This window comes from Pan paniscus, chromosome 19 (assembly GCF_029289425.2).
Source record: "Pan paniscus chromosome 19, NHGRI_mPanPan1-v2.0_pri, whole genome shotgun sequence".
NCBI classification, from domain to species: domain Eukaryota; kingdom Metazoa; phylum Chordata; class Mammalia; order Primates; family Hominidae; genus Pan; species Pan paniscus.
The window spans coordinates 17,140,597-17,245,387 of record NC_073268.2 but is presented as its reverse complement, the minus strand read 5'-3'; the positions used below and the strand labels follow the sequence as shown (position 1 = coordinate 17,245,387).

The 104,791-nt window shown below is 50.4% G+C and overlaps 3 protein-coding genes and 1 long non-coding RNA gene across 10 annotated transcripts; 2 read left to right on the top strand and 2 right to left on the bottom strand.

Moving 5' to 3' along the window:
• Positions 1-27,970: 27,970 nt before the first annotated feature.
• On the bottom strand, positions 27,971-82,387 carry LOC129394521 (uncharacterized). Its single transcript, XR_008621810.2, has 5 exons — positions 82,326-82,387; positions 60,695-60,814; positions 40,342-40,459; positions 37,933-39,670; positions 27,971-33,803 (listed from the first exon to the last, which is right to left on the bottom strand). It is a non-coding gene; the product is annotated as an uncharacterized LOC129394521 (long non-coding RNA).
• Positions 38,417-77,708, top strand: SP2 (Sp2 transcription factor). Of its 5 annotated transcripts, none has more exons than XM_055102235.2 (9): positions 38,417-38,523; positions 57,559-57,635; positions 58,403-59,377; positions 65,209-65,521; positions 67,166-67,340; positions 67,595-67,788; positions 69,962-70,058; positions 71,176-71,300; positions 71,979-77,708. In XM_055102235.2, exons 1-9 carry the CDS (start codon positions 38,517-38,519, stop codon positions 71,984-71,986), a joined length of 1,971 nt encoding a protein of 656 aa, XP_054958210.1. In that variant the 5' UTR covers positions 38,417-38,516; the 3' UTR covers positions 71,987-77,708. The 5 variants fall into 5 exon arrangements, with proteins under 5 accessions (XP_054958210.1, XP_054958208.1, XP_054958209.1 ...); XM_055102233.2 differs by having other exon boundaries at positions 71,899-77,708; XM_055102234.2 differs by having other exon boundaries at positions 38,433-38,523; positions 71,971-77,708.
• Positions 82,388-82,507: 120 nt separating the features above from the next.
• On the top strand, positions 82,508-90,267 carry PNPO (pyridoxamine 5'-phosphate oxidase). Of its 2 annotated transcripts, none has more exons than XM_003827488.5 (7): positions 82,508-82,793; positions 84,284-84,408; positions 85,588-85,687; positions 86,532-86,585; positions 86,834-86,962; positions 87,296-87,366; positions 87,587-90,267. In XM_003827488.5, the coding sequence occupies exons 1-7, from the start codon at positions 82,656-82,658 to the stop codon at positions 87,753-87,755; spliced, it is 786 nt and encodes a 261-aa protein (XP_003827536.1). In that variant the 5' UTR covers positions 82,508-82,655; the 3' UTR covers positions 87,756-90,267. The 2 variants fall into 2 exon arrangements, with proteins under 2 accessions (XP_003827536.1, XP_008951076.1); XM_008952828.4 differs by lacking the exon at positions 82,508-82,793 and adding an exon at positions 82,867-83,031.
• A 1,611-nt stretch (positions 90,268-91,878) lies between these two features.
• PRR15L (proline rich 15 like) lies at positions 91,879-98,907 on the bottom strand. 2 transcript variants are annotated; one of them, XM_003827491.5, is made up of 2 exons: positions 98,681-98,907; positions 91,879-94,254 (listed from the first exon to the last, which is right to left on the bottom strand). In XM_003827491.5, exon 2 carries the CDS (start codon positions 94,223-94,225, stop codon positions 93,914-93,916), a length of 312 nt encoding a protein of 103 aa, XP_003827539.1. In that variant the 5' UTR covers positions 94,226-94,254; positions 98,681-98,907; the 3' UTR covers positions 91,879-93,913. The 2 variants fall into 2 exon arrangements, with proteins under 2 accessions (XP_003827539.1, XP_008951077.1); XM_008952829.4 differs by having other exon boundaries at positions 93,048-94,257; positions 98,681-98,874.
• Positions 98,908-104,791: the final 5,884 nt, after the last annotated feature.

Sequence of the window (104,791 nt, the reverse complement as noted above, 5' to 3'; positions counted from 1 at the left end):
TGGGTGCCATGCGGCCTATAGCTTGGAGTGGGGGGCGGGACTGCAGAGTCCTGGCTTCTGGCCTTTGGAGCCAAAAGAGGGGAGGGGGCTGAGGAAGCTGAAGACCCAGTGGGGCTGAGGGTAGATTCAATTCAAGCCCCTTTCTCTTGATCTCAGCTCCCCTACCCGCCCCCTGGCCCCCACACGAGCCACCTCCCCCAACTCCAGCTCACTCCCAGCGCCAGCCCTCGGATCTCAGGTTTGATGTTGCCGCTGCCTGCACCTTCCAGGTGGCTCCTCAGCGGCTCAGACTCCCAGACTTTCGTCTCCAGTGCCTGGGCCTATTTCCTCTGCCCTCGCCTCTCGGTCTCCCACCTCCTCCTCCCGCCCCTAGCTGCTAAGACTCTACTTCCTTCTTCAGCTCTCTAATTTGTTCCTCCCTCCGGCCCCCATCCTCAGCCCCAGAGGCCCATCTCCTACTGTTCTTCCTTCCATCTTTCTCCTCCTTGCCCAGCCTCCCTCCCCTAAAGATCCCAGGGCTCCCCTACACTCAGCTGTCAACTTCCCTTTTCCCACCCACCAACTGCTTTCTGCTTTCCAAGCTACTCTTCCTCCCACCCCTAAGCTTGCTTACCTCACTGTCCCCCAAATCCTTACTGCATGTAGTTCTCTGATTTTTCTCAATATACCTGCTCCAAAGGCAGACACTACTGGATTCGCTTAGGCTGCAAGGGGGAGGCTGGGCTAAGTAAGATCTCCCAAGTGTGTGCAGGTGAGAGTTTACCTTCATCTTTTTATCTTAGGGCAGGCGAAAATGATGAAGAAAGAGCCTAAAATGGTGTCTGGTACTTAGCAAGTATCTTACAAATATTTGTTTAATTGACAAATGAGGTGGAAATGGGCACTGGTCTGTGGAAATTCTGTGGAAGTGTCAACTTGCTGACAAAAATTACTACTTGTCTCGATTAATTTTCAGGTCTCCTATGCCACTTCTGTACCCACCAACCTAAGCTTTCCTGCACCTAATTAATGACAGATTAAGCATTTTTTTTTTTTTTGAGACAGTCTCCCTCTATCACCCAGACTGGAGTGCAGTGGCGCTATCTTGGCTCACTGCAACCTCCGCCTCCTGGGTTCAAGTGATTCTCATGCCTCAACCTCCCAAGTAACTGGGATTACAGGCACCCACCATCATGCCTGGCTAATTTTTGTATTTTTGGTAGAGACGGAGTTTCACCACGTTGACCAGTCTCCTCTAGAACTCCTGGCCTCAGGTGATCCGCCTGCCTCAGCCTCCCAAAGTGCTGGGATTACAGGCGTGAGACATGATGCCTGGCCTAAACATCCTAAAGTGCCACTCCATCTTGGCACTTCCCATCTCCAACACATCCAGTGGCTCCACAGTGCTGAATGTGTCATCCAGGACCCTCCCACTTCACCTACGCAGTCTTCTTTCCCGCTGGTCCTCATACAAACCCTACAGCCCAGCTCAGCCCAATGGATTTAATGTTCACCAAACATGTCCAGCCTTCCTACCTTTGTCGAAATCATTTCCACCCCTGCCAGCCATTCTTGCCTCTGGAAAGCACATTATCCTTCAAGCTCCTGGCTGGCACATAGGCGGCTTTCTCTGCAAAGGCTTCTCTTATCTGCACATCACTGGCATGCTCCTCTGAACTTCCTCAGCACTTATTGCCTCATGCTCTGCTACCATGGGCTTGTTTTCTTATCTTCTCTACTGGTTGAATCCTTGAGGGCAAGAACTCTATCCTTTCATGCCACAGGGTCCTCAGCCCAGAGCCTTTCTTTGAGAAAGGGATGGATAAGCCACAGCTGAGTGAATTAGAGAAAGGGCTCCCCAGAATCCAAGCTTCCAGAAGCTCCTCAGCTTGGGGAGGGCATCAGTGAAGGCAGAAGCCTGGGTCGGGGGACTTAAAACCCAAAGATCCATGAAGCAAGCACACACAGCTTCCTACTGTCCCCCTGGCTGGCCCTGGTTGTGTGACGGAAGTGGAAGGACCCACAGAGTATCTGGGACATGCAGGGTTGGAGTGGGGGCTGAGGGAGAGTGAAGCTCCCCACCCTGTCACCCTGCTTAGAACAAGGAATTGGAGGTTTGGGGCAAAGGAGCAAGGGCAGTAAGTGGAGCCGAGAGAAAAGGCTGGCTGGGTGTCAGTCACGGAGACAGGCAGAGGCAGAAAAAGCAAAATCCCCTTAGTCCCTCGGTAGGAATTTAAACTTCTTACAAGGGTGGAAAGATCCCAGTCATGTCGTGCCTCAGCTCAAAAACATTCAATAGCCCCCCATTACCTACAGAAGAAAATCTACACTCTTAGGCCTAGGATTGAAGCCCCATTCCCCATCTGGCCTCAGCCTCCCTTTCCAGCCACATCCCTTCCCACTCCCCAGGAGGCTTCTACTCCATCCTTACCGTCCACATACTTTCACGCCCCACACTGTTCCATGTGTGAAATGCTCTTTCCCATTTCTCTGCCTGATGAGCTCCTATGGATCTTTTAAATCCCAACTCCTATGTCTCCATGCTCTCTAAAGCCTTCTCCAGTTTTTCAAGTTATACTTTTCTGTGCTCCCATAGTTCTAAAATATAGAGCATTTAATATTCTCTGATGGGTAATACAATTAGCTGTGTGCGTGTGTAAGATCGTGAGTTCCTTGAGGGACTGGAAATTTCTGTTCATCTTTGTATCTCCCCCAGCATCTTATACAGCAACTAGTACTGAGTGTGCAATAAATATATGTTGCACTGGATTGAATTTACACCCTTTGCAGAGGACAAGGGGCTGCCAGGTCAGAGGTTGGTGAGTTCTCTATAAATCCCTTTGTCGGCTGGGTGCAGTGGCTCATGCCTGTAACCCCAGCACTTTGGGAGGCAGAGGCGGGAGGATTACTTGAGGCCAGGAGTTGCAAACCAGCCTGGGCAACATAGTGAGACTCCGACTCTACAAAAAAAAAAAAAAGTTAAAATAAATAAATAAATAAATAAATAAATAAATCCCTTTTGTCACATCACTGAGAGTTGGCCTCATGGCCTTCAAGACACTGCATCAAAAACATGCCCTGACCCTTCCTCTTTCACCCTGACACTGTGCCCAGTGCCCTGTCAGGAATCCAAGGTCAGGGGTGGCAGACAAGGCTCCATAAGAGGCCCAGTATCCTGTGTCCTGGTCAGCTGGGCATGGCCACCAACCCGCAGCCAGGGTCATCCAGAGAACCTCCAGCAGGATCCCACGAGAGGGGAATTAGAGAGGAGGCTGGGTATCAGGACCTGGCAGGCGGAATCAGGCGGGTAGGGGGAAGGAGGGCAGTGCCCTGGAAAGGGGGCCGGTCTCATTGTTGTGGTCTGTCTGGGAGATTCCTCCCCTTTTTAATTTGCTTCCTGATTGAGGGGTTGGCTCTGACTGCCCAGCTCCCCCGTCATTATCTGCTGCCGGTGGCTCAGGTGCTGGCGAGCCTGGCGTGGCCCGTAGGTTATTACCTGGAGCTCTGGGGGTGGCAGAGGCTGCCCCTCTGGCCTGGGTGGGGGCCTGTCTGGAATCTGCCCTGATCCTACCACCCACAGGGCAGCCATCTTGATGCCCAGCATAGTGGACACATTCACTTGGTTCCAAGAGTCAGCTGATCCCAGGCAGACTTCAATGTACAGAGGAAGCTTCATCTTTCAAGTGCCTAGAGTATGGATTCAAGAACCTGAAGGGCCAGGCGCAGTGGCTTATGCCTGTAATCCCAGCACTTTGGGAAGCCGAGGTGGGTGGATCACTTGAGGTCAGGAGTTCGAGACCAGCCTGGCCAACATGGTGAAAACCCATCTCTACCAAAAATACAAAAATTAGCCAGGCATGGCGGTGCGCGCCTGTAGTCCCAGCTACTTGGGAAGCTGAGGCACAAGAATCGCTTGAACCCAGGAGGTAGAGGTTGCAGTGAGCCAAGATCATGCCACTGCACTCCAGCCTGGGTCTCACTCAGACAGAGTGAGACTCCGTCTGGAAAAAAAAACAAAACCTGAGGCAGCCAGCCACGGTGGCTCACACCTATAATCCCGGCACTTTAGGAGGCCAAAGTGGGCAGACTGCTTAAGCCCAGGGATTCAAGACCAGCTTGGGCAACATAGCCAGACCCCATTTCTACAAAAAGTACAAAAATTAGTTGGGCATGGTGAGGGTGCCTGTAGTCCCAGCTACTTGGGAGGCTGAGGAAGGAGGATCACCTGAGCCCAGGAGGTCAAGGCTGCAGTGAGCTATGATCACACCACTGCATTCCAGCCTGGGAGACAGAATGAGACCCTGTCTCAAAAAAAAAAAAAAAAAAAGCCTGGCATGGTGGTGGCTCATGCCTGTAATCCCAGCTGTTTGAGAGGCCAAGATGAGTGGATCACCGGAGGTCAGGAGTTCGAGACCAGCCTGGCCAACGTGGTGAAACTCCATCTCTATGAAATACAAAAATTAGCCAGGTCTGGTGGCGGGTGCCTATAATCCCAGCAACTTGGGAGGCTGAAGCAGAAGAATTGCTTGAACCTGGGAGGCAGAGGTTGCAATGAACTGAGACCGTGCCACTGCCCTCCAGGCTGGGTGACAGAGCAAGACTAAGTCTCAAAAAAAAAAAAAAAAAAAAAAAAATTGGGCGTGGTGGCACACACCTGTAGTCCAAGCTACTTGGGAGGCTGAGGCACAAGAATCGTTTGAACCTGGGAAGTGAAGGTTGCAGTGAACTGAGATCGCACCACTGCACTCCAGCCTGGGCCACAGAGCGAGACTTTGTCTCAAAAAAAAAAAAAAAAAAAAAAAAAAAAAGAAAGGTAAAGCACCCAGAGTTAGATCCATTTCTCAAAGACTGTGAAAGGAGTTAAGTCATTCATTAAGAAGTGATTCCAAGCCATGTGCGGATGAGAAAGAGACAGCAGTGAAGCTAGGGGATTCTCCTGCTGAATCCTTCCTATTCTGTGGTGTTCAGAAAACCAAGATTCGTAGAGGGGAAAAAGTGGCATTGATCTATGAACCTGGGACAACTAGAACCCAGCATGTGGGACTTCCTGTTGTGTAGGTGCAGAGGAGACTCAGCCTCCTGTAGTGCCTGGAGCATTGGACTTCAGACCTCTGCTCAGTGCCTGTGGGCGCAGCCTAGAACCCTGGCAGAGAGGGCACCCTTGCCTCTTCCATCTCTGAGTCCCCAAAGTTCTGGCCCTTTGCGTTATCCTTGATTGGGCCTGTGGGCTTCAAGGACAGGAGATAATATCAAGATAAACAGGAAGTGCCAAATTAGAGACACGAAGTTTGTTGTTTTAGAGGGCGCCCAGTGCCAAGCAGCGGTGCCAGGTTGGCAGTCCTGGAGCCTGGTGTCTGCCTGCTCTCTGCACAGCCAGCTGCCCCTTGGACCACAGCAGGAGGGCCCTCTGGGCAGGAAAGGAGGATGGGATGGAGCATGGCAGGGAATGGGTTAAGCAAGTCGTTCTTTTTTACCCACCAGCTGAACATTTGCAGTGTCACCTCTGATTCATTCTGGGCATTTAGTCACTCATTCCACAGATATTTTTAAGCTCCTTCCCTGTTCCAGGCATGTACTTGGTACAGTCTCTTCCCCCGAAGCTAACATCCTCACTAGAATGTAAGCTTCATGGAGGCAGGGGGTTTCGTTCATTGCACTACTCCCAGTGCTTGGGAGGCAGGGGGTTTCGTTCATTGCACTACTCCCAGTGCTTGGAATGGTGCCTGGTACTCTATAAGTGCTTTGTAAGTTTGTTGAATAAGTTAATGGAAGGACAAATAGATGAAGGAAGGAAGGGAAGAAAGAAGGAAGGGAGGGAGGAAGGGGGCCCTTAAGTGGGCATAGGAGGGTCCCATGATTTTTCAGTCTACTGGTCCACTGGTCCACTGGACTTCTTTTTTTTTTTTTTTTTTTTTTTTTTTTTTTTTTTTTTTTTTGAGACAGAGTTTCTCTCTTGTTGCCCAGGCTGGAGTGCAATGGTGCCATCTCCGCTCACTGCAACCTCTGCCTCCCGGGTCCAAGCAATTCTCTTGCCTCAGCCTCCCAAGTAGCTGGGATTACAGGCATGTGCCACCACGCCTGACTAATTTTGTTTTGTTTTGTTTTGTTTGAGATGGAGTCTCACTCTGTCGCCCAGGCTGGAGTGCAGTGGCACGATCTCAGCTCACTGCAAGCTCCGCCTCCTGGGTTCACGCCATTCTCCTGCCTCAGCCTCCCGAGTAGCTGGGACTACAGGTGCCCACCACCAAGCCCGGCTAATTTTTTGTATTTTTAGTAGAGATGGGGTTTCACCATGTTAGCCTGCCTCGGCCTCCCAAAGTGCTGGGATTACAGGCATGAGCTACCGCGCCTGGCTTTTTTTTTTTTTTTTTTTTTTTAGTAGAGATGGGGTTTCACCATGTTGGTCAGGCTGGTCTCGAACTCCTGACCTCAGGTGATCCACCCACCTTGGCCTCCCAAAGTGCTGGGATTACAGGCGTGAGCCACCACGCCTGGCCTACACTGGACTTCTTGATGAGAGCATTGATTATCCACAAGTGCTGTCCTCTCTATTCCATTCTGTCCACCTCTGAATGAGTCTTTGAGTCTTTTTTCCTTTTTTTTTTTTTTTTTGTTTTTTGTTGTTTAAGAGACAAGATTTTACTCTATTTCCCAGGCTGGAGTGCAGTGGCGCCATCATAGCTTGCAGAAGCCTCTAACTCCTGGGCTCAAGCAATCCTCCTGACTCAGCCTTCCAAGTAGCTGGGACTACAGGTGCGCCACCACATCCAGCTAATTTTTAATTTTTTTTTTTGTAGAGATGGGTGTCTCGCTGTGTTATCCAGGCTGATCTCAAACTCCTGGCTTCAAGTGATCCTCCCATATTGGCCTCCCAAAGTGCTGGGATTACAGGTGTGAGCCACAGCACCCCGCCGAATCTTTGAGTCTGGACACCAGTAGGTGGTCATGGTCCAGTTCCTTGCCCAGATGCCCACAGGGACTTCCAGCTTCCAGGCTGCAATCACAGAGAATGAAGAAAGAAGGCTGTTCGAGAAATATGGGCAGCTCTTACAGGAAAGCCCCCCAGCCTCTAACAGGCCCTCTCTGAGCATCGAAGGTGCCAGTGGTCTTCCAAGGCCCGGGATGTGCCCGGGACGTGATTGCTCTCCTGGGCCCTGTCTTGCTGCTCTTTGCCCCCGCCCTCCTCCTCTCTACCTGATGGTGCCAGGTAAGGCTTCAGGCATGGCAGAGGCTGAACTGAGAGCCACCCTACCTTGTTCCTGTGGCTCCATCCCCCTATCCACACCCAAGAGGTGAGATCCTGGGGCAGTTGGCATCTGACAGCCTGGCATCGACTCATGCCAACAGCTTGGAAGCTGCAGTAATTAGAAGGGGAGAGGGAGAGAGGGGGAGAGAAGGAGAGCGAAAGCAAGCTCTAGAGAGAAACCTTCTTCTCCTGCCTGCCGCAGGGCAAACTACTTCAAACGAATTCGTTTCGCTCTTGTGAAACTGAAGACAATTTCCTTTTCTGTCATAAAACAAATTATTGCTCATCAGGAGTGCTGGGCTAGTCTCTCTCCTAAGGGTGTGCTCCTGCTCTTGTGCAGGAGGAGGGGAAACATTAGGGGAGGGGACCCAGGGTGCAAAAGGGATTCCCGGGAGCCATCCTGAGGGGGAGTAGGAAGAGAAGCTTTGGATAGATTCATGCTCCTCTCAGGAGTGAAACGGCGCCGTGTCCCCCTTGTCAACCTCCCCGACTGACCAGGGAAAGTGTCCAAGAAGGTACCGCTTGGCTCCAACCACCAGGACCAAAAGAGCCTCTGAGAGGGTCCAACCCTCCTCCATCCTCCTGCCTCCAAGCCACCCTGGGGTAGGCTCCACCTCCCCCCTCAGGCACCTGTTCCTGCTGTTGAGGGGTGAGGACAGGAAAGGGAGGCCCAGAGAAGTTAAGAGACTTGCCAGAGATCACTCAGCAAATTAATTAATGGCAGATCCAGGATAAGAACCAGTGGGTTCTCTTCCAGGCCAGGATCGGAGGGTGCCTGGGGACTTTTGTTAGCACCTTTATGACACTGGGTTGCTCCAGTGAGCAAACGGCATCCAAATGCTGCTGCTATCCCTAGGGGCAAAGTCTAGAAAGAGGAGCTGGTGCAGTGGGTTCCCTCCATCCCCAGTCATCAGGCCCCCATGCTGCCCCAAACATACCCTTTCGCCTCTCCTGGTCTTCGCTTTGAAAAACTTCCAGGGGACCTCCCTTCAGACCCACAAGAGGAATGATGGGTAATTTTTCTCTCCCCACCCCATCTACCCCACTAAATGTTCATAGCTCTTCCTTTCTCTTCTCTACACTGATCACCAGGCCAGGGCTCAGGGGAGACATGCTTCATCTTTATGCTTCAGCTCTTACCAATTTTTCATCATCTCCCCTGATAATTGCCCTCCTCCCCTCCCTCACTTCTCCAAGCTCTGGTCTCATGGCTTTTCTGGGAATTGGGGGAAATATAAAGGTTCCTCTCCCTGAGGAGCACCTAACTGGGGTGGGAGGGGATACAGACCTGACATTCACAAGCACCCAGAAGAGAAGAGAAACGGGAAGACTCTGGCTGGAAAGAACGTGGGTATCAGGATGAGGAGAGGGAGGGCAGGGAAGAAAGGCGGAGGCAAGGCCAGGGAGGGGTCTCTGAGAGGGTTTCTTGGAGAATGAGATCAAGGAAGATGTGAGGAGGGGTATGGAGTAGAAAATCCAAGCCACGGACTGCCTGGAGACAAGGAGGAAGATGGGCCCAGGTTGGGGGCCATGGTGATGCCTGGGAAGGGGCTGGGAGCCAGGAGATAGGGTTCAAATCCCTGCCAGAGATGACGCAGGCAAATGGGAGGGCCAAATACAAACAACCATTCCAGTGATGTGGAAACCTAGTTTTAAGCCAGGGTGAATGTAGAAATGTTTGAGGATTGGCTGCCGGACCGGAGTAGCCAGACAGCCACCGTGAACAAAGGCTCTGGGATCGCATCCGCGGCCTGATGGGAGATGGAGAAATCGCCTTGCCCACCGGTCTTCCCCCAGGCACGCGTGTTTCTTTCCCACCCAACCCGCTGATCGGCACTCTGGAAAGGGGGACCCACCACCTGCCAAGTTCCCTGCTTGGCAACATCCCCAAATGTTCTCCCTTGTGTCCAATCACAATTCCTCTGGTGGCCATTGGAGGCTTGGCAAGGAGAGGGCAGTGGGGAGATGGAAAGCGACTGCCCCTCTGAAAGTGGCTGGGAGGGAGACAGGGAGGGGGAGGTGAGCAGAGGGCAGGGCCAGGAGAGGATCGTGTCCAGGCGAAGACTCCTGCTCATCGGACACGCCACGCTGGGAATCTGAGAATCTGTGGTGGGAATGGGCCGGGCTGGCAGGAACAAAGGATGAAAGCGAGGTTGTGCGGCCGACTGGGACGTACACACCCATCGCTGACGTACTTCGGCGGCCGATGACCTCAGCCAGGCCGTCAGACCCCGTCTTATCGCGCTGCCCCAGTGAGGGTCCCCCTGCACCAGTCCCCAAACAGGGCCTGAGAGCATGAGATAAGTCGGTTAGATGCCAGAAGTACCTGCTGTCAGGAGGAGCTCAGGGAATGACATTTCCCAGAGACAGGCGGGGTCAGAAGAGGGGATGTGGGAGGGTGAAGAGAAGCAATGAGCCTTAGAGGGAGGGTGGAGAAACCATCATGTCAGTGACCCTGACTTGAGGATCCAGGGTCCTGGCTGTCAATTCTTCGTGTCTATCTAAGAATTCTGACAGTGGGAGGGCAGGGCCCTGGCTAGGCCTGGAATACCTCTAGAGGACTTGGGTTAGACACCAAAACTTATTTGCTTTTTGATGGCAGGAACATTAAGAGACTGAGTGAAGAACCCGTAATGATCTCAGAAAGTGTGGAATCACGCCTCTTGTGCAAGGGTAGATCACCACTTGGCCACACAGTCAGTGGAGGCTCCGATCCTCCCACCCCCACCCCCATGGACCCACTCAGCTTCCTGGGCCTCCGTGGAAACCTGTTGCTGGCATTTCATCTGTTCCTTTGGACCAGGAGTGGAGTAAGGCACTGTGGTTATGGTGTAGCTCCCTCTCGCTTGCCCCATTCTGGGGAAGAAAATGGGCTCTTACTGTTTTTTCTCTCCCAGTTTTGAGGTGAGGAGCCTGGGAAGGAAGGATCTGTCTGAAGACTTCATCTGCCCTTCTAAAGATCTCACCCCCACTGGAAGCCTTTGGCAGATCCTCAAGCACAGCCACACTGCCTGTGTGCCCCCCAACCACCCCTCACAGGGAGATATAGTTCCTCCCGAACAGAGCATGACATGCAGCCACACACATAGAGCCTCCACCAGCATGCACACGCGCACACACATGCACACACGCCCTCACTCAGTCACACATCCTCTTAGGTCATCACTTACCCAGAGGTTCATCCAGACCCCAGTGCAGGCATACACTGTGGCCACAGCAGCCCACAGTGACCACTGGAGCAGGCACACCCCACTCACTGCAGCACAGAGCCTCGCCATGCCAACAGGCCCCCAAACACTCCCGGGATCCCCTTCACCCAAGTGGTCCCTCACACACTCTCCACTCCCATTTGGGCAAGTGTGTGTAGTGAGCAAATACTATGATAATGAAGTGCAAAGATGGACCAACATGGTGCCTCCTGGACACATGTGTTTACAAGGTGGCGGGAGACTCAGTCACATGAGCAGAGTGTTGCAAAGCAGCACTCGAAGTGCTGGAAGAGGAAAAAGCATCAAGTACCATGGGGACGACCCAAGTCTTGGAAGCCACTTGCCTACACAGCCAGTGGGGGGCACTGAGCCTTCCCACTTTCATACGTGGGCAGCCAACCCAGAGCTGCCTACATCAGAGCCAAAGTGCTCCTGACCTCCACCAAGCTGCCTCCATCAGGGACAGAGCTTTCACACTCACGAGGCCCTCACCTACTCCCTAGTAGCCTCCTAATGCCAGCCAGACCCTCCTAACCCCGACCGTCATGGATACGCGTAGACCCATCTTCAAGCCCTCTGCTCTCACACACCCTCCTTCCAAGGAGCCAGGGCCACTTGTCACTAGAGAAGCCATAATTGGCAGGTGCTGAGGCTGCCACGGAGCTTTGGAACAGGCAGAGGGGAGGGAGGAGAAGGGTTCCTGAGGTAGGGGGCTTGGGAGCGGGATGGGGGAAGAAGGAGGGGGCTGGCTCCAGTGCCCTCTTCTCCGCTCTGCAGGTGTAATTAGCCCTGGCAGATGAAAGGGCGTCTTTGAAAGCAGGCGAGATCCTTGTCTGTCAGCAGGGCGCTCTGGGTGGCATCGGCAGCTTATCCTGAAACCACACACGGCACCAGAGCCGGGCTGTCTGAGTGCTGCCCAGGAGGCGGGGAGGCAGACCCCAGGGGCGTGAGCCCTTGACTCCCCACTCCCCCATATCTTGGCCCTGGGCTCCCTGCTTCTATGAGCAGGAGCTTCTCAGAACAGAGTCCTCCAGAGCCTGGCAGTGCCACTCCCAATAAACTGATGCCCCATCCTTTGGGCCTGAAGGGACAGGGTACTGCCTCCCCTCCCCTGCCAAGCTGGACAGGAGGCCAAGGACAATGGCCCTAGGCAGTCCTTTCATCCTGAGATCTCAAAGCGCCATCTAATTAACCCCGCCCAGGTTGGGGACTTCCTCTGGAGTCCCTTTGGAGGGGTGTGGTCTGGGACCAGCAGTTCCCAGATCTTAGCTTGGATAGGAGGACCAAGAGGGCAGGATCTACCAGTCCTCATCCTGTTTGGGATCTGGGGAGTCTGGAGGTACAGCAAATTGAGGGTGCTAACACCAAACTCTGAAAAGGGGGCTGACAGGGATCTCAGGAGAGCCTGAGTTTGACACCCAAAGGGGGATAATCCCTGATGCATCCTGTCCCTCCTATTGCAGTTGGGTTCAAACTCAAGCAAAGGACAAATCTCACGAACACTCAGAGTGAAAGAGGCTGGCTCTAAAGGCGTAAACACAGTGCATGATCTCACCTACTTGAAGGTCAAAAACAGCCAGAAAAACTAATCTACACTCTTTGAAGTCAGAATAGAGACTCCTTACTTTTGGGGGGTTTAATAACCTGAAGGTGGGATAATGGGTGCTTTGGGGTGTTGGTAACCTTCTGTTCCTTGAGCTGAGTGTTGGTTACCCAGGTATGTTCATTTTGTGAAAATTCATCCAGTTTTGTGCTTATGATTTATGTATGTTCTATATTTATAACACTTTTCTATATGCATTTCATAGTTCAATAAACATTTACATTAAACATTTTTACATATCAAGCCAATACTTTGTCTTATGATTCCTTTAAGGGGCTCTCACATTTGTCTCTTTCCTCAGCTGGAAGATCAAAGAGTTTGCTCCAGAATGAAGCCCTGGTGAGGCTAGATTCTCAGAGAATTTCTGGACTGTGTGTGTGTAGGGGGAAAAAAGACAGGAGGCTGTGCAGAGCCAACACATTGATATACCCTATTCCCTACCCCCAACCCCACTGCAATCCTCAGACACACTAACCTATTTCACTTTGCTAAAAACCAGTGAATGCTTTGATGCCAAGGGAACCAATGAGATAACTGGGATCCCTGCTGTCCTCTGCCCTACCCCCACTATCTGCTCCTGAAATCTGTTCCCAGTCAGGGTCCTACCCTCTCCACCTCTCGTGGTCAGCTCTGTCCCTTTCATCTCCCTCCTCTGCTTCAGGGTCTAAAAGAGATAGCTTTGGAGGGGTAGAGGGTGTTTGTGAAGAAGCTGCTGGTCCCCACCTCATCAAATGACATCGCTGCTTCTTTCTCTCCACCCAGGAAAAAGGCAGGAGGCATTGATTTCCCCTCCTGCCACTGAGGGAGAGGGCTTTGAGCTGGACTTCCTGATAACTGGGGTGGTAAGAAGTCCTTGGAGGGGGTGAACAAAAGCCAGGATTATTTAAAGACTGACCTGTCTGGAGATAGGGAGAGATCAGATCAGTTTACGGGGTCCTAAGCTTGCTGGGTTTTCACTGCAAAGAACTTCACCACCCAAGCATGAACACATGGAGGTACTTGCTCTTGACATAGGGTATCCAGCTGGGAAGGGATCCTAAACATCCGGGTTTCCTAATTGGCACCCCAGAACCCCCAGCCACGCCAGAGACTGAAACTCTGCCGGTTTTGTGTGACTTCAGGAGCATCCACCTCCTCCTGCGCTGAACTCAGTGATGTCCCACTGGCAACTTTCTCTCCACTGGTTTGATGGGCTCTATAACCTAGAGTCTGGGGTTCACCTTCCCTAGTTTTCTGGAAAATTCATACTCCCTGCCCCCAAACTCATCCTCCCTAATTAGCTCCCCTAAAATGTGCTGAGAAGAGGGATTCTTCTCTTCTGACCCTCCTTCTAGCAGGTGGAGTTCATAACCCTCGACCGAGTATTCCAGGGATTTTTGTTTTGTTCACTAATTGTATCATAAGCACCCAGAACAGTGTCTGGCACACAGTAGGCATTCCATAAATGTTTACTGGATGAATGAATGGTGCCCACACTTGGAAAGTTCCTCCAGAAGCCCATCCTATATCCCTATTACTATCATTTAAGCTTTCAGCTCCGGCCCTAGAAGAGAGGAGTCAGCTATCTGCCTGCATCTGCCATCATTTATTGAGCACCTACTGTGTGCAAACCATTGTGATATGTGACTGTCTGTTCATAACTTAAGAGTCTTGGCTCATCCCAATACCTCTTACTATCTGTCCCCACTTCTCCCTCCAAGTCCAGTCTTCATTCAACCTCACTGGCCCATTTTCTTAAGAATTACTCAGGATTTAATAAGAATGAGAAGTTTGCTTTCTGTGATTATAATTGTTTGTTCTAGGTCTTCTTTCGCCTCCATTTAAAAGAAGTGAAAACCTCTCCATTTCTCTTTTTGTCTCTGTGCCTCCAACTCTCTGCATAGCATGTGTTCCTGCCTCTGTATCCCCATCTGGTCTCTGTTTCTGTTTCTTTTTTTTTTTTTTGAGACAGAGTTTTGCTCTGTCACCCAGGCTGGAGTGCAGTGGCATGATCTTGGCTCACTACAACCTCTCTGCCTCCCGGATTCAAGCGATTCTCCTGCCTCGGCCTCCCGAGTAGCTGGGACTACAGGCGCCTGCCACCATGCCTGACTAATTTTTTTGTATTTTTAGTAGAGACGGGGTTTCACCATGTTGCCCAGGCTGGTTTTGAACCCCTGAGCTCAGGCAATCCGCCTGCCTTGGCCTCCCAAAGTGCTGGGATTACAGGCGTCAGCCACCGCGCCCGGCCTCTGGTCTGTTTCTTTGCTGGAAGAGTAGCTCTTTCTTGGGATCCCCTCTCTAGGTTTGATTCCTTGGGGTGTGGGTTTGTCTCAGGCCCAATCTATTTCTCTGTCTCCCTCTCTTTCATTTCCTTTACAGCAAATAGGTAAACAAGTGGTTGAAAAATAGGAAAAGGGGAAGAAAAAAAGAGAAGCTATCATGGGGTGTTTTCTCCCAGGTATCAGGGTCGCAGGTAGTTCCAACCTCAACTGGGAACAAGTCCCAACAGGTGCAACCCCTGTCCAGATGTTGCACAATGCAGGCGCGTGCCCAGAGCCCAATCCCAGATCGGTTCTCGGGCAGAGGTCCGGGTTGGGGATGTATCCAAACCAGAAATATCCTTTCAGGTCTCTCTCCCCGAGACAAACCCCGGCAGGGTCTGCTCCTCCCGGAGCCGGCTTGCAGGCGTGTTGGGGGAAGCCAGCGAGGTTGTTTGCCGGGAAAGGACAGTTTGGGACCCGGGAGGGGAGTTCCCTGCGTCTGGGCCGTGGGGGGAGCTACAGGCCGGGCGGGGGTGAGTGAGGCCCAGCGGACGCAGGAGGCTCAGTGGCGGCGGCGGCGGCGGCGGCGGCGATGGGGAGGAGGGTAATTAGCAGGGAGGCTCTCGCCACAGCACGTCCCCACAAATGAGAGGCCCCGGGCCCCAGACACCACACAACAAAGCAAGAGGCAATTATTTGGCTCCAGTGGGAGGGGACAGCCCTTTGCCGGCCCACTGCAGCTGAGCACCCAGCCTCCGTTGAGGACGCGGAGGGTGGGGTGCAGAGACCCCTCTCACCAGCCCCCCGGCGGCATGGGCAGGGCCCCGAGGGACTCCCGCTGGGTTACCCTTAGAGGAGGTCCCTGTTTGGGAAGGCAGAGCCGTAGGAGGCCCCAGCCTGATTAGAGCCGGCCCTCAGCCAGCCCGGAGCCTCCCACAAGGCATCCAGGAGACCTCCTGGGGACCCCACAGGGAAGCGAGAATGTCCTGGGACCGGGGCTGGAGAGGGCGGAAGGTGCTTTTTGGGTCCTGGAGAAGCCAGTGGCCAACATCTGAACCCCCCTTCTCCAGCTGTGGCCACACAACTGGCAACCGGGAGGCTCTCAGGCAGGTGGGGAAACCACAGAGGAGGGAGCAGGAGCCAGGGAGATTCCAGAGCTCTGGCCTAGGCCTGGAATTCACACAATTGCTATGCAAACCAAATGCAAATACATCTTCTTTTATCTCCCCTTCAAAAATCGTCAAATCAAGCATATTTGGAAGAAGGCCAGGCCTGATCAGCTGGAGGACCCCCAGCCTCTGCTTGCCTCCTTCTCCCTTTCCACCCACCCATCCCTACAGGAAAACTAAGTCCTCCAATACCTTAGATTCACCTGGGACCCATCTGCAAAGGACTTTCCCCTCTTTAGATGAAAGAGCCCAAAGTACAGATGGGGAAAAAGAGGCCTTAAGAGGTTAAGGTACTTTCCCCTGCCCTAACAGCCCACCTGGAGAATGACAGGCCTCCTGGAACCTTCTGACAACAGCCAGCTGGGGGAGGGGAAAGAGCACAGAACTGGGAGTCCTAAAATCTGATCTCTGGTCTCAGCTTTGCCTCTAACTTGCTGGGTAATCTTGAGAGAGTTACTTATCTTCTCCAAGCCTCAATTTCTCTGAATATCAAGTGGCTATCTCTGGGAAAAAAGGCTCTTCCCGAGTTGAGCCCCTCCCTGCGTCAGGGCCATCCCGCATTGCTGCCAAGGGTCCTTGAGCCAAATGCTCTGCTTGTCACCCTCCCCAGCTCTCACCACTCTCTGCCTCAGGCCAACATAGGATGAACCCCAGCCATTGGCCTCCCCTTTTCTTTTTTCTTTTCTTCTCTTCTCTCTCTCCCTCCCTCCCCCCTTCCTTCCTCCTCTTCTTCTTCCTCCTCCGCCTCCTACTCTTCCTTTTTTCCTTCTCTTCTCCCTTCTCCCCTCTTCCCTCCTCCTTTCCTCTTTCTCTTTCTTCTTCTTCCTCTTCCTCTTCTTCTTCTTCTCCTTCCTCCCTCCTTCTTCCCTCCTCCTTCTTCTTCTTTTTTGTTATTTTGAGACAGTCTCACTCTGTCACCCAGGCTGGAGTGCAGTGGAGCAATCATAACTCACTGCAGCCTCAACCTCCCTGGCTCAAGTAATCCTCCCACCTCACCCTCCTGAGTAGCTAGTAGTACAGGCGTGCACCACCACACCTGGCTAATTTTAAAAATTTTTTTCTGTAGAGGCTGGGTTTCATTATATTGCCCAGGCTGGTCTCGAATTCCTGGGCTCAAGTGATCCTCCTGCCTTGGCCTCTCAAAGTGCTGGGATTACAGATGTAAGCCACCACACCCAGCCTCATTTTCAAAATCTTCCTCAAAATTCACTTTAGGAGCCAGGCAGGGGGTACATGCCTGTAATTCCAGCTATTTGGGAGGCTGAGGTAGAAGGACTGCTTGAGCCCAGGAGTTCGAGTCTAGCCTGGACAACAGAGCAAGACCTCCTTTCTAAAAGAAGAAAAAACAATTCCCTTCAGGAGGCCTCACTGAGTTAGCCCTGCTGACCTCTGGTTGCTGCTGATGTTGGGGTTCTCTCCATCTAGGAAGGGCTCACTGGTCCTGTACGTTTGCCCTTGCTGATATGGGCTGGGAGAGCTCCTAAGTAATTTGGAGAGTGTATGTGGGATCCTCATTGTGCCCCCACCTGCACCCAGGATGGAGACAGAGACTATGTCTTATGTTAGACTGGGGGCTTCGCAAGAACACAGGCTGCATCTTTTCCAGTATATTGTAGCTCTCTGAGGCCAGAGAGCCCCCATTAGGGTGGGACTGTGTGTCTACCATTAATACTTTTCCCTAAAGTTGAGGACTCTGCCCCCTCCACCTGCCCAAACCTGTGGTCAGCAGGAGCCATTCCACAGAGGAGAGGGGCCTAGACAGCTGCCTCTCCCAGGTCTTCACTGACTGCTTTCTCAGCTCCCCCTTGGCCCCCTTTTCCGGGCCCCTGCCACCACCAGGGGGGCAGCTTTGTCATTTCCCCTCTCCCACCCGGCTTCTTCTCTTCTCAGAAACTCTGGCCTGGCATCTGCCTCCTCCTCCTCTTCTCCCAGCTTCTTACCACCCTCATCCCTCTCCAGGGCCTCAGGGCAAGTATTTGCCATCTGCCATCTCCTTGCATTCCTGGGGCTGGCTCCCAGGCTCCCTGCTTCCCCGGGGGGCCTGAGAACCCTGCTCATCTGCCCTATACCATCAGAGCTGCCCTTGCCACCCTCAGAATGTCTGAGTCCTTTGTTCCGCAGTCCCCGCCAAGGCCTCTTGGGGCTTGCAGTGCCAGGGCTGTTAACATCGTAGGCTGCCCTCACCCCTCTGAGCCAGAGAGGCTATCAGAGCAAGCCTGGGGGGCCCCCTCTAGCGCCAGCAACTCCCGGTGCCTCCCTCCTCCAGGTCTCCATCTTCACCTCAGGGAGACTCCCTGCCCTGAGAACCCACCACTTCATATCCATTTGCATATACTTGTTGGTCCAGCCCAAGCAAATTAATGCAAATGCAATCCAAACCAGAGGCAATGAAGCAGCAACGCTGGATGGCCCTGATGCCAGGAGAGGAATCAACGTCTGGAAGAACCTCTTTTTCCAGAGATGGACATTCAGGGAAACCGAGGCTGGAGAGAAGTGCATTCCTTGCTTGTGCATTCCTGGCTGGGATGCCTGATTCTCTGAAAACTTTCCAGGGCCACTGACCTGAGTTGTGTAACAATGCTCTCCTTTTGCCCTTAGACCTCCTTTAACTGTGGCTCTTCTTTCACACACTTTCGATCTTTTTCCTTCTCTCTGATCTTCCCCTTCCCTGGGTCCTGACACTCCTTGCCCTCAGCACAGGAGCCCTGCACCCCACCATCATTCCCTGAGGGTGAGTGAAGCAGGTGGTTCCTGTGGACCTGAGAAGAACTGAGGAGCCTCCCCTGTCACAGTGAGCTCCCCACTAACCTGCCCTGTTGCCAAAAAACCCTACCATTAGAGTGTTTCTGTGAGTACCATGTTCTGTTTAAAGACATGTGTCACTGTGGGTCTGGCTGACATATTCTGGAATTATCACCTTAGCAGAAAACAGGGACTTGGGATCCTCTGGTAGATTTGAGGTGGTTGAAGAAGAGAAGAAGACCTGGAGTGAAAAAAGGAATAGACACTGTCTAGAAATGCATTCAATCAATGGATGTTTATTGAACACTTACTATGTCCTGGGCCCCAAGCTCAGCAGTGGGGATGGGGTGAACAAGAGTGGCTGGCTTCATGTAGGAAAATAGGTGTTTCTCAAACTTGAATTACACCCGCATTACCATGGATGACCATTAAAACCCAAGTCCCCAGCTGGGCGCGGTGGCTCACGCCTGTAATCCCAGCAATTTGGGTGGCCGAGGTGGGCAGATCACCTGAGGTCAGGAGTTTGAGACCAGCCTCGTCAACATGGTGAAACCCCGTCTCTACTAAAAATACAAAAATTAGCCAGGTGTGGTGGCACATGCCTGTAATCCTAACTACTTGGGAGGCTGAGGCAGGAGAATTGCCTGAACCCAGGAAGTGGAGGTTGCAGTGAGCCGAGATCGCACCATTGCACTCCAGCCTAAGCAACAAGAGTGAAATTCTGTCTCAAAAAAAAAAAAAAAAAAAGAAAACAAAAACCCAAGTCCTCAAGCCTCTGTTGATCCAGTGAGTCTATGGGGGCCCAGGAATCTGCACTGAAACAAGCATTTCCCCGGCTGGGCGTGGTGGATCACGCCTGTAATCCCAGCACTTTGGGAGGCCGAAGGCAGGCGGATCACGAGGTCAGGAGATTGAGACCATCCCGGCTAACACGGTGAAACCCCATCTCTACTAAAAATACAAAAAATTAGCCAGGCGTGGTGGCGGGCACCTGTAGTCCCAGCTACTTGGGAGGCTGAGGCAGAAGAATGGCATGAACCCAGGAGGCGGAGCTTGCAGTGAGCCAAGATCGTGCCACTGCACTCCAGCCTGGGTTACAGAGCAAGACTGTCTCAAAAAAAAAAAAAAAAAAAAAAAGAAACAAGCATTTCCCCTTCCCCTTCCCAGTGATGTAGCTGTAGGTGGTCTGGTGACCACAGTTTGAAAAGCCCTGGTGGCAGGTCCTGGGTTCTAAGAACAGCCTGGAGTTTCAGGGATCCACGGAGGTAGAAAGAGGGAGGGAGGGAGGGTGTTGTCAAGAAGAGTTAGCCAGGATAGGAGGTGACAGGCAGGGTCTTCTCCTCATGGCCTGCCATGCCCTGAGAGGGGCTGGGGATCCCACCAGCCTCTCTCTGCCTGCAGGTCCCCCCTGGCCCTTCACCATCACTTGGGGGCTTCCCTGGACCCTTCCCTGGGATCAGAGGGTCTTCCACAGAGGCCTCCCAGCACCCTGTTGATTCCCACCTTTCATTTCTCTCTGGGCCCCAAGGCACCTTCTCCTCAGTCTACAAAGGGTGGGCACTAATGGGAAAAGGTGGCAGAGACCCCAGACCACACTCCCCACTCTGTAGCCCCGACCCCCTGGTCTCAGAGGGCTTCCTGGAGTCAGTGTCTAGGCTGAAGAGGGAGGGCCTCAGAGGATGAGATTTGAGGAAGCAGGAATAGAGGTTGAGAGGGAAGGCGAAGGGAGGGAGGCTGCCCCTCCTCCCCTCCAGCGCTTGGTGTTTGATGCTGGGGGTGCCGAGACATCTCCTCTCCCGGAAACTCAAGGCCAGACAGATAAACACAGATGGAGGGAGAGACTCGGCTGCTTTATTTATGGGCCTGGTGACAGGCCCTCTCCTGTCTCAGAGTCACTAATCTACCAGGCGGAAGAGACATCCCACTCCCTCGCCACCCTCTTCCCTCCCTCCTAAGACTGGGGCTCAGCCAGGCTCCAAGCCTCCCCTAGGTGGTCAGGCAGTGCCAGCTCCCATGGGCTAGAGGAGAGTGTCCAGAGGCTCAATAGACACCCTCTCTCTCTCTCCCCCAACAAAACAGGGTGTCCTTCCCCTTGAGAAGACTTCTTAAGTCAAGGCCTTTGAAGTCCCTGAAGAGACACCCTGGGCTGCCCCGACTTGGGTCTATCCAGAGCAGGGATTGATGGGGGACCCCATGATGTCCCTAAGGGGTCAGACCCAGAGCTGAAGGGTGCTGCCTCCTGATACTTCCTTCAAATTTACTTCCTCTAACAGCAATTAGCACTCAAATAAAGGGGTCTTTGGGGACCCATCTTAATTGCTCCATTTTCTCCACCTCCACCTTCTCCTTACCCATCCACACTTTCACAAACCTCCTCCTGCCACCCTCCAATGAAGGGTTAAATTTCACTGTGGCTGCTGGAGGGGCCACCAGGAATTGCCCCGCCTCCCATCAGCTGGGAAACATGGGGCTCTCTGACTTCCCTGATTCCTTCAGTTCCCTCTCCCTGCCCTGTGTCTGTCTGCCAGTGCCCCTTCATTCTGCCATCTTTACCTGGGTCTACCCCAAATCTCTGCATGGGGACAGAACTGAACTCAGCCTTACAGACAGAATGGGTTCCTTGGGCCCCAGGGTCAGAGGTCATAGAGCACCAAAAGGGCAAAAAGCAGAGGGGGTCAGGGAGGGGGCAGATCCATACCTGTCGGTGGCTTTGAGGCCGGACACTCAGAGCCTTTAAAGCCCCAGAGATTCGGGGATTTGGCTCATGGGATCAGACTGCCCGGCTTCCTGACTCACAGTGGCCAGACCCAGACTGGGACCTGCTCAACTCGCCCCTCTCTTTTTCACTTAAGCGACTTTGGGTCATCCATGGGCCAGGGAGCCCATGTTTCCCCCTCCCATGGCCCCGCCCCATTGTTGGCACCTTATCTGAGCACACAACCCGAGCCTGGGGAAAAGGGGGTGATTTGCAATCCTGGCTCAGATTTACAGTGAAGTCCTAGGTGGTTTCTTCCTCCGGTGAATGGGCATAGTTTGGGGGTAAATGGCATTTACTAGCCTCTCCCCCAATCCCCTGCCAAATCAATTTCAGATTCTCCTCTAGAAAGCTTTCCCCCAATAACTCCACTCAGCCCCTTCCCTGTATCTTCTTCCCATTCTCCCAGCACTACCTCAATAATTCCATTCAGTTGCTGTCTGCCCTTGTTTCTGGTCTCTGCTGATGAATCAGGGATGTATTCTGTCTTCCCACTCAGGCTGAGACATCTCTGTGGTCAAGAACTACGCCTCCCCTATCTAACCACTGCTCCCTGACAGGGTCTCCTCTAGATCTGCTCCCTGCACTGAGCACAGGAAGCTGACTGCTGGCAGGGGAGGAGGTGGCAGAGGGGAGGCCCATCCACCTTTCCGCTCAGGAAAGATTTTCACAAGTAGACAGATCACCCAAAGGAAGTCAGGGAAACATGGAAGCATAAGGGAAAGAATTCCCATTCTTTTTGTTTTTTTGTTTGTTTGTTTGTTTGTTTTGAGACAGGGTCTCTCTCTGTCACCCAGGCTGGAGTGCAGTGGTGTGATCCCAGCTCACTGCAACCTCAACCTCCAGGGCTCAAACAATCCTCCCATCTCAGCCATCCAAATAGCTGGTACTACAAGCGCACACCACCACACCCAGCTAGTTTAAAAAAAAAAAAAATGTAAAGATGGGGTCACCCTGTGTTGCCCAGGCTGGTCTTGAACTCCTGAGTTCAAGTGATCCTCCCACCTCAGCCTCCTAAAGTGCCAGGATTAGAGGCGTGAGCCACTGCACCCAGCTTATTTTTTGTTTAGTTGGCCAATTACAATTGTATATATTTAGCAGTGAACATGATTTTATTTTATTTATTTATTTATTTATTGAGTTGGGATCTCACTCTGTTGCTCAGGCTGGAGTGCAGTGGTATGACCATAGCTCACTGCATCCTCAAACTCCTGGGCTCAAGCGATCCTCCAGCCTCAGTCTTCTGAGTAGCTAGGACTAGAAGCACGTGCCACCACACCAGATAATTTTTATATTTATTTTTTTGTAGAGACAGGGTCTTGCTATGTTGCCCAGGCTGGGACATGACTTATTAAGTCCATGCTGAGAAAAAGAAGAGTGAGTTATTCTCCCCCACACTCAGGATTTTCCAGAGAGCTTCAGAATCCCTCCTCCTGCCCCACCTCCCCATTCGCACTTGCTCCTTCCTTGGAGGCCCAAGGCAGAAGGCTGCAGGGGTCCGCCTCATCTCTTATAAAGTCCTGTTGCACTTCCCCTCCTCCCACTTGCCCACCCTGCTCGCCTGAGGGCCTGGCTCCATGCCAGGTGTCACCTGCTCAGCCTCATCCAGGGTGCTTACTCAGGACAGAACCAACTGGGGAGACAATGTCTCCTTTTCCTCACAGCAGCTGCTAACCTCTAGGTCCCCTTCTGTGCCCTGAATCCATCCATGCACGAACACACTCTGAACCCAGGGGTGTATGTCTGCCCATGACAGGGAAGGTGTAGCCGGGTGCGTTGGCTCACATCTGTAATCCCAGCACTTTGGGAGGCCGAGGCGGACGGATCACATGAGGTCAGGAGTTCGAGACCAGCCTGGCCAACATGGTGAAACCCTGTCTCTAGTAAAAACACAAAAAATTAGCCAGCATAGTGGCGTGCGCCTGTAATCCCAGCTGCTCGGGAGGCTGAGGCAAGAAAATTGCTTGAACCCAGGAGGTGGAGATTGCAGTGAGCTGAGATCATGCCACTGCACTCCAGCCTGGGCGACTGAGTGAAACTCAGCCTCAGAAAAAGAAAAAAAAAAAAAAGACAGGGAAGGTGGATGTTTGCTCAGCCTGGGTGTGTTTTTCACCTCTCTCTGTCCCTTCCCCTTCTTTCAGGTGATTATGGAATCCGTGATCTTGGAAAAGTCACTGCATCCCTCCCCCAGCCTCTGCCCCAACCCCCCAGCATGCTGATGAACATCTCTTTTAGGTTTAAGACCACCACCACCCTGGAAAAGGAACCACCATACCCCTCCCAGGTGTTATGAAGCAACGAAATGTACTCTCCCTTGTCTGCTCTGCCCTGCCTTGGCAGTTGGGTCCTAACTTGAAATCCATCTTCGTTGCCACCCTGTCTGCTGAAGATCTCTGAGGTTGCCCATGCTGACTACTGATCTCCTTGCTACCTCCTGGAGATAATGGACTTCACTTGTCCACCAGGGTCTCAGCCCGAGACCCGCATAGGGCTGCTAGGCTGGCTGGCTTCTGTGATTCTCATTTTGAAGGCTACCTTTCTAAGCTTAGGCTGCTGGATCTCCCCATCCTGATTTCTGATAAGCAGAAAGCTAGGAGGGGCGCCAGCTGTCCTGAAGGCAATAAAAGCTCTCATTTACTGAGCCCTTACCACGAGCCAGGCACATGCTTTTTAAAAATTTAATCTTCATGGCTGGGCGTGGTGGCTCACACCTGTAATCCCAGCACTTTGGAAGGCTGAGGCAGGCGAATCACGAGGTCAGGAGATCAAGACCATCCTGGCTATCATGGTGAAACCCCGTCTCTACTAAAAATACAAAAAATTAGCCGGGCGTGGTGGCGGGCGCCTGTAGTCCCAGCTACTCGGGAGGCTGAGGCAGGAGAATGGCGTGAACCCGGGAGGTGGAGCTTGCAGTGAGCCGAGATCGCACCACTGCACTTCAGCCTGGGCAACAGAGCGAGACTCCATCTCAAAAAAAAAATTTTTTTTAATCTTCATTACAACTCCATTCTACACAAGAGGAAATGGAGGCACCGGCAGACCACGGTAGCACTTCCCAATCAGATTGCAACCCCCTCTGAGTCACCGACACAGTCAAGGTTCTATGCACAGCAGGAGTGGCCCTCTGTGGACAAAGCTCTGCGCTGGGCAACTGAGAGAAGGGGCAGGGGACAAGAGAGGGAAGTGAGGGAAGGCAGTTTCTCCAGGAGCTTTCAGTCTGAGGGAGGAGACAAGACCTCTGTCCTCTGGGAATTGCTAGTCTGAGAGAGGAGTCAGATTGCACTTGAAAAATCAGTAGTTCCCTGATCCCTAATGCCACCATCCAGGTGGTACCAGAGGTCTTCACGACTGCATGAGCCTAGCTCCCCACCCACCGTGTCCTGGGAAAAAACACAAATAAGATTCCTCTTCCCTGAGTCGCTGGAGCAAAGGACAGGAGAAAACCCCTCTATGAGGTTGAAGGATTCTTGTTAGATGCAATAGATGCAAAGGCCTATTGACTTCCAGGGCTAAGGGCCTCACTTGGAGGAAAGTTCTTGTGGATGGTATTTGAACTTTCCCATCTAGAAGCAGGGGAATGGCTGGGATGAACTCTAAAGGCATCTTGGAATTCCATCCTATCCTATTTCCTCTCCTTCATCCTAGCCAAGCTCTGAGGATTATGACAGCGTGGGCAATAAAAAGTGCCTAATTGGTTGTTGTCCAGCCGAGGCTGCTCCCCATTTCCCTTGGCGGGGGTGGGAAACCGGCTGAGTCAGTTTCACTTTTGCTATTGCCCAGTTTCCCCATGGTTGCTGGGCACTAGCGGAAGCAGGGCACCCCGTGGGAATCAGGAGCTTGTCCCTGAAGCTGCCTTTGAGGTGAGCATCCCCCAAAAGGCAGAGGACCCCTAGAAAGCACCAGAACGTTAGGCTACAACTGCCCCTTCCCTGTGGAAAGAGGATAACTGGCAGGCTTCTCTCCAAATGTCCAGGGCCAACCCCACTGGCCTCTGAAGGAGTTGGGAGGAGGCACAGAGGACACCCTTTCCCCGGGCCTTGGTGGTGAAGCCTCTTCTGCAGCAGAGAGCAGAGGTGGAGACATGGGCTCTAGAGCCAGGTGCCTGGCTGGAATCCTGACTGTGAAGCCAGTGGTGTGATCTTGAGCAAGTTACTTAAGCTCACTATGCCTCAGTTTTCTCATCTGCAAAGTGGGGCTGATTATAGGACCTATCTCATAGGGAAAATGGGCTTGAATGAGTCAACGCATGTAAAGAGCTTGGAGCAGTGCCTGGCATGCAGTAGGTACTCAGTAAATGGTAGCCATGAGCAGTAGCTCAGCCTGGCAGTGGGCATGGGGAGATGGGATGCAAGTCAGAATCTGGACATGGCGGGGATGCGGGTGGGTGAGTGAGATGACTTTTGAACAGAGATCCTGGGCTTCCCAATGTCTGCTCATCTGGCAGTGAGATCCCAGTAAGCCAGGAGGGTCAGTGAGAGTTTGGCCTGGGTTCTCTCCTGAGCAGCTGCATCCCACTCAAGCCCTTCCACCATAGAGCTCTCCCTCCCACCGCCCACCTTACCTCTCCCCACCTTCAGCATGAAGGCCGCTCTCTCCTTGTCTTTCCAGGAAGGGTGGAGCCAGGCTCACCTTCCTGGCAAACCTGCTGGCGTCCCCCCACCCAGGTCACATCCTCTCTCCTAGGAACCTGTGAACAAACTGTTCTTTCTGCTGGGGACACCCTGCTCCCTTTGCAGCTCTCGCCTCTTCCTCCTTCCCAAGCCAGTCTGGTGCTCCTCTTCTCTAATGGGACGTTCCCAGGCACAGTATCATCCCTGCCCTGAGTCCTACCCAGTGCCGGCAATCTGGCCCCTTTCTCAATGCCCAGGTCCTGGACGAGTGCACAGTCTCCCCCATCAGACTAAGAAGTTAAGCACTGTGTTTTACCCCAGAATCCACTGGACCGTGCAGTCCATCCATGAGCCTCCAGGCCTCAGCCACTGTTATGCCTTTCCCTTTCCTTGGGTTTCCCATTTTGATCCAGGAAAGCAGCATAGTCACTGGGCTGCCTGCCACCTCCAATGCACCTGGGGGCTTGGCAGACAGACAGCCACCTGTCTCGGGAGGCTCAGGTGGATACTAATAGGCAGTGGAGGCCAAGGGCCTCCCCACCAGAGACCCCCAGAAGCCCCTCCAGCGTTAAAGCTGGAAACAGACCATTCAGTTACAGAGTCCAATCCCACCCAAGCAGAGACTGATGCTGGAGGAGGTCCCAGGAAGACCCCCATTTAGCTGCTGCCCTTCTTGGAAACCTTTTGCTTCGACCTTGCCACTTCACTGCAGTCTCTTGAGGGGAGAGATGCTTATGAGTGGGAGTTGGAGTGGGAAGAACTCTGCTTGGCTCCTGGGGGGCAGCAGAGATTTATGGGACTGGATTTTTACAGGCTAGGGAGAGGCCCCAGGCAGGAGCTATGGAGCCCAACAGAGGAGCAAAGGCATAAAATCTCCGGACATGAAAGTCCCAGCGGCAGGCCCCCCCAGGCCTGTGGGTGGTGAGAGATTTACAGCTCTTGCACAAGGCCTGCAGGGGCCTGGGGAGCTGCAAGGACACTTCAGAGCCAGAATAACTCCCCGCCAAGGCCTTCACCTTTCTCCTCTAGGAAAAAAAAAAAATACCAATAGAACAGGTTGGAGCTGCCAAGAAGATGGTTATCGCTGCTGGGACCCCGCCCCACCTGGAGACGAGGTGGCTCCCAACTTCCTCCCCCTCCCTGAGCTCTCCTCTCTGCCCCCAGGTCAGGGAGAGGTGCCTAGGGCAAGGCGAGGGGAGAGTGGAGGTGGGGCAACTTCCAGAAGGGGCCTCCCCTGGAGAAAGTGGGGCTCGGGCTTTCACTGTTCCTTTGCCCAGACAAGGAATGCACAGCAGTGGCCAGAACCCCTGACAAGCCCAGGGGCCTGGAAGGGGGCAGTGAGTGGGTTCTGCCAGCTCCAATATTTAGGGAATGCTTTCACAATGTCCATGTGGGTAGGAGTCTTACCTGACGGGGTACAAGGATGGGAAAATAAAGACGGAAAAACAGAACATCCCTTGTGCTTAGCAGCCATCTCTCACCTCAGTCAATGAGCTAAAAAGCTGAGATGGGAATTTCTCAAATGGAAAGTGCCCGGCCCCAGCCCCATGCCCTCTAACCTTGCTCCACCAAACCCAGCTGCCAGTTTTCTCTAGGGCCAGACCCCAGCTCCTTCCCTACCCACCGAAAGGAAGGGCAGTAGCCCTGTGCCTACTGGGGACAGCTCATCTGGTTGAAGGGTGTTTCTGCCTCTTCTGGACTCTGTGCCCCATCATCTTGGTCCCCAAGAAGCCCAGACCCTCAGCAGGGTGGGGGTGGGGTGCATTGCTAACCACTTAAAAGGACCAGGCAAGCACCCTGAGAACAGGTGAGGAGCCAGAGCCTGTGAACTGGGAGGGGCAGGTGCTGCTGCTGAAAGATGGAAATCCTGGGCCAGGGCTTGCAGCACCACGGAGAGAGGTGAGCAGGAAGGCCCATAAAAAGCTGGACCTTCCCCTTCCCACCCCTCAGTCCAGTCCCTCAGGACCAGAGCTGGCGCTGAGACAGCCAACTGAGTAATGTCTCAGGTGCTCAGCCAGGGGGCACAGACTTGTCCCTTACCAGGCCCCACCCTGAGTGCTCGGTCCCCACCCCCCAGGGACAGGCCAGGGGAACAGTGCGGAGAGAGGACTGAGGCACTGCTGCCCAAGAGGCAAGAGGTTGAGTGGGGAGAGCCTCAGGAGGGCTGTGGGGGAAGCCGCTGTATCATCCTTTTCCCTGCTGATTGGCAGGCTGGGAAGGGAAGGAAGAGACAGGTCAGTGCCCCAGAAAGGAAGGGGAGGAAGTTAATGAGGAAAGGTGGCTTTGCTCCCCTGGCCCCCACCCCCTCTGCCACCAGCTTCTGACTCCAGGCTCCAGGAGTGGGCCGGGCTGGTCAGGACCTGCCTCCAGCCTGCCTTCCTCCGGAGCAGGTCGGGAAAATTACTCTCCTGGTACTGCTTTTTATTTTTTGAAGCCAGATCAAAGGTGGGACCCAGCTGGGAGCCATAGTAAAATCTCAGCAATGTGGAGCCTTGGAGTTTCAGAGGTGAAACCAGGAGCTTGGGGAGGGACCATCTCAGGCCCAGGCTGCATGGGTCAGAGGCCAGAGTGGGAGTGGAGAAGAAGAGTCAGGAGTGGAGCTGGTGGGTGGGGCCCTGCTAGAAGAACCAGCTGCTTGAAAAATGCAGGCAAGTCTATGGTCACCTTGGTGTGCACGGCGGCTCTCTCAATGCAGGGACCCACCCACGCGGAACCACCCCACACCCCAGCATCCAGGCCATTCAGAAACTTCTCTCCAGGCCTGTGTTCATATTGTCCCCATTGCCTCACTGCCCCATTGGTCACCTGCTCCAGTGCATCACTTTATTTATTTATTTTTGAGACTGAGTCTCGCTCTGTTGCCCAGGCTGGGGTGCAATGGCGCAATCTCCGCTCACTGTAACCTCCGCCTCCTGGGTTCAAGCGATTCTCTTGCTTCAGCCTCCGGAGTAGCTGGGACTACAGGTGCGTACCACAACACCCAGCTAATTTTTTGTATTTTTAGTAGAGACGGGGTTTCACTGTGTTAGTCAGGATGGTCTTGATCTCCTGACCTCGTGATCCGCCCGCCTCGGCCTCCCAAAGTGCTGGGATTATAGGCATAAGACACCCGCCCAACCTTTTTATTTTATTTTAATTTAATTTTTATTTTTATTTTCAGACGGAGTTTCACTCTTGTCGCCCAGGCTGGAGTTCAGTGGCACAGTCTCGGCTCACTGCAACCTCCACCTCCCAGGTTCAAGCGATTCTCCTGCCTCAGCCTCCCAAGTAGCTGGGATTACAGGCACTCACCACTATGCCCAGTCAATTTTTGTAATTTTAGTACAGATGGGGTTTCACCATGTTAGCCAGGCTGGTCTCGAATTCCTGACCTTAGGTGAGCCGCCATTCTCAGCCTCCCAAAGTGCTGGGATTACAAGCGTGAGCCACCACTCCTGGCCTGTTTTTAAATTTTATTATTATTTTTGAGACAGGGTCTCATTCTGTCACCCAGGCTGGAGTGCAGTGAAGCCATCAGTGCTTGCTGTGACCTCGACCCCCTGAGCTCAAGTGATCCTCCCACCTCAGCCTCCCAAGTAGCTGGAACGACAGACTCATGCCACCACACCCAGCTAAATTTTTTTTTTTTTCAGGAGTCTCACTGCTCTGTCACCCAGGCTAGAGTGCAGTGGTGTGATCTCGGCTCACTGCAACCTTCGCCTCCCAGGTTCAAGCAATTATCCTGCCTCAGCCTCCTGAGTAGCTGGGATTACAGGCACATGACACCACGCCTGGCAAATTTTTGTATTTTTAGTAAAGACACGGTTTCATCATGTTGGTCAGGCTGGTCTTGAACTCCTGACTTCGTGATCCACCTGCCTTGGCCTCCCAAAGTGCTGGGATTGCAGTTGTGAGCCATCGCGCCCGACCCACCCAGCTAATTTTTACTTTTTTTTTTTTTTGTAGAAATGGGGCATCTGGCTACGTTGCCTAGGCTGCATAACCCTATATAACAAGGAAGTTCTTAGATTAGGTAACTTTACTCCCTCCTGCTTCAAACAGAGCATATTCCCACTTTACATGCCCGAGTTCAGATTAGCAAAAAGCACCTTTGGCGGAGCGAGGTGGCTCACACCTGTAATCCCAGCACTTTGGGAGGCCGAGGTAGGTGGATCACCTGAAGTCAGGAGTTCGAGACCAGCCTAGCCAACATGGTGAAACCCCATCTCTACTAAAAATACAAAAATTAGCTGGGCGTGGTGGCGGGCGCTTGTAATCCCTGCTACTTAGGAGGCTGAGACAGAAGAATCGCTTGAACCCGGGAGGCAGAGGTTGCAGTGAGCCGAGATCGTGCCACTGTACTCCAGCCTGGATGATAAAAGCAAAACTCCATCTCAAAAAAAAAAATGAAAAAAGCACCTTCTTGGGGCTGGGCGCAGGGGCTCACGCCTGTAATCCCAGCACTTTGGGAGGCCGAGGCGGGCAGATCACCTGAGGTCGCGAGTTTGAGACCAGCCTGACCAATACGGAGAAACTCCGTCTCTACTAAAAATACCAAAAATTAGTCTGGCATGGTGGCGCATGCCTGTAATCCCAGCTACTCAGGAGGCTGAGGTAGGAGAACTGCTTGAACCTGGGAGGCAGAGGTTGCAGTGAGCCAAGATGGTGCCACTGCACTCCAGCCTGGGTGACAGAGCAAGACTCCATCTCAAAAAAAAAAAAAAAAAAGAAAAAGAAAAGAAAACATTTTTCTTTATTTATAGTAGAGATTTAGTAGCATTTTTAGTAGAGGCGGGGTTTTATCATGTTGTCCAGGCTGGTCTCAAACTCCTGACCTCAGGTGATCCGCCCACCTTGGCCTCCCAAAGTGCTGGGATTACAGGTATGAGCCACTGGGCCCAGCCATTTGTTTTCTTTGAGACAGGATCTTGCTCTCTCTCCCAGGCTGGAGTGCAGTGGTTCGATCTCAGCTCACTGCAACTTCTGCCCCCCAGGCTCAAGTGATCTTCCCACCTTAGCCTCCTGAGTAACTGGGAACACAGGCATGCACCACCATGCCCAGCTAATTTTTTTTTTTATTTTTAGTAGAGACAGTGTCTCACCATATTGCCCAGGCTGGTCTCAAACTCCTGAGCTCGAGCGATCCGCCCGCCTCAGCCTCCCAAAGTGCTGGTGGGACTGCAGGCATGAGTCACCACGCCCAGCATAAGTGCATGTGGATGTAGACAAAAGGAAGGAGAGAGGGCTGCTCCACAAATTCTGCTGTCACTAATGGACTGGACGACCTCAGCCAACTCCATCACATTCTCAGAGCCTAGGTTTCCCCTGGCCATAAAATATGGGGTTAATTGTCCCTTCTAGGGAATCTAGGGGGGTTAATTGGGCAATGGCTCTGAAGTGTCTAGGAGAAGGAGATCTATAAATATAAGGGATCATTAGCGGGCATTTCACAGCCATTTTGTGGGCCCCAGTGTTATTATTAATATGATTATTGTTATTGTTATCGCCCCCATGGCCCACTTCCCGAGTCTCTCCCAGCCAGGTCAGTGCTTTCAGGTGACAACTGCTGCTCCTGAGCCCAGCCTCCAGCCCCTGTTCCCAGCCCTGGTCCTTCTGAACCTACACCCTCCACACTCAGGGTCTCTGGGGAACCCTCAGGAGACTAGCAATGGGACTGAGATATGGTTTTGACATAAGTGAGGGCCTAGGAGGGAGACGGGCAGAGGGAGAGAGGGCAGTGCCTCGCCAGGGACATTCTCAGCCTCCCTTTGTCCCTGGGGACAATTCTAGCCTGCAGTGGGCAGCTGGGACTTAGAGAAGCAGACTGGGCACCACATGGAGCTGTGGTCAATGGGGTCGGGAAAGGTGGGGAGCAGGGGAGTGCAGGGGAGGGGCTGAGGCAGAGAGAAGATGCTGCTACCCGGGGAGGTAAGAGGAGCTGGTTGGTAGGAAACCAATTCCTTGAAGAGGCAAATGTGTTTGTTTGTTTGTTTTTGTTTTCAGACAGGGAGACAGGGTTTTGCTTTGTCACCCAGGGCAGAGTGCAGTGTCGCAAACACAGCTCACTACAGCCTCAAATTCCTAGGCTCAAGGGATCCTCCTGCCCCAGCCTCCCAAGTAGCTGGGACTACAGTTGAGAGCCACCAAGCCTGGCTAATTTTTAAATTTTTTTGTAGAGATGGGGGTCTCCTTAAGTTGTCCAGGCTAGTCTCTAACTCCTGGGCTCAAGAAACAATCCTCCTGCCCTAGGCCTCCCCAAGTACTGGGATTACACGCATGAGCCACCATGCCCGGCCCAAATGGCTCTTTTTTTGTTGTTTTGTCTTTTTTTTTTTTTTTTTTTGAGATGAAGTCCCACTCTGTCGCCCAGGCTGGAGTGCAGTGGCAAGATCTTGGCTCACTGCAACCTCCGCCTCCCAGATTCAAGCGATTCTCCTACCTCAGCCTCCCAAGTAGCTGGGACTACAGGCACGCGCCACCACGACTGGCTAATTTTTGTATTTTTAGCAGAGATGGGGTATCGCCATGTTGGCCAGGCCGGTCTTGAATTCCTGACCTCAGGTGATCCACCCACCTTGGCCTCTCAAATTGCTGGGATTACAGGGGTAAGCCACCGCACCCGGGCCCAAATGGCTCTTTTTAAGGAGTCTCTTTGTAGAGGCTGGAACCCACTCTCAGTCTCCGAATGAAGCAGGCCCCATTCCTGGGGAATAGCAGGCACTCAATAGCTGCTTGTTAAACTGCATCTCCCTGTGTTACTGTAAGGTGAACGCTGGGCAGCTGCTTTGGAAATGCCTTGGGTGCCCCCTGGTGGTGACACACAAAGGCTGAGGAGGCACCCCTGCCTTCCACCTTAAAGGGCTCCTTTTACCTGGGGCCCTGCCCTTTCTTCCTGAGGCTCCACAGATCCCACCCCAGGGAGACTGGGGGTAGAAAGAAGGAGCAAAGAAGGAAGAACCCTGTGGGGAAGGATGAGTGGAATGTCTTTGCTGGAAGATTCCATGGCAGTTGGTGGGGAGCCATCGGCCTGGACAGGGGAACCAGGGGCAGAGGAAGTTGACGTGTTAGGGCAGGGGTCAGGAGTGGCAACCCCGGCAGTGAAGACAGAGATGTGTCTGTATGTGTGCACCAGGGGTGTGGTGTAACAGGGAGATACATCTTATAGCCTCTGTCAATGTTTCATGTTCACAGAAGACTGAGGAAACCTAGATCCCTGAAATCATTGATGGACCCTAGGAGGAAAAAAAAAAAACCCAAATTCATCCAAGCTAGGTGTTTGTCCCATCAGATATTTCTGTGGGTCTGCATATGAGAGAGTCCGGGTTAGAAGTCTGCAACTCTGGGCCGGGAGAAGTCGCTCACGCCTCTAATCCCAGCACTTTGGGAGGTCGAGGCGGGTGGATTACCTGAGGTCAGGAGTTCGAGACAAGCCTGGCGAAAATGGTGAAACCCTGCCTCTACTAAAAATACAAAAATTAGCTGGGCTTGGTGATGCGCACCTGTAAACCCAGCTACTCAGGAGGCTGAGGCAAGAGAATTGGTTGAACCTGGGAGGCGGAGGTTGCAGTGAGCCGAGATCGCATCATTGTACTCCAGCCTGGGCGACAGAGCAAGACACTATCTCAAAAAAAAAAAAAAAAGAAGTCTGCAATTTTGATTTCCCCATAAGTAGAAAGGGAAGAGATGAGAAAATAGAAAATCATAGGAGGGAAAAAGGGGAGAAGCAGAGGTTACTGGGAAATCCTTAAGGCAAAACAAGCAGTCTTTAGAAGGCTGGGTCGGCTGTAACTCTTCAAAGATAAACACCAACAATAAAGCTTGGGTTGTAGCTATGAGTGAGGACCAACAGAGAGTCAAGGGGGCTGGCCTGATATTCTTCTAGTTTCTGGACCAACAGCACCAGTTATGCCATGTGGTTTCATAGGAGGCTCCAGGAGGGATCTGAAGCTTTTTTTTTTTTTTTTTAATTATACTTTAAGTTCTAGGGTACATGTGCACAACATGCAGGTTTGTTACATAGGTATACATGTGCCATGTTGGTTTGCTGCACCCATCAACTTGTCATTTACATTAGGTATTTCCCCTAATGCTATCCCTCCCCCAGCCCTCCACCCCCCGACAGCCCTGGTATGTGATGTTCCCTGCCCAGATCTGAGCTTCTTGAGAGCAGAGGCTGTAGTTCCACATCCTTCCCTCCAGCACCCTCCCTCAGCATCCTGGGGGAGAGATGTTCACTGTCTGGTACTGACGGATTAGATGAGGACAACCCTGTGCAAAAAAGGACAAAGAGAATGTCAGGAAGCAGGAAAAGCACAGGAAAGTGAAGAAAGAAGGGGATTCAGAGGTAGACATGGAAGGAGAAGTAAAGTGGAAGTGGAAGAAGCTGGGCCTGAAAGAGAAGGGGTAAGTCCCTGAGAAGTGTTAAAAGGATATAGTCATTCGGTCAGTCAGTAAACATTTACTGTGCACCTACTATAATCAAGCAATGTGCTGGGAATGGAAGGTGCCATGGTAGACAAGACAAGCATGGGGTTTTTAGTGGTGGAGAATGTGTAGCTTTGCAAGTTAGAAATGGAGAGAAAGTGACAATGTAGAGTAGAAAGAAACTGAAAGCAGTTGGAGACAAAAGGGAAATATCACTGAGAGAATCTGCCTCCAGACACACTAGGGAGGAGATGTCGCCCCTGGTTAAGGTTGACAGACACAGCCAGAACCACCCACTGGCCCTGGCTCTGTGAAGATGGCAGCAGGTAGGGTAGGAAGAGGAGAAATTCAGAAAGGGGAGGGACAGGAGTGGGTGGGGGTGGAGGGCACAGACTTTTCCTTGTTTTTTACTTGGGCACCCAGAGTGGGAAGGTATCTTTGGGCTAAGGAGTCCTTCTCCACATTTGGCTGCCCATTGGAATCACCTGAGGAACTCCTTAATGCTGATGCCCCCCAGAGATTCTAATTTCCTAGGATGGGACCCAGACTTCAGAATCTACTAAAAGCTCTTTTAGTGAGTCTCACGTGTGGCCATGGCCGGGTGCAGTGGCTCACGCCTGTAACCCTAGCACTTTGGGAGGCTGAGGTGGGAGGATCGCTAGAGCTCAGGAGTTTGAGACCAGCCTGGGCAACATAGGGAGACCCCAGGTCTACAAAAAATTTAAAAATTAGCTGGGCATGGTGGCGCGCACCTGTAGTCCCAGCTACTTGAGAGGCTGAGGCGGGAGGATCACTTGGGCCCAGGAGGTTGAGGCTGCAGAGACCCTGTCTCAAAAATAATAATAAAAATAAAGGCGGGGCACAGTGGCTCACACCTGTAATCCCAGCACTTTGGGAGGCCGAGGCGGGCAGATCGTGAGGTCAGGAGTTTGAGACCAGCCTGACCAACACAGTGAAACCCCGTCTCTACTAAAAATACAAAAAATAGCCGGGCGTAGTGGCGCGCGTCTGTAATCCCAGCTACTCAGGAAACTGAGGCAGGAGAATCGCTTGAACCCGGGAGGCAGAGGTTGCAGTGAGCTGAGATAGTGCCCCTGCACTCCAGCCTGGGCAACGGAGCAAGTCTCCGTCTCTAAATAAATAAATAAATAAAGTGTGGCCAGGGAGAGCACAAGCATTTCCAAGCCGCTGCCTGACCTTCTCCCTCTCTGTTGAAGACAGGGGCCATCTCGAAAGAAGAAATCTCTGAGGAGTTATGTGGTCGTTGGGGGAGCGGGGGTGTTTGTGAAGGAAGCTCTAAGACTCCAATGGGCCTGACAAAAGTATAACGGGGTCTTCTTCTTAGAAAGTGTCCCCTTCCTCCGGGTGCAGTGGCTCACACCTGCAATCCCAGCACTTTAGGAGACTGAGGTGGGTGGATCACTTGAGGTCAGGAGTTTCAGACCAGCCTGGCCAACATGGTGAAACCCTGTCTCTACTAAAAATACAAAAATTAGCCGGGAGTGGTGGTGCGGGTCTGTAATTCCAGCTACTCAGGAGGCGGAGGCATGAGAATCGCTTGAACCTGGGAGGCGGAGGTTGCAGTGAGCCGAGATCATGCCACAGCACTGCAGCCTGGGTGACAGAGCAAGACTCCATCTCGGGGAAAAAAAAAAAAAAAAGAAAGAAAGAAACAAAACAAACAACAAAAAAAACCCAAAGGGTTCCCTTCTTTGGCTGTGTCTCTAGTAAGAAGAGTCAGACAGCCTAGAAACAAACAAAACAAGGATAAGGTGACCTTTAAAAGGGCAAAACCAATCAAATAATTCAAAACTACTGCAGAATTCTTCCAAGTATTCACACCCTGTCCTCCACCCTGTGTGCGCACACTTTTTTTTTTTCACCTCTGCGATCTTCATGATGGGGCCTCTAGGATAGGAGAAGCATAGCTACCCCCAGTTTTTCTCCCAGAAGAGGTTTGACAGTGGCCCAGCAGGATATTCAACCCCACCTACCTCCCCCCAAAACCCCTGCACCCTAATACAGGTGAGTCATGGAACCCGGGTGGAGTCCTTGGTTTGACAGTGAAGCAATCTAAACTTGAAAAATGGCCTGGGAACAGAATGTATGGACTATACAAACAAGTCATGCAGATGTCATTGTATGCAAATATTCATTCTTTAACTCAGCTTACATTTCCTGCTGATCCTCCTCTGTGCTGGCCTCAATCCTTCTACCACAGCTCAGTCTAGCAGGAGAGTAAGAAGTGAGAATAAAAGTGTGGAAATAGTGTGTGTGAGAGAAGCTCTTTTGCATGTGCCAGGGCAGCACAGAGGAGGAAGAAGCTATGGCTGGGCAGGAGTGAGGTATGCAGACTTTGAGCAGGGTCTTGAAGGATGCATAGGAGTTTATTTATTTTTCTGAGAGAGAGGGTCTCGCTCTGTCACCCAGGCTGGAGTGCAGTGGTGTGATCATAGCTCATTTTAAGTTCAAACTCCCAGGCTCAAGTGATCCACCCACCTCAGCTTCCCAGGTAGCTAGAACTAAAAGTGTGCACCACCACATGCAGCTAATTTTTTTGTAGAGATGGGGTTTTGCCATGTTGCCCAAGCTGGGTCTCAAAATCCTGGGCTCAAGTGATCCGCCTGCCTCTGGCTTCCCAAAGCACTAGGAATACAGGAGTGAGCCACCACATCCGGCCATGGATGCATAGGGGTTTACCAGAAGGGAAGGGTCAGATAGGAAGTCAACTAGTGGAAAAAAGTGTAAGTGTTTAGGAACCTGGAATCTTTCCTGGAGGGAAAAGGGTAGGATTTGTAGGAAGGGAACGGGGGTAGAGGGAGGAGATAAAGCATGAAAGATACACCAGTAAGAGTGTGTCCTCTGGTGGATGCTGAGGTTAAGAAGAAAAAAGAGTGGGAGGACTTTGCCTAGAAAGGAGTTTGGGCTTTATCTAGGAGATACGGATCCCAGGAAGGATCTTTACTAGAGGAGTATTATTGTCTAAAGTCTTGTCTAAAGGCTAACACTGAGAGGAGAAGACTGGAAGAGGCTATTAACATTTATTCAGCAATTACTGTGTACCCGGTATTCTGCTCTGCATTTTGTATCATCACACCAACCTTTTCTAGCAGTGTTTTTCAAACTGCCAGTCATGATCAACAAGAAGGAGAATAAGATAGGATAGGATACGCATAGAAACTATCAGTGCGTCACAAGTAGTAAGCATTGTTTTCGGAAACTTTATGACACTCTCATACAAATAGCAGTGTACTGGTCTGTATGCAAAATGTATTTCTCTTGATGGACTATGTTTTTGTTTGTTTGTTTGTTTGTTTGTTTTTTGTTTTTTTAAGCCATCGCGCTAAGGTGTAGGTGTGATTAACCTCGTTTTACTGATGAGGACATGAAGCTCGGGGAGTTTCGGTACCCTGCCTAAGTTAGTGGGATGTGTAGGTTTCAAACCCAGACTGGTCTGAAGCCAGAATGGATTCCCTCACTAAGCTAGGCAGCCTTCCCAAGTTCTCGGAAGAGACTTGGGAGCAAAGATAAACCTACCCGCATAGTGCCTACCAAGTGCTTTACCTCATCTCAAGAAGGTAAGGGTAAGTGGGGCAGAGGCCAAGCAGTACTTCTCAAACTCAAGCGTGCAATTCTGTCCACGCGAGGCCCTTGCTAAAATGCAGATTCTAGGCACGCCCCGTGAAGTACCGAGTCGGATTAGGAGAGGCGGCCAGGGGAGCCTGCCTTTAGAAAGAGCTTCGGATGATTCAGATGCACACGTTTGGGACCGTGGGCTATGGGGGTCGCCGCAATAACCATGTGAGGATTAACGGGGGCTTAACCGATTGTGAAAATCCCCTTAGAAGTGTCGCGTAAACAACCCCAATTCCCACTATGGTGCCGGACCCCAGTGCCTCACTGTACAAAGTCGCCCCTCCCCAGGCGACAACGAGAGAGGGACTACATAAAAGGTTGATGGCTTTCCACTCACCAGGCACGGGGTTGAGTGGCAGCCGGCTACTGCCGAAGAGCAGGTAAAAGCTCCTGCCACACCTAGGCGAGACTGGACTTAGGGTGCAATGTATATGCTATTTCTGGGGCATTTGTGGGCCTCACCCTAAGGACTTCTGATTGGCTTCAGGGCAGATCTATCATTCATCCTCTGGGTTAGAGGTGGGTGGAAGGTCAACCACGACCAATACAAAAGCACTCTTCGGCTAAGCCCCTCCCCTTCCAGCTTCCTGTTGCTGTCCATCAACCACCCAGTGGGCGGGACTTTGCCTCCCTCCAATTGGCTGATGCACATGTCACTCATTATTCAATTGGCTTTCGGTTGGTGCGCTCTACCGTCCATCAGTGACATTGCACAGACCTATTGGTCAAATCAACGTCGCTCTAGACGCCTCTGGTTGATTGGTTAATAGTGCTGTCGGTCCCCAATGTTCCAAGCGCTTATTGGTGAAGGCTGCCGTCGCTCGGGCGGTGGCGGGCTCCGGGATTGGCGGTTGCTTGGCGGGCGGTGTCAGGCTCTCGGTGGCGGCGGAGGCGGCGGAGGCCAGGGAGGAAGATGTCGTAATGAGCGGTGGGTCCCGGCCGCTGCCGGCGGGGTCTTCCCGGCCCCCAAGGGTCAGGAAGACGGGCAGAGGCCGCGGGGAGAGGGAGCCGAGGCCGAGGGTTCCCCCCTGGGGCTGGGTCTGGCGTCGGGGCCCGGCTTCAGGAGGGGCGGGGGAGGGAGGATTCCCGCCCGGAGGAGGAGCGGGGCTGGCCAGCCGGGCGGAGGCACCCGGAAGGGGGCGTTCGACTCCCCGCCCCCTCGGAGCCCGCCGGGCGGGAGGGCGGCGCTTCCGGGGGCCGGCGAGAGGAGCGGGCACCGGGGTGGCCTGGCACCCCTCAGACGGGTGCCGACCCACTTCAACGCCGCTCTCCCGCCTGGGCGAACTATGCCTGGGTCGGCTCTGAGGAGGCAGCCAACAGCCCTTGTGTTCGCCCCGTGTCTGAGAGGCCTTCCTGCACTCTTAACTGTAGATGCCCACCAGCGATTCAGGGCTCCCCGGAGAACAGAGAGGGGCGAGGGAACGCTTGAGACCCGGACGCTGCCAACCAGATGGGCACTGCTCGGCATCGACGACAGCCCGGTTACTGATATATCCCCAGTCGGGCGATGGTGTCGGGACACGAGAGCACTCCCTGGGCAGATGACCTCTTACTGGGGAGTGGGCAAAAACCTTCCTTTAATGTTTTCACTTGGATCCTTGATCTTCCAGCTAGATATCTGCAAGCTCTTAGCAGAATTGTGAGAAGTTTGAGAACTTATTGCCAGAGCTCCCAGCCTGTTACTTGACGCCCCGTAGGGGAGACTACTGCAGTCCCAAAGCTCAGGCGCAAACAATCTTAAGGAATTACAGAAGAAATAAAACAAAATAGATACTTGCTCTCTTCCTGTACCCACCTCCGTCCCCATTGCTGACTTACGGTTTTCAGCCTCTTACCCATGCTTCTTATGTTTCCTTGCCAGCGGCTTTCTAATTTTAGTTAAAAAGGAACTATGTTTTGTTCTCTGGGCAAGTGAGAAACCTGTCCTCACTGCATTCCTTGGTTTTGATTGCAATATCCTGTCATGTTTGTTTCTTAATTAACTTCATCCAAGGGGACTCAGTCTGGCCTTTCTCAGTGCATTCTCCCAAAGTTCTTTCTTCTTCTGAGGTTACTTCTTGTTCACTTATTGTTTCCTAGAGAAAGGTATGAGCCAGTAGATCTGCTTTAAACAATGAATTGGCCCAAGTTTCCCGTTTACAGATTTCATTACAGATGGACACTGTTTCAAGGTGCACTGGCATGCACTGTCTAAAACGGTTTCATGCTGTACCCCAGAAGGCATTCAGTTTCACAGTGGAGGGCTGTATTGAGTTGGTATTCTGGATGATACAATTTTTAGGGCTAGAAAGTTTAGAGTGTTGGCTGGCTCACAGGCTGCAAAGGAAATAATGGTGGAGTCCAGACCACAGCAGTAATTTCAATTACTAACACAAAGAAACCCATTGTCTGCAATAATGAATATAACTGCAGTGTCTTGTTTTGTTTTAAATTCTTGTGTGCGATGAAGGGGGCGAATCTATCAGACAACCTATCAATTGGGCTGATGATGTCAGTGTTCCAGTGGCTTCTAACAGGCGTTAATACCTGTTGGAAATGGATTATCATTGGCTGGGACGATTGGTAAGTTTTCTAATTCTAGTTCTTCCTCTTGGTTGTACAGAGGCTTAACCTCTTTGGTTAAAAGCAACTACAAGAAAAAAAGCGAGTCTGACATAATTATAAACCCCCCTGAGCTAGGCTGCTGAAGCCAGAAACTCTTTGCCAAGGAGACCCAAGTAGAGTTTGTTAATAATCGGATCCTCACCTGACTGCCCAACGGGGAGAACTGGCTCCAGGAGAAAGAGTTTGGCATCACTCTGGATAGCAGATAGACTGGCCACTTTTTTCTCTCAGATTCTATTAAAGTTTGGGCCTCTGGAGGCCTGTCAGAGAGGAGAAAAGAAATTATAAGATTTGGGCAAATGTCTGGGGTAAAGAAGCTTTATGGCATTTCAGCAAGTAGAGTGGTTGGTTCATTTGGATATTTTGGCCTTGAACTTCTTATTTCTTCTGGTGGTTAATACCAGCTTTTTGGAGAAGTTGAACAGTCCTTTGCTATAGGTCTGTGGCAGATCCCAAGTACTGTCAGCAAGTATAGTATTGCCCAACCAGGGCCCTTATGAAGACATTTTAAACTTGTTGCAGCCAACCAGTAGACCTTAGTATTGGCTTTGTTTCAGCCATCTTCTAAACCTTGCCCACTCATTTCTGTGATAGATATGTATAACATGTTTTTTTTCTAATACTTATTTTTTCACACACCCCCCCCCTTTTCTGTATACACAAAAATTGGAAACCCTGCTTCCAAACACTGAAAAATTTAGGATATTTTGGATCAGGTGGACAATGGCTATGGAATGAAAGATGCAGAGAAACACTGCTTTAAAGGGTATGTAGAGAATTACAGAGTTTAGGGATGCAGTAGCGTGAACACTTCTGAGTTTATAAGATTTAACCTCATGGCCCGATCTTAAACCTTGCGGGCTGCAAACCTGGAGTAAAATCTGTTCAGGGAAGCTCATATGCTTTCTTACAAGTTCATTGGGTGATATGTCTGGAGTTTTCCCTTTTTGCAACTGACTTGGATTTGTCGGAATTTCTTCCCAGCACCTACAGGCTGAACTAAACCAGTATCCAGTACATTTCTGGGCTGATAAATGGACATCATTTTGGAATGCATTTGTTGCTTTTTTGCTTGTTTTTGCCTTGCTTTTGTTTTGAATATGCGTGCAACTCCTTGTATGACGTTGTCTAGACCTGTTGTAGGAGGAAAAAAAGTTCTTTCTCTTTATTTCTTCCCTTGTAGAGCCAACACTTAGATCTTTATGTTTCTGAAATGTAGTTGAGTGTCTTTTTAAAGATGCTCTTCCTCAATTATCAGCAGATCTTTTTTTGGCTAGCAGCATTCTCTTAGGAGACCTTGGGGTGGAGGAGGTCTCACTTTTCTGTCAGCAATCTATTGGAGCAAGGTGGAAAGATGAGTGAAGAGGGTAAAAATATGTGACATTTCTTTTTTTAAAATAATAGAGGCATAGTCTCTCTATGTCAGGCTGGTCTCAAAACTCCTGGCCTCAAGCAATCCTCCCACCTCAGCCTCCCAAAGTGCTGGGATTACAGGCATGAGCCACTGTGCCTAGCCAACATGGGACATTTCTAACTCGAGGGTATTGTCAGGCCATGTAGGAGAGGGAGCAGAGATTGCCCTTGAGGAGATGCTCCCAGGTGGCAGATTTGTCCTACTTGATAGATTCCAAAATGGAAAACGGATTTTTCTGCTGCCTCTGGGGACACTGAAAAAAGAACCTCCACATGAGTTCAGAGGCAGCACCGGCAGCTTAGGGGAAGTCATGGCTTCCACTGCGTGTCTAGGAAGCGCTCTTTCAGGATGTTCTGAGGCTGCCACTGGCACAGGGGAATACTGTGCTTCTCATCAGACTGGGCTGCGGGCTGATGTGCTCTTGGGAGATGAGCTCTCCTCAGGAGCAAGAGGTTGTGAAAGGGCTGATGTTTCTTAGGCTCCCCCAATGAGCAGCTCCAAGCAGTGCTGAGATGTCTAGGCTGTTTGTGTCACAGGACAAGCACACTTGCAGACCCAACTGTTGGAATCCTTCATTGGCATATCATTCCCATTGCTGCTGTTTGTCTCCACATCAGAATTGCTTGCTATACTTAGCCAGAAGCCCTGCCACATTGCAGTGCAGAGGCTTAGCTTTCTTGTTTTTGTTGCTGAGTGCTCTGAGATACCAGTTTGTCCCTTTGTGGTGATTTAGGCAGTTAGGTGGCCTTTCCTCTCAATCACAGAGTAAAAGTGGCTCAGGAGGAGCCAGCAGACACTAGCGTACACATTTCCAAATGTCATCTTTCTAGAGCCTTCTCTTTGGGGTTGTCACCTCTCCTATAGAATTTGGTAGAATCACAAAGTGGTCTCCAAGAGAGTGTGAATAGGAAGTAAGAGTGAGCAGGCAGGGCCATGTAATTGGAAGTGGAATATCTCTGCTCTCAATTGATAATTAGGAATCTTCTTAGATCAGCCTAGAAGAAAACAGACCAAGACATTTCCCAGCCTCCAAAAAAGTAAATGGTAAGCCAGCCCTGTCTTCTCAGGGGAAATGAAATCACCACTCATTTCAGAAGCTGATTCTGGCCTGGGGCCGGGCTGGGTGATCACGCCTGTAATCCCAGCACTTTGGGAGGCTGAGGCAGGCAGATCACTTAAGGTCAGGAGTTCGAGACCAGCCTGGCTAACATGGCAAAACCCCATCTCTACTAAAAATACAAAAATTAGCCATGTGTGGTGGCACACGCCTGTAGTCCCAGCTACTGCGGGGGCTGAGGCACGGGAATCACTTGAACCCAGGAGGCGGAGATTGCAGTGAGCCGGGAGCGCACCACTGCACCCCAGCCTGGGTAACAGAGCAAGACTCCGTCTCAAACAAAAACAAAACACTGATCATGGCCCAGGATAAATGTGGGGAGTGACTCACAAATAAATGTGCCAAAGCACATAAAGAGATTCTTTAGGGGAAAAAGTGTATCTTGCTTCTTTGTTTTCTCCTGTTCTCTAAAATTCTGAGGCCCAGTATTCTTTGACAAAAAAACTTGATGCTGTTTCTTGGGCCTGCTTTGATCAGGTTCTCTTCACCCTATGCTGCCCCCACCCCCACACACTTCCAGAGTCCCTTCCAGTACAATGGGATGTGACCCAGTCAGGATGCAAACTAGCAAATGACAGTCACGTTTTGGAAAGAAGAATTAAGGGTGGAGACAGATAGGCGGTATTCAAATTCAAGTGCCTTCGTTATCTTTTTTTTTTTTTTTCTTGAGACGGAGTCTCGCTCTGTCACTAGGCTGAAGTGCAATGGCGCAATCTTGGCTCACTGCAACCTCTGCCTCCCGGGTTCAAGCGATTCTCCTGTCTCAGCCTCCAGAGTAGCTGGGACTACAGGCATGTGCCACCACACCCAGCTAATTTTGTATTTTTAGAAGAGACGGGGTTTCACTGTGTTGGCCAGGATGGTCTCCAACTCTTGACCTCGTGATCCATCCGCCTCAGCCTCCCAAAGTGCTGGGATTACGGGCGTGAGCCACCGCGCCTGGCTTTGTTTTTTTTGTTTTTTGTTTTGGTTTTTTTTTGAGACAGAGTCTTGCTCTGTCACCAGGCTGGAGTGCAGTGGTGCGATCCCGGCTCTGCCAATGCATGTCAATGGAGAGAAGCATTAATAATGCATATCAGTTGAGAGAAGCATTGAAATGCAGTAGTACCTGGTGTGTGGTGATGAGAGGCGTGCGCTTTGAAGTTTTTGGCCAGGAGCAGGACTGGACTGCACTGGCCCACATGTGAGGTGACTGGTGGGGTTGAGGGTTCCACCAGGGTCTGGGTCAGCTAAACCCAGCTGTGGAGTGGATCCTGACCTAGTGCCAGGATATGCAAATCTGCAGCTTTTCTCCTTTGGTTCCTAAACTCGCTTTAGGCTCTCCTGCTCTAAAGCCTCCAGGATTTATTCATTCACTTATTCAACAAATATAGATTATTAAGCACCTACCATGTGCCAGGGACTGGGATACATCAGTGAGTAAGGCAGAGAAGTCCCTGCCTTTAGGAAGCTTACATCTTAGTGGGAGACAATTAATAACTAATAGATATTTGTTAGACAGTGAGAAGTGCTAAGGAGGCAAAATGAGGATAAGGAAAAAAAGGGGGGTGGCAATTTACATAGGGTGATCAGGGAAGGTCTCAATGATAAGGTGACATCCGAGTAAAACCCTGAAGGAGTGGGGAGGAGATTGAGCCTTTTTCTATCTGGGGTGAGGGGAGGAGGGTGAGAACTCAGCAGAGAGAAGAGCAATGCAAAGACCCTCAGCAGGGGCCATACTTGGTATGTTCAGGAACAGCAGGGAGCCAGCATGGCTAAAGCAGTGAGAGAGGGAGAGTGACAGGGCAGGTGAAAGAGGTCAGGTCACACAGGGGCCTTTTGTGTCACAATGGAGATTTTGGCTCTTACTTTGAGTGGGAGATGGGATGGTATTGGGGGCCTCTGAGCAGAGAAATAACATGGTTTCATTTAAGTGTGATGGGTCTTACTCTGGATGTGTTGAGAATAGGCTGATGGGGTCAAGGTCAGAAGCACAGCTAGGAGGTTAATCCGTGGGAGACATGATAGAAACCTGGACCTAGGTGATGACAGAGGAGGTGGTAGAAGCAGTCAGCTTGGGCATATATTTTGAAGAGAGAGTGTTTGCTGTCAAGTGTAGGGTGTGGAAAAAAGATAAGGATAACTCCCAAGGTTTTAAGGCTGAGGAGCTGGAAAGATGAAGTTACTATTCATTCACTGCAGTGGCGAATTTTGAAGGAGTCACAGGATTAGGACAATATCGGGAGCACTGTTTGGGGCTAGTTAGATTTTTTTTTTTGTTTGTTTTGTTTTTTGAGATGTTGTTTCGCTCCTGTCACGCAGGCTGGAGTGCAGTGGCACAATCTTGGCTCACTGCAACCTCCACCTCCCGGGTTCAAGCGATTCTCCTTCCTCAGCCTCCCAAGGAGCTGGGATTACAGGCGGGCACCACCACGCCCGGCTAATTTTTGTATTTTTAGTAGAGACGAGGTTTCGCCATGTTGGCCAGGCTGGTCTCCAACTCCTGACCTCAGGTGATCCACCTGCCTCGGCCGCCCAAAGTGCTGGGATTACAGGCGTGAGCCACAGCGCCCGGCTGGGGCTAGTTAGATTTACGATGCCTATTAATACATCCAAGTGGAGCTATCAGTAGGCAGTTGGATATACAAGTCGAGATAGAAATGTGAGAGTCAAAATTATATAGAATCTGTATCTTACTGGTTTCGAAACCCACGAGACTAGACAAAATCAGCTAGGAAACAGGTGTAGACAGAAGAAAGGTCCTGAGACAGAGTCCTGGGGCAACCCAATCATTTAGAATTTGAGAGGAGAGGAAGAACCAGCAAAGGAGATATGGGAGAAGTTAGCCAGAGACTAGCAAGCGTGTCCTAGAGGCCAAGTAAAGAAAGTGTTTCAAGGAAGAAGAGGCCAGGCGCGGTGGCTCACGCCTGTAATCCCTGCACTTTGGGAGGCCAAGGCAGGCGGATCACTTGAGGTTAGGAGTTCGAGACCAGCCTGGCGAACATGGTGAAACCCCAACTCTATTAAAAATACAAAAATTTAGCCGGGCGTGGTGTCAGGTCCGTGTAATCCCAGCTACCTGGGAGGCTGAGGCAGCGGAATCACTTGAACCGGGAGGCGGAGGTTGCAGCAAGCCAAGATCAAAAGGAAGAGCAATCAAATGTCAGAGCAACACGGATGATGTGGTTTAAGAAGTAGCCATGGCCGGCGCGGTGGCTCACGCCTGTAATCCCAGCACTTTGGGAGGCCGAGGTGGTCGGATCACGAAGTCAGGAGATTGAGACCATCCTGGCCAACATGGTGAAACCCTGTCTGTCTCTACTAAAATACAAAAAATTAGTCGGGCGTGGTGGCACATGCCTGTATTCCCAGCTACTCGGGAGGCTAAGGCAGGGGAATCACTTGAACCCGGGAGACGGAGGTTGCAGTGAGCCGAGATTGCGCCACTGCACTCCAGCCTGGCAACAGAGCGAGACTTTGTCTCAAAAAAAAAAAGTAGGCCGGGTGCGGTGGCTCATGCCTGTAATCCTTGCACTTTGGGAGGCTGAGACTGGCGGATCACGAGGTCAGGAGATCGAGACCATCCTGGCTAACACAGTGAAACCCTGTCTCTACTAAAAATACAAAAATAAATTAGCCAGGTGTGGTGGCGGGCACCTGTAGTCCCAGCTACTCGGGAGGCTGAGGCAGGAGAATGGCGTGAACCCGGGAGGCGGAGCTTGCAGTGAGCTGAGATTGTGCCACTGCACTCCAGCCTGGGTGACAGTGAGACTCTGTCCCAAAAAAAAAAAAAGAAGTAGAAGTAGCCATATAGCCATTAGGTTTTTAGCAACATGGAGGTGTCTGGTGGTGTGAACAGTTTTCGTGGCATGCATGAGGAGGGTGCAGCCTGGTTGGAGCAGGTTTAAGAAAAGCTAGCAGGAGAGAAATTAAGGACAGTAAGTATAGGTAACTCCTACAAGGAGTTTTGCTTGAAGAGAAGGGGAGACATAATGGATCTTAGCTGATGAGGGAAATTTTAACTTCTTGATGAAATTGTAGACATACCTAAGGGTCATTGCCTGAGGCTGGGGGTCTGAGATGGCGGAGTGGGGGGAGATGGGAGGCTCAGTAAAAGGTTAATGTGGAGACAAGATCTCCATTCCTTACTCACCTTCTTGCTTACTTCGGCCTGTGGCATTAGCAAGCCACGGCCCAGAGTTATTCTCATTGAAATGAAAGCCATTGAAATTTGTTTTACTGTTATTGGGCTCTTTTACCATGGTTTTAATTTATTTGTTTATTTAAAATTTTTATTATTGTTTTTTAAAGACAGGGTCTCACTCTGTCATTCAGGCCAGAGCACAGTGGTGCAATCATGGCTCATTGCAGCCTCGACTTCCTGGACTCAAGCAATCCTCTCGCCTTGGCCTCCTAAGGAGCTGGGACTGCAGGCACACACCACCACACCCAGCTAGTTTGTAAACATTTTTTGTAGAGATGGCATCTTGCTGTATTGCCCAGGCTAGTCTTGAACCCCTGGCCTCAAGTGATCCTCCTGTCTCGGCCTCCCAAAGTGCTGTTATTACAGGCATGAGCCACCGTGCCCACCTTATAATAGTTATTATGATTGCTGAGGTTTGCTTCTCATTGAAATATTCAGCACAATTTGGAGTCTTTCACTACCAAGGTTGCTGCTTTCTTCATCCAAATGGATTCTCATACCCCATTTGTCAGCTTTCTTTGAGGTCCAACTTTGTTCTCTAAAACCAGCCAGGGCATGCTTTTCCCTCACCAGCTCTGAATTCTTCCAGGCTAGGCAACTGGAAAAGCCTGGGCTTAGAAACTGCTTTGTTGGCTTACGGCCCAGCTGAGCTGACCAAAATAGCCAAGAGAAAGACTGTTTGCACAGTGTGAAATTCCTCCAGGGGAAATACCATAGCAAAAAGCCAAGAAAGCCAGACCCACGATGGCAGGAACCCACAGGCAAAAAAAGCCGAGTTACCCCCAAGGCCTGGGTTGTGGAGATGGAGCCTAGTTCTCTCCAGAAGAAAAAGCTTCCTAAAGCCTACTGTTGTGGTATTTCTGTAGGCGCGTTTTCTCATTTGCTGGGTCTCAAGAGTAGCATTCTCAGTGAAAGGAACAGTCGAACAGCTTGCAGCCTGGTGGCCAGGGCTCAGAGGTCTCTCTTCCTGTTACGTGCTCTCCCCAAGTCAGGCCTAGAAAGACCGTGGGACAGGGACACACTCCCAGCTCTGTGTTGATGGGACAGTGCCGAAGGGTGCCTGGAGTATGCACTGGCAGGTAGCAGGGTCACCTGCCCCAGATTTGAGGTGGGAGGAGGTCAGGAAAGGCTTTCGCTGAGTGAGAGTATAAATGAGCTCTGAAGGACAGGAGCTGGCCGGGCAAATGGGAGAGAGTGTGCTTCAGGCTCCAAGTGAGACAGGGTGGCGTGTTTTAATTCCAGAAATGAAAAACTGAAGTGTGTGTTGGGAGAGTTGGAAGGGAAAGAGGTCAGGAGGGAGGACCAGGGAGGGACAGGTTGTTCTGGCCTTTATAAGTTTATCACAAGAGCATCAGGGAACAATTGAGGGGGTTAATTAGGAGAGTAGCTGGAAGGGATTTGCACTTTAAAAAGAGCCTTCTAACCAAATTGTGGAGGCTGACTAAGGGGGAGGCCAGAGGCCAGGAAGCAGTTTTAGAGCCGTAGGCAGTATCTCAGGTGGATCATGGTGATGAGGATGGGGAGCCTGCTGGGTACACTATAGGGAGATTTGTCTATGAGGTGGAATCATGAGGACTTGATGATTGGTTGGCAGTGAGGGGGATACTCAGGTTTTGTCCTGATTGGAGATACCAGAAGAGAGGCTGCTTTAACCCAGGATATTCATACAGCCCATAGGCACTGAAGGTGTCCGTGAGCCATGTGCCAGGCCTTGGTGTCTGCGGTTCAGTGGTGTAAACAGACATGGCCCACCCTGGGGAGCCCTCGCATACATTGGGCTCATGATTAGTTAATGGGTGGTGAGTGTTCCCAAAGGAGTTAGCCTCATCTCAGGGGTCCAGAAAGGCCTCTCTGAGGAAATGGCATGCCTGTTACATAATGGCTCTTAAATTATGCTGGGAAAGTCAAACAGCCAGAGACCTGAAGGGTGAGGTCTTAGCTAGTGAAGAGAACAGAAAGAGCTGTAAGCAAGGAAAGACAGCTGCAGAGACTGAAGTTTTTCAAGGATCTGGAAGAAGGCCTGTGGTGGCTGAGGGTGAGAAAGCTGGACAAAGAATGGGCAAAGCTGTCGCTCAGTGCCCCAAGTGTCTGTGGCCAGCCCTAATGGAAGACCCACAGAGGGCTGGATGTACAGGTCTAACACGTGGAGCAGAGATCTGGGCCAGACACAGGCCTATGAGTTGGCAGCCTGTGGAAGGTATGTAAAGCCGTGCGAGTAGGCATGGTCACCCAGGGAAAGGGTGCTGGGTGAGGAGAAAGGACAGATGTTGGGGAACATCAGTATTTAAGGGGTGGCAAAGGAAGAGGAGCCCACAAGGGGAAGAGGTGGCAGGAGAGGTGGGAGAAAATCCATGGGAATTTTGAGGAAGAGGCACTGGTCAGAGGGGCTGTTGGATTGAGCAGCAAGGAGGTCGCTGCTGACCTGGGCAGGTGCAGCATGAGCGCAGTGCCAGGGTGGATGTCCTAATGCTGCCGGGAAATGAGTGAGTAGGGAAGGAGGGAGGGGACGGCAGGGTGCCAGCAGTTTTTCTACCAAGTTTGGCCAAAGGGGTAGGAAGAGAAGGCTGTGCTGGAGGGGACAGGAGGTAGAGGCGGATGATCAGTAGTACATCAAGAGTCTAGAAACTCAGGGGATGCTTTTCTGCTGGTTTTGGAATTAAATTGGTTTCCAGTATGGGAAAGGAATGTTGTGTATGGTCCCATCGGGCACCTGCAACCCCATCCCTATGCCATGCTGTCTTCAAACTTTGTTTGATGCCCCTGGAGTTTTCCATGGAGCCTAAGAGAGGTACTGTTGCTTGTATAGTAAATAATTGTAAAACTTCACCAGCCTGGGGACTGTTGGGAAAGTTTTAGCCAACCTAACTTAATGAAAAGTCTGAATGATATAACTTTGAAAGCAATGCAGCTTTTTCTTTCAAGAATATGCACTAATCCCACTTACCTATGTTGTTAAGTGTTGGTTTCAGTGACCGGATGTAAACTACTGTTAAAACCAAGTGGCACTATTAAAATGGCGGAAGTGGTATAAAACAATTATTCTGACTAAGGGTCCCTTTGCAATCTTCGAACACCATTTAGGCTTGCTTTAAATAGTATGAAAGAAAAGTTAAGCATAATTTATGTCCAAATTGTATATTTTAAATATAAGATTCCAAATTAATGAGGTTCTAAAGTGCCTTTGATCATAGTCTTACAGTTAGGTATCTATGCTACCTCTTCTTAACCACTTTTCATTTCCAAACATCAGTGGGAAATGCCTCTGTTTTCCTTTTCATGGTTAATTCTGTAGTGGCAGGGAGATCGGTCTCTCTTTTGGTTGCCCAGGTCTGCAGCCTGTGGCCATAAAGCTCTGAGTGACGCTAGGGAAGATACTTGCAAACATTGGTTTGAGATCTATAGGAGTATTTCAGGAACCAGCTGGGGAGGAAAATGAAACCAAGCTGAAATGGTGCAACGTCCAGCACCAGCAGTCTGCAGCTTGCTTCAGTAGATTCTGCTTTAACCTCCTAACTGAAGAGTCACTCAGAACCCAGCCCAGTGTCCAAACAGTTTGAGTCCAGGGTAATAAGGACTGCAGAGAGGGAGATGATGAAGAAACGCTAGGCCAGTTTTTATTTTGTCTCATTTCATTTACACTCTGCGCGGATCCTATGTCTCTTCTGTTTTATAATAGAGGATGTCTAAGAGAGTCATTCACTAATTTTAGCTAAGCAAACCTGAGCCCTGGGGGAGCCTCCTGGGAGAGCCATTGCCTTCCTTTGCAGTTCTGCCAGCAACAAACTCATCTTGTATTTTTATCAGCAACATGGTCTGAGAAGTATAAAAATCTTTTTTTTAACTTATTTTAAATCACTGCACTTTCTTCCAGTGAATAAAAATCTTTTTTTTTTGAGATGGAGTCTTGCTCTTGTCGCCCAGGCTGGAGTACAGTGGCACGATCTTGGCTCACTGCAAAATCCGCCTCCCGGGTTCAAGCGATTCTCCTGCCTCAGCCTCCTGAGTAGTTGGGATTACAGGTGCGCACCACCACACCCAGCTAATTTTTGTAGTTTTAGTAGAGACGGGGTTTCCCCATGTTGGCCAGGCTGGTCTCGAATTCCTGAGCTCAAGTGATCTGCCCGCCTCGGCCTCCCAAAGTGCTGGGATTATAGGTGTGATCCACCGCGCCCGGCCATGAATAAAAATCTTAAAGATCATTTGGTCCAACTTCCCACCCCATCTCAACATCCTGACTCCAGCAGGGACACATGTCCTGCCTCTGGTTAAGTGATTCCAGAGAAGGGAGAACATAGTACCTCAGAAGGCAACTGATTTTCATCTTTTCAAAGTTCTCTCTTGTGTTAACTAAAATCTGCCTCAAAATGTCCACACAGGAGTCTTGGTTCTACCCTTTGAACCCATGTCCCCACTCTGGCACCCTGGCCACAACCATTGCTGCTGTCTTCTGAACAAGCTCCAGCTGAAAATCCCCCTTTTAAAATGTCCCTCAGAACAGAACCTGATGCTCCAGATGTGGCCCAAGTGTGTAAACTACAGGAGGATATTATTTTTTTGTTCTATGACTGAACTTTTAGAAATGCAATCCAAAATTGCAGTAGCCTTTTTGGCAGCCATATATAGATTGTGCTGGCCCCCATTCAGCTTAAAGTCAAAACCTCTGGGGCTTTTCCACATGGCACTATTAGGCTCTTTCTGCCCTATATGCATGTGATTGGTTTTTTAACCTAAGTGGAGGACTTATTTTTTTTAATATACAGACAAGGTTTCACCATGTTGCCCAGGCTGGCCTCAAACACCTGAGCTTGAGTGATCTGCTCACATTGCCCTTCCAAAGTGCTGGGATTACAGGCTTGAGCCACTGCACCTGGCCAGGACTTATTAAACTTTAAAGCCATATATGCCTTTAAACCCTCGATGCTGTGATATAAATTATTAGAGCCTCACAGAAATCCTAGAAGGATGACATTACCTTTGTTTTACAGAGGGCACTAGGAGGAGGCTAAGAGGGACCATCCCACTAATGAACCACACAGTCAGAATCTCATTTAGGTATGGAGCCTGATGTTCTTAAACATTGTACCTACGAGTTTTTTAAGATGTCCTTGAACCCTAATACTAATACCCATTGTGTTTCCAATCCTTCTCACTTTTGTGACATCTGCAAGTTTTTTTTGTTTGTTTGTTTTTTGATACCGAGTCTTGCTCTGTTACCCAGGCTGGAGTGCAGTGGCACCATCTCGGCTCACTGCAACCTCTGCCTCCAGGGTTCAAACAATTCTCCTGCTTCAGCCTCCCAAGTAGCTGGGAGTACAGGCATGCGCCACCACCCGTGGCTAATTTTTTTGTATTTTTAGTAGAGACAGGATTTCACCATGTTGGCCAGGCTGGTATGAACTCCTGACCTCAAATGATACACCTGCCTCAACCTCCCAAAGTGCTGGGATTACAGGCGTGAGCCACCACGCCTGGCCAACATCTGCAAGTTTTACTTGTCGTCTAGATCTTTGCCAAACTTGGGTGGTGAATACCGTTCTAAAGCCTAAGTTTTCCAGCCTGTAGGGCACAAAACCAATTTAGTGGGTCACAGCCAGCATTTAAAAAAACGAAATAGAATAGAAAAATAACATGGTCCATCACATGTAATAAGGGAGTTTTGTTTCAGGAAACTTTCATTGCATGAGCATGGGACAGAAATGTGTGGTGTATGTATGCATATGGTGGGTCTTGATGCAAATTGTTTCTGTAACTGTGGTTCGTGGTCTGATAGTTTGAACACTACCACTGTAAAGGAGAAATGGTTTGGGTTGGCTTAGATTATTTTCATTATAATATTACAACTTAATTTTATATGAACATGAATCTGTGTGTCAGCTCATTGATCTAGCTCCTATAAAGTTCACACATGTAACTACAAAAAAAGCCAGTAAAATTCAAATAATCAGCATCATTCTGAGAGGGTGATGTTTGACTGAACCCAAATCATTGCTTTTCCTCGTAAGCATGGCACAGACTTGACACTTAGGCTCCTTGAGTTCTGCACACCCATCCTGTAGCGTGTCAGTCAGAGTAACACAGTCTTTCCACTGCTTCTAAAGTTATGTCATCTTTCACTTTGCACAGATGTATCGTGAACTAAATGTGCAGAATGAAGTTGTCCTAATTAGCCCACACAGTGCACTTGTAAACACACACACAGGCCCTGAAATGTGCAGGACTTGGTTATGCAGCAGTTACCTGGTGATCTATGGTATATGTTCATTTTTAAAAAGATGATTGGGCTGGGTGTGGTGGTTCATGCCTGTAATCCCAGCACTTTTGGAGGTCGAAGCAATGGGATTGCTTGAGCCCAGGAGTTCGAGAAAAGGCTGGGTAACATGGCGAAACCCCATCTCTAGAAAATACATAAAAATTAGCCGGGTGTGGTGGTGTGCACCGGTGGTCCCAGCTACTTGGGGGGCTGAGGTGGGAGGATCACATGAGCCCAGGAGGCAGAGGTTGCGGTGAGCCGAGATCACGCCACTGCTCTCCAGCCAGGGTGATAGAGCAAGACCTTGTTTCTAAATAAACAAACAAACAAATAAATCTTTGTTTTGGCTGGTCATGGTGATTCATGCCTGTAATCCCAGCGCTTTGGGAGGCCAAGGTGGGTGGATCACTTGAGGTCAGGAGTTTGAGACCAGCCTGGTTAACAAGGCAAAACCCTGTCTCTACTAAAAATACAAAAAAAATTAGCCGGATGTAGTGGTGGGTGCCTGTAATCCCAGCTACTTGGGAGGCAGAGGTTGCAGTGAACCAAGATCATGCACCCCAGCCTGGGCAACAGAGTGAGACTACATCTCAAAAAAAAAAGAAAAAAAAGATTGGCCGGGCACAGTGGCACACGCCTGTAATCCCAGCACTTTGGGAGGCCAAGGCAGGCGGATCACGAGGTCAGGAGCTCAAGACCATTCTGGCTAACATGAAACCCCCTCTCTTACTAAAAATACAAAAAATTGGCTGGGCGTGGTGGCGGGCACCTGTAGTCCCACTACTTGGGAGGCTGAGGCAGGAGAATGGCGTGAACCCGGGAGGCGGAGCTTGCAGTGAGCAGAGATCGCGCCACCGCACTCCAACCTGGGCGACAGAGCGAGACTCCATCTCAAAAAAAAAAAAAAAAATCACAGTGAAAACACACAAGAAAAGAATAAAAAGGCCTCTGCGGAGATGCCTGTGAACCCTGGTCCTGAGACCCACCCCAGTTCGAGACACCTTGCAGCAGCAGACTTCTCAGCACTTAGGTGGAGGCATGCTCAGCTTAGCCCCAGACAAACTAGACTATCATATTGCCCAAGTTTCCTCCTCGTTTGTTCACAAGAATATTATGAAAATGTCAGCCAGATGCCTGTTGAAATAAAATACCTGGTGTATACCATGCTCTTGATGTATCCATCCAAAACCCTACAAAAAAGAAACAGATTTGTTCAGCATGACCTGTTCTTCTATATTATAATGCTATTCCTTGTGGTCACTCCTTCCTTTCCTCAGTAGTTACAGTACTATTCAATCATTTGTCCTAGGATTTTGCCAAGAATCAGTGCCTGTAATATTACAGGATCTGCATATATAATTTTGCCCAGAGCTGCCCTCCAGCTCCATACACATTTGCAGGTGTGTCTGCAAAGTCTCCCCTCCTCTGGAGTACAGTTTGTGTGGACTTCAGGCCTGGTAACCATTTAAGGCACTGGTGTGCTTTCTTACCAGCTCATCACCTATCCAGGGCTTCAGTTTCCACTTCACCTTTTTTTTTTTTTTTTTTATGGAGATGGGATCTTGCTCCATCACCCAGGCTGGAGTGCAGTGGTGTGATCACGACTCACTGTAGCCTTGACCGCTCAGGTTCAAGCGATCCTCCCACCTCAGCCTTCCAAGTAACTGGGACCATAGGCATGTGCCACCATGTCCAGCTAATTTTTAAATTTTTTGTACAGATGGGGTCTCCCTATGTTGCCCAGGCTGGTCTCAAATTCCTGGCCTCAAGCAATCCTCCCACTTCACCTTCCCGAAGTGTTGGAATTATAGGCACGAGTCACTGTGTCCCGTGCCTTCACCTTTTCTTTACTTTTCCCCATTTAAGAATTGTTCTTCCAAACAGAGAAGCCTGAGGCCAGCCAAAATGTGAACGGTTCTGCTTTCCCAATATGTATCCTTTTGTTTGTTTGTTTGTTTGTTTGTTTTTGAGACACAGTCTCACTCTTGCCCAGGCTGGAGTGCAGTGGTGCAATCTCAGCTCACTGCAACCTCCACCTCCTGGGTTCAAATGATTCTCCTGCCTCAGCCTCCTGTGTAGCTGGGATTACGGGCACCTGCCACCACGCCCCGCTAATTTTTTGTCTTTTTAGTAGAGATGGGGTTTCACCATGTTGCCCAGGCTGGTCTCTTAACTCCTGAGCTCAGGCAATCTGCCTGCCTCAGCCTCCCAAAGTGCTAGGATTACAGGCGTGAACCACCACACCCAGCCCAATATCTATCCTCTTTTTGCCAAATTCCTTACAAGGACTCAACCCCTGCGCCTTTTTGTTTTTTTTCTTTTTAAGAGATGGGGTCTTGCTATGTTGCCCAGGCAGGAGTGTTTTGGCTATTCACAGGTGTGATAATAGGGCACTGCAGCCTCAAATTCCTGGCCTCAAGTGATCCTTCCATCTCAGCCTTCCAAGCAGAATGCATCCTGAGCCTTTTTGTCTCTTTTAGTCTTTAAAGTAATACCTCTCTTATTTCTGTACTTACTGAAATCTGCTTTCCAGAGGTCCAGGATTGAAGTCTGACTCTGCCTGGTGTTCTTTTCCTTAGTGATTTATGAACTTTAAGATGGTATAGATTCTTTCTCCTAAAATTCTCATGACTTTCATTTTCCTGATACTGTGTTTCTTTCTTTTTAAAAATTTTTTATTAGGGACGGGGTCTAACTGTGTTGCTTAGGCTGGTCTTGAACTCCTGGGTTCAAGCGATCTTCCCACCTCAGCTTCCCAAAGTGTTAGGATTACATGCATGAGCTACTGTACCTAGCCTCTTTTGGATGACTTAAGTGCACAGTAGAGAGTCCCTTCATTACTTCCTCAACCTTATTTTTCTTTATTTAAGAAAAAAAGTACAGTAGAATATATTTATCATGGGAAAATGAAAAAGTACAGAAAACCAAGGTGCAAAATAAGTTTAAGTCAAACAAAACTCAACCGCTAGGAGATAATGGCTTAAGACTTTTTCCTATTTGATTATATTCATATATAGAAATATATACACATTTAAACAAAAATAGAATTTACTCTGTTTTCATTCTCCTTGTTATATCCAGTTAGTCATTAGCTCTACTGAGTCTTGGTTGATGCCTGTGGGGCCATGCCTATTGTACTATGTAAAAGCGTAAATTCAAGTAAAGAATTGACCCATGAGGCCAGGGATGGTGGCTCACGCCTGTAATCCCAGCACTTTGGGAGACTGAGGCAGATGGATCACCTGAGGTCAGGAGTTTGAGAACAGCCTGACCAACATGGTGAAACCCTGTCTCTACTAAAAATACAAAAATTAGCTGGGCATGGTGGTACATGCCTGTAATCCTAGCTACTCAGGAGGCTGAGACAGGAGAATCACTTGAACCTGGGAGGTGGAGGTTGCAGTGAGCCAGGATCGCGCCATTGCACTCCAGCCTGGGCAACAAGAGTGAAACTCCTTCTCAAAAAAAAAAAAAAAAGAATTGACCCATGTGCTGTATATGCTGCCTGGGGACAACGGCCTTTGTGGTGAAGGCTGAGCATAAAACACCCAAGACTTGGCAATGGAGCAGGTGTGTCCTCCTTGTCAGAAATCTTGGCTGAGTGATACTTCCCTCCCAGTTTTGGCATCTGTCTACAGCAGGAGTGAACAGGAGGCTTGAGTTTGAGCTAGAGGATTAGCTGGGGAGCTCCCCCCTGCCCACCATAGAGGAGTTCCAGTTTAGCTATGGAGAGCCAGCAGTGCCCAGCAGAGAGGGCATAGCTGAGTTACAGAAGAGAGTCCTGGTATAATCTTGGTTATTTTTGTGTTATCTCAGACTCTGTGGTGGCTGGAGGGGGCAGTCCAATGACAGCAGGACCAGCTGTCCTCACGGCCTCAGATGGCTGAGTCTGAGGAGAGGAGAGGAGAAAGTAATCTACTGAAATAGATGTAAGGCTATCAACCCAGGGTGGGTAAGTCTGGGGAAAAGTCATTAACTTCCCTTGGAGAAGCAGCAACAAATAGAGGCAAAAAGAAAATCTGGCTGGGTGCAATGGCTTATGCCTGTAATCCCAGCACTTTGGGAAGCCGAGGCGGGTGGATCACCTGAAGACAGGAATTCGAGATCAGTCTGGACAACATTGTGAAACCTCTGTCTCTACTAAAAATACAAAAATTAGCTGGGCATGGTGGCAGCGCCTGTAATCCCAGCTACTCAGAAGGCTGAGGCAGGAGAATTGCTTGAACTTGGAAGGGGGAGGTTGCCGTGAGCCTAGATCATGCCACTACTAGCCGGGCAACAAGAGCAAAAATTCCGTCTCAAAAAAGAAAAAAGAAAAAAAGAAAATCTGAGGCAAGTGGGCTTGCGTTCTTTTTGGGCATTTTATACATTACTCCATCTCTTTTCTTCCAACAGATCCACAGACCAGCATGGCTGCCACTGCTGCTGTGAGTCCCAGTGACTACCTGCAGCCTGCCGCCTCCACCACCCAGGCGAGTAGGCAGTGGGCTCCGAGGGCTTGGGGCTGCAGTATCCTGGACAGACTCACCGAAAACACGCTCTCTTCACTGTCTCACTGTAAATACCCTAGGTTATGAGACTGGGGAAGGTTCAGTTAGCCACATTTTCTTTACTGAGAAACCATGGCCATTTACCTAAGGTGCCGCAGTTGGGCCAGGGGGAAAAACAAGGATTAAACTCTGTGTTCCTTCCACCAGACCTCACTAAAAAAGGAAAAGGAAAACAGAGGCTTTCTCATTGTCTCGAAAGTGTAGCCCTCCCCAGTCTATAAAGTTACATGTTCCGAGTACTAAAAAGCACTTTACTGAAGTATTTATTCCTCCTGTTGCCCCTCCATTTTTTCCTCCCTCCTTTCCTCAGTTGAGCAATCAGGGACCCCTCAGTCCCTGGGGTGGGCTAACAAACTCCATCTGAGAGCCAAACATGCTTCACTGTCCTTAGAAACAAGGCCAGCGGGGAGTAGGAAGTCAGCTCGTGCTGTTAGTTTACCCTGTCTGTGGGGTGCTGCCAGGCGTTCCTTCCTGAGAAAGACATTGCCCACCTTTTCTCCCTCACTTAATGGAGAAACCAGTAGAGAAGGGGAGACAGCAGCCAAGCAGGGGAGGGTGCTGGCAACATGCCTGCCCCGGAGGTGGGGAAGACTGGCGTGGAATGCCGCCAGGAGGAGAGGATCATGGACAGAGGCGGCCGGGCAGCGGGCCTTCCTGTCTCACTCCTTTTCTCTGCTGTTTTTTTGCAGGACTCCCAGCCATCTCCCTTAGCCCTGCTTGCTGCAACATGTAGCAAAATTGGCCCTCCAGCAGTTGAAGCTGCTGTGACACCTCCTGCTCCCCCACAGCCCACACCGCGGAAGCTTGTCCCTATCAAACCTGCCCCTCTCCCTCTCAGCCCCGGCAAGAATAGCTTTGGAATCTTGTCCTCCAAAGGAAATATACTTCAGATTCAGGGGTCACAACTGAGCACCTCCTATCCTGGAGGGCAGCTGGTGTTCGCTATCCAGAATCCCACCATGATCAACAAAGGGACCCGATCAAATGCCAATATCCAGTACCAGGCGGTCCCTCAGATTCAGGCAAGCAATTCCCAAACCATCCAAGTACAGCCCAATCTCACCAACCAGATCCAGATCATCCCTGGCACCAACCAAGCCATCATCACCCCCTCACCGTCCAGTCACAAGCCTGTCCCCATCAAGCCAGCCCCCATCCAGAAGTCGAGTACGACCACCACCCCCGTGCAGAGCGGGGCCAATGTGGTGAAGTTGACAGGTGGGGGCGGCAATGTGACACTCACTCTGCCCGTCAACAACCTCGTGAACGCCAGTGACACCGGGGCCCCTACTCAGCTCCTCACTGAAAGCCCCCCAACCCCGCTGTCTAAGACTAACAAGAAAGCAAGGAAGAAGAGCCTTCCTGCCTCCCAGCCCCCTGTGGCTGTGGCTGAGCAGGTGGAGACGGTGCTGATCGAGACCACCGCGGACAACATCATCCAGGCAGGAAATAACCTGCTCATTGTTCAGAGCCCTGGTGGGGGCCAGCCAGCTGTGGTCCAGCAGGTCCAGGTGGTGCCCCCCAAGGCCGAGCAGCAGCAGGTGGTGCAGATCCCCCAGCAGGCTCTGCGGGTGGTGCAGGCGGCATCTGCCACCCTCCCCACTGTCCCCCAGAAGCCCTCCCAGAACTTTCAGATCCAGGCAGCTGAGCCGACACCTACTCAGGTACCACACTCCCTGTACTGTCCTCCTTCTCCTCCTCTGGTTATCTCTTTTTGGCTTGCTTTGAAGATGATGCTGGTCATCTCCCAGCTTGATCTGACCTTGAGAGTCAGTATCTTTTGGGGTGGGCAGTAAGTGGCCGTTTCTACCTGACAAATGGGCTCTCTTTAGTTCATAGGGCCAAGTACTTCTTATCTTTAGAAATTAGATGAAACATAGGGATATTTTGGCCCTTTTTCCTTATAGGTTGTTTTTTTTCAGGGGATGGTGAGGGGATAGATACATACTTTTTAATAACTTATTTTTGATTATAGAATTACTCAAAACATTAGCAAGAATGAAAACATTCTAGTTCATAGAATTTTATGTAAAGTAAGAAAATTAATGAGAAAAATGCTGATCATTATTAATGACAAGAAAAAAACAGGAAGAGCAGCCTAGCTTTATAGCAGGAATATTTAGGCTAGATTCATCTGGAATGTTTGTTTGTTTTAGGGTGTTTTTTTTTTTGAGATAGGGTCGTACTCTGTTGTCCGGGCTGGAGTGCAGTGATGCGGTCACTACAGTCTTAATCTCCTGGGCTCAAGCAATCCTCCCACCTCAGCCTGAGTAGCCAGGACTACAGGTGTATGCCACCATGCCAGGCTGAGCCACTGCTTCCTGCCAAACTGGGATGCTGAATTCAACAAGAATGTTCTTATTTTTGGCATTTATTAATGTGCTCTAATACTCTGGAATCTCTTTGGCTCTGTGAGGCAAGTTTTATTCTTTGTTCATGCCTGCTAAGTGCCAGTAATTGTGCCCATGTTGCAGATGGATAACCCTGAACTCAGATAATTTATGAAGTATCCAAGATCAAATAGGGCATAAATGACAGGAACCAGGAGTCAATTGAGATTTGTAACTTCAGACCCCACACTCTTCCATCTTCCACCTTGACTCTTGTGTCTTATGTGTAGCAGGTGCTACCATTAAAATTGAGGAGTTTTTTTTTTAAATATAAAAAACAGTTCCTGCCATCGAGGAATGTATGACCTAGTTGTCTATAGAGGAAGAACCGAATGACTGAGAGTGGGAAGTTGTGTAATTTCCTGGGTGGAGAAGAGAGCCCTTGAATTTGAACTGTGGACATAGAAATCACACAGGAATTCACCCTTCTGGCATACTTAATGTTGCCAGGTACTTTTTATAAGTCATTTATCACAATATCTGTGAATTCCCATGATCAGACCTACCCTACAGGTGATATTTTATGTTGCCAGGTGATTTTTTATAAGTCGTCTATCACAAATATCTGTGAATTCCCATGATCAGACCTACCTTACAGGTGAAGAATTGTGGCACCTGCTCAGGAGCACATCCTCGGCATTGCCTCCCCTCCCTTCCATGAGGTCCCATTTCTTGAGGTTGATGGAGACAGGACTAAAACCCAGGTCTTCCCTAAGGAAATAATGATACATATGCAGAAAGATGTAGCTACAGTATTATTTTTTCATGACTACACAGCTTTATAACATCCCAACATGCTGATTATTATACAACTGATACCTTGTTAACTGTATATATCTAGGCTGTTTCCAATCTTACAGCTAAATAAATCCCTGAAAGTGGGTCAAGGACACGTACATTTTTTAAAAATTTGTATTCTATATTAGAGGTTTGCAGTCTGTGACCAACTTTCAAGCCAAATCTAGCCCACCCACCTGTTTTTGTAAATAAAGTTTAATTGGAGTGCAGACACGTCCATTTGTGTTGCCCTTGCACTACAGTAGTAGCACAGTTAAGTAGCAGAGACAATATGCCCCGCAAAGCCTAAAATATTTACTCTCCAGCCCTTTATAAAAAAAGCTTGCTGAACGTTCAGATGCAAATACACACACACACATGCATGCATGCATACACACACACACACAAAATCAGACATAAAATATCAGTGATTTGAAAAAGGGGCATATATCAGAAAACTGGGAATGAGATTTGCATATTTACTAAGAAATGGGCCAGGTGAGGTAGTTTATGCCTGTAATCCCAGCACTTTGGGAGGCTGAGGCTAGAGATTGCTTGAGCCCAGGAATTCAAGACCAGCCTGGGCAAGATAGCAAGACCCCATCTCTACAAAAAAATTAAAAATTAGTGAGGCATGGTGCTACACACCTGTAGTCCCAGCTATTCGGGAGGCTGAGGTGGGAGGATCACTTGAACCCATGAGTTCGAGATTGCAATGAACTATGATCATTCTACTGCATTTTAGCCTGGGTGACAGAGACCTTGTCTCTATTTAAAAAAAAAAATTTTTTTTTTTTAAAGAGATGAGATGTTTGTTAGCTTTTAAGTGAGAAGAAGCACAGTCATAAATAATCCAGGAATTAAAAATTACCCAAATCAAAATCACAACAGGATTTTTTTTTTACAAAGAACTTTTTTCTTTTTGACTCACTTGAGTGTAAATTGCCACCATGATACCCCTTGTCATTTCTGAACGCTTTAATTCCTACACACAAGGACATTCTACATTACCACAATACAATCGTCAAACCCAGGAAATTAGCAATGAAACACACTGCTAATTCCAAGACCCCACTCTGTTTTCACCACTTGCCCCACTAATTCCTTTGTGGCAAAGGATCTGATCCAATATTACACATTACGTTTAGTTGTCTCCTTAGTCTCTTTTGATCTGAAACACTGTCATTCCTTTTTTTTTTTTTTTTTTTTTTTTTCTGTTTTTTTGAGATGGGGTCTCGTTCTGTCGCCAGGCTGGAGTGCAGTGGCGATCTTGGCTCACTGCAACCTCCAACTCCTGGGTTCAAGCGATTCTCCTGTTTCAGCCTCCCGAGTTGCTGGGATTACAGGCGCGTGCCACCACGCCCGGCTAATTTTTTTTGTATTTTTAGTAGAGACGGGGTTTCACCGTGTTGGCCAGGATGACTTCCTCATTCTTTACTTGACCATCATGACCTTGACACTTTTGAAGGCTAAAGGTCAACTTTGGCCATTGGCAGCTCTTTCAGGTCGGCTCTTTTTTTCTCTTTGGCCATTGGCAGCTCTTTTCAGGTCGGCTCTCTGCAACCTCCGCCTCCCAGGTTCAAGCGGTTCTCCTGCCTCAGCCTCCCGAATAGCTGGGATTACAGATACCCGCCTCTGTGCCCTGCTAATTTTTGAATTTTTTTTTTTTTTGGAGACGAAGTCTCACTCTGTCACCCAGGCTGGAGTGCAGTGGCGCCATCTCGGCTCACTGCAACCTCTGCCTCCCGGGTTCAAGCAATTCTGCCTCAGCCTCCCGACTAGCTGAGACTACAGGCGAGCGCCACCGTGCCCAGCTGATTTTTTGTATTTTTAGTAGAGACGGGGTTTCACCATGTTAGCCAGGGTAGTCTCGATCTCCTGACTCTGTGATCCGCCCGCCTCAGCCTCCCAAAGTGCTGGGATTACAGGCATGAGCCACCGCACCCGGCCAATTTTTGTATTTTTTTAGTAGAGACGGGGTTTTACCATCTTGGCCAGGCTGGTCTCGAACTCCTGACCTTGTGATCCACCCGCCTCGGCCTCCCAAAGTGCTGGGATTACAGGCGCGAGCCACCACACCCAGCCTTCAGGTTGGCTCTTATATCCCTCTGACAGGCTCTCATTCTTTTTTTTTTATAAAATCAGCTTTACTGAAACATTCACATACTATGAAACTTACCCTTTTAAAGTATACAATTCAGTGATTTTTAGTATATTCACAGAGTTGTGCAGCCATTACCTCTATATAATTTTAGAACATTTTCTTCACCCCAAAGAGAAACTCTCTACCCTTTAGCCATCACTCCCCATTTATTTCCTCCTCTCTGCAGCCCCTGACAACTACTGGTCTATTTGTAATGTTTTCAAGGTTCATCCATGTTGTAGCATGTGTCTGGTGACTGGCTTCCTTCACTTAGCATGTTTCAAGGTTCATCCTGTCGTAGCATGTGTCTGAACTTCATTCCTTATATTTTCCCAACCTCAGCCTTAGGGTCAACCATTTCTTCTCAGATTCCTGGTTCCTCTCATTGAAGGATGTGATTGCCTCTTTTTAATTCTGTCATTGTCTTCCTCCCCATTTATTTATTTATGTCATTATGGACTCACGGATTGCTGCTTTTTTGTTTTTTTGAGATGAAGTCTCGCTCTGTCACCCAGGCTGGAGTGCAGTGGCACAATCTCGACTCACTGCAACCTCCACCTCCCAGGTTCAAGCAGTTCTCCTGCCTCAGCCTCCCCAGTAGCTGGGATTACAGGCGTGCGCCATCACTCCTGGCTAATTTTTTTTGTATTTTCAGTAGAGACAGGGTTTCACCAAGTTGACCAGGCTGGTATCGAACCACTGACCTCAAGTGATCTGCCTGCCTTGGCCTCCCAAAGTGCTGGGATTACAGGCGTGAACTACTGCACCCAGCCAGATTCCTGTTTTATTCACTGGGTTATAATCTGTTAAGATTATTTTGATGTTTTCATTGACCTAGATTTGGCCAGTGGGTGCCCCTTTAAGCTGGCTTGTATCTTTTCAAGTCCCCACCATTCTGTAAGCATTTCTTTACTTTCTGGTGCAAGTGTTCCAGGCTTTCCTTGTACCTTCCCTGCCCCAACCCTGGAATCAGCTATTTCTCCAAGGAGCCTGGGTTCCTTTTAGTGGAGCATGTGAGTTACAAGCTAAGGCCTGGGTGCTAGGTAAGCTCATTGCTACTGGGCATAGCTGGTCCCAGCCCTTCTCAATGGACACAGCTAGGAAGTATATATAAATAGACATACCTATGCAATGTCTACATAGATAGATGTAGATAAACTTATATAAGGACACACACACGTATACACATACACATATACATACACACATTTGAATCTATATTTCTCTGTCTATATATATTGAAACCCATGAGTTTCCACCAATGTCTCTAATTCCCATCTAGCACCACAGTGTTCCATCTAGCCTTCTCCCTTTCCATAACTCCCTTCTGTGACAGTGAGAGCCCTCACTCCTATTATCCTTAACATGCTTCCTTTCTGGATAAGTCCTCGGTATGCAGCCAGTCTCCCACAGCCATTAGCTCTCCCATAGAGACACCCTCCTCAGCCTGCCACCGCCATTCCCTACCCACCACGGACACCCTCCTCCCCGCTACAAATGCCCTCCTTGTCCTGCTCAGCCTCTAATATGCGTATTTTTAAGGTTTTTGATACATATTCCCAAATTTCCTTCCAGCAAGGTTAGCCCACATCATACTTCCACTCCTAATATACAAGTGTCTGTTTCCTGCTGTCTCACCAACAATGAGCATATTTTATTTTCCATGTTTGTCAATCTGAATTGGAGAAAAGTTGTTTTTCATTAATATGTGGCTCTTTTTTTTTTTTCTGATAACAAAGACCAGAAACTTTTTTTTTTTTTGAGACAGCGTATTGCTCTGTCACCCAGGCTAAGTGCAGTAGAGGAATCATAGCTTACGAAAACCTGGAATTCCTGGGCTCTAAAATGTGGCTCTTAAAAACTAAAGTGAACCTGTGTCATTTGTTTGATGGTCATTCACAGTGCACTGCCTTCTAAATCTCCAATTCTGATTCTTGGCAATTACTTTTTCCATGCTAAGTAAATTCAACGTTTGATTTCAAATCAATAGTCAACATTCGCCAGCTTAGTATAGGATGCAACAGCCCTTTGTTGAGCATTAGCTGTGTATAAATGTAGGTTTGGGTGAATTGAAGAGACTTTTAGTGGACAGGCGCCCCCAGTTCTCACTTGGGCAGGGACATTTGAAGGCCCCAGGAACCTAGTCTCTTCCAGGCACTGATTTTTTTTCTCTGGCCCCTCCCAGGTCTACATCCGCACGCCTTCCGGTGAGGTGCAGACAGTCCTTGTCCAGGACAGCCCCCCAGCAACAGCTGCAGCCACCTCTAACACCACCTGTAGCAGCCCTGCATCCCGTGCTCCCCATCTGAGTGGGACCAGCAAAAAGCACTCAGCTGCAATTCTCCGAAAAGAGCGTCCCCTGCCAAAGATTGCCCCAGCCGGGAGCATCATCAGCCTGAATGCAGCCCAGTTGGCGGCAGCTGCCCAGGCAATGCAGACCATCAACATCAATGGTGTCCAGGTCCAGGGCGTGCCTGTCACCATCACCAACACAGGCGGTGAGGATGGCCCCTGTGGCCAGGGTGTTGGCAGTGGTACCTGCTCCTAGCAGGTGGAAACTATGGGCTGGCCCCGGGATTTCCAGTAACAATAGTGAGGATGCTGTCCATCATAGCTTAAGGGTACGTCCACCTGCAGCTTCTCACCTAGTCCTTACAATAGCACTCAGAGATAGTTTAAGGCACATGTCCCCATCTGACAGCTGAAGACAGAGAAGACAGATGTACTCGGAAAACTTTCCAACTGACATCCAAACGCAAAGACGGCTTCTTGAAGGAGAAAGCCTTGCGTTAAGGTTGGAAGAAAAGAAGGGAGCCCTGGCAGTCAGAATAGTTTGTGCTGCACTTCAGTTCAGTGGTGAGATTTATGCTGTGAAACCAGCCTTGCAAATAACCAAAGGAAAAATTGGAGCAACCTAGCAAAAATGGCACCTTATGTAGGGGGAGCTCTCTGAATTTCTCTTCATCCTTAATGAATTTTTTTTTTTGAGACAGAGCCTCGCTCTGTCGCCCAGGCTGGAGTGCAGTGGCGCGATCTCTGCTTCAGCCTCCCGAGTAGCTGGGATTATAGACGCCCACCACCATGCCCGACTAATTTTTGTATTTTTCGTAGAGACGGGGTTTCACCGTCTTGGCCAGGCTGGTCTTGAACTCCTGACCTGGTGATCCATCCGCCTCAGCCTCCCAAAATGCTGGGATTACAGCTGTGAGCCACCGTACCCAGCCCATCCTTAATGAATGTTTAGCACTTTAACACATTTGCTTTTCCCTCTTGAGGTGACCCCCAAGAGGATAAGGCATCCTAGAGTATCTGATTTTTCCCAAAGCCCATAGAACTGTGTCCTCTTTTGTGTTTTTTGGTTTTTTTTTTTTAAGACATGGCCTCAGGGCCTCGCTCTGTCATCCAGGCTGAAGTGCAGTGGCACGATCATGACAATGCAGCCTCAGCCTCCTGGGCTCAAGCAGTCCTCCTACTTCCTCTTCCTGAGTAGCTGGGACTACAGTCATGTAGCACCATGCCCGGCCAATGTTTTAGTTTTTTGTAGAGATGGGGGTCTCCCTATGTTGCCCAGGCTGGTCTTGAACTCCTGGGCCCAAGCAATTGTCCTGCCTGCCAGAGTGCTGGGATTACAGCTATGAGCCACTGTACCTAGCCTGTGACCTCTGTCTTTTTAACAGAAATCCCTGGAGACTTTCCTAAAAGCAGAGTTGGTATCTCACAAGGGCCTAAGGTTGGAGGAGATTCAGGAAGAAATGTCTTAAGACCCTTCCCAGCTGAAATCATGTGGGCAATATTCTAAAGCAAATTCTGCCTACATAGTACAGTGGTTCAGGGCACTGACTTTGAAGTGGGCTTCCTGGGTTCAGATCTGGGTTCTACCACTTACTAGCTGTGTGATCTTGATATGTTATTGAGCCTCAGTTTCTTCATCTGTAAAGTGCTGATGATAGTACCTATTTTATAGGGTCATGGAGATTAAATGAGTCCCTGTACAAAGGTCCTTAAAATGATATCCAACATATAGCAGGCTCTCAAAAATAGCTGCTGTGATTATCATCTTTGTCATGTGCAGAAGGGCAGAAGGGTTGACTCGAGGTTTCAGGCTTCCTCACCCTGAACTCTGCCCCTCTTCGTCCCCACAGGGCAGCAGCAGCTGACAGTGCAGAATGTTTCTGGGAACAACCTGACCATCAGTGGGCTGAGCCCCACCCAGATCCAGCTGCAAATGGAACAAGCCCTGGCCGGAGAGACCCAGCCCGGGGAGAAGCGGCGCCGCATGGCCTGCACGTGTCCCAACTGCAAGGATGGGGAGAAGAGGTAATTCAAGGAGAAGGCCCAAGCCACAAGGCTGGCCTGTGTTCCCCAAGCCCCTCCTGGACAGTTGTCCAGAGCTGCAAGCTGGCACAGACCAGGCAAGGAAGAGCTGGCAGCTCTGTGCCACCTTGCCCCCTGCCTCCTTGTGCTCTCTGACCTGACCCCACATCCTCACTGCATCCTGTTCCTGCCCCATCCTCTACCGCTTTTCTCTCCTCTTCCTATTCCCTCCACTCCACCCTCACCCCAATTCTCAGGTCTGGAGAGCAGGGCAAGAAGAAGCACGTGTGCCACATCCCCGACTGTGGCAAGACGTTCCGTAAGACGTCCTTGCTGCGTGCCCATGTGCGCCTGCACACTGGCGAGCGGCCCTTTGTCTGCAACTGGTTCTTCTGTGGGAAGAGGTTCACACGGAGTGACGAGCTCCAACGGCATGCTCGCACCCACACAGGTCAGCCCTCTGCCTTCGGGACCCTCCACCCACAGAGGTCAAATTCCTGCCTCTCCTCCCACCCCCACTCTACCGGCTTTAGCAACATTGACACTCCTGGAACTGCCACACTGAGCAAAAGCTACAGACTATCCAGGGATGACATAGGAAATTATTTTCAAGCCATTCCGTTATCACTGTTGTTTCCCCAAGTAATGGGAAAGGAATAGTTGTCATTGCATGACACAACCTGATAACTTTTGCCATGTCAGCATAGTTATTTAACAAACACTGACATGGTGTGCCAAGCACAGTACTAAGCACTTTACTGATTACCTCAGTTGATCCTGGTAAGGACTTTATGGGAGGATACTTTGTTTATGCCTTTTTTTTTTTTTTTTTTTTTTTTGGAGATGGAGTTTTGTTCTTTTGCCCAGGCTGGAGTGAAGTGGTGCGATCTCGGCTCACTGCAGCCTCCACTCCTTGGGTTCAAGCAATTCTCCTGCCTCAGCTTCTCAAGTAGCTGGGACTACAGGCACCCACCACCACACCCAGCTAATTTTTGTATTTTTAGTAGAGACGGGGTTTCACCATGTTGGCCAGGCTGGTCTCGAACCCCTGACCTCAGGTAATCCACCCACCTCGGCCTCCCAAAGTGCTAGGAATAGAGGCGTGAGCCACTGCACCGGCCTGTTGATGCCCATTTTACTGAGGCATGGAGAGCTGGCCCAGTCACACAGCTAGTGACTGGTGTGGCCAGGTTCAAACCCAGGCCCTGCCATGGCTTTTTGTTTTTTTTTTTTGAGACAGGGTCTCACTCTTTCACCCAGGCTAGAGTGCAGTGGCACAATCTTGGCTCACTGTAGTGTTGAACTCCTGGGCTCAAGCGATTCTCCCACCTCAACCTCCTGAGTAGCTGGGACTACAGGCATGCACCACCACACCTGGCTAATTTTAAAATTTTTGTAGAGACAGGGTCTTACTGTGTTGCCCAGGCTGGTCTCAAACTCCTGGACTCAGATGATCCTCCCTCTTCTGCCTCCCAAAGTGAGATATCACAGTTATAGTTTTAGGTACTAGCAAATCAATGCAAAACTATTAAAAATGTTGATCCAAGCTGGGCACAGTGGCTCACACCTGTAATCCCAGCTCTTTGGGAGGCTGAGGCAGGTGATCACTTGAGCCTAGGAGTTCGAGACCAGCCAGGGCAATATAGCGGGAACTCATCTCTTAAAAAAAAAAGGATTATACATCTACCACCTGAAATTGTCCTGGGTATCCACAGTGGTCCACACATACACTTTGGCAAACAGTGCTATAGTGAATGCCCGCAGTGAGCAGACACCTGTCCTGGGGCTAGAGGGCTGAGGGAAGCGTGACCCAGAGCTCCAGCTCCTGGCCAGTGTGGTGGGACAGGTCCTACTCCCCAAAAGGCAGAGGAGTCAACACTCCACAGAAAAGCAGTTGGGGTCAGCATGGTTCCAACTAAGTGAGTGCTCAGGGCTGGCAAGGTCAGGGTGGAGGGGAATTTTCCTGCGATGGGGAGGATGCTGATCCAGGTTCAAAGTCAGAGGGACAAAAGAAGAAAGCAGGCAGACAGCCTTGCACGGGAAGACTCTTAGGTGCAGAGGCTCCAGGGACAAAGAATGGGAACGAAATAGACTGGAGAGGTCAAATGGGGGGTCAGAGAGAAATGAGAATTGATAAAGAGATTTAGATGAGTAGGGGCCAAGCCTGATGGCTCGTGCCTGTAATCCCAGCACTTTGGAAGGCCAAGGTGGGCGGATCACTTGAGGTCAGGAGTTCGAGACCAGCCTGGACAACATGGCGAAACCCTGTCTCTACAAAAATACAGGAATTAGCTGGGTGCAGTGGCGGGCATCTGTAGTCCCAACTATTTGAGAGGCTGAGGCAGGAGAATTGCTTGACCTGGGAGGTGGAGGTTGCAGTGAGTGGAGATTCTGCCACTGCACTCCAGCCTGGCCAACAGAGTGAGACTCCATCTCAAACAAACAAAAAAAAAGATTTAGATGAGTAGGCACCAGTGAGCAAATATGAGAGCAGGAGGTGGGCAGAATGTGGTGACAAGGCCATGTCAGCTTGATTGGGTGCACCTCACACGCACCCCACCTTTTTGGGCAGAGACAGGGTCTGTGCACAGGGTCTGTGGGTGATGAGCATCTCCTTTTCCCAGGGGACAAACGCTTTGAGTGCGCCCAGTGTCAGAAGCGCTTCATGAGGAGTGACCACCTCACCAAGCATTACAAGACCCACCTGGTCACGAAGAACTTGTAAGGCCAACTGCGGCGGGAGGCCCTGAAGATGCAGTCCCCCACCTGTGTCCTCCCTGGGCCCCTGGTGGAAAGGAGCCCTGTGGCTGCCTTGGGCCTGCCCTCAGCCCCACTCCTGTTCTGCAACTGTCCCCACAGGAAGGGGCTCTGTTCCCTGTATTGTCCTCCTTCTGAAACCCCTTGGCTCCGCCTTGGCCCTTCCCCTCACCACGAGCTCCCGGCCTGCCCAGACTGTGGACACTGGCCGTGCCCAATGAGACGTTCTAAACCAGGACGCGTGGGAACCCTTATTTCCAAAGGAAAAACATGCATTTCACTCCGTCGAGGAGCAAAGTGAGCCCCTACCCCCCACCCCGATCCCCGCTCCCAACACTGCCGGAGTCGCGTCGTGCCATGCCCCCTCTCCTGCACCTCCCTGGCCCTGCCGGCCACTGTGGACGCCCTGGGGCTCGGCACCCACCTCTGGAGAGACTCGGGGCCACCTCCACTCCATGTGCCCAGCCCCGCCACAACCTCTCCTCCAGCACATTCCAGCTCTATTTAAAAAGTAAAGACACCCACCGACTCCTGATCCCCCTCTTTTTCTATGGAGAACGTTGCCTTATACTCTCTACTTCAGATGATGAACACTGTGTACTGTGTGTGCTTTAAAGAAGTTTTATTTAATTGCTCCCTTCTTCCTTTCCTTGTTATTCACCTCCCTGATGCCTGCTTTCAGTTGAGGGTTGGGGGCAATGATGAGCATATGAATTTTTTCTCACTCTGGCAATTCCCTTTTCTAAATGACACAGCATTTAAACTCAAATCTGGATTCAGATAACAGCACCTGCGCATCCTGCACCTCCTCCCTCTCCCTTCACCTCACCCCTGCCCGGCCCAAGCTCTACTTGTGTACAGTGTATATTGTATAATAGACAATTGTGTCTACTACATGTTTAAAAACATATTGCTTGTTATTTTTGAGGCTTTTAAATTAAACAAAAATCCAACTTTATTTTTAGTTGTAACTGCTTGAGGTATGTTTTATGAATTAAGTGACAGATTTGTTATCCTTTATTAACGTACTTTGTTGGTCAGCACTGGGCTGACAAAAATTTTTTCTTGCTAATAAATTTAGTTGCCTGAGGCAAAATCTTCAACTTGGCAGTTCGGCTTCCTTTGTCTTTTCCCTTGGAGAGCTCGGAGAGGGGACTCCAGAGGAGGGAGCTGTGGTCTCTCAGAGCGATCCACACTGGGACCAAGGTAGGACCTTGCCCTCTTGACCCTCGGCAAACCCAAGCCACATGCCCAAAAGGGGCCGCGGCCACATATACCTCATGACACTGGCACGAGCCCCCAGAGCACCTCCAAGGGCCAGGGCCCAATGCAGGTGTTCCTGCCTTTTTCTTCTGTAAGCCAGTTTTGCCTGTACACAAAGCAGATACGAAGAGCCAAGTTACAGCAGTGACCTCAGCCAGCAAGTTAGCTCTTCCACCCACCTCCCCAACCCCTGGAGGAAGGCATTGGCCTCAGAGCCCATTAATAAGCTTAGAGAGGAGAGCCAGTGGGGCCTTGGCTCAGTCCCCTCCAGAAGGCTACAGTCTGGCAACAATGCATTTCCCCAAGGGCCAGGGTCCCTTCCCAAAGTGAAGGGCGAGGCAGGTTCCTGGGAGGGCTTGGCAGCTAGAGAGGCCTGGAGCCCAGCTGCACCCGACAGAGGACTCTGGCCACAGATTCTGGTTCCTTCTATATCGCCTGCCCAGTAACCCAGAGAGGACAAGAAGTTGATTGTGCCTTTTGGTTTTAGCAGATGCTACAAATCTGAAATTTTGGTGGGGATTTGTTTTGCTTTGTTTTGCAGAGCTAATAGGAACTCAGGGGTTGCGATGTTGTGCAGATTAAGATTGGAGCTAGCTCAGTACATGTGTTTAAGCCCCACAGGGCCCTGAAGAGCATCCGGCCTGAAGAGACAGGCAAGTCCGCCTCAAGCATGTAGAGGACAGCATGTGCTTTCACTCACCCTCAAAAGGACACAGCTGGGATTGCTGTTCTGTTCAGGAGTGGCGAGGCTCGTTTTGAGCTATCCATTCCCCTGCTCTGTTCCCTTTGTCACCAGCCACCTGTGTCTGCCAGCAAACAGCTTTTCCTTAGAGCCAGTCAACCCTCAAATGGCTGAAAAAGTAAAAAGCCCACAGATCTCAGATGGATCCAGGTTCTCTGCCCTTCCCCTCTTCTTTGTTAACAAGCAGGGGCCTTTCCTATCCCTATGGAAGTCGTTTGGGCAATACTAGACCACCAGCTGAATCTACCTTGACACAGAAGCCTCTTCCTCAGCCCCTCAGCTCTGCATCTCATCACCGCACTGGCAGCAGGTGGAAGACATGAGGTGTATTTATTCCTCATGCGTGGACTGCATGACTAGAAAACTGCCTTGCTGCATTCTGAATAAGGGGATTGGTGGAGAGATGGGGAATATTAACAAAGTGACCTCTTTTTGCCACATGTTTCCCTTGGCTTTGCTCTCAGGCACAAAGAATGATCCTTTCCTGGGAGCTGATTTCAAGCCATGTGCTTTATGCTTCCAGTACAGAAACTGACCTGACTCCCCAGCATCATTTGGAAATGAAGGTGCCAGCCCCAAGTTGGGCAGGACGAGCATTTCCCGTGTAGGATTTCCCTTCTCCAGTGAGATGGGGGTTCAAAAGTTATGTCTGTTCATCTCTGCCTCCCTTGGGATGGCTGAGAGCGAGAGAGTGTATTCTGCCTAGCTGAGTGATGGCACAAGGAAAGCACAGAAAGACTTGTGGGCAAATTAACCCTCCTCTGGCTTTAACCTATCCATTATTTGAGAGTTGCAGGGGAACTGTTGAAGGTGTGATGCAGTCTAAGCTCACCCTAGGCAAGAGGCTCCCACAGACACCTGATCCTGATGGGCCCTTGATGAAAATCTGGGTGCAGCTCAAGGGTAGGGGCCCCACATGTGTAGTTCCTCCTCTGTCCTCTACTGTCCCCAGCGTCATGTGCACCAAAGCCCATCCCTCATGCCCTTCCTCTCTGTCCAGCTGACACTTGGCATTGTGCCCATTATCCCAGAGCCTAGGATTCCATGCCTGGAAGAAAGGGGGACTGGGCAGGACTTCCCTCCCAAAGGCAAATCCAGGCATTATATGTACTTTTTTTTTTTTCTTTAACAAAACCAGCAAATGGGTCTTCCTTGCCCTTCCTTCAAACCACCCAGTCCATTTTTACAATCATCTTTCTGGCCGGGCACAGTGGCTCATGCCTGTAATCCCAGCACTTTGGGAGGCCGAGGCGGGTGAATCACTTGAGGTCAGGAGTTCAAAACCAGCCTGGCCAACATAGTGAAACCCTGTCTCTACTAAGAAATATAATAATTAGCCGGGCGTGGTGGCGCATGCCTGTAGTCCCAGCTACTCGGGAGGCTGAGGCAGGCAGGAGAATTGCTTGAACCCAGTAGGCAGAGGTTGCAGTGAGCCGAGATCATGCCACTGCACTCCAGCCTGGGTGACAGAGCAAGACTCTGTCTCAAAAAAAAGAAAAAAAATCATCTTTCCAGTGCCCTTGTGAGGCCCCAGGCTTGTTTGATGACAGTGCTGACGTTACAGCCTGCCACATGACATATTTTGAGGAAGACAAGATGGAGCAAGAGAAGGGTTCAGACCTATCCCCAAGCCCAGGGTAGGTGTGTAGGAGCCCTGAGCGGATGGATGCAAGCTGTCCTGGTCTGAGTGCAGAGAATGGGGTGTTCGGGTTCTCCATTTGAGTCTTCCACTGCCCAAACCTGAGGCCCCTTTAAGGTTGCCCCTTAAAGTTGCCACACCCAGAAATTGGGCCAAAGAAGTTAAGCTGTTGATTATTTCAATTCTGAATAAAAATGAAGGCATCTTCTCTGCCTCCTAAGGCCTGGTCTGATCTTGGCTCCTTCATCACTAGAACCTTCCTGAGCAGTGGTCTGGGACCCCTCGCCTTCCTCCCTCCACCTGTGTTTCAGAGCCCTCCTAGTCAGCATGGGCTTCACCTCAAACCCCACTACTATTCTCTCTTCTTCCTGGGGTTCATCTCAAGCCCCACTGCTATTCAACCCCCCTCTTTCTCTTCAGCTTCAAAATAGACTCCCGCATGTACCTTGATTAAACACAGGCCCACTGCAACCCCAGTGCCTCAGGGACGAGGAGGGAAACTGTTTTTAACCATAGGGAAAACAAAGCAAGTACTGTGGTCAATGTCAGTGACCCTCTGCTTAGGGCAAATATTGGAGTGTGTGACTGCAAAACTGGGACATCCACCCCCGACTACAGGGGGTGCCCCTATTCTGCTTCAGCCAGTTGATGGTATGTGAGAATGCAAACTCTTGTGATTTTTGTAAGAGAACCCAGAAATGTGGAGTTTGGGGTGGAATCTGATCTTTCAATGTTGGCTCAATTGTTTAAAAATACAGCAGGACCAGTTTCAGCGCTTGAGCTACCAGTTTTTGACTTCTGCATCATCCATCCCCTCTTCCCTGGCCAGTGACATCCTCTCTACCCCCTGACAGTCTCCAACCTCTCAGTCTTCCCTTCCCCAGGTTACAGGATCACAATGGCCAAAACATTTTTTGTTTGTTTTAAGACAGGGTCTTGCTCTGTCACCCAGGCTGGAGTGCAGTGGTGCAATCTCAGCTCACTGCAACCTCTGCCTCCCGGGTATGCAATTCTTTTGTTCCCAGCCTCCCAAGTAGCCGGGATTACAGGCATCCACCACCACGCCCAGCTAATTTTTTTTTTTTTTTTAATAGAGACGAGGTTTCACCATGTTGGCCAAGCTAGTTTCAAACTCCTAACCTCAAGTGATCCGCCAGCCTCGGCCTCCCAAAGTGCTAGGATTATAGGTGTGAGCCACCATGCCCAGCCTCATTTTTTGTATTTTTAGTAGAGACGAGGTTTCACTATGTTGGCCAGGCTGCTTTCAAACTCCTGACCTCAGGTGACGCGCCTGCCTCGGCCTCCCAAAATGCTGGGATTACAGGCGTGAGCCACTGCACCCAGCTCCCCAAACAGTTTAACCTGCTGCCCAAGAGATTATCAAAGTGGAAGGACTCAACTGTCCAAAGCAAGTGGGACAGCCCCTAGGGGTTAGACCACTGGCCTCAGTGTCCAAAGGCTCAAGCACCTGTTGCTTCTGCTTCTTCCCCTGCCTGTAAGGGGTGAACAGGGTTCTCAGTTCCTCTCCTGCACCAGGCCCCTGACACACTGACCTTTCCTAGAGGACCTTAGACCAGCACTGACCCCTCCAGTGAGCAGGCAAACGGCTTTTCGTGGTGGCAGTGTCAGCAAGAATGTGTTGCCCAATAGTGAAAGAACAGGCTGCAGACCCCCAGGAGAAGTAGTGGAGCATCCATTGTGTCATCAGCCTGGGCTTTTCAGGTGACATCTGTGGCAGCTCTGCAGACTGCAATTGCGTGATGTACACACCTGAGTTTGGGGTCAGCTCTACCTTAGGTCCACTACTGTCCTGCAGGACAGTAAGAGGGCCTGGTCCCCAGTCATTAATCTTGACATTGTCTCAGTCTCTTCCTAATTTCCAGTCCTAGAAAAGCTTGGCCATGATGTCGACTGGACACAGACCCCTCTGCAGAGTCAGAGGGGGCTAGATCCACCCCCTACAGCAATGCCCACACCAGGGTCCCATGAGGCGTGTGTCTTCTACACTGTCCTCCCATAGGCAGGCGGTCTTATTCAGCACAGCAGGGCCACCCACCCCATGCCAGGGAGCTTTTAGGGAGACGAGCCCAGAGTTTAATAGAACTGTCATGACTGGGAGTCCTCAGCGGGGACACCCTGGGCTCCCCAGCTCACGGTGAGAAAGTGGGCTGTGGTCACGCACACAGATACAACTTCTTATCAGCAGCATCATCCTTTACCCCAGGCAAAAGGGAATATGGCAGAAGTTTCCTAGTTCACACTGCCCTAAGGAAAACTCACCCTGCCCAAGGCCAACCCTATCTCTTGTCCTGTCTCCAAAACCAAGCTGAGTGGACCCATTTCCCCACACCACACCCATTCTTAAGTTGAGGGGACCTGGACGAAGCAGCTGAAAGACTGAGAACTGTTACGGATGAGAGACTAAGGGGACAGGACTGCTAAATGCAATGTGGGGTCCTGGAACAGAAAAAGGACATGAGTGGGAGAAAAAGGGGTAAAACTCAAAAAAGCCCATAGTTTACTTTTCTAGTTTTTATTTTTTTGGTAGAGATGGAGTCTCCCTATGTTGCCCAGGCTGGTCTCAAACTCTTGGGCTCAAGGATCCGCTCACCTAGGCCTCCCAAAGTGTTGGGATGACAGGCATGAGCCACCATGCCTGGCCTCTGTAGTTTAATTAATAGTGGTGTGCCAGTGTTAATTTCTTGATGTAGACAATTGTGCTATGGTAGTAAGATCTTAATATTTGGGGAAGGTAGGTGAAGGGTGTATGGGAAATCTTTGTACTATATTTGTAACTTTTTTGTAAGTCTAAAATTACTTTAAAAAATAAAATGGAATGGAAGACCTGGAATAGAGAAGTAAAAAATGAAGCAAATGGAACAAGATCACCCAAGCAGCATCAGAATCAGAGTGGACAGCACATACTATGGTGACTAGGACCCTGAGATTCTGGAGATTATGAGAGGTGTGGGCACCTGCTAGGCAGAGCTTGCCAGCTATGGTCCCACCTCCATTCTGCCCCTTGCCACTTGCACCATCTCAGGTCCCCAGACCCATCAGGGGCTCATGGCTGATAGAACACAAATGCCAAGGAATCTAACTCAGGATGAGATGCTGCCTTGGGACAGAGAACACTTGTGATTCAACCAAGGTCTTTGGGGCTGGGGTGAGTCACTAAAGGAACTGCGGTAATAGGACAGGTGGCAGTTGGGTTTCCTAGGAGAAGGGGTCCTCAGGGAGTAGAAGAGGCAGGAAGTGAGCCTGCAAGGATGGAATAATGAACAGGGCTGTGGGTAAAAAAGGAAGCAAACCATGGTGGACTATGGTATGACTCAGGGCCTGGAAAAGAGGGTCAAATACCTGCTCATAGGGACCTTGGGCAAAAGGAAATGAGAACTGACTGCAGGGCAGGCCAAATGCAAGGACCAAGATTTCTCAAAGGAAACTAGGAAGCCGCTAGGCCATGTCCTTTGAGTCTGCCTGAAAACCCACCACCAGGCCTCCTCCCACTCACTGCCTGTGGCCGACACCATAATTACCAAGGCAGGTAGTCTGGGGACTGAAACTGATTTAATTCACTTGGACTTTGAAGCTCAACATCCCTCCAGTCAACAAACACACTCGTGGACGGGCACAGCGGCTCATGCCTATAATCCCAGCATTTTGGGAGGCTGAGGTAGGAGGACTGCTTGAGCCCAGGGGTTTGAGACCAAGAGCAACATAGTGAGACCCCATCTCTACAAAAATCAAAAAATTAGCCAGCCATGGTGGTATGTGCCTACACTCCCAGCTACTTAGGAGGCTGCGGTGGGAGGATCTCTTAAGCCCAGGAGGTCAAGGCTGCAGTGAGCTATGAGTGTGCCACCGCATTCCAGCCTGGGCAACAGAGTAAGACCCTGTCTCAAAAAAAACAAAACAAAAACAAAACAAAAAAAAAAAAAAAAAGAAAAAAAACCAAAACAACAAAACACACACTCAGCCCTGCTCCCACCATGTGCAAAAATGTCCTGCACCCTACTCACCATACGTAACACCCATCATACTGAAAAGCTTAAAAAAGTGGTTTATGCATAAACATTACAGATTAGCATTTTTTGAGCACACCTTGTGGGCTAGGATTGTGAGAAGAAGCCAGAGAAAGTTAAGAGATGTGGTCCCTGCCGTGAAGGAGGTCCCATTCTAACAGGGAATACCAGCCACCCACAATGTATTTGGGAAGCCATCTATAAGCACATGCAAGGATCGTTTAGAGGGTTAGCCACAAGCACCAACAGGCAGGACACCGATAAGTTTCAGCCTCCTCTGATCTCGTCCCAAGCCTCTGAGGACCCACCTCCCTTGGGCCTCTGATAAACCCACTCAGGGCTTAGGCATCTGCTGGCAGAGCACCAAGCACACGCCCTTCTGTAAGTCCTGGTGTTGCTACTCTTGGGGCTCCAAGCTGAGTTCACCTCAAGGCTGGGCCCAAGAATTCCTGAGCTTCAGGCCCTCCAGCACACCCCTTACTCTGCTATCAGCCTTCTTCCTCTCACCTCTTAGAAAGCTGGACACAGGCCGGGCATGGTGGCACACACCTGTAATCCCAGCACTTTGGGAGGCTGAGGCAGGCGGATCACCTGCGGTCAGGAGTTTGAGACCAGCCTGGCCAACATGGTGAAACCCCGTCTCTACTAAAAATACAAAAAATTAGCCAGGTATGGTGGCGGACACCTGTAATCCCAGCTACTCGGGAAGCTGAGAAAGGAGAATTGCTTGAACCTGGGAGGCGGAGGTTGCAGTGAGCCCAGATTGCACCACTGCACTCCAGCCTGGGCAACAGAGTGAGACTCTGTCTCAAAAAAAAAGGAAAAGCATTAGAAGAAAACAGGCAAGGCACAGTCCCCAAACCCACATGCAGACCGTTTTTTTTTTTTTCTTTTGAGACTGAGTCTTGCTCTGTTGCCCATGCTGGAGTGCAGTGGCACGATCTCAGCTCACTGCAACCTCCGCCTCCCGGGTTCAAGCCATTCTCATGCCTCAGCCTCCCAAGTAGCTGAGATTACAGGTGTCCGCCACCATGCCTGGCTAATTTTTGTATTTTTAGTACAGACAGGGTTTCACCATGTTGGCCAGGCTGGTCTCAAACTCCTGACCTCAAGTGATCCACCCACCTCGGCCTCCCAAAGTGCTGGGATTATAGGCATGAGCCACCACACCCGGCCATGCAGACTTTTTTGTTTCATCTTGAGAAACCAGTGTGCCTCTCTGTACAATAAAAATGTTGCTATGTATTTTCTATTCATTTAAGACTTTCTCAAGAGAAGACTGGAACAGTAAAATAATTTCTTTCTCCCACTCAGAAAGTCCCTGCTCGTGGTTGCATCAGTAGCAAAAGTAGCTAGCAGGCTTGTTTCCCTTCTGGTTGTGCACTGAGGGGCTGCTTTGTGACCCAGAAACCAAATCCAACTAAGCAGAAAAGCATAACCCAAGTCTACTTATTATCCTCAAGACAAAGGGAAAAATACAAAAGGGCAATCAACTGCACACTTCTTTGCTAATCGCCAAGGGAAGGAGACGCTGTCAGAATCTAGCACTTTTTTCTCCCCATCTGGTCTTTAAAAAGCAGGAACTAGACACTGGTTCACAGGCTAAAAAATATCACAGGATAAAATATCAGAATCATTGTGTCTAAAAGCCTGACCCTGGGCACCTGCATGATGACTCTGCAGCAAGGAGCACCTAGCCCTGCCTGCTTGTTCAGCTTGTTTTCTCATCACCTTTGCTCCAGCAGTATTAAACGTCTCCACGTTCCCCCAAGTGCACCATGCCTTTACTCACAATGTTCCCTCTTGCTGGGACGCCTGTTCCATTGTCCATCTAGCAAAAACTTACTCATTAAGACATCAAATGTCCACTCCCTTTACAAAGCCTTTCCTGACTGTTTGATCCTCTTCTTTTTGCTCCTCTTTACTGTACAGAAACACCCGTTAAAATATCTCAGGAGGCTGAGGCAAGAGAATCTCTTGAACCCAGGAGGCGGAGGTTGCAGTGAGCCAACATTGTGCCACTGCACTCCAGACTGGGTGAAAGGGTGAGACTCTGTCTCAAAAAAAAAAAAAAAAAAAAATCTGCAACAACTCTTAAGCTCACAAATCTGCCTCCCCCTATAGACTACAAGCCCGGGTTGTCATCTTCATCTTAATATTCTCAGACCTGGTTCAGTGCCCGGTCCAAAGGAAGTATTTAACAAATGTCTACTGAATTAATACATAAATATGTATCTACTTCCACTATACTGAGCTGTTGGCTTTTAAGTACATAGATGATCTTAGTCTTGGTGTCCTAGAATCCAGGTCCAGGGTAGCAGCAGCCCAGGAGTGCTGAGTGTGAAGAAAAACCCCATGGCCAGGCACGGTGGCTCACGTCTGTAATCCCAGCACTTTGGGAGGCCGAAGTGGGTAGATCACTTGAGGTCAGGAGTTCCACACCAGCCTGGCCAACATGGCGAAACCCCGTCTCTACTAAAATTACAAAAAATTAGCCAGGTGTGGTGGCACACGCCTGTAATCCCAGCTACTTGGGAGGCTGAGGCAGGAGAATGGCTTGAACCCAGGAGGCAGAGGTTGCAGTGAGCCAAGATTGCGCCACTGCACTCCAGCCTGAGTGACAGAGGGAGACTCTGTCTCAAAAAAAAAAAAAAAAAAAAAACCCATGAACCAAACCCATCTGAGTTGAAGTGCACTCACTACTGCTTACACCGGTTCAACTGCAGGGGCTTAGGAGGGCAGGAGTACAGCAATGTTCTTATATAGAAAGACAACTTCGGCCAGGCGCGGTGGCTCACGCTTGTAATCCCAGCATTTGGGAGGCTGAGGCAGGCGGATCACAAGGTCAGGAGATCGAGACCATCCTGGTTAACGTGGTGAAACCCCATCTCTACTAAAAATACAAAAAATTAGCTGGGCGTGGTGGCGGGCCCCTGTAGTCCTAGCTACTTGGGAGGCTGAGGCAGGAGAATGGCATGAACCCGGGAGGCAGAGCTTGCAGTGAGACGAGATTGCGCCACTGCACTCCAGCCTGGGCGACAGAGCAAGACTCCATCTCAAAACATACAAAAAAAAAAAAAAGACAACTTCAACAGGAAAGTAAATCTACTCAACTTTCTCTCAATTATGCTTATGGAGGAAAATGATGGCAGCACAAAAAAATCCAACCAGTGGAGAATCCATAGACCAATATCATTAAGCCTTGAGACATGTATTATTTCTTTGCAGCAAAATTGTCTTCCAGATTCTATCTGGCTCAAGCTATGTACACATAAAGGATGACAGGTATCTAATGTAGGGCTTCATGAAGCTCAGCTGTAATGCAGACACCTGGCCAGGCCAGGAAGTTCCCCTTACCTGGCACAGTCCTGGGTGCCTGCCTAGATGGCTCTTGCAGTTCCCCTTCCTGATGCTGGTGGAAAGCAGGGCTACAGAGAGGTCTCGACCCAACGCCGCCCCAGCCAGCTCAGAATTGGACTGGGCATGAGTGGGTTTCCCATTTTGCAGCCTTGCATCCACAGCCTGGAAAGGCTATGCATAGCCACCTGCTCAGTGTACTCTCAGTTGGCAATTGCTTGCATTGACCTAGGGGCTAGACCCCTACTACCTAGCATGGGCAAAATGTGGAAAAAGGGAAGCTTGACAAAGATGGGGGAGACCCTGGAGAGATGGGACATTGGCAGCCTTGCTGTCTACCAGGACACTGGCTCCTATGAACTCCAGTGCACCATGGCAGGGGAAACCATGAGCAAAGGGAGTAAAATGCTCTGACCCTTGCTTAAATAAATGAGGCTGGAGGGAAGGGGTTTAAAACTAGAAGAGGTGGCGGGCGCGGTGGCTCACGCCTATAATCCCGGCACTTTGGGAGGCCAAGGCGGGTAGATCACTTGAGATCAGGAGTTTGAGACTAGCCTGGCCAACATGGTGAAACACCGTCTCTACTAAAAATACAAAACTTAGCCGGGCGTGGTGGCGGGCGCCTGTAATCCCAGCTACCCGGGAGGCTGAGGCAGAGAATTGCTTGAACCCGGGAGGTGGAGGTTGCAGTGAGCCGAGATCGCGCCACTGCACTCCAACCTGAGCGACAGAGCTAGTCTCCGTCTCAAACAAAACAAAACAAAACCAAAACTAGAAGAGGAAAACCACTCTGGTCTGGGATACCTTGGTCCCAAATTTCCTTCTTCCCCCTTCCCATTCAGCCATCTTCCTTCTCACCTCACCGTCTCTTCCTCACCCCACTGCACCTCCCCACTCGGGGCATGGTCCACAAGTCATTTCAACCTCTCCCACTCTCATGCCCTAATTTCTCCCCACAACCAGATTACCCTTTTCTCTATGTGTCCCCATCACCTTTCCTCAGAGTCTGGCCCCTAATTCCATCTTCCATTTTTCTTTTCCCATTCCACTAGTCTCCCTTCCCAGGGGGTACTTCCTGCCCTAAGCTCACCTACAGGCACCTACTATGGGCCAGCCACTTAATACTGACTACTCCCCTCAAGCCCCCGGGACACATCCTCCGCCCCGCCTGAGCTGCAAGAGATCCTCCTATACCTTTAACCAACCTCCACGTGCGTGTTAACAGCGGTGACAGCATTTCCTTGTCTCTCTGCTCCCGCCCCCAAAGGCGCTACCCATTGGCCGCTGCGTTCCTCTGTTCTCGCTCTAATTGGCCTCGTTACCGAAAAGCTCCAACCAATGACCTCTCCGTGTCTGTCCCCCTCCTCCGATCCTGGAAACTCATTGGCTCCGAGGACTTAGGACCTGTTAGCTTGGTTGGGCGACTGGCAAATCCTTCCTTCCCCGGGGTAGAAGTCCAGGGTGAGAAATTGGTTCCGAACTCAAAGGAACCCAGTGTCGGGCCACAGCCGGGTCACGTGGCCGGCGGCCCCCCCATGACGTGCTGGCTGCGGGGCGTCACGGCGACGTTCGGGCGACCTGCCGAGTGGCCAGGCTACCTCAGTCACCTGTGTGGTCGCAGTGCTGCCATGGACCTGGGACCCATGCGCAAGAGTTACCGCGGGGACCGAGAGGTGCCGCCGCCAGGGCCAGGCCTCCTGCAGGGGCGGGGGAAAAGGGGTCCCCGGAGTCATCTACAGCGGGGAGGGGAGTAGAAGGAGCCCCTCGGGGCTTCTGGGGCCAACCGGTGGGGCAAGGAGGTTTGAGGATCACCCCCCGTGGGAAAAGGGGGCTTCAAAGACATCCCACCAGGGGAGGAATTCCGGGGAAACGCAAATGAAGATGGGTTCAAAAGGCAGCCTTTCGTAATGGGTAAGAGCTCGAACTTTGGAGCCTGCCTGGGTTGGAATGTTTAATGTATCTGGGCCTCAGTTTCCTCATCTGGGAAGTGATAGTATCTGCCTCACGGGGATGTTATGGTCTTAGATGTTTGTAAAGTGCTTAGAACCCTGCTACTCGACAGGTAGCAAGGTCAAATAACTTGCTCAGTCCCACAGCTAGTGATGAATGAATCGGGGTTTCATGTGATGGATGTCAGGACTGTGCTGGGCCTCCCTCAAGGGCAGGGGAAGAGGGGTCCTCGGAGTCATCTACTTGGGGGAGGGGAGTAGGAGGAACCAGCCCCTCAGGGCTTCTGGGGCCACCCCCTGGGGCAAGGAGATTTGGGGGTCACCCAAACCTCCTTGTGCCAGGTGGGCATGGTCATGGGCCCCTCTTTAGGTGGATACAGTGACAAACAGCTTACAAACTGTTTGACAAAAAAGTAAGTGGAATATGGGGGAAGGGGACTAGCTCAGGGAGGAGGGGAGGAGAAAGCTCTTAGCTTACTGCCTTCAGTACTTTCTGCTGACCACTGGGAAGTTCTTTTCCTTTTCCCTCCTCAGGAGGGGAACCAGGAGAACCTTTTAGGAATTGGAGTCCAGGGCCCTGGTTGCCAAATCTGGTTGCATGTGGGCATTTCTAGAAACGCTTGTTTAAAATGCAGTTTTTCCAGCCTGGGCAACATAGTGAGACCCTGTCTCTACAAACAATTAAAATTAGTCAAGCATGTTGGAGCATGCCTGTAATTCCAGCTACTTGGGAGGATGAGGTTGGAGGATTGCTTGAGCTCAGGAAGTTGAGACTGCAGTAAGCCGAGATCACACCACCGCACTCCAGCCTAGGTGACAGAGTGAGACCCTGTCTAAAATAAATAAATAAATAAAAATGCAGTTTTTGATGAAGCCTCAGACCTGCTGAATGAGAAATTATGGGGGTGGAGCCCAGAAAGTTTTTTTTTATGCTCCCCAGGTGATTCTGATGCGCAGACAGTTTTGACACCCATGACATGTAACCCTGATTTATCCATCACTAGCTGTGGGACAGCAAGTTGTCTGAGTTTTTTATGCCTGTTTCCTCACCTGTAAAATGGGGCACAGAATCTTCTTACTGCATACTATTTCTTATTTTAAGGTCATTGTCATGAGGACTAAATGAGTTGATTTTTGAAAAGTGACTAGAACAGTGCCAGGTCCATAGTAAGCACTATATATGTTTATTAAATGAAATAAATCTCCCTTCCTAGGCATTTGAGGAGACTCATCTGACCTCCCTTGACCCAGTGAAACAGTTTGCTGCCTGGTTTGAGGAGGCTGTTCAGTGTCCTGACATAGGGGAAGCCAATGCCATGTGTCTGGCTACCTGCACCAGGTGGGCATGGCCGTGGGCCCCTCTTTGGGTGGATACATATGAACTAGGAAGCTTATGAAGCTCTCTACTCTGGATGCCAATTTTATGGTTCCAGCTCTGTTATTAACATGCTCTGTGGCTTTAGGCAAGATACTTGTCCTCTCTGGGCCTGTGTCCTTACCTATAAACCAAAGACCAGGCCACAAAATTACATTTCAGTGATAAAAATGCAGTGCCTTGTTCATTTCTGCCCTTGATACATCCACACACAACCCCTTGCCTCCCTCATCTCCCCATCTACCCAAGCCCCGTCTGCCATTCAGGAGCTACTTCTCCTGGTGAAGCTCTGTCTCTCTCTCGAAATCTAGCACAGTGCTTGACTATATCATTCCTTTGACAATCATATGCCCTTTGAGACATCACTTGTATTAGCCTGTTATTCAATTCTCCTCGCTAAAGTGTAAGGCCTTGTAGCCAGTGCTCTTGTACTGTGCAAGTGGATATCTCCCAGAGCTCTGAGCAGAGGGGCTGATCTCATAGCACCACTGTGATCCCGAAGCATTGGATGATTGCATTATTGTTAGTCCCTGCCCTTAGGGTCTTATGAATTTGCTAGGGCTGTCTTAACAAAATACTGTAGACTGGATAGCTTAAACAACAGGAGTTTATTTCCTTATAGTTCTGGTGCCTGGAAGTCCAAGATCAAGGTGCCATCAGGGGTGGTTTCTGATGAGGCCTCTGCTTGGGGTTTGCAGACAGCTGCTTTTTGCCATGTCCTCACACTGCCTTTCGTGTGTGTGTGTGTGTGTGTGTGTGTGTGTTGTGGAGGGCAAGGGAGGTGGTTCTGAAGTGTCTCTTCTCTTACAGTGACACCAGTCCTACTGGATTAGGGCCCCACCCCTATGACCTTACTTAACCTTAATTACCTCCATAAGGTCCCCTTCTCCAAATACAGTCACATTGGGGTTTAAGGCTTTAACATAGGGGTTTGGGGTGACACAATTCAGCCCATAACAGGGCCCTAGGCTGTGGTGTCATACCTCTAGGACAAATCCCCAGGAGCACATGGGACGGGGTAGCCTGACAACCCAATAAAGGGGGTGCAGCTGGAGGGGGTGCTGAGACATCCTTTGGGGAGAGGGACTATAGCCAGAACATTGAAGCAGACTCTGACCACAGTGCTCTGCTGTTTGCTCCTAGAGATGGAAAACCCTCTGCCCGCATGTTGCTGCTGAAGGGCTTCGGGAAAGATGGCTTCCGCTTCTTCACTAACTTCGAGAGTCGAAAAGGAAAAGAGCTGGTGAGTGAAAAGAGCTAGTAATCTTTCCCAGGGCCTGCAGGGTTTGGCTCTTGCCTCCTCAGTCACCTTCTTATGCCACCCCACCCCCCCCAGTCTACTTGCTCTCTGTGTGCAGGTGCCCTCCTGCCATGAGGCCTTGGCACTTGCTGTGCTCTTTGCCATAAATGAATGAATGCACTTTCTAACCAGCCTCACCCCATCAGCCATGACCTGTTCCTTCAGATCTCAGCCCACATGTTACCTCCTCAGGAAGGCCTTCCTTGACTCTGACTCAGACTCAGCCCCTCATGCTGTTTGCTGCCATTATAACTTGCAACTTTCTTTTTTGTCTTTTTCTTCAGTTTGTAACTGAGCATTTATTTGGGTGATTATGTAACTGATATTTGTCTCCTCTGCTCAACAGTAAGCTCTGTAGGAGTGGAGGCTGCTCTGTTTTATCTCTGCTGTATCCCCCGCACGTCTCCTGTTGTCAGACCCAGAGTGGGCACTTCGCGTGCACTCAATGAATGAATCCAAAATGAGTAAACCTCCCTGAGTCCATGCCAGCCAAGCATGCATTTCTCAAGACTCACAAATCTGTGGGTGAGAGAAATCACCCAGTCTCACTTTGGAGTCTGACTGGCTTAAACTTAGCTCCACCACTTCCTGCAGGAACTTGGGCATGTGACTTAGCCTGTCTCCGTGTCTGTGACAATAGGCCTACTTTTGAGGGTTTAAATGAGCTCTTATGGAGGATGCATCTGCTGTGGGCCTGCACACTACAGCTCTCCTGCCTTTTCCCTGCATGCCGGAGGCCTCCTCTCCCTGTCCTGATGGCTGGCTGTGGATTCTCTTTTACTTCTAGGACTCTAATCCCTTTGCTTCCCTTGTCTTCTACTGGGAGCCACTTAACCGTCAGGTGAGTGAATTTTCCCAGGACAGCCTGGGATGGGCTGGGTTGGCAGGGCCTGAGTTTATGGCTAAGTCTAGCGAAGGTCCCCAGACTGGGCAAACATCCCAGCTGGACACTCTGCCTCTAAAATAGCCCTCAGTTAGTTGGAGCCAAGAGTGGTGGGGCAGCCAATCGAACAGAGAGGAACGGGGCCTATGCTGGTAGGGAGGGCAGGTGGCATTGAATGCCATTCACCCAGAGCCATCCCTGAGCAGGTGCGTGTGGAAGGCCCTGTGAAGAAACTGCCTGAGGAGGAGGCTGAGTGCTACTTCCACTCCCGCCCCAAGAGCAGCCAGATTGGGGCTGTGGTCAGCCACCAGAGTTCTGTGATCCCTGATCGGGAGGTGAGTGGGGCTCTGCTGTAGTCCTCCAGGTGGTGGAGGCTTTGGCTTATCCCCAGAAGCTGTCCCCAGGAGATGCCAGGAGATGTCCCCAGGAGATGTCCTCTCTCTCCAGCCCAGTGAAAACAGTGAAAAGGACAGTGAGAAGGGAAAGTGGGGGTAGGGAGAGGGGAAATAGGCCTCCTCTGTCCATCTGGCCATCCTGTTGACTGCTCCTGGAGGACAGAGGCCAGTCTGCTCTGCTCACCCATGTCCCCAGCACATATCCCCAGGAAGTCCTTGTTCATGAATCATTGACTGGGCCTGGCCCTTCTTCTAACTCCTCCCCCTGGACAGTATCTGAGAAAGAAAAATGAGGAACTGGAACAGCTCTACCAGGATCAAGAGGTGCCCAAGCCAAAATCCTGGTGAGTGACATCTGGTAGTCCTCTAGAAAGGGACACCAGGCCCCTGTGTTTACCTGAAGCCACCTGCCTGGGGAATCACAGATCTCCTCCTCCCTGGCCACCCTTGTCAGATGCATCCCAGCAACTTCCTTCAAGAGGCCCTGGGATGAGGGGTGAGGGTGGGAGAGTGACCTGGCTAGAAAACTCCACAGAGCACTGAAACCTCTGCTTCTCCTTATAGGGGTGGCTATGTCCTGTACCCTCAGGTGATGGAGTTCTGGCAAGGTCAAACCAACCGCCTGCATGACCGGATAGTCTTTCGGCGGGGCCTACCCACAGGAGATTCCCCTTTGGGGCCCATGACCCACCGCGGGGAGGAAGACTGGCTCTATGAGAGACTTGCACCTTAACTCTGGGACCTGCTGGCCCAGAGTGGAGCTAGGGCTAGGTGTCAAGAGAGGGTGTGGGATTGGGACCCAGGCCCTTCTTTCTAAACTCAACCCATTTCCCTCCCTACCCCTTATCTTCAGGACTCTTCAGAGCTAATCCTCTAAGTTCTCTGTACTCAGTTGGTTCTCAGTTAGCTGGTCAAGTGGAGTGTAATGGTGGCGTAGAGAATCACAAATGGAAAATAATTCCATAATTATTTTTTTGACCTTGCCTATGATTGATTAGGATAGCTCCCTCTAGGGGTAGCAGCCGGTGTGACTCCCTTTCTGGTGACAGACAGGGCCCCAGCAGCCCTGTCTGTTACCATGTGAGTCATACTAGCCAAAGCTTAGTCCTAGCATGTGCACCTGAGCCAACCTGGCCAATCAGATTGTTTTGTCAATAATTTGAAATTTGAACTGGAGAGATCCAGAACCTTGGGAGTCATTAAAGCCAAGTCATTCATAGCAGCCAGGAAACAATAGGAACCAACAGCCTCTACCTGCTGCTATTGCAATTCCCAGGATCTCTCCTTCCCTGGATCCCTCCCTCCCAGGTCTGGGCTGTGCAGTTCCTCCCCCTGCCTTAAAACACCCCACTATCTCTGTAAAGTCTCTCTCTCTCTCTCTTTTTTTTTTTTTTTTTTTGACTTAATCTAGCTAGAATCTATTTCTGTTGATTACAACTTAACTAACTCATTTACGGATAGGACTTTTTTTTTCTTTTTTTCTTTTTTCTTTTCTTTTTTTTTTTTTGAGATGGAGTCTCACTCTGTCGCCCAGGCTGGAGTGCAGTGGTGTGATCTTGGCTCACTGCAACCTCTGCCTCCCAGGTTCAAGCAATTCTCCTGCCTCAGCCTCCCAAGTAGCTGGGACTACAGGCACACGCCACCACGCCCAACTAATTTTTGTATTTTTAGTAGAGATGGGGTTTCACCATGTTGGCCAGGATTGTCTCCATCTCTTGACCTTGTGATCCACCCACCTTGGCCTCCCAAAGTGCTGGGATTACAGGCATGAGCCACCACACCCAGCGAGATGGGGTTTCATTATGTTGGCCAGGCTGGTCTCCAACTCCTGACCTAAAGTGATCCGCCCGCCTTGGCCTCCCAAAGTGCTGGGATTACAGACATGAGCCACCACGCTTGGCCGGGATAGTATATTTTTATAGCACTTCCCCTACTGATTGCTGCCTTCTCTGTGGCTACAAAGGACCCACAGAATTACAGGGAAGTTACAGGGAAGCAGGTTTCATCTCAATATTGGGAGAGATTTCAAACAATCAGACCTGCCTGAGAAGGAGTGGGCTGTCACTAGGAATTTTTATTCCCAGTCAGTCAGGAATTTTGTAGAAGGGCTTCATGTGCTGGTACCAATAGGACAGGAAGATTTTAATCAGCTTTACTATCTATGTTTTTTTATGGAAACTGTGTGTATGTATACATGATTATAGAGATTATGTTTTTCAGACTACTCACATATCTGCTTTTCTTACTCCCCACCTCTGCTGATAATTCCTAGTTCATTGGTTTTTCCCCCACACTGGAATTACCTGGGGAGCTTAAAAAACCCTAATGCCTGGGTCCCACCCTCAGAGATGATTGAACCAGCCTGGCCAGCATGGCAAAACCCTGTCTCTACTATGATATGAATGCAGCCTGGGCACTGGGAAATTTAAAAACTCCCCAGAGAATTCTGTGCAGCCAAGGTTGAGACCTCCTAGTCTAGAGCTTTGCTATACACAGGGTGGTCCACAAGCCAGGAGCATCAGCATCACTTGGCAGCACCTTAGAGATTCAGACCCCAGACCCACTGAATCTGACCCTGCATTTTCACTAGACCCCAGGTGATCAGCTGCACTAGACTCAACCTCTAAACCAAGACCTCCCACCCTCACAGTCTGTGATCCTTTAGTGACCCTCAGCTGAGTCCTGTGCTGAACTGTGTTTGTTCTCCTTGAGCACATGCCCGCTGACCAGGGACAGACTGGATGAGCAAGCAACCTGCTGGCTATGGAGAAGAGCCAGGCTGGGTAAATGTTTGCTGTGACTAAGCCAGGATCAAAGAACTGACTGTTGCTTGCACTGGCTGGCATTGAGCTTGCCACTCTGTGAACTGTGCTTCCTTCCCCTGCATGGACCTGTGCCTCAGTCACTATTATCCGCAGGCCTTCTCCAAGGGCAGCCCTCTCCTTGTTTATCCCTCTTAAGCCTGCGTGCAGGAAGGCACATTAACCCTGTGGGGCCCCCTGCAGGCAGGAGGGTGTTGGGTGCCCTTACCTACCTTGCCCTTTTTCTTGTACCGTAGGCTGTGCCGTTGATGAGTAAGTGATGTGTGTCTGTGTGTGTGTGTAGAAGTGCTGCACCCACCTTGTGTTATTGGAGGTTGTGTATCCCCCTAGCTTTGAGCCTGGTCTCAGATGTTCCTTTTCCGTTCTCTGTCCAGCCGTTACTGCCCCCAGTCTTTAATAAAAGCCTATCAGCCGTGCACTTTATTGATGTTCAACCCGGCCTGGTCTCCCTCAACCCCCAAGGCAGGGACTTGGGGAATTTAAGCAACTTTCCTGTCCCCTCACTTCTCTGCACCTTGTAGGCAGTACGTCCAGAAGGGGGAGCCCGCCGCCCAAGGTCGGCCCCTTCCGGGCAGTGAAAGCAACTTCTAGCCCGCCTCCCCTGCCTCCCCCTTCATCGGCTTGGGCCGCGTCCCAGTGAAACTGTGGTCGATAACCCGTAGCCTCTCCCGGTTGCCGCACATATTTGCGCTCTCGGTTCCTCCTCTTCCCCTGTTCTCATGAAAACTTGCAGCTGCCTCGCTCTGCTTCCCTGGGCATCCAGATCTCCCTTTGGCTTCTAGTACCTACCCCACATCCATCTGGCCACCCAGCTTAGAAACATATGTGGACTTTACCTAGAAGATGGAGCCGGGGTCAGCATGCAAGGGGCAGAGGGGCTGTGGATACTCTCACCCAGAGGGGTAATGGTGATACTGGAGGAGTTGGCAGTACAGTGCCAGTATTATCTAGAACCTTAGGTTGGTGGCCCAGGGGCCATCCTTATCCCCCACCTCAGGGAAACCAAGAATGGGCGGATGTGGGAGATACCTGTAGTCTAGGGTCTTAGGGGACACTCAGCTTCAAAGCTGGTTGGCTTTATCCAACTGCTTCCAGAGTTTGTCCACCCCCCTCGAGTGATGCTCACCTCCTGGGATCCTAAGACCCAGACGTTGCTCCCTCCCCTCCCAACTTCCCCTTCTGCAGAAGGTGTCTGTGCTTTTCTTTGTTCTGAGCTTCAGTTTCCTGTCCCCGTAGCAGATGAGAATCAAGAGTGGAAGGTGGCTGTGTGGGACAGTGGTCACATGTACAAGCTGGCTCTGGCTTCAGTACTAGCTGTACCACTGCCAGCGCCTGGCCCCCAGGGTGAGTGATTTAACCTCTAAGCCTCAGCCAACTTGTCTGAAAAATGGGGATAATGACAGCACCTGTCTCAGGTGATGATAGGATTAAATGAACAACCTTAGGGAGGACTTGTTCTAGGGGCTGCCTGCCTTAAGCACCCTATAAATGTTAGCTATTAACACTGGGCAGGGCTGCGGTGTAGGGAAAGTCTGAGATCCTCTGTGGAGGCCTCATGGATTGAGTAATTGGTGAGACCCTAGAAAGTTCTGTGTAGTGGGAAGGGGTAGGGGAAAGAGGCTTTGGGTAAGGCAGCACCCCTGAGCCTGACTTCCATCCCTCCAGCTCCTGGTCTCCCTTACTCATCATTTGAGGTCCCCCTGGCCGGGACGAGGCACCTAACAAAGCGTCCCTTGTATAGGTCTGTTTGTTTCACTAATAAATTCCCTGAGCAACAGCTCCTGGGGTGGGGTGGCCCAGCAGCCTGCCAGGAGCTGACCTGGAAGCCGCAGGACCACATTGTTTAGTGGCCACCTTGGTCTCTCCCTGTGTTTCTACCACGAGCTCCAGAGATTTGGCCAACATTTTTTTAGTTCCCAGCTCTTATGGCTTGAGAAAGAGCTGGACCTAACCTCATAAAGTGACAGCTTTATGAGGTTAAGTGACAGCTTAAGAGAGAACTCCTCTTTCTTATTTATTTATTTATTTTTGAGACGGAGTTTCGCTCTTGTTGCCCAGGCTGGAGTGCAATAGAGCTATCTCGGCTCACCGCAACCTCGGCCTCCTGGGTTCAAGCAATTCTCCTGCCTCAGCCTTCCAAGTAGCTGCGATTACAGGTATGTGCCACCACAGTTGGCTAATTTTGTATTTTTAGTAGAGACGGAGTTTCTCCATGTTGGCCAGGCTGGTCTTGAACTCCCAACCTCAGGTGATCTGCCTGCCTCAGCCTCCCAAAGTGCTGGGATTACAGGCATGAGCCACCGCGCCAAGCCTCTCTTATTTATTAATTTTATTTTCCCCTAGAGATAAGACCTAGTTCTGTCACCCAGATTGTAGTGCAGTGCCACAATCATGGCTCACTGTAGTCTTGAACTCCTGGACTCAAGCAATCCTCCCACCTCAGCCTCCCAAGTAGATAGGACTACAGGCATGTGCCACCACAGTCAGCTACTTTTTGTTTGTTGGTTGGTTTTTTTTTTTAGACATGGGGTCTCTCTATGTTGCCTAGGCTGGTCTCAAACTCCTGGGCTCAAGCAATCCTCCCACCTCAGCCCCCAAAGTGCTAGGATTACAGGCCTGAGCCACCATACCCACCTTCTCCTTTTTCTTAAACCAAAGCTGTGGGGTATGGTGGAGTTCCTTATAAAGGAAGGGGGAAGGAAACCAGTATTAAACTGAGCACTTACTATGGGACTCTCATAGGCCACTTAATACTGACCACTCCCTATGAGATAGGTATTATTTCAGCCCCCTTTTACAGAAGAGGAAACTGAGGCTCAGAGTACAAGCAAATGTTCCCAAGGTCACCCAGCTACTAAGGGGTAGAGCCAGAGTTTGAATCTTAATCCCAAACCAAACCACTGAAACTTTGGGGTCAATCACCAAAGGTCTGCCCTACTCTCTTAGAGCACCTGACGGGCTCTCTGTTGACTGGAGAGAACTGACCACTGAGGTGTAACTAGCTCCTTCTGCTGCCCCATCCCCATACTAAGGCTAGTTTGATGGTAAAAATTAGTGACTCAGTTCCTACATTGTCACACCTGGGAACCCTTCCTGAAGCTTGAAAGGAACAGTTTGAGCACAAAGGTCCACTTTACTTACATGAAGGAACATAAAGGCATGAGAAACAGTCATCTCAATAAATGCAAGACATGAGCATAAAAGAGGTTCTCTGCTTTTCCAGCATTGTTATTACAGAGAGAAACCTACAATTATTTTGTTAAACAAAATTCAAGGCTCCAGGACTCATCTCTGGAGCTGATATGTCTTAAATACTATTATAGTAGGAGAGGGAGAGGAGAAAATTCCCCACCCACTCCCCCGATTTGGCCTGTGTAGCTTCCCTTTGAGGGTGTGTGACTTGCCACCTGCAAAAGTCATGGCCAAAACAGGAACTAACAGGCCAAACTACCATCAATCTAGTCTTCTACAGCACCCTAACAGAGTGCCAGGGTCCTCTGTCCCCTCCGCACCTGAGGGCAAAGTTCCAGGAAGTTTACTGCCAGTGTTAGGAGGTGAGCTCAAGTTCAGGGTCTCTGCCTCTGGCTCCACAGAAACCAGCCCCTATCACGTGGCTTCTGGAAAATGTGCCCTCCTCAGGATTGGTCCAGGGAGTAGTCACAGGTAGAGAAAGTAAAGGGAGCAGCAATTGAAACTCGCCCTTGACCCTGTGTCCAGTAAGGAGGTGAAGTCTGTCTGGCTCACTCTCTCCATTCCCTGCCATGCCCACCTCCCTGCTGGCCCTGCCATTGCTTCAAGGAGGGCTGTTCCTCCTGGGTGAGAGTTTTCACCCTTGAACTAGAGTGCCTTTGTATGTGGTCAGGGGGAGGGTGGAGGACCCTGGGATCTCCCAGGCCTTACAAAAGTGGCAGCACATAAATACAAACCTAAAAAACAGCCATTTCCTGCCAGCAGGTATCAACTGGCCCCACAGCTTCAGCTATGGCCAAAGAGGCCAGCGTGGCAAGGTCCTGTCTCAGATCTGGCTGATGGCAGGGAGCCAAGAGGTGCTAGCACCCTCCTCAGCCCTTCACTTTGATGACCGTCCTTCCTCGTGATCATCAAAGAGGTTAGGGTTCTCTGCCAGCGTGGCTCTCACTTTCTTCTTCTCCTTGAAGCGTCCTGAGTTGGAGACCTTGACGTGCTTGCCCTTTGTGCTCTTGTCCACAATCTTCTCCAGGCGGGTGTTAAAGTCGCTGTTGGGGCCTCCAGCGTCAGGCCTCGGGGGTTCTGCATCTCCCTCTGTTTGGGCATAGGTGTCAGGGATCTCATACAGCACTTTGGGAGTGGATTTCTTTTTCCGGAGGAAAGTCAGCTTCCACCAACCAATTTCAGTCGTCATGGCGCTCCCTAAGCCAAGGATGGGGCTTTCTGCTGGAGTAGGGTGGGGGAGACAAAGGGGTCAGTGGGAAAAGGGGGTGGGTGCCTTTGGACCAGCTTGCTGCAGACTCCTAATCATGGGCTGTTTTAAGAATTAAATAAAGGGCTGGGCGTGGTTCTTCATGCCTATAATCACGGCACTTTGGGAGGCCAAGGCAGGTGGATCACCTAAGGCCAGGAGTTCAAGACAGGCCTGGCCAACGTGGTGAAATCCCGGCTCTACTAAAAATACAAAAATTAGCTGGGCGTAGTGGCACGCACCTGTAATCCCAGCTACTCGGGTGGCTGAGGCAGGAAAACCACTTGAACCCGGGAGGCAGAGGTTGCAGTGAGCTGAGATCATGCCACTGCACTCCAGCCTGGGTGACAGAGCGAGACTATCTCAAAAAAAAAAAAAAAAGAAAGAAGAAGAAGAATTAAAGAAAGAATTTAAGGTAGGGCTGAATAAACCCAAGATTCAGGTCAGTGGGGTGACACAATGCTTTTGGAGAGTGTGAGACAAGAAAAGGGTCAAAGTCAAGGTCAAGACAGGGAAGCCACTCGCCAGACAGAGAGGCAGTGGGACAGGCACACACCATTGCCCTGCAGGGTTGTCAGGAGCTTTGAGATAATTCCTGCCAGGCCCCTCAGGGCCACAGGCAGGTGGACAGCTTGCCTGAGTCACACAGCATCCAGGCCTTTGATGCTCTTTCCAAACTTCCCACTATACCACCAGACCCTGCTGCCAGGCATGGGCAGACCATTTACTGGTAGCATAGGGAGGGAAACGCCCTGTGCATTTTGCTTGGAATTCATTACAAAATTAAATATAATTAGTGGCATTCCAAGCAATTTGAACTTCCCAGTGGTGACCAGCAGGGCTAAAGTAGCTGCTGGGCTCTTCCTAAGGCAGGAGTCAGATCCTCAGGCTGGGAGTGGGAAGTCCTGGGGGCTGTCCTAGCCTCATGACCACTGGCAAGCTACCACCTCTCTGGGCCTCAGTTTCCTCACCCATCCCATCCAGCGCTAGCATTTAGCTCTACTGTTAATCCCTGCCCACAGAGGTAACCATGCATTGCAAAGTAAAACTTATGATAATGGGAATAATTACTAAGGGATGGTTCCCTTTCCCCACCAAGCTTCCACAAGGACAGGAGTTGGAAGGGGAGCTAAAAAGGCAGAAAGCAGTTAGAAGGATCCCAGAAGTACAGGGGAGACATGATCATCACAGGTTGTACCTTGCAGGGTGGGGCTTGGGGCTGAAATCCAGGCTTCTCCACTCACAGGCCATGTGTCCTACCATGGAGCTGCCTTCCCTGGGAGCTCACCTTTGACTAATTTCCACAAAGGTACTATATGAGCTAGCGGAACTTCTCGGAGAGGAGGTTGCCTGGACATCATTGATTGCTGGGGTATGTAAGATAGAAGCAGATGACAGTCTGCTAGATGAAGGAAGATCAATGACAGAACAGGTAGAGGAACACTGATGACTGGTGAGGTCGGTGGTCTTGTTCTCAGGATGCCTAGCTGCCGGCTGTGAAAGCTCCCAGGAAGGAAGGCGCAGCCAGTGTACACCAGAAAGCTAGAGGGTATCACCTCCTTTTAAAAACTGGAAGTGTTCACTGCATTTTTGAAAAAGACCAGAAAGACACTCCAAATGATGTGCCTTTTTTTTTCTTTTTTTTTTTTTTTGAGACAGAGTCTTGCTCTATTGCCCAGGCTGGAGTAAAATGGCATGATCTCGGCTCACCACAACCTCCTGGAGTAAAATGGCATGATCTCGGCTCACCACAACCTCCACCTCCCAGGTTCAAGCGATTCTCCTGCTTCAGCCTCCCGAGTAGCTGGGATTACAGGCATGCGCCACCACGCCCGGCTAATTTTGTATTTTTAGTAGAGACAGGGTTTCTCCATGTTGGTCAGGCTGGTCTCGAACTCCTGACCTCAGGTGATCCGCCCGCCTCGGCCTCCCAAAGTGCTGGGATTACAGGCATGAGCCACTGTGCCCAGCCCAATAGTGCCTTTCTTTATGTAGGAGTAGAGGATGCTTTCTCTTCTCTAGTTTTCTGATTTCTGGAATTTCCATAATGAGTATAGATTATTTTAGGGGTGGGGGAGCATATCAAATTTAGGAAAGAGGAGAGCACGACGCAGGCCTAGACTTTACGATGAGCTGAATGCCTGCATCCATACCCCTCGTGCTCTGGTCTCCTGCTCCCCACCCCCTCCCTCAGAGCACACAGCCGGTGGATTCCTTCCCACCTCTCTGTCTGGGAAGCAGCTCCCACATTGCCAGCTCTGTCCCTTTAGCTGGGCTCAAGTAGCAAGAGAAGCTGAGGGGAGATCTTGTGCAGCTCCCGCTCAGAAAGTGAAGGAGTGGTGAGGGGGGCTCCATAAATACTTCCAGGGCACCCTGGAGAGGTGAGCACACCTAGGGACAGCCTGAGAGGTTTGTTTTGGCAGCTTGCCCCACCTGGGCTTAGCACAGCCTTGTACAGAACTTAGTGTTCCAGAATGGGTTTCTGGAAGGAGGTGGGGGAGAGCAGAGAAGGAGGAACAGGGCACTTGCTTGGTCTGTGGGTGCCCGAGTCACTGCCTTGTCTGGAATGAGGCCCACAGCCCCACCACTGCCCATTTGGGGCTGCCAAGGAACTTGGGGAATGGAAAAACAGAAGATCCAGCTCCTGAGACTATCATAACCACCAGATTTTCTAGCTCCAGAGAGAAAAGGGCTTCTGCCTGTGCCATTAAAATTCACCTGTTTTAACAGGTATTTCAAGTTGGCAAACCTGGGGCTTAACTCTCCTTGGCATAAAGGGAGCCACAGATCACGAGGAACTTCTCAGCAAACTGTAGAGATGGGAACAGCCCTTGTGCCCTGCCCTGGGGCCTCCACCAAGGCATCAACTCTGGTGCCCTTGCATCCTAGCCTTGTACTCTGGTCTCTCTAGAATACTCTGCCAGAGGCCAGGTGCAGTGGCTCAAACTATAATCCCAGCACTTTGGGAGGCTGAGGCAGGAGGATTGCTTGAGGCCAGGAGTTCAAGACCAGCCTGACCAACATGGGGGAACCCCATCTCTACTAAAAACACAAAAACACAAAAAATTAGGCAGATGTTGTGTCGTATGCCTGTAGTCCCAGCTACTCGGGAGGCTGAGGCACGAGAATCCCTTGAACCCAGGAGGCAGAGGTTGCAGTGAGCTGAGATCATGCCACTGCATTCCAGCCTGGGCGACACAGTGAGACTCTTTTCTCAAAAAACAACAACAACAAAAAAAGAGAATACCCTTTTTGCCAGGCCTTCCTGTCTCTTCTGCCCAGGAGGACATGTGGGGACCAGTAAGCAGGCGTTTGCCCCATTAGCAAGCCTGACTTATGGAAATCTGAGTTTGCAAAATGGAAAAATTAGCGGACTATTCTTTGTTTTACAAAATAACCCAGCTGTAGGATCTGTAAATAGTCATCATAAAAGATAGTGTAAAATCTGATTTGCTTTTAAAACAAGCAAACAAAAAAGGTGATGTGATATCCAAACTTCCCAGTTTCTCAAAGTTGCAAAGAACAAGATATCTACAACCGCCTGCCTGTGCCTCATCACAGAGGGCTGAAAGGGGTTGGGGGAGTGGGAGCAGGTGCTTGGGACTTCAAACAGACCCAGCATTTGGTGACACATGGTGGGCCCTGCAGTTAGCTCGTGCAGGTTCCTGAGCTGGCCGAGCTAAGGGCTGGGCCCTTGCCCTGGGGCCTTGCAATCCAGGGATGATGGAAATCAGCCCCTGAGGATGCCAGCTTCACCTCTGTTGTTTGCACAGCTTTGGGGCCATGAAAGGCCTCATGGGACAGCCTGCCACCCCCTGTCTTTGGTGGCCAGCGCTATAGCATGCACATGGGTGTCCCAGGAGAGGCCCCTCCATCCCAGCTGGGTTCTGTGAGCTGCTCTGAAGGGCTTTGCCCAGACTGAGCCAGGCCCCTCCTGAGCTGGGTCAAGTTAACCATTGACTGGGGCAGAGGTGGAGGGGCAGGGGGACAGATAGGGGAAGCAAGTCAGCTAATATGTTGTAAGACAAAACCCCAGAACTCCCTCCCCCATCCCTCTGCAGGGCCCCGATGGCACTTAGGGGGCCTGCAGGATGAGACAGGGGTACCCTGGATAGGAATTGGGAGATGTTCCTACCAGACAGCTGGAAAAATGCTCCAGACTGGGGGGTCAGAAGGGTGGGCTCCAGTTCAGCAAGGGTTAACAAAACTACTCAGCAGGAGCTCTGTTGGAGGCCTGGATTGACTCCAAGAGGCCAGTGGGATGAGTCTTGAGTGGAGACCAGGTTAGAGGCCTGGGTTCCTCTTTCCTGCTGGGCTTGTCAGCCCTGGAGGCAGAACCAGGTACTCTGACTGGGGTCTATGCCTTGGTTTCCCCATCCACCAGCCCTCTGCCTGTACCTGTAATCCCGACTGCTCCAGGCTGGAGGTGAGACCTTTCCTAGAGAAGCAGTTGAGTGTAGGAGCTGCCTGGGAGGGTGAGACTCGGGAAGCAAGTGGTGCCTCCAGGCTGCTGTATCAGGCAAGGCTCAGCCAGGAGAGGTGGGTAGGAGCAGCTGCACGTCAGGTGCAAGAGAAACAGGTGCAAGAGCTGTTACCTGCTCTGCTGCAGCTCCTGGAGTCAAGGTGAACCTGAAACCCAGCCCCTCCCGGCTAAGTAAACAGAAGCAGAGGCCGGCTCAAGCTGATGAATATTCATCATGCCAGAAATCCAATCCCAGCGCCCCTGCATCCACCCAGAAGCCAGGGTTCTCCAGGGACCGCCACGCAGGAGGAGGGAATCCCAAGGGAGATCTGGGGTCAGGGAGCACAGGAGGCTCTCGCTTAGTTTCCCCACTCTTGGGTGTCTGGTTGCACTTCCCAGCTATAGCCAGGGTCACCCCACCCATTTCATCTTCTGAGGAGGCGCAGACCCCTCTCCAGCATGGACCACCACCTGGATGTTGCCCAGGGCACAACCAGGAAAGAGTTAAGGGCTGCTGCTTCCATTGGCAGGCTGGGTAGGACGGGGTGCACCCCAGCTTCCTTTGAACTCCCTGAGTCGAAACCAGTCCCGGTTAAACTGGTTGGCAGACCGGTTCCCAGGCTGTCCCTCCCCTGCCTGAAGCCTCAAAGTGGGGACTGGGTTGGGGGCTGTGGCTTCCTCCTGACCTGAAGAGCCCCTCTTCAAAAATCTCCCTAGGGAGAAAAAAAAAGGGCACAGCCTCTCCTCGGGCCAGGCTCTCCAGACCCACCACAACCTCAAACATTGTCATCCCTCTCCCACTTTGCTTGGAGGTGGGCTTCAAGGCCCTTGAGATCTTATGCAGAATTCCATGTTTGTGGGCAGAGGGGCATTGCTTTTTCTGCATAGATTATACTTTTATCAGACTCTCAAAGAGACCTGTGACAGTGTCCCCACTAGCAAAGTGCCACTGGCTTCAACTCCTCCCAGATGTCCAGCAGTCTATTGAAAGGGCCTTCCTGGGTATTATAAAGTTGGCAAAACCTGGAGCAAGTTCTCAAGGAAAGGAGAGATGGGTCCCTAGTGAGTCTGGAAGAGAAGGAAGGGCAAGAAGGCAGGGGATGGGCACACGGTTGGGGACAGGGGTAGAGTGTGTGTGCACAGGGGCCTTCGTCCTCACCGATCTGCAGTCTCATTGCCCCTACAAACCCACCATTGGCCAAGCTGTGTGCAGCGCTCAGCCAGGGCTGCTCTTGCAGATGGCTCCGTGTCTGGGGAGCGTTGTTTTGCAGCCACCCGGAGGTGGCCTGTCCTATTTGCGCTTGCATTCTCTCTCCCCTCGGATGGGCATCGCTGGAGAGTGGAAAACATCTGCTACATACTCAGTGTCTCTGCCACTTCCTGGGCCCAGTGCTACCAGCTTAGGTGCCCAATCCACCCACCAGCTACCTTCCTCCATGGACCAGGTGTGCGTGTCAGGCAAAGAGTGAGGCACGGGGTAGAGAAAAGGCATAAAATCCCCCCTTTCCCTGGCTCTCCCTCTAAGTTACATTTGAAATCCCAGCTCACCAACTCTTAAAGCTGTCCCCCATTTCCAATCCCGCTTCTACTCGCTCCAGCTTCTGATGGCCTCTTGGGTTTGTATTCTCCTCCATCTGAAATAGCCCCCCTTCCCTTAAAATGTCCTTGGGTGGACAGTCCTCCAAAGCCTCCCCACAGCCCACAGCAGAACCCGCTTGGCCTGGCTCTCCTAGGATGGGGCCTCTGCAGCCTCCTCTCATGCACACCCACCCCTGCCAACTCTCCCTGAACACTAGGCCCTTCTCTGCCTGCCTTTTTAGGCATGAGGCTGCCTTAGACGGGTGAGATTAGGAGTGCTGGCTGTGCTCTTGGGTAACAATGTCCCCCCCATCACCTGTGCGACCCAAGAGAAACTTCTTTTCATCCCTCAGAACCTGAATTAATGATCACACCTCCCACCCCGCCAGGAGTTTTCTTGTTTCCCCTTCTGTGTTCCCATAGAACCTGCTCATATACTTCTATTTAACATGATATATATACCATGATTGGTTTCCACTTACAGACTTTTAGCTCTTAGAGCCCAGAATTATGTATCACTGATCCAGACCAGACATATAGTAGGTACTTATGCAAGCTTGAAAACACAAATGAGAAACAGAAACATTGTTTTTACCCAAAGAAACTGTTAATGTAGCCAATTGCTTTGTCCCACTCTCCCTGGGGCAGGTAAATGTGCAAGAAAACCCATTTATTTGCCTTCTTGTGGTTCCAGCCACAGGTGGCTTGCTGTCATGCTATCATCTCCCTGGGGGGTGATTTGAATTGAAGGATATAATTTTGTAAGGTCCCCTACCTCTAGTGCAAAGTACACACAGCTGTCCCAGAAAGGTGCCCACAGCCTCCTAGATCTGTCACTTTCTATAAAAGCCTCGTCTACTCAGAGTGGATATCTGGTTCAGAAGACAAAAACTCCTTCCAGCTCAGGTGTTGGGAAGAGACCAGAAGGCTAGTGGGATGGGCTTTGGTCTGGGGGACGGTAACTCAGAGTCAGGTCCCCGTTCCCCATCCATAGAAGGAAGGGCTTGCCCTGGAGGTACTAATTCCCCATGCCTCGGAGATCCAGCCTCTCTGATGTCTGAGCCCAGGGGAGCAGATTCCTGTTCTCTTGGCTCCACACTGGAGAAGGAGCCCCCATAAGTGCCATGGCAGGCCTACCTGTGGCTCTCCCTTCCCAAGTGCCACCAGTCCCAGGTGCAGGTGTGAGGACCTAGCACATTACCAGGGAGGGGCCAGCCTGGGAAGTCAGGCACAACCCCTGGCCTTCAGGGCATTTATTTCTGGGAGGAGCAGGGCTGGGAGGAAAGTTTGAGATAAGGCTGTGAGCTATGAATATAACTCCTCACGTACAGGCCACTTTATTGCTTTATAAAAATTTTCACCTTTGGCCGGGCACAGTGGCTCACACCTGTAATCCCAGCACTTTGGGAGACTGAGGCAGGCAGATCACCTGAGGTTGGAAGTTCGAGACCAGTCTGTCCAACATGGAGAAACCCCATCTCTACTAAAAATACAAAATTAGCTAGGCATTTTGATGCATGCCTGTAATCCCAGCTACTTGGGAGGCTGAGGCAGGAGAATCACTTGAAGCTGGGAGGCGGAGGTTGCAGTGAGGCGAGACTGCACCATTGCACTCCAGCCTGGGCAACAAGAGTGAAACTCTGTCTAAAAAAAAAAAAAAAAATCACCTTTAAGCACACCTTTCTAAAACTAGGTTTAAGTGTAACATGCTATATACATGCAGTGTGCACGTTTTAAGAAATGTGTTCTTGTTGAGTAAAGCAAGTTAAATCCACCTAAGGGAGCCCCAAGGACCTTGGTGCCCTTTTGGGGTACACAGCCATGGGGCCCCATTGCATTACAAATCTAATCAGCCTGGCATATCCATCCCATTTTACTGATCTCTGTCCAGCAAGTAGATCTAGGCTTCAGGGATATTTCTTCCCTAAAACGTGGAGAAGAGAGGTGCTGCCATTCTCCTCAGCTCTCCCCGTTCTCTGGAAGGCCAGGAGATTGGAGATCCTGGGGGTGTCCAGCCTGGTCGAGGTGACAGGTGGGGCAAGACCAAAGATCAGTCTCTGGTGGGCTACACCAGGTGCAGTGGGGAGGCAGGGGCAGGCAGAAGCTGCATTCTGATCTGAGGTGGGTGGTGGGGCTGCCATTGGAGGGGGCTTTCTCCTTGTTTTCATGCGAGGCGTTCCCTTCAAGGAGATCTCAGCAGGCAGTGGGGGTATGAGCAGCCAATATTAGGGGGACTGTGTTCCAGGCACTCTTCCAAATATTCCATAGGTGTGAACTCTTGATCCCCACAGCTGCCCCTTAAGGTGGATTCTCTAACCGAGTACACCCATTTGCACCCCGTCAGCAATTTTCCTGTTGCTGTTTGCATTCGTTTCCTGTAGCTGCCATGAGTTACCATGAAGTGTAACATGGCTTGAAACAACAGAAATGGATTCTTCTGACCTATCCAGTAAGTCAGAAGTCAGAAATGAGTTTAACTGGTCAAGACCAAGGAGTTGTCAGTGCTGTGATCCCTCTGGAGGCTCCAGGGAGAACCTGTCCTTGATTCTTCCAAGCTCCTGGTGACTGCAGGCACTCCTGGGCTTGTGGCCACATCACTCCAATCTCTGCCTCCTTTGTTTTCACTTCTGTGGGTTTGGCTAAACTCCCTCCACCTCTCTCTTATAAGGACATTTGGGATGGCATTTAGGGTCCACCCAGATAATCCAGGATTCTCTCATCTCAAGACGTTTAACATAATCACATGTGCAAAGAGTCTTTTTCCAAATAAGGTCACACTCATAGCTTCTGGAGATTTGACATGGTTATCTTTGGAGGGATCATTTTTCAGCCTTCCACGTTCTTCATTCAGACAACCTCTCCGTATTGTCAGACATAAGTGTGCTTCCTACATCCTTTTTCAGGGAAGGACTTGCTGCCAGGTCACAGGAGTGTGGTCAGCAGTTGGCCATCAGCTCCTTCAAGGTCTGTCTCAGCGACAGAAAGCCACCTTGCCCTAGGGCTATCATTCTGGAGCAGCGCACTTCTAGGGATAAAAAAGCCCAGCCATTTCAGCACCATGAAGGACATTCTCGGAGCAATATTCACTCAGAGGCCTCCACCACATTGACTAAAGCTTTGCTGGGCCTGCAGTGCAGTTGGATTTCTGCCTCTGCCCAGCATTGCTTCCATCTGATTCCTCTCACAGGAAATGATTCCTAATAAACATCTTGCCCCCCAAAACACCACCTACTTCTGTAGAATGCAACCCATGACACAGACATTTCCATTTTTGCCAGTATGATGGAAGTGAAGTGGTCTTCTTCATGTCATTTATTTATTTAGAGATGGAGTCTCGCTCTGTTTCCCAGGCTGGAGTGCCGTGGTGCCATCTTGGCTCACTGCAACCTCCACCTCCCAGGTTCAAGCAATTCTCCCACCTCAGCCTCCCGAGTACCTGGACTTACAGGTGGGCACCACCACACCCAGCTAATTTTTGCATTTTTAGTAGAGACGGGGTTTCACCATGTTGGACAGGCTGATCTGGAACTCCTGACCTCAGATGATCCACCCACCTCGGCCTCCCAAAGTGCTGGGATTACAGGTGTGCACCATTACACCAGGCCCATGTCCTTTATATTTGCATTTCCCTAGTGTACTGGATTGAATAGTGTCCCCGAAAATTCACGTCCACTCAGAACCCCAGAATGTGACCTGCATTGGAACTAGGGTTTCCAGATGTGGTTTTCAGATGTAGTCATCCTGGGTTAGTGTAGGCCCTAAGGCTGAGTAGTAGTGTCCTTACAGGAAGAATGTCATGTGACAATGGAGGCCATGTGACAATGGAGGTACCTGCAAGCCAAGGACACCAAGGCCTGCCAGCAGCCGCAGAAGCCAGGAGAGAGGCACAGACAGCATCTCCTCTGCAATGAACCAACCATGCTGACACCTGGATTTCAGACTTCAAGCCTCCAGAACTGCGAGAGTAAATTTCTTTTTTTTTTTTGGGGGACAGAGTCTCTCTGTCGCCCAGGCTGGAGTGCAGTGGTGCGATCTCGGCTCACTGCACCCTCCACCTCCCGGGCTCACGCCGTTCTCCTGCCTCAGCCTCCCGAGTAGCTGGGACTATAGACGCCCGCCACCACGCCCGGCTAATTTTTTGTATTTTTAGTAGAGACAGGGTTTCACCATGTTAGCCAGAGTGGTCTCGATCTCCTGACCTCAGGTGATCCACCCGCCTCGGCCTCCCAAAGTGCTGGGATTACAGGCTTGAGCCACTGAGCCCGGCCCTGTGAGAGAGTAAATTTCTATTGTTTTAAGCCACCCAGTTTGTGGTGATTTGTTACAGCAGCCCCAGGAAACTAGACACTTTGTTTCTAGTAAGGTTGGACATCTTTTCATACATTTATTGGTCATGTTCTCTGAAATGATCTTTCCTTCCTTCTTCCCTTCCTTCCTTCCTCTCTCTCTTTCTCTTTTTTTTTTTTTTT

Coding starts and splice junctions, on each gene's coding strand:
- PNPO (XM_003827488.5), top strand. CDS start 82,656: ATGACGTGCTGGCTGCGGGGCGTCACGGCGACGTTCGGGCGACCTGCC. Junction 85,688..86,531: donor GTCGAAAAGGAAAAGAGCTG/GTGAGTGAAAAG, acceptor TTTTACTTCTAG/GACTCTAATCCCTTTGCTTC. Junction 87,367..87,586: donor GTGCCCAAGCCAAAATCCTG/GTGAGTGACATC, acceptor TTCTCCTTATAG/GGGTGGCTATGTCCTGTACC.
- SP2 (XM_034941531.3), top strand. CDS start 48,792: ATGGCTCTTAAATTATGCTGGGAAAGTCAAACAGCCAGAGACCTGAAG. Junction 49,111..57,558: donor GAGTTGGCAGCCTGTGGAAG/GTATGTAAAGCC, acceptor TTCTTCCAACAG/ATCCACAGACCAGCATGGCT. Junction 67,341..67,594: donor TGCAAGGATGGGGAGAAGAG/GTAATTCAAGGA, acceptor CCCAATTCTCAG/GTCTGGAGAGCAGGGCAAGA.
- PRR15L (XM_003827491.5), bottom strand. CDS start 94,225: ATGACGACTGAAATTGGTTGGTGGAAGCTGACTTTCCTCCGGAAAAAG.